Source organism: Schistocerca nitens, chromosome 9 (genome assembly GCF_023898315.1).
Source record: "Schistocerca nitens isolate TAMUIC-IGC-003100 chromosome 9, iqSchNite1.1, whole genome shotgun sequence".
Lineage (NCBI taxonomy): Eukaryota > Metazoa > Arthropoda > Insecta > Orthoptera > Acrididae > Schistocerca > Schistocerca nitens.
In genome coordinates, this window is record NC_064622.1 from 519,401,272 (window position 1) to 519,528,588 (window position 127,317).

The 127,317-nt window shown below is 39.9% G+C and overlaps 2 protein-coding genes across 2 annotated transcripts; one reads left to right on the forward strand and one right to left on the reverse strand.

Annotated features, from left to right (window-relative positions):
* Positions 1 to 55,024: 55,024 nt before the first annotated feature.
* LOC126203312 (40S ribosomal protein S3a) lies at positions 55,025 to 95,726 on the reverse strand. The gene is made up of 6 exons (XM_049937578.1): positions 95,580 to 95,726; positions 80,858 to 80,961; positions 75,805 to 76,001; positions 75,591 to 75,716; positions 75,118 to 75,279; positions 55,025 to 55,210 (listed from the first exon to the last, which is right to left on the reverse strand). The coding sequence occupies exons 1-6, from the start codon at positions 95,639 to 95,641 to the stop codon at positions 55,070 to 55,072; spliced, it is 792 nt and encodes a 263-aa protein (XP_049793535.1). The 5' UTR covers positions 95,642 to 95,726; the 3' UTR covers positions 55,025 to 55,069.
* Positions 95,727 to 96,099: 373 nt separating this feature from the next.
* LOC126203637 (transmembrane protein 185B-like) lies at positions 96,100 to 117,130 on the forward strand. Its single transcript, XM_049938011.1, has 6 exons — positions 96,100 to 96,257; positions 96,372 to 96,548; positions 96,688 to 96,895; positions 96,987 to 97,247; positions 97,353 to 97,476; positions 116,795 to 117,130. The coding sequence occupies exons 1-6, from the start codon at positions 96,220 to 96,222 to the stop codon at positions 117,031 to 117,033; spliced, it is 1,047 nt and encodes a 348-aa protein (XP_049793968.1). The 5' UTR covers positions 96,100 to 96,219; the 3' UTR covers positions 117,034 to 117,130.
* Positions 117,131 to 127,317: the final 10,187 nt, after the last annotated feature.

The window sequence follows — 127,317 nt, forward strand, 5'->3', positions numbered from 1 at the left end:
CACCTTAGAAATCCCCGAAGAAAAGATCTTAGCAACTCCTATGGAATGGTAAATGATGAAGAACCAGTCACACTTGTTTGCGAGGGCTGTATGAAGGATGTGGTGTTTGTGTAGTGTTGGTCATGTCTATGCCTACACTACCCACCTCTGATACAAAATTGTGTACAAAACCTCCCCCATCACATCATACTTTACAAAAGGTACAAAACATTTTATAAAAATTTAAACATCATGTAACACTGAATTATGCCATTTCCCTCAACACTGGCGTTTATAATGTTCTACCTAGAAGTACAGAGACTACTAGATAACACTCGGGAACACACTTCCAGGGTTGCGGAACTCACATATGAGATTACCCTTCTGTTTTCGGCACACTTCCTCAGCGGAATATCTCCAGATCCAAATGCAGTTTCAAAGTTGACAAATTTATGTCAAGTCTGTGAGGGACCTAGCCCTCATAGATTACATCTACGGGCTTTGCCTTTTCAGAACTCAAAACTGAGATAACCCTGAACCCAGTTGTCAGTACAGTCGTTTCATGCTGACATGAAAACCACCGGTTATAGATTTATAGTATGAGAATAGATGACAGAATGATTGAAGAAATGAAGGGAATCCAGTGCAGGAAAACTGAAGTAGAAGCAACACCAAATCCAACTCGGGAACCGGCGGACGTCACTCCGCCCATTAACACAGAATGTCAACGTCCCTGGGGGTTTTGTACATATCTCTTTATATCTTTAACATTATACATACCTTTCTCTTCTCCTGTCAGAGGATCTACTAAATATAGGGCTTTCGGGCGGACTATCGAATGAATACGATAAGGTCCTATAAATTTCAGAAAGAATTAGTGTGTTTCCTTTTTCAGGGCTGAACTTCGAAGATGTTGCTTCACTAATACTAAGTCATCTACATGGTACTTGGGGTTACTTGCAGCTGCATTATATTTTTCTACTCTTTGTTGTGTACTTTTGTGTAATTTCCTCCCAATCTTTTCCTGAATTACTTGGTGATCAGTAGGCCACTTCAAACATTTAATTAAGAGTTCTCCTATAAATGGTTTGCCAATAGTTTCTACGGATGTCATTCCTGTGGACAAATGCGGTAATTCATTTAGGATAAGTTCAAAGTCCTTAATTTTAGTCGCCCAGGATGTATGAGAGTCGTAACAATAAGTATGGCATAATCTTCCAATTTCCTTCATTACTCTTTCACAAGGGTTCGAGGACAGGTTATAGTTGGATATTAAGATGTGTCGTACGTTTTCCCAGGCTAAAAAGTCTTTAAATTCTTGGCAGGTAAAGTGAGGTCCATTATCAGAGAGAAAACGCTTTGGTTTATTTACTACTGTAAAATATTCCTGCACACATTTTACAAGAGTTTGTGTATTAGCTTTTTTTAATAGGGAACAGTTTCACACATTTTGACCAACATTCGATAAGTACTAAGATATATGTTACCCCTCCTTTTCCTTTTGGTATACGCCCAAAAACATCGGCAGCAGTGAGATCATGTAATGCCTTAGGAATAATGGGATACATTCTATACTTTACATGGGTGTTATTTTCTTTGACTTTCTGACAGATGACACACGCTTTAATAAACGCAGTTACCTTACGGCCTAATCGTTTAAAATAATAAAATTTATTCATGTGAGCGATACATTTTTTTCACTCCAAAATGACCATATCCACTATGAATGTACTGTATTAATGGAGACTCCGCGATTTGGGGTATGCATAATCTCCAATAGGCCTACCTTGATTCGTTATTGCTTCTCCAGAACAAATTATACTTTACGACTTTCCAGGTTTCTTTCTTATCTACTGGTAACGATTCTTGTATAGACATAGAGTAGATATCGGTAAAATAAGGGTCATGCTTAATGTTTTTCGTAATGGCTTGGGCTAGCTTTTGTACTTCCTGGGCTGGGCGTTCAACCTTTATAACTGCAACTCGGTCATATCTTGTGGTAGACGCGATAAGGCGTCAGGTACTATTCATTAAGTTTCGGGAATGCAGTCGCATGAATTCATGCGGCTGCATTCCCGAAACTTAATGGAGCAGTCTTTGCACCGCGAAAACCTGAAGATTCACATCAGGTACTATGTTTTCGGATCCTTTAACATATTGTATTTTGATATTGTATTCTTGCAGAAACAACATCCACCTCATTAGTTGGCTATGTAACAGTCTGCTAGTCATCAGGAATGATAAAGCTTGGTGGTCGGTATATATGTAGATTTCAGAACCCCATATTAAAGTTTGAAACTTTTGTACGTTGTTGTTGTTGTTGTTGTCTTCAGTCCTGAGACTGGTTTGATGCAGCTCTCCATGCTACTCTATCCTGTGCAAGCTTCTTCATCTCCCAGTACCTACTGCAGCCTACATCCTTCTGAATCTGCTTAGTGTATTCGTCTCTTGGTCTCCCTCTATGATTTTTACCCTCCACATTGCCCTCCAATACTAAATTGGTGATCCCTCGATGTCTCAGAACTTGTACCACCAACCGATCCCTTCTTCTAGTCAAGTTGTGCCACAAGCTCCACTTCTCCCCAGTTCTATTCAATACCTCATCACTAGTTATGTGATCTACCCATACTGTTGCTAACAATTCCTTTTCAGTAGCGGTATAATTTAGTTCATGCTTATTTAGGCTCCTGCTAATGAATGCTATAGATCGGTGATCATAGTTTTCTACTCCCCATTCACCTTGAAATAATTCTGCTGCAATTCCATAATCTGAGGCATCAGTGGCTATCTTAAAAAGTTCATTCATTACTGGATGTTGAAAGATCGGAGCATCTACTAGAGCTTGCTTTAGTTTGTCAAATGCTTCTTGAGTCCCTTGGTCTCAATTCCATGTTGTACCTTTTCATAATAATCTTAATAGTCTAGGGTCGTTCATTTCTTGGCCCTGCACGTAACGTTGATAGTAACCTGCCATTTCCAGAAACCCTTTTAGTTGTTTAATTATTTCGAGGAAATGGACAGTTTTTAATAGCTTCAATTTTCTCGGGGTCAGGCTTAATGCCTGTTACTCCTATAATATGTCCTTTCAACTCTTGTCTCGCAAAGTGCAATTTATTTAACTTTAAAGTTTTGTCCAATATCCGACAATGTTCTTCCAAAGTAGGCGAAATAATCAAAATGTCATCTACATAAACAACTAGTTCTCTTAATAACTCTCGTCCAATCGCATTATCCGGAGCTCTGATGAACACTGATACAGATATATTTAATCCAGAAGGTAATACATTGAAATGGTAAGATTTTGCATCAAACAAGAAGCAGCGTACATTTTTGAATCAGGATGTAACTGGATTTGCCAGTACCCAGCAGTCAAAGCAGCCGAACGGAAATACCTGGCATCCTTAAACTTAGTGAGTAATTCATCTATATTTACGGGACGATCTTTTTCGGTCTCAATATGCCGATTGAGTGTACGGGCATCTAGCACCAATCTTATGCCACCTGTAGCTTTCCTCACTACTACCCTCAGACTTCAAGAATAATATAATAATTCCAATCCCAAAGAAAGCAGGTGTTGACAGATGTGAAAATTACCGAACTATCAGTTTAATAAGTCACAGCTGCAATATACTAACGCGAATTCTTTACAGACGAATGGAAAAACTGATAGAAGCCGTCCTTGGGGAAGATCAGTTTGGATTCCATAGAAATGTTGCAACACGTGAGGCAATACTGACCTTACAACTTATCTTAAAAGAATGATTAGGGAAAGGCAAACCTACGTTTCTAGAATTTGTAGACTTAGAGAAAGCTTTTGACAATGTTGATTGGAACACTCTCTTTCAAATTCTGAAGGTGGCAGGGGTACAATACACGGAGCGAAAGGCTATTTACAATTCGTACAGAAACCAGATGGCAGTTATAAGAGTCGAGGGGCATGAAAGGGAAGCAGTGGTTGGGAAGGGAGTGAGACAGGGTTGTAGCCTCTCCCCGATGTTATTCAATCTGTATATCGAGCAAGCAATAAAGGAAACAAAAGAAAAGTTCGGAGTAGGTATTAAAATCCATGGAGAAGAAATAAAAACATTGAGGTTCGCCGATGACATTGTAATTCTTTCAGAGACAGCAAAGGACTTGGAAGAGCAGTTGAACAGAATGGACAGTGTCTTGAAAGGAGGATATAAGATGAACATTAACAAAAGCAAAACGAGGATAATGGAATGTAGTCGAATTAAGTCGGGTGATGCTGAGGGAATTAGATTAGGAAATTAGACACTTAAAGTAGTAAACAAGTTTTGCTATTTGGGGAGCAAAATAACTGATGATGGTAGAAGTAGAGAGGATATAAAATGTAGACTGGCAATGGCAAGGAAAGCATTTCTGAAGAAGAAAAATTTGTTAACATCGAGTATAGATTTAAGTGTCAGTAAGTCGTTTCTGAAAGTATTTGTATGGAAGTGAAACGTGGACGATAAATAATTTAGACAAGAAGAGAATAGAAGCTTTCGAAATGTGGTGCTACAGAAGAATGCTGAAGATTAGATGGGTAGATCATATTACTAATTAGGAGGTATTGAATAGAACTGGGGAGAAGTGGAGCTTGTGGCACAACTTGACTAGAAGAGGGGATCGGTTGGTAGGACATGTTCTGAGGCATCGAGGGATCACCAATTTAGTACTGGAGGGCAGCGTGGAGGGTAAGAATCGTAGAGGGAGACCAAGAGATGAATACACTAAGCAGATTCAGAAGGATGTAGGCTGCAGTAGGTACTGGGAGATGAAGAAGCTTGCACAGGATAGAGTAGCATGGAGAGCTGCATCAAACCAGTCTCAGGACTGAAGACCACAACAACAACACCAAGGGATTATTATAAAAATTCGTACTTCTTTCAACAATATTTTGATCAATAATTTTATTAATCTCTTCTCTGATAGCTTCCTTATGGCTCACAGGTATCGGGTAAGGTTTGCAAAAGAACGGAGTCTCATCCTTAATTTTAAACTTGCACATGTAATCACTAATGATACCGCGATTCTCTGAGAATACCGAATCGTACTTGGACAAAATTTTTACTAAATCCGTCTGCAGTTCGGCATTTAATGCTACTGATTCACTTACCTTCTTGCAGAAATCGTCTCGTTGATATGATGTAAACATTGATTTTATCTCTGGAGACAACTGAGCTGATGCGGTAAACTGTAATCGCTGGTGTTCAGTTTTTTGTATATACCCATTTCTTTCAGTTACAAATTTAACACACTGCCTCTCCTTTAGTTCCCCCACATACATACAGTTTTCGTGAAAATTTAGTATAACATTAAAATTAGTTAACCATTCTATGTCAAACAATACCTTTATATTGATGTTTTCTACCACTAATACAGTTTGTTGAAAATTTAGATTACCTATTTGGCAGTTGGCTAAGGTTTCGTACTTAACAACCTTGCTTTTCTTTCCTGTTATTCCAACGATATATACTCCTGTTACAGGTAAATTATTCTTAGTCTTTAACGTATCAAAATATTCTTTAGAAATTGGAGACACTTCGCTACCAGAATCTATAAATATTTCTGCTTTGTGATCTCTATTTCTCCTTGTATTATAGGGTGCGGTGTTGTAGCTATTTCGTTCGTTCCCTCCTGCAGCAGCCACTCTTTTGTAGGTACTTTGTTCATAAGCGAAACGTGTAAACACCTGTTTAGGCCTCTCGATGAATTTCGACGATCTGGGTCCAGATTGCTCCACGTTTTCCTCACGGGTAGCAACCACGGGCCTTATTTCCAAAGGTCGGTACAGCGTTACCCACTGTTCCACAGCTATTGCTGGGCACAAATTCCTGCATCGTTACTGGACTGAGGTTAGACGAGAATTGTGCTCTCAAGCCACCCCCTCTATTACCATTTCTCCCCGGTCGGTGAACTCGGGCAAGGTTAGTTTCATATCGTTTTGAATGATTATTATTATTCATGTTACCCCTCCTAAAATTCTGATTTTCTTGTGCATGTAAGTTCTCATTTCTATCATTAATGGCATCTAATGCGTCTACAAAAGATAGCAGCTCCTCTACTGTCTTCCACCCACTACATAAGATATCTTTCCGTACATAAGTAGGTAAACGTCTTATTAAAATTCTTACTAAACCCTCCTCCTCCATTGGTTTGTCTAAATACTTGGCCCTCGAAAAGTTCCAGTCGAAATACTTACGCATCGGACCCCAGGCGTTACTGTAGTGTTTCGGTTCCCATAAATCTGAAATTAACTTCTCTTGTGCACTGGAAGATCAAAATTTTTCTTTAAATTTTCTTTGAAAGTCTTGCCAGGACGTGAAGTTCTCTATGTTTACTGTGCCCCATTCTGAAGCTTCACCCTCCAAATAACCTATCGTAAATTCTATTTTCTTAGCCTCTTCCCAACTTTTAGGCATGGCCTGATTAAATCGTTTTAGGAAATGGGTGGGGTGTACCTCCCCGTCTGGTTTAAACCTAGGGAACTGTCGGGAAAAGCCTGAATTCGATTCCCATTGCAAATCATTAATTATTTCTTTGTTTAGGACAAGATTTTGAGACACTGTAGTCTTTTCAAGTTTCTCCTGAATAATTTTGAATTCCCTTCTTAGGTTATCTAAGTCTTTTTTTAGTATGATCTAATTCGGATGTCATTATAGGCGAAGGAACGCTTAATTTTTCTTCCACTTTTCATTCTATTAGCTCATCCACCTGCTCCTCTATACCGGTTAGATTGATCAACTTAGTTGTAGTTAACTTTTCTTTGGGATCTTGTTCTACAGTTCCTAAACGTGAGCTAAGTCCTGAAATTTGTGCCTGAACTAATGGGAGCAATTTATCTTGTTTATGTACATTTGTTTTAATGTTACTTAATTCCTGTTTAACCACATCAAATGTGAACTTACAGACATCTTTCAAGGAATCAAAATTTTTGTTGACTCTGGTTTCTACGCTACTACATTTACAGTCATCGACATACTCTAATTTCTGGGCTATTTCCCGTAAATTTTTCTCCTCTCTCTTCTCTAAGCCTTTAAACAAAATATTTACTCTTTCAGTTAGAGAGTCAGACAATTCTTTCTTCAAGTCTAACTTGAGGTGTTGCATTTGAGTGTACTGTAAATCTAATTTAGACTTTAATTCTGAGTTCTGTAAATCTAGTTTAGAATTTAATTCTGCCCTCAGTTCGTCTTGTCTTGTGTTCTGTGACTCAAACTGAGTTTTGATAAACTTCATTAATTCACCCAAATCAGGTCCTGTGTTTCCTATCCCCATAGCCCCAACATGCTCTTCTGATAGTTGATTATCACCTTCCATCTTATTCCTCTTAGCCTTAAGTCGAGTCAACATTCACAGTACCCCCTACTCACAAGTCTTACATTGCACAATCGAACAAAAGTCAAAGTTCGCTCACCCGGTGTGACTTGACGATCTGCTACCGGCGGATCGGTGTAGACGGCGGCGTCGGCGTTTGTAGACTGCGGCGGCGTCGGTGTTTGTGAATTAATGGATTCACTGTGGTGTTCGTTCTACTCGATTTCCATGCTTCTATCACTATTGACCAACACGACAATTTTCGATAAATATCTTTGAATCTTGTTCGCTGTTACTCGTTGCTATGGCAACACTCGTCAATCTTTTCAACTTGATTTCGTTAATCTTCCACCTTCTTCACAGGTCCTTTCTTAACCAGGTCGCCATGTTATGTGGTGCCCCGTTGTATCTTCTCTAAAACTTAAGAGCCGCGCTCCTTGGACTATCAGTGTGAACTTACTCGAATGCCGCATACAGGCTCAACTTCCCCGCAATTCCGGCGTCTTCTGCTTGCATCAAACTCTTCTCCGAAGATTCTATATTTTGAAGAAGGTGAAAATTCATCTACTATTACAAAATCCTTTTATCTAGTCCAAATAAAGACTCTCTCAAGATTCAGTTGCTGTTAACATATTCTATATTCAAAATTCAATACCCCAATTCACTGCCACATTAAACAGTAAGCCCACACTTTCTTAGGACATTCGCACACGACTGAATTCAACCAAATTAAATAACATTTTTTCTCAACGATACAATACCAATACACATGTCCGTCTGCTCAAGACCAAGTCACTATTAATAATAATCATTTTTTTCTTCCGTTGTCTCTCCACAACACACAACAATCACCAAAGTTTTTCGTGCATGAAAATCGTCCACGGAATTCTGGGCCGGAAGTCTTTTTTATTCTCTCTTTGCTGCAACCGAGCGCGTCACTTGTTGGCCCGGTTTTGCTCTTCTTTCTCGGTTAGCTTGCACAAATAACGTTCTGTGGCGGTGTGTATCTGTTTATGCTACAACCCACTACAAAATAACGTGTGTTCGAAGTGGCTGGAACACAAGTGACTCCAGACTTTTGTAAAATTCTGGGGGCACTACAGTGGCTGCACAAAATATGGATGGTGGTTGCACCTCAATGATCCCTCAGAAACTGTAACTTTAAAGTTTTGCAAATTTATTCTAAATTAATTGCAATATAAATAAACGTGACATGTGCAATGGATAAATAAGATATGAACTTGGATGAAGTGGTACTTGCATATGAAATTTGATAATTTATGTTATGTATTTTTGTAATATGCACCACTACTATATACTGTCACCCATTGATAATGGACAATGCCAGTATAGAGTAGGGGGGCAGTTTTGATAGATCTTATTTTGGTTTAGCCATGAAGTATATGTCATTTATTAAGTATCAGAACACTATATGGGCCAAAATGCAGTACAACCATGCCCGCTCCAAAAAGAGATATGTACAAAAAGAAAGATGAACACATATCTGTCTTCTAATGTTTCCTTAAGCTGATATCAAGTTTGTCACTTTTCAACTATCTATCTCTTCCATCCATGATTCTGGGTGGGTGTATTTTGTGTGTATTAGACAACAATATATATTTGTGTAAAGGTCTTTACAATATATCTTCTGGAAAAGGAGGCAGTTTCTTTTATTTCTAAATTGTTTCATCCTGAAAATGATACCTGGATACACTGTAGCTTGCAAACTTTGAAAAACACAGCAATGTTATTTATTATTGTATTAAACTGTATTCTTTATCATGGATCTGGACAGTGCATCCACTTCTTCAATAAAGAAGAGATAAATATCACTCTGTTCAAATGAGGGTTAATATATCAATCAATTTACATCATACAGTGGTAATCATAGTGAGAAACTGTGGAGGAACTTAGACATGTGAATTGCTGCTGGTGAAAGTATCCGCCAGCCATATGCCTTGAAATAATCTACATTATTCACACCTCCTTACAGCACCAGTACTTAACTACTAGTATAGTCACCACATGGGTGAGCAGTGCTGTTGGAAAATGGGATGCATCTACTCTTGCAATTTTGCTCGAACTCCTACTCTTGTATTAGTGTGTATCACATCTCATTAGTCCATACAACTTTATTCCAAGTTTTGAGTGCCCAAGGGCAGTATTTGTGCACCCACACCAATTTCTATATGCTGTGATTTGCAGCGAGCAGAGGCACACCCTCTTTAATGCCTATGTATATTCCAGTATTACTGCATGGGTAATTGCCTATACTTTTATTTTGATACCTGCCATTATCAAATATTCAATCAAATGAGCACTTTTGTCTTAAACAAAAGCTTGTAACAATGCACTGTTTAATATAGCCATTGCATTAGAACAGCACAAAATTTTAATATTTTCAAGTTGATTATCTTGCAAAATAAACAAAATAGACCACCAAATGCCAGTGATGAAGTGAACATTGTAACATAAATAATAAAAACTACTTCTTCTCTTCACATATTAGGTAAAGTTGCCTATTACAGTACTCAACATTGCCAGGTTCTTCCTCTGTCACTTCCTCCCTGGCATTCATAAGTTCTAACCCTAGTCTGTCACTCTCCATTTTTTTCTGATTATTCATTCCATTTTCTTCTTTAATCTACTATTTTATCATTTAGACTAAAATTTTTCAGTTCTTCTCTAGTATCTTGATTCCTTAGTCTGTTTTCTACTGTGCATCTTTTAATATATCTCAAGAATTTCATTTCTTAAGCCTGAATCCAGCTTTCCTGCTTTCTTCTAATCACCTATGTCTAGTTTCCATGGAACAATGTCAGGACTGAAAAAGTTTTGTATAATTTGATTTTAGTATGTTCCCTAGTTTTGTTTTTTTTTTTTTTTAAGTTTTCTGTTAACTGTTCCACATACCTCTCTGAATTTACTAAGATTAATTTCTATATTTTTGTGTAACCATATGCCACCTCACATCCTAGGTAACTGAAGTGGTTGACTTGTTCTAGTGTCTTCCAATCTACCACAATTTTAATTCTAATGTGTTCTTTCCCCATTAAGGCCATTTTCTTAGTTTCATCTGTTGAGATCTCCATACCAGATTTCACACTTATCTGTTTCAGTAAGTAAATTCCTTTATAAAGGTCCTCTTCTTTATCTGCTATGATTATTGCATTGTCAGCATATAATAAGTTAGTTAAAGAGTCCTCCTATCTAGGAATAGGTCTTTCAGGAATTTTTTTTCATACAATCATTATCTGATGTATGTAAATGTTGAAAAAGGTTGGGGAGAGACAGCAGTCTTGTCATACTCCTTTGTTTGTTGGTATCTATCAGAAAACTTTTACATTCATAATTTTCACTTGCCTTTTGTGCTGAGTTAACAGGATCTGCGTCCTTATTTTGTAATAACCCAACACACTTTGTTTCCAATTTTTCTTCAAACACAAGATAATGTTACAAACTTCATTACGGCCACAGTTACAGTCTGGGTCAGTTGTAGAACATTTTTTGACACAAGTGTCTTATCATTCGGTGCTCCTACCTGCCCCCTTTACCCTCGTACACTATCACAGTTTTCACTACTAGTAGTAATATGCACTGCATAAAAATATTGCACTTAGATTCCCCTCATGCACCACATTGTTGTGAGTCACAGGGCACCACCTATGCTGGTGAATAGCTGTGTTTAATAACCTTTTACAGGACCTTACTCATCCAGACTCACACTCAGTGTCAGACAGAGGATGTCAATCATCGATGGTTTCTCTGAGCCTCTCTGAGAAATCATGAGATGTTCTTTGGCAGCTGGGACATCTGGCAGCTCCGTAAAGCTTTGATAGGAGCTTGTGTTTAATGCATCCTGTTGTTATTTGACATGCTTGTTAAGGCTTATATTGACTCTTTTTGGATGGGTTGAGTTGATCTGTGCTGGGCAGGTATATTTGGCCATAGAGAAGCATAGCACTTGTGTTGTGGTTTTCAGGATAGTAGGTTTTGCTCCCACTTTGCTATTTACAAGTTTTTGTTAAATACAGGGTGTCCCAAAAATAATGACCCAATTTTAAATAGAATTATTTATTAGGAAGAAGGACTTAATACCAACAAATTGCATACTAAAATACTCAGAAAAGACTGAAGTTTGTAAAAATCCATCATAAACGTTCAATATGTCCTCCATTGGCTGCACAGACAACATCTAGCCGATAGCCAAATTCATCCCAAACTGAGCGTAAGGTGTCTTCTGTCACTGAAGCTACAGCAGCTGATATTCTGGTTTGTAGTTCATCAGTGTCATGAGGTAAGGGAGGAACATAAACACATTGTTTAACATATCCCCACAGGAAGAAATCACATGGCGTTAAGTCAGGGGACCTAGGAGGCCAACAGTGTAAAGAATGGTCTCGCGGTCTTGTACGCCCTATCCAACGTTGAGGCATGTTGGCATTGTGGAAACTGCGCATGTTGTTGTGCCAGTGCGGTGGTGCTCCATCTTGCTCATAGATGAAATTGTCAGAGTCAAGTTGTGGGAATAACCAGTTCCATAGCATTGCAAGATATGATTGCCCTGTTACGGTTTCTTACTCAACAAAGTAGGGTCCATAAACCTTGCTTTGCAAAACAGCACAAAAAACATTCACTTTTGGTGAATCAGGTTCATCTTCAATTCTTTGATGAGGATTTTCGAGCCCCCATATACGTACACTATGATGGTAAACCTTACACACTAATATGGAAAGTTTCCTCATCGCTGAATATCACCCGTGAGATAAAAGTGTCATCTTCCATGTCCTCTGGAACAGCATTGCTCAAGTCCACTCGCTTCACTTTGTCAGTATCTCGAAGAGCTTGTACCGGATGTAATCTGTATGGTTTGAGGGCAAAACAATGCCGTAACAAATGCCACACTGTCATGTGCTGTAACGCAAGTTCTCAGCTATCACGACTCGTAGACTTGCGGAGGCTCTGTTCAAATGCTTTTGCCTTTACAGAGGCAGCCTGTTTCTTCAACCTGCTCATACAACCCTCGAAATGATGGTGGTTTAGCACGAAATCAAATTTGAAATGCCCACTGAACTGCGATCACTGATTGAGTACGACTAAATTCAATAACACAATATGCCTTCTATTGCATGGCCACCATATTGCGCAAGACTGGCTGCACGCTCCAGGTCAGCGCTCGTAGCGACACCTAGCAGATTTTTTCTGAAACTCTAGACCATTCCGATTACATCTAGCACTGTTTCAGTTACCTAGAGACATTTGTCTCTATTATTACAAGTTAAAATCGGGTCATTCTTTATGGGACACCCTGTATTATTTCTAGAGGCCAATTTCTGATGGATCTTTTTACAGTTGTGTCTATACGTTAGAGGGCTATCCATCATCACACCCAAATAGGTTGGTTTATCTGTGTGTTCCAATGTGGCATTACTCCAGTAAACATTGAGCTTTTGCCAGAATGAGATTTTCACTCTGCAGCAGAGTGTGCATTGATATGAAACTTCCTGGCAGATTAAAACTGTGTGCCAGACCGAGACTCGAACTCAGGACCTTTGCCTTTCGCGGGCAAGTGCTCTACCAACTGAGCTACCCAAGCACGACTCACGTCCCGTCCTCACAGCTTTTCTTCTGCCAGTACCTCGTCTCCTACCTTCCAAACTTTGCAGAAGCTCTCCTGTGAAACTTGCAGAACTAGCACTCCTGAAAGAAAGGATATTGCAGAGACATGGCTTAGCCACACCCTGGGGGATGTTTCCAGAATTAGATTTTCACTCTGCAGCGGAGTGTCCGCTGATATGAAACTTCCTGGCAGATTAAAACTGTGTGCTGGACCGAGACTCGAACTCGGGACCTTTGCCTTTCGCGGGCAAGTGCTCTACCAACTGAGCTACCCAAGCACGACTCACGTCCCGTCCTCACAGCTTTTCTTCTGCCAGTACCTCGTCTCCTACCTTCCAAACTTTACAGAAGCTCTCCTGCAAAACTTGCAGAACTAGCACTCCTCAAAGAAAGGATATTGTGATGACATGCCTTAGCCACAGCCTGGGGGATGTTTACAGAATGAGATTCTCACTCTGCAGCGGAGTGTGCGCTGATATGAAACTTCCTGGCAGATTAAAACTGTGTGCCGGACCGAGACTCGAGCTCGGGCCCTTTGCCTTTCGCGGGCAAGTGCTCTACCACTAGAGCACTTGCCCGTGAAAGGCAAAGGTCCCGAGTTCGAGTCTCAGTCCGGCACACAGTTTTAATCTGCCAGGAAGTTTCATTGAGCTTTTGCTTTGCTTGCTGAGATTAAAGGTGGACAGCAGTTACTTGAGTCTTCAAAGGATTCGATTCATGGGAGTTGCTTTGATAACATTCTGATAAGTCTCCAAGTGCTTCCTCCAGCTTCTGCTCTACATTCTCGAAAGTCCTCCCCTGAGTTGTGATGGCCATGTCACCTACATGTAGGAAATGCTTTGTATGACTAGGTGTTGGCTGGTCGTTCATGTATAGGTTAAAAAATGGATGGGGCCAGAATGCTTCATTGGGCTGGTCCATTTATTTGGTTTCTCCTTCAGCTCAGAACAACATAAAACTGTCTATTTTGAAACATAGACTCACCAATCTTGAAACTCTGAGTTTGTTATAGAGTTTCTGGAAGACTGTATAGCATGCAGAACTGAGGTCAACCAATGCTAGCCCTGTAATCTTTTCATTTGCATAGCCTTTATCTATATGTATACAGAATTTGGCTGGTGCATGACTTGCCAGGGCTAAAAGTAGCTTGTTGAGGGATAAGTTTCAGATCAACAGAGTATGCCACACAGTTCAAAATGTGTCCCTTATACAATTTGTACATGTGACAAAGAAGTGTTATAATTCGGTAGTTCTTTGGCGAATCTGGTTCCTTTCCAGGCTTCAGCAGCACCACTATCCCTGCAATTCTTGGCATTGGTTGAGGAGCCACATGATTGACTTTTTGCCACCTGAGCCAAAATGTCTGCTGTGCTCCTTGCACATATCATCCATCCTAACTGCTTTACCAGTTTTCAGAGTATTAATTAAAGTCCTCGTTGAGTTATTTCATTGTGAATGGTAATGATAGTGTATGGATTTATGATTGTAGAACCCTGTTGATTTGAGCTTTTTGGTGTTTTGTATTGGAATTTTCATTCAGAAGAAGTTGTTGGGCCACTCATTTGGGTGCTACCTCAGCAGGCTGTCTTGGAGCCATTTGGGCCAGCACTGAATTTTTTTAAGATTCCAGGCTATTTGCTGCTATGTGTCAATCCATCTATTCTGCTGCACTTCATTTAGTATTTCTATCAGTGTCATACTGCATGTTGTAATTTATTCATTAAAAGGATCTATCTTATATAGTTTCTCATATTTATTGAGGAGCTATGTGAGAGACCTGTGACGAATTAGTACCTGCAGCCTCGTGATACGTGTTATCTCAAGGTTCTCTGTAATATTTTTACAAAAGCCTGGTAATTTTTAGATGTAGGGGTGAGGTACATAATGGCTTTGTCAAGTTACTCCTGCAAAGATATCCACTTGGCCTTTCTGAAGATATATCTGCTGTGGAACAGCACTGCAGTGATCTTAATGTGACATGCACCTACATCCCAATTGGTCTGTGCTGAATTCGAGCAATGGGCTGATTTAATATTTTAATAGAGCAGTCTTGTACGTTAGAGTCAGTGATAAAATTATCGAGGTTGTAGTCACACTTCCAAATTTTACTTGTGAAGGAGCAGGGAAGTTCTGGGTCGTGAAGGATAGAGAGATCACTTGTGTCTGCCCATTCCTCCAGCAATGTCCATTCCCATCTGTTTCATTGTAGCTCCATATGATGCTGTGGCAACTGAAATCTCCTACTATGAATTTGGTATTTTGATGAATTTCTCTCCGAGTGATTTGAGCACAGATGTGACTGTGAAGTCTCCACTTTTGACTTAGTATTTCAATGCCATTACTTGTAGTTTTATCAACAGAGTTCACAATAATGTCTGTTCTAGTAAATATGGGACTGTCACGTTTAGGGTACGGCGCTTCCACATCTAGTCATATTTCTTGTATTTTGGGTGTTTTTCCTTCTCCAGCTCTCTGAATTTCTTGAATGCACAACACAATCTATTTATGTGTGTGGCAGAATGTTGATAAGATGTCTTCCTTGTTCCTTGTAATTTCCTTTACGTTTAGGCTTGATGTTGTCACAGTTGTTTCTGAGAATCGCCCACTTTGGTTCTGATTTGTCTCGAAGGTAGGTCTCCAACGGTTGAAGAATTGGCCATTGCCTTTCCAGATAACATTTCCAGGGGACGCAGGACTTATTTGATCTGGTTTTTGTGTTCCCTCTTCAAGAATGTTCCCTTGGTGGCTCCTTCCTTTTCCCCCACTAGTTTACACAAATTTGACATTATTTTCCTGTTATTTTTTTTCTTTACAGTTAATGTTTTTCATGACAAAACATACTCTATTACTAAATTTTAAATTTGGCAGAAGGGCTGGAGGCAAAGGAAGAGGGATAAAGAAAAGGGCTTATAAGGTTTAGGAAATGGGAGGAGTTACATAAAAGTCATTCAGAATCCCTGGTCAAGGGAGACTGAATGGACAGGATGCGGAGGATAGACAGGTTAGTGGTGCCTGCACCAGGGGAAACGGGAAAACCTGAGAACTTGTGGTGGAAGGTAGGTTAACAAGCAAGGCAAGGCAAGGCAAGGCAAGAAATTAATGGGAAAAAAAATCATGCAAGAGCCAATAAGAATAGAACCTAAGTACATTATACATGGCAGATAGGTGAGTGGAGTGGAGAAAGGAAAAAAATTGGTAGTCAGAAAATTTTTAAAAAATCAATAAAATGAGTAAAGGAAAGTAACTGAGACCACAGTTATTAACGTATTGCCAGTTTGTCTTCTCATGATTTGCTCTTGAAAAATAAGAATATGTTCGCAATTATAGGAATATTATTCACTAAATTCACACCCACATTTTATCATCAATATGTTAACATTTTCTGTTAATGACAGATTAAAAACAGTACACTTACAATTTCACTAGCACTTGTCATTACTTGCGGACTACTTAAATGAAGTTGCAATTACATTTTTCATCAATAATTTCTATGCAGTCCAATTTTTAAACACTAAAAAAAGTCATCAAATAAACAAAACAGTTACAGTCAATCTTCTTTACTTTCTTGACAGTAGATCCTTTACAAAAACATTCTAACATTGTTCTTTTTCTCTATGTCTTTCTCATTTATTTTCAAGAACAACAGCTGGGTTATTTAGTTTACTTTGTGCTGCTTCTAGCATTGTCTGTCTAATTCTCACATTAGCCATATCACTCAACCTTCAGGCATGTTTAATTCTCTCATTTGCTTCAGACAAATGTTTGTTGTAGGCACGTCATTCCTATCTGGTAAGCATTTCCCCCCTTCCAGTTTTTTTTCTTTGATGAATGTTTCTTTTGATTTTTCTATAATAATCTTTTCTGGTTTCTTCTTCTTCTTTCTTCCTCCTTTCATGTCCTTCTCTCCAGTCAAAGATTCTTGCATTATACGAATTTTGTATATTTCATAATTGTATTGTTTCAATCCATATTTGATACATTTAATTGCACCTAGGAATTCTGAGAAAGAGGTGTTCTGGTGTTTGTGAGAATGTTGTTAACATTAGAAAATCATCTTTCTAGATCTCCATTATCACGGTTTATGAAATTATAGCACCATCAAAGTATCTGATTAACACATTCAAGACAATGATATTAGGAGGGAATGTTTGAAATGGAGAGGCTAGCAACTTTCAAAATGTAAGTACTGTTTGTAGATCACAGTCAATGAGAGTGAGGTCCACACCAAGGGGTGACACGAGATTTAGATTTGAACATGTGAAATTTAATTGGAAGAGACTTAAGAGATTTCAAACATTTCACAGGTCAGCCTCACCACGAGTCCATGTGGCAAAGATATCATCAATGTATCTAAAACAAACAAGGTGTTGAAGGCTTATGGATTCCAGAAAAGCCCCCTCGAAATAACCCATGAAAGAGTTGGCATAGGAAGGAGCCATCCTGGTTCTACAGTCATACTCTTGATCCGTTTGTATGTCTGCCTCTCAAAGGGAAAGTTGTTGGTACATATATAGTCGATTAAGGTGAGCAGGAAGGACATCATACGTCTGGAATCGGGTGGGTGCCGGTTGAGGTAATGTTCAGTAGAAAATCTACCACGTACATGGGGAATTCTGGTACAGATGGACGTAGCATCAACAGTGACAAGCAAAGTGTTTGATAGGAGAAGGACAATATTAGATTTCATATAATATGTAACATATTTGGTGTCTTTAATATAAGAGAGTAGTCTTTGCACTGTAGGTTTCAGATGTTGATCAACCAAGCCAGAGATATTTTCTGTGGGTGCTCTGAAGCCAGCAACTATGTAATGGCCAAGGTGGTTGGGTAAATGAGTAAGTAAAATGAGGGAGGGTGTTATTTGGGTGGGGTAAGAAGTTCTATTAATTGAAGTGTTAGCTCTTGTAATGGACCATGTTTTATGGAGCAACTGTAGGTGTTTGTCACAAAGGAACAGGAGCTCGATGGCAGATGCTGTACGTAGAACTGTCAGAAAGCTGGTGTAGACCCTATTGGATATGTACCACAGTGGTAGGTCCCTCATCTGCCAGAAGGATAATGATGGACTCATCAGCTTTTAGGGAACGAAGTGCCTGGAACTCTGCACAGGACAGGTTAGAGTCATGCACATATCTACCACCACCTGCTGCAGTCTTGTGACTGACAAAACATATACTATCAACACTGTTCACTCGTCTCGACTGGTACGATTACAACCGAGTTATAAGTAAGGATGACTGGGCATCGACAGAGAGCAAACACCGGCTACACAGATTATTCAGTTGCAGAGCACACACTATGACATGACAGTTGTGACTTTTTACCCATTTCACCCCACATGACCTCTGAATTCTTTCTCCTGATACAAGTTTCTCTTCACCAGTGGGAACTGGCTTTAGAAGATGAACCCAGTGCTTAGTACACACCTCGTCTGAATTTATGTTAATTTCTGTGGTCTCAGCATTTTTCTTCAGCAACTATTTCTTCCCATTACCTAAACTTCACCAGTCCTATTTCTTCATCCTTATTTCTTTCCTTTCAATTGTTCTGCCAAAAGGAGCCACTGGATCCAGAACCCCACTCATCTCCACATGTTTTGTGTTTTTTAATGGCACCAGTTGGTGAGTATACTTCTTATCTACCCGTATTATATTTTCAAACATTGATAAATTTTGTTGACATAACTTTTAAATTAGTGACATTACTTTTCATTTTCTCGAATATAATAAAGTATTTCATTAATATCAGGCTTGAACAGTGGCACACAATTTCAGTAATTAAAAATAATTGGAACAAGAAATTAATGTTGTCTTTCAAATAATGTTACAATATTTGATGAATCTAAATTTTATTTGATTTATGCAATGGACTGCCCAACTTATTTTTATCAGACATGTCTATTTTAACTGATTACTAGATTCAGATTCTAAGTGAAAGAAAATTGTCTGAAAAATAGTCAGAATTGACAATTAAACAATGGAATATCCAGGAAGGAATGTAACAAAAATATAAGAAGGTAAGTTGCTACTCACCATATAGCGGAGATGCCAAGTGACTCGGCATCACCACTATATGGTGAGTAGCAACCTCCCTTCTCATACAATTGACAATTATCTATTCGCGATTAAAAGATAATGCAAAATCTGAAGGTATAAAGAAATATCTGTGTATATCTGTCTGTACATTAGTTTTGTGTTCTACATTACTTGACCCTGGCAGTTACTTTACAACTGCTATAATGGTATGTATGGGTAGTATCAAATTTGTGAATGTGTATATTTGTTGGAATATTTGACATTTGCTATTTACATCTGTATTTCATTTTATACTTAAGGCTGTCAAGATAAGGCCTGCTTACTTCATTATCTTCTAAAGCAGTATCATCAACATTGGAATTCTTGGTAGGTCATAGATTCAGACATGTCAATTTTTAATAGTGAAATTTAGTGAGGCTTCTGGGATTGCTATTATGGTCACTACAACAATGTTGCAAAGTCTTTACTTTGAGAAAAAGGGATGTCATTCTATTTACTAGTCTAAGTCAAATAAGGAAACACGTCTAGTAATAAAATGCAACTATTGAACCCAGCACTACTTCAAAATTGCTAAATATGTCTGAGAATTGGATATACATCGTAATCCCCCGCTCCTCCCTCTCTACGTCAATCACCTCCTCCCCCCTCTCCTCCTCCTCACCCTCACTCTGTTCATAATCACTTCCCCCTACCTCTCTCCATTTCCTCCTTTCCCTCTCCATGTCCATTTCCTCCCCCTCCTCCTCTCTGTTCATCTCCTCTTCTACTCTCTCTCTGACCTCGAGCCTTGTTTATTGATACTGCAAACGGAAACTTGATTTGGAGTTGAATTCACTTAAAATGAATAGGAAAATTCTTGGTGTCACTGGTATGTGGGATATAAGAGAGGCCTCTCCAGCAGCTGGATCTGTGGGACTAGTAGCTTCAGTGATGGTATTTTTCATTTTAATCTGTGAGTGGTTACAGTTTGGGTGGTTCAGATTCCGTAGGAATACTGCAATCGTTAGCAGACAAGCAATAGAAACCACTATCCTATTTTCTGTTAAAACCAACTGCAAGGAAGAAAACAAGACAGCACATTCTTGTGTATACAATTTTTGATTAAAATTACATGTATGGAAAAAGAATATATTTGACAGAAACCATTTGTCTAATCATTTAAATGAGCTGCTCTTGTAGTCAAAATACTAACAAAATGGCACATTTTCATAGCACATCATTTTCTTTCTCGTAGTTAGTTTTAACAGAGAAACTGCAAACTATTGTTTACAAAAATGTGTGTTTTACATCACTACGAGTATTTATTAGAGGATTGTAAAAAAAAGAAATTGGAGTAAACTGGCCAAGCACTTTTTAAGATTTTCGCTAAAAACATTTTCACTTTATATCAAACAATGGAAAATCCAGGTTAGAATAATGAGAATATTATGAAAAACTCAATACACGTGTTCATATACGATGTCGGATCTTGCCAACTCATCTCGTATAGGGTGCCTAAGGGATGTTGCACTGTCGGAATGCTGTACAGCAATTCGAGCAAATAACATTAGTAGTGAAACTTCCTGGCAGATTAAAACTGTGTGCCCGACCGAGACTCGAACTCGGGAACTTTGCCTTTTGCGGACAAGTGCTCTACCATCTGAGCTACCGGAGCACGACTCACGCCCGGTCCTCACAGCTTTACTTCTTTACTGGCAGAAGTAAAGCTGTGAGGACCGGGCGTGAGTTGTGCTTCGGTAGCTCAGTTGGTAGAGCACTTGACCGCGAAAGGCAAAGGTCCCGAGTTCGAGTCTCAGTCGGGCACACAGTTTTAATCTGCCAGGAAGTTTCATGTCAGCGCACACTCCGCTGCAGAGTGAAAATCTCATTCTGGGAACATTAGTAGTTTTATTTCTATAAGGCAGAGTTACATCAGTGTCTCAAGTGACAAGTAAGCACTCGATACAGATCACTACAATCTGTTCTGCGTTCTGCGAGTGCTGGTCTACAAACATCCACTGATGTCCGTATACTGAATTGATCTGAGCACTAATGTCTGTTGTTGAGCCGATCTGGCCAGCTGAGGCTGGCAGGAGCGGTGCTTATATTCACTTCTTGCAGAGGGTGCACCTGGGGCGGAGAGATCATTGTCAGCGGGCTATTGCCTGATGTTTCCTTACCGCCTTCTCTGTTCTTGCATTCGTTGTCCTCATTCCGGAGCTTGTAGTTACACCAGAACATACTATATATATCAAAAAATATGTAGCCAATGTCTGTCCAAATGTTTATTACAGTATCATGTAAAAAGCTCAAGTAAATCAGTCAACAACATTTACCCTTTATATATTCATGTACACTGAAGTGCAGAAAGAAACTGGTATAGGCATGTGTATTCAAATAATGTAAACAGGCGGAATATCACTCTGCAGTCGGCAACACCTATATAAGACAACAAGTGTCTGGTGCAGTTAGATTGGTTACTGCTGTTACTATGATAAGTTACCGAGATTTAAGTGAGTTTGAACATGGTGTTGTAGTTGACACACGAGTGATGGAACACAGCATCTCCAAGGTAGCGATGAAGTGGGGATTTTCCCATACGACCATTTCACGAGTGTACCCGAATATCAGGAATCCGATAAAACGTGAAACCTCTTCCATCGCTGCAGCCAGAAAAAGATCCTGCACAAACAGGACCACAATGACTGAAGAGAATCGTTCAAAGTGACAGAAGTGCAACCCTTCCACAAATTGCTGCAGATTTCAATGCTGGGGCACCAACAAGTGTCAGCATGTGAACCATTCAACAGAACATCATCAATATAGGCTTTCAGCGCCAAAGGCTCACTTATGTACCCTTGATGACTGCATGACACAAAGCTTTACGCCTTGCCTGGGCCGTCAACACTAACATTGGACTGTTAATGACTGGACGAGTCTCATTTCAAGTTGCACCGAGCATATGGATGTGTACAGATATGGAGACAACTTCACGAATCCATAGACCCTGCATGCCAGTAGGGGATGTTCACACTGATGGAGGCTCTGTAATGGTGTGGGGCATCTGCAGTTGAAGTGACATGGAACCCCTGATATGTCTAGATATGACAGGTCACATGTACATAAGCATCCTGTATGATCACCTGCATCCATTCATAGCCAGTGTGCATTCCGACGGACTTGAGGAAGTCCAGCAGGACAATGCAACACCCCACACATCCAGAATTGCTACAGAGTGGCTCCAGGAACTCTCTTTTGAGTTTAAACACTTCCACTGGCCACCAACCTCCCCAGACATGAACATTATTGAGCATATCTGGGATGCCTTGCAATGTGCTGTTCAGAAGAGATCTCCACCCTCTCATTCTCTTACAGATTTATGGACAGCCCTCCTTCACGATGTCAGTTCCCTCCAGCACTATTTCATACTTCAGTCGTGTTCGTGCCACATTGTGCTGTGGCACTTCTGCACGCTTGCGAAGTCCCTACATGATATTAGGCAGGTGTACAAGTTTCTTTGGCTCTTCATGCTCATACTTGTTGGTGGCCCAGCATTGAAAACTGCAGCAATTTGGGGAAGGGTTCCACTTCTGTCACATATTTTAAAATAATATGTTGCCTACATCCATCTAAGCATTTATTAGAGTATTGTATAAATAACTGAAGTACATGGGTCAAGAACTTTTCAAGAATTTTGCAAATGAAGTTTGCAACTAAATGTGTTCACCAGAGCACAGGGCAAAAATTTGAAGTAAATCATTCAAGAACTGCTCAAGATACTAGCTCACAAAGTTTCCCCTTTATATATTACATATATATCAAAAATATGTAGCCTACATTAGTCTGAACATTTCTACGAGTATCATGAAAAATTTGAATTAATATGTCAAGGTTTTCCAAGATATTTGCTAACAACTTTACATGATTCAGCTACCACCACCTATGGGTTTTATGCAACCTACAACAACTTCAAATATTACGTGCGTAATTTCATATCCTCTTGTTTGCTACACACAAATTATTAGCCCTTTGGAAAAAAGATGAACAGGACATTATTGTAGGAAATTTAATGAAGTTAAATTTTGTACTGGGATATGTTGTCGTTAGAGCTCATAGTTTTCAAATTATTCAAGAAAAACATACAAAAGTGATCTATGAATGTGTTTTTCTTGAATAAATTTTAAACTGTGACCTCCACCAAAAACATATCCCAGTACAAAATTTAACTGCACAAAAATGTCCTACAAAAAGGTCCTGTTCATTTTTTTCCATAGGACTAATAATTTGTGCATAGCAAGCAAGAGAATATTAAAATCTTGAGCAAGGTTTTTGAAGGCACTGCATGATGCATAAAACCTTTAGGTAGGGACAGCTGAATCCCCCTTGAATATTTATACTTCTACACTACATACACTCCTGGAAATGGAAAAAAGAACACATTGACACCGGTGTGTCAGACCCACCATACTTGCTCCGGACACTGCGAGAGGGCTGTACAAGCAATGATCACACGCACGGTACAGCGGACACACCAGGAACCGCGGTGTTGGCCGTCGAATGGCGCTAGCTGCGCAGCATTTGTGCACCGCCGCCGTCAGTATCAGCCAGTTTGCCGTGGCATACGGAGCTCCATCGCAGTCTTTAACACTGGTAGCATGCCGCGACAGCGTGGACGTGAACCGTATGTGCAGTTGACGGACTTTGAGCGAGGGCGTATAGTGGGCATGCGGGAGGCCGGGTGGACGTACCGCCGAATTGCTCAACACGTGGGGCGTGAGGTCTCCACAGTACATCGATGTTGTCGCCAGTGGTCGGCGGAAGGTGCACGTGCCCGTCGACCTGGGACCGGACCGCAGCGACGCACGGATGCACGCCAAGACCGTAGGATCCTACACAGTGCCGTAGGGGACCGCACCGCCACTTCCCAGCAAATTAGGGACACTGTTGCTCCTGGGGTATCGGCGAGGACCATTCGCAACCGTCTCCATCAAGCTGGGCTACGGTCCCGCACACCGTTAGGCCGTCTTCCGCTCACACCCCAACATCATGCAGCCCGCCTCCAGTGGTGTCGCGACAGGCGTGAATGGAGGGACGAATGGAGACGTGTCGTCTTCAGCGATGAGAGTCGCTTCTGCCTTGGTGCCAATGATGGCCGTATGCGTGTTTGGCGCAGTGCAGGTGAGCGCCACAATCAGGACTGCATACGACCGAGGCACACAGGCCCTACACCCGGCATCATGGTGTGGGGAGCGATCTCCTACACTGGCCGTACACCACTGGTGATCGTCGAGGGGACACTGAATAGTGCACGGTACATCCAAACCGTCATCGAACCCATCGTTCTACCATTCCTAGACCGGCAAGGGAACTTGCTGTTCCAACAGGACAATGCACGTCCGCATGTATCCCGTGCCACCCAACGTGCTCTAGAAGGTGTAAGTCAACTACCCTGGCCAGCAAGATCTCCGGATCTGTCCCCCATTGAGCATGTTTGGGACTGGATGAAGCGTCGTCTCACGCGGTCTGCACGTCCGGCACGAACGCTGGTCCAACTGAGGCGCCAGGTGGAAATGGCATGGCATGCCGTTCCACAGGACTACATCCAGCATCTCTACGATCGTCTCCATGGGAGAATAGCAGCCTGCATTGCTGCGAAAGGTGGATATACACTGTACTAGTGCCGACATTGTGCATGCTCTGTTGCCTGTGTCTATGTGCCTGTGGTTCTGTCAGTGTGATCATGTGATGTATCTGACCCCAGGAATGTGTCAATAAAGTTTCCCCTTCCTGGGACAATGAATTCACGGTGTTCTTATTTCAATTTCCAGGAGTGTATATTAAAAAATACATAACCTATGTCCTTACAAATGTTTATTAGAGTATGATATAAATGTCTGAAGTAAATCGGTCAAGATCTTCTTGAGATTTTTTGAGATCTTTGCTAATAACTTTTGCCCCTTATGTATTATACAGGGTGAGTCACCTAACGTTACCGCTGGATATATTTCGTAAACCACATCAAATACTGACGAACCGATACCACAGACCGAACGTGAGGAGAGGGGCTAGTGTAATTGGTTAATACAAACCATAAAAAAATGCACAGAAGTATGTTTTTTAACACAAACCTACGTCTTTTTAAATGGAACCCCGCTAGTTTTGTTAGCACATCTGAACATATAAACAAATACGTTAATAGTGCCATTTGTTACATTGTAAAATGTTAATTACATCCGGAGATATTGTAACCTAAAGTTGACGCTTGAGTACCACTCCTCCGCTGTTCGATCGTGTGTATCGGAGAGCACCGAATTACATAGGGATCCAGAGGGAACGGTGATGGACCTTAGGTACAGAAGAGACTGGAACAGCACATTACATCCACACGCTAACACCTTTTTATTGGTCTTTTTCACTGACGCACATGTACATTACCATGAGGTGTGAGGTACACGTACACACGTGGTTTCCGTTTTCAATTACGGACTGGAATAGAGTGTGTCCCAACATGTCAGGCCAATAGATGTGGCCATCATTTGCTGCACACAATTGCAATCTCTGGCGTAATGAATGTCGTACACGCTGCAGTACATCTGGCGTAATGTCGCCGCAGGCTGCCACAATACGTTGTTTCATATCCTCTGGGGTTGTAGGCACATCACGGTACACATTCTCCTTTAATGTACCCCACAGAAAGAAGTCCAGAGGTGTAAGATCAGGAGAATGGGCTGGCCAATTTATGCGTCCTCCACGTCCTATGAAACGCCCGTCGAACATCCTGTTAAGGGTCAGCCTAGTATTAATTGCGGAATGTGCAGGAGCACCATCATGCTGATACCACATATGTCGACATGTTTCCAGTGGGACATTTTCGAGCAACGTTGGCAGATCATTTTTGTGTGTGTGTGTGGGGGGGGGGGGGGGGGGGGGCGCGGATCTATCGACCTGCCAGCACTTTTGTTTGGTAAGTCTCAACAAAGATGATGTGACTTACCAAATGAAAGTGCTGGCAGGTCGACAGACACACAAACAAACACAAACATACACACAAAATTCAAGCTTTCGCAACAAACTGTTGCCTCATCAGGAAAGAGGGAAGGAGAGGGAAAGACGAAAGGATGTGGGTTTTAAGGGAGAGGGTAAGGAGTCATTCCAATCCCGGGAGCGGAAAGACTTACCTTAGGGGGAAAAAAGGACGGGTATACACTCGCGCACACACACACATATCCATCCACACATATACAGACACAAGCAGACATATTTAAAGACAAAGAGCTTGGGCAGAGATGTCAGTCGAGGCAGAAGTGCAGAGGCAAAGATGTTGTTGAATGACAGGTGAGGTATGAGTGGGGGCAACTTGAAATTAGCGGAGATTGAGGCCTGGTGGATAATGGGAAGAGAGGATATATTGAAGGGCAAGTTCCCATCTCCGGAGTTCGGATAGGTTGGTGTTAGTGGGAAGTATCCAGATAACCCGGACGGTGTAACACTGTGCCAAGATGTGCTGGCCGTGCACCAAGGCATGTTTAGCCACAGGGTGATCCTCATTACCAACAAACACTGTCTGCCTGTGTCCATTCATGCGAATGGACAGTTTGTTGCTGGTCATTCCCACATAGAATGCGTCACAGTGTAGGCAGGTCAGTTGGTAGATCACGTGGGTGCTTTCACACGTGGCTCTGCCTTTGATCGTGTACACCTTCCGGGTTACAGGACTGGAGTAGGTGGTGGTGAGAGGGTGCATGGGACAGGTTTTACACCGGGGGCGGTTACAAGGGTAGGAGCCAGAGGGTAGGGAAGGTGGTTTGGGGATTTCATAGGGATGAACTAAGAGGTTGCGAAGGTTAGGTGGACGGCGGAAAGACACTCTTGGTGGAGTGGGGTGGATTTATTGAAGGATGGATCTCATTTCAGGGCAGGATTTTATATATAAAAGGTACGAAATGCTATAATATCTCTCTCATTATAGCTCTCAAGACCTCCCAAAGGTGTCTCTCCTCCTCGTAGTATAGATACAGTCAACCATGAATTTCCACTAACAACCTCTGTAGTTGTGCAAGAAAAATTAATCTTACATCCTACAAAAGTAATAGGGCCTCCAAGTACCTGTTGCTGTGCTGTATTCTTTGGAGTCAAATCAAATGTATCTACATTCTTGTATACTGGAAGTTTACTCCTTCTTCTATATCTTCTGCTGCTGCGGTAAGGCATGGCTGTCTGTACTGTGCGGCTGCCTCGAGTAGAATAAGCCTGCTGTTGCCTCACGAAAGAGATATACAGTCCCCTACGTCACACTGATAAGCTTATCTGGGCGTGGCAGCGAAAGTAAGCATGCTCTAATCTGCAATGGTGCCGCCGGAAGTAGGCAATAACTGCGGATAGCGCTCTGTTAAAACTAGAGCGCGATCCTGCGCAGCAGCCTCGTCAGCGACTAAGTTCGTTTCAAGGTCACCCGCCTTGCGCAACAACATGGCGCCTACTATGGCAAGCCTTTCTCTTTGTACACGAGGAACAGATGGAAGATTAACGCTAATGAGAGATTAGCATACGTTTTTAATATATATATATATATATATATATATATATATATATATATATATATATATATATAAAACGTATAAAGCTTAGGTCTGTAGGAATGTTTAATAGAGGATTACGTAAATATCTGAGTAAATCAGTCAAGAACTTTTTGCAGTCTTTCCTCGAATACTTTTCCTTTTTATGTGAACGGCCACTGCCAAACTGTAGCCAAAAGTGTGATAGACCACCCTGTGGCACGACATACAGCTGAAGATAATGTGCTTGATTCAATGGCTGCTTCACTACTCAAGCCATCTGGATCCTCCTCTCCACCACTAGCTTTTCTGAACTGCGCAGATGGGAATTATACTTACAACACATTCTCCACTGCTGAAATTATCCCAGCCTCAACCTCCAGTAACCTACTTTCCCCACAGCCTTCAACCACCATTTCCACTCCCTCTATCATATCACCTCCTCCTCATTCTCATCTCCCACCCTGTTTTGAGTGCCGCCCTCTACTGATCCATCCCTCCATCTTTCCCCTTCCCAACTACTCTCCTTTCTCATCCCCCCCCCCCTCTTCCTCTCCATACCTGCCCTACATTCTCCTGACGCTGTGCCTGTTGGCAGTCTAGTCCCTGCATACTCCGTCAGACAGCACTCTGCTCTCCCCTCCCCCACCCCTCGCAGATTGCTGCTTCTGTTCTACATGACAATTGCGTTCTGCTGCAAGCCACCAGAGTTGGTGGTCATGTGTGGTTTTTCAGACAAAGGCTTTGGCCAAAGGCTAATGTGCGAATGCCTTTTTATTGTGACAATCTGCAACTTAATGTGTCATCTTTACGGTAAGTAGACCTCTTTTTCTCTTTATATTGATGTTATTCCAACCATGCGTTCCAATTGTTCGATTTTCCTTTTGTATGATATAAGGATATTATATACATTAAAAGTATATAGCCTACATGTGTTCAAACATTTATTAGAGTATTGTGTAAAACTTTTAAGCAACTTGGTCTAGATCTTTTCAAGACATTTGCTAGCAGCCTTTCTCCTTTATATATTTATATCATTATATCCCATATATATTTTTAAATTTGTAATCTATGTCTGTCTGAACATTTATTAGAGTATTGTTTAGAAATCCGAAGTAAATTGGAAATAAACATCGAGATTTTTGGTAACAAAGTTAAATGACAAGTTGTTTTTATATAGAAGTACGTTAGAGCCAGTTGTAATTCATAAATCAATGTAATAAACACAAGGTCTAATCTTGAGAACCACTGTCTTCACGTCAAAGTTCTGTTATGATTAATTTCCAATTTCCTGATGCAGAATTAACATTTGTATCACTTTTACTTACAAACACTTGTCTGCACAGGACACATTTTCATGATGCTCGGCATCTCCACCTACATTTGTAAAAGTGATCCAATTCATTTATTATCTTTTGCAGGTTAATTTTAATAAATGAAACTGCAATTAAAACATGCCAACAGCGCTATAAACTTCAGCGTTGTTATATTGCTTCTTAATATATTGAACATTAAATATTATTATTGGACATTACATTTCTTGGTGTCAATTCTGAGAGGTCCAGGTGGCACAGTTATTGTTGGGCGGTTAATCTATGTTTCTAATGCTCACACAGCTGCAGCAGGAAATTCATACGTAATGACAAATAATGACCCCGCAATGTGCCATAAGCTCAACAGCTCCACAAAAACATAGCATAATTTGCCTACTTACTTTTTTAGTCCAAACTGGTCATTTGCTGTTAAAGCTTAAAAATACAAAGCAATCAATACCTCAGAATACTGTCATATCAATACTTTTCTTCCAGTATTATTGAACTACACAATTTTAAGAATTGGTGGTGATAAGTATCATACTGAATGTAGTGCATTTTGTTTCCTCTCATCCTGAGGCTCTGTGCAATGCTACTTCCTCCATAACCTTCATTCCCACCCACAAAAGTATGGCAATCTTAATGTGTAGTAATGCTGTTAGAGAAACAAAGTAAAATAACATAAATCATTACTAAAAAGGCCATAAATCAAGATGGCATGGTAGGAGAAAATTGAAAGATGAGAAGTCTGGACTGAAAAAGTAATTACAAAGTGTCAAAATGTGAAGAAGCAATGCATGCCAGTTGTGTGTTAACAGTGTCAATAACAACATTTAAAACCTTTTATTGAAGGTGACTTCATTACAAAAAGTCACTTTTGTGAGTGGAAGCTGTCAAGTGAATTAAGACAGCATTACTGGCCAATAGAGTATGAAATGTTTAGTACTGCCAATAAAACACACACTTAAATACTGTTAGGGTAGTTTTATGTACTGTTGTATGTGTAAATATTGACCAGCAAGTCTGTCCCTCAATTTTAGTTTTATCATGAGAATTTTCCGTTTGATGATAAAAATTACATTCACAAACAGTTGTAGTAAAGTAATGAAGTGTTTGTTACAGTGACTTGTTTTATTTCTCTGTATTTATTTGCCCATTATTAACAGAGAAAGCATTAATAATCTTGCAGAAGATGGAAGTTGTTTTAGCTCATATTAAACTGATTTGGCTTTTATAAAGAACATTTTTATTCATGCTTGGGTCAACAGCCACCATTAAATAATTAAAATTAAATCATTTTTTCACTGAAGCTATCATGCTATTTGGAATAAAATGTTTCATTCCACACTATTGGCTCATCTTAACTGTTTGATCAATTTCAGGTGCATAGTATCATTTGCTCACTGGAGCTTACGGTCACTCTGTGCCAAGGTTATCAGCACATTTCCTTAGGGTAAACGTAGGATTCCTTGGCCATTGTCACAGTCATTCAGCAGTTAGCAATACACCCTGAGGAAGACGTCTTGCAATAGTCGCCAAAACGTCAAAATTTTATAGTTGACAATGCAGCCTCAAACCCAGAAGAATTTTGTTGACACTTGCTTAGTGTTTAATGTCCCAGCACATTTGCTCATATGTACACCAAGATCATACACTGAGGTGGCAAAAATCACGGGATACCTCCTAATGTCTATGATATCAGCCAATATCAGCGGTACCGGGCGATGTCAGCGGTATCGGGCGATGTCAGCGGTATCGGGCGATGTCAGCGGTATCGGGCGATGTCAGCGGTATCGGGCGATGTCAGCGGTATCGGGCGATGTCAGCGGTATCGGGCGATGTCAGCGGTATCGGGCGATGTCAGCGGTATCGGGCGATGTCAGCGGTATCGGGCGATGTCAGCGGTATCGGGCGATATCAGCAGTATCAACAGATTTCTGGTCGGCTGCACTTTTAAATATGCATGCCACCAGTTACGCCACAACATTTTGTACAGGTACAAGGGTGCTGCCACAAACAATTATGCCGCTGCCACAAACAATTATGCCACTGCCAATGAAACGCAAGCATCCCCTCTCCGGAGCTCGAATGGTGGGTATACTGACATTCAAACATCCATGCACTGACCCTATTTTGTGTGTTTGCCAGTTGAACATCATTTATAGACTTTCATGGTGGCCAGGGCTGGACATCATCTGAATAGACATTGTACTGAAGAGTGACAGATTTATAAATTTTTTTGTATCTGAAAATATTTTTACATTCAAACCTACTGTTAGCAACTGATGCTACAGCAAAGTTATGTATTTTTACTATTTGGTATTAGATGGAGAATAAATTAATATTTGAATTCTCTTTTCATGAACAGCATCTGTTCCTTTCTCCTGTATCCACCAAAGAACTACACAGCGAGCAAGGTAGACATAACATTATCATGTCGTGCCTCCTTTTGAGCCATGTAATGCAGCAACTTGATGGCATGGGCTTGTTGGAAGTCCTCTACAGACATTTTGACCCATTTTTTCCCTACAGCCATCTATAAGTGCAAAAGTGTTGCTGGTGCAAGATTTTGTGCACGAACTGACCTCCCAATTATCTCCCATTCACTTGAATTGTCCAGAATGTTACTCAAATCAGTCACAAACAATTTTTGTTGACAGCTTGCGACCATGGCCACACTTGAACCTTACATTAGCCAGTGGTATGGTGAATTGTCATCCACAAAAATCCTATCATTGTTTGGGAACATTAAGTCCATGAATAGCAGCAAATGGTCTGATATTGGTCAATCATCAGTTCAGATAGACAAGAGGAGCCAGTCCATTCTCTGTAAACACCGCCCACACCATTATGGAGATCCTACCAGCTTGCACAGTGCCTTGTTGACAGCTTGGGACCATGGCCACACTTGAACCTTACATTAGCAATCACCAACTGATGTCAGCACTCATTTAACCAGGCCACAGCTTTCATGTGGTACTGAGAGCAACCAATACGGTCACAAGCCCACGAGATGAGCAGTTAGCAAAGCCACTTGTGTAGCCTACTAACGCCAAACTTTTATGCGCTGTCCTAACGGATATGTTCGTCATACGTCCAACATTGATTTCTGCTGTTATTTCATGCAGTGTTGCTTGTCCGGTTGCACTGACAACTCTACGCAGGCACCACTGCTCCCTGTTGTTCAATGAAAGTTGTCAGGCACTGTGTTTTCTATGAGAGGTAATGCCTGAAATTTGGTATTTTGGGCACACTCTCGACATTGTGGATCTCAGTGTACTGGATTCCCTAACGATTTCCAATACGAAAAGTTCCATGCGTCTAGCTCCAGCTACCATTCTGTGTTCGAAGTCTGTTAATTCCTGTTGTGCAGCCATAATCATGTCAGAAACTTTTTCACATGAAACCCCTGAGTACAAATGACATCTCTGCCAATGCACCAGCCCTTTTATACCTTGTGTACACAATACTACCGCCGTCTGTATATGCGCATATCACTATCCCGTGACTTTTGTCACCTCAGTATATGCCATAAAGGAAGAACCAATCTTGTGAGTCAACTCCTGGAAATTTGACATTCCAACATCCAGAACAAAATCATTCTACCAGGTACCAGCACTTCATTGTGAATTTGGACATTCACTCATTGTTAGCCAGTATTATGCTTTTTAAAAAGGTTTAAAGTATTCTGATGTTCCTTGAGTACTCACTCATGTTTTGTCCCTTTTATGACTATACGATCTGATAATGTTATGCATATAAAAATTAGTACATGTTCACTTGAAAGTGACTCTAAAATGGTCAGTAGTGTGGAATAAACCATCTGCCCATACAGCAAAATGCACAGTGTGCTAGTTCTGGAGACTGGCAGGTGAGCCAGACTTTAATCGAATCCGTGTATTGGATTAAATGTAGGCCAGTACAATGACCAGCCCCAGTGTCATTTTTAGGAAGTTTTCCACAGTCATTTAGCAAACACTGCTGCCAAATTCTGTTTCAGAATATGACACACAAACAGTTAAAATGCAATGTCAGATACACACTACCAAGTTCATGCAAATTATACATACACCATACATGACTCTCCACCCATAGGTTACCTTTACAGTGTCTCACTATACTATTTTTTAAAATTAGAATAGGTTCATTCACTTAAAAGTATCGCTTCTGATCATGACCATTCTCTCTACTGCATATGCGCAGCTTTGTCATCATCATCAAATGCAGTCAATGTTTCACCATTTGGCCTGCATTGCTCCAACGTTTCTACTTCCCATTTATGGTCAGCACTTTTTGCAGTGATCATCTAACACCATGAGCAGCAAAATATTAACTGAAGAAGTTATGAATTACTCCTGTGACTTACCACTTAGTTTTATGTATCTGCTACAATTCTCATAAGAAATCAGCAAATTTTTAGCTCAACAGATTAAAATATGCTACACAGGTTTCATTTAAAGTTATTTGTTCACTGCCTTGTAACACACTGCACCAGCCAAAATGTAGTCACAGTGCTATCAAACACGGAACAAGTTGGGTTATGTTCATAAGCAGCTGGATATCACCTGGACTACTGTCAAACGATTGGCAGCTGCTGTGAATCAGTGTGTTGGAAGAGCTCCTGAGAGTCATGTACCTGTGAAACCTGTACCAAAGGTACTTCATCAATTACTAGCCTCTCCTATAGATCCCATCTCCTATGCAAAAAGTACAGGATCTGTCATTACCTGCCCACTTGACTACGAGTGGAATGTCAATGGTAGATCTAGGTGCCCTGAACAGGGTGGACAATAACCTGGGAGGACTCCAGGTGTTTTATTGATCCCCCTAACCAGCAAGTTCGAGGTGCTGTCTTTCACAGAAACTGAGCCAGTGAGACTCACTCACCTGTTTTGTCCGGTGTCAGGAGGCGGCAGATGCAAAAGGGTGGGGTCTTATTAATCATCAGCAGTTCAAAAGTACGGCAAACAACGATACCCCCTTAACGAAATGGCAGCAAGGGACAGGAGGACACTAGGTACACTCAGTGTGTGTGACAGGGGACCTCATTCAGCATGCTGAAGAGGCTACTCCAGCACCCACTGAGGGAACAGGGTGCAACCAACTGCAGACTGTGGCCTATGTTGGAACAAATGATGCTTGTCACCTGGGCTCTGAGGTCATTCTTGGATTATTCCAGAAACCGGCAAAGAAGACTGAGAAGACCAGCCTTGCACATGGAGTTTCAATTAAGCTCACAATTTGCAGCATTGTCCCCAGAACTGATCATAGCCCTTTAGTTCTAGGTCTACATCTACATCCATACTCCGCAAGCCACCTGACGGTGTGTGGCGGAGGGTACCCTGAGTACCTCTATCGGTTCTCCCTTCTATTCCAGTCTCGTATTGTTCGTGGAAAGAAGGATTGTCGGTATGCTTCTGTGTGGGCTCTAATCTCTCCGATTTTATCCTCATGGTCTCTTCGCGAGATATACGTAGGAGGGAGCAATATACTGCTTGACTCCTCGGTGGAGGTATGTTCTCGAAACTTTAACAAAAGCCAGGACCGAGCTACTGAGCGTCTCTCCTGCAGAGTCTTCTACTGGAGTTTATCAATCATCTCCGTAATGCTTTCGCGATTACTAAATGATCCTGTAACGAAGCGTGCTGCTCTCCGTTGGATCTTCTCTATCTCTTCTATCAACCCTATCTGGTACGGATCCCACACTGCTGAGTAGTATTCAAGCAGTGGGCGAACAAGCGCACTGTAACCTACTTCCTTTGTTTTCGGATTGCATTTGCTTAGGTTTCTTCCAATGAATCTCAGTCTGGCATCTGCTTTAGCGACGATCAACTTTATACGATCATTCCATTTTAAATCACTCCTAATGCGTACTCCCAGATAATTTATGGAATTAACTGCTTCCAGTTGCTGACCTGCTATTTTGTAGCTAAATGATAAGGGATCTATCTTTCTATGTATTCGCAGCACGTTACACTTATCTACATTGAGATTCAATTGCCATTCCCTGCACCATGAGTCAATTCGCTGCAGATCCTCCTGCATTTCAGTACAATTTTCCATTGTTACAACCTCTCGATACACCACAGCATCATCTGCAAAAAGCCTCAGTGAACTTCCGATGTCATCCACAAGGTCATTTATGTATATTGTGAATAGCACTACGACACTCCCCTGCGGCACACCTGGAATCACTCTTACTTCGGAAGACTTCTCTCCATTGAGAATGACATGCTGCGTTCTGTTCTCTAGGAACTCCTCAATCCAATCACACAATTGGTCTGATAGTCCATATGGTCTTACTTTGTTCATTAAACGACTGTGGGGAACTGTATCGAGCACCTTGCGGAAGTCAAGAAACACGGCATCTACCTGGGAACCCGTGTCTATGGCCCTCTGAGTCTCGTGGACGAATAGCGCAAGCTGGGTTTCACACGACCGTCTTTTTCGAAACCCATGCTGATTCCTACAGAGTAGATTTCTAGTCTCCAGAAAAGTCATTATACTCGAACATAATACGTGTTCCAAAATTCTACAACTGATCGACATTAGAGATATAGGTCTATAGTTCTGCACATCTGTTCGACATCCCTTCTTGAAAATGGGAATGACCTGTGCCCTTTTCCAATCCTTTGGAACGCTACGCTCTTCTAGAGACCTACGGTACACCGCTGCAAGAAGGGGCGCAAGTTCCTTCGCGTACTCTGTGTAAAATCGAACTGGTATCCCATCAGGTCCAGCGGCCTTTCCTCTTTTAAGCGATTTTAATTGTTTCTCTATCCCTCTGTCGTCTACTTCGATTCTACCATTTTGTCATCTGTGCGACAATGTAGAGAAGGAACTGCAGTGAAACAACTTTGGAAAAAGACATTTAGTATTTCGGCCTTTAGTCTGTCATCCTCTGTTTCAGTACCATTTTGGTCACAGAGTGTCTGGACATTTTGTTTTGATCCACCTACCGCTTTGACATAAGACCAAAATTTCTTAGGATTTTCTGCCAAGTCAGTACATAGAACTTTACTTTCGAATTCATTGAACGCCTCTCGCATAGCCCTCCTCACACTACATTTCGCTTCGCGTAATTTTTGTTTGTCTGCAAGGCTTTGGCTATGTTTATGTTTGCTGTGAAGTTCCCTTTGCTTCCGCAGCAGTTTCTAACTCAGTTGTTGTACCACGGTGGCTCTTTTCCATCTCTTACGATCTTCCTTGCCACATACTCATCTAACACATATTGTACGATGGTTTTGAACTTTGTCCACTGATCCTCAACACTATCTGTACTCGAGACAAAACTTTTGTGTTGAGCCGCCACGTACTCTGAAAACTGCTTTTTGTCACTTTTGCTAAACAGAAAAATCTTTCTACCCTTTTTAATATTTCTATTTACGGCTGATATCATTGATGCCGTAACCGCTTTATGATCACTGATTTCCCGTTCTGCATTAACTGTTTCAAATAGTTCGGGTCTGTTTGTCACTAGAAGGTCTAATATGTTATCGACACGAGTCGGTTCTCTGTTTAACTGCTCAAGGTAGTTTTCAGATAAAGCACTTAAAAAAATTTCACTGGATTCTTTGTCCCTGCCACCCGTTATGAACGTTTGAGTCACCCAGTCTATATCCGGCAAATTAAAACCTCCACCCAGAACTATAACATGGTGGGGGAATCTACTCTAAATATTTTCCAAATTATCCTTCAGGTGCTCAGCCACAACAGCTGCTGAGCCAGGGGGGCTATAGAGACATCCAATTACCATGTCTGAGCTTGCTTTAACCGTGACCTTCACCCAAATTATTTCACATTTCGGATCTTCGTCAATTTCCTTCGATACTATTACACTTCTTATCGCTATAAACACGCCTCCCCCTTCACTGTCCAGCCTGTCTCTGCGGTATACATTCCAATCTGAGTTTAGGATTTCATTACTGTTTATGTCTGGTTTCAGCCAACTTTCTGTCTCTAGTACAATATGGGCATTGTGACCATTTATTAATGAGAGCAGTTCTGGGACCTTTCTATAGCCGCTCCTGCAGTTTACTATTAGCACATTAATATTGTTATTCTCTGTTGCATTTTGCCTACTCCTACCTTGCCGCATCTCAGGAGGCGTCTTGTCGGGCCTAGGGAGGGAATTCTCTGACCTAAAAAACCCTCATGTGCACTCCACACGTACTCCGCTACTCTTGTAGCCGCTTCCGGCGTGTAGTGCATGCCTCACCTATTCAGGGGGACCCTACATTTCTCCACCCGATAGCGGAGGTCGAGAAATTTGCACCCCAGATCTCCGCAGAATCGTCTGAGCCTCTGGTTTAAGCCTTCCACTCGGCTCCAAACCAGAGGACCGCGATTGGTTCTGGGAACGATACTACAAATAGTTAGCTCCGATTCCACCCCGCGAGCGAGGCTTTCTGCCTTCACCAATTCCGCCAACCGCCTGTACGAACTGAGGATGACCTCTAAACCCAGACGGCAGGAGTCATTGGTGCCGACATGAGCAACAATTTGCAGTCGGGTGCACCCAATGGTCTCTATCGCCGCCGGTAGGGCCTCCTCCACATCTCGGATGAGACCCCCCGGCAAGCAGACAGAGTGAACACTGGCCTCCTTCCCCGACCTTTCTGCTATTTCCCTAAGGGGCTTCATCACCCGCCTAACGTTGGAGCTCCCAATAACTAATAAACCCCTCCCCCTGTGTGCCTGCTTGGACCTTGCTGAAGGAGCAGCCACATGTCCACTCACAGGCAGAGCGGGCGATGCCACACGGCCAGCCTCCACATTTACCCTCCGCCTCGTGCGCCGCTGAACCCGCCACTCCCCTTGGGGGGAGGGTGGTCCAACCGCGCCCGGTACCCCGAAGATGTCTCGACAGCAGGGACAGTGGGTGAAGCATGTAACACCTGGGGTGTACCTTGCGACGCACCAGACTCCCCACTGCCGCTACACTCCGAGGCAGCAGCCTTAAGACAGCTGACCGCAGCCATCAACACGCTCAGCTGTTTGCGAACAGTGGCCAGCTCCTCCTGCGTCTGTACACAGCAGTCACACATCCTATCCATCCTAAGGAATCAATTTACTGAAGAGAGTTAAACAACTTTTAACTAAACTGCTAATTCACTAAAGGTGGCTGTTTATTGACTAAACTGTGGTTGCTAGCCACTTCTTGTAGAAAACAATGAAAATAGCACTACCTGTCTCTGGACTGTATTGAAAACAAACACTAGCACTAGTGGTACTATGGTTGACTAAAGGGACTCTCTCTGACTGTATTCAGAACAAACACGAAATCTATGGAACACTATTAATAGCACTCGACAATTAAAGCTTCCTAAAAGCAAAAACACACGGGAGAAGAAGTGACAAGTAAGAAAAATACAGTTAATACTTAAATTAAGGTAGCTCGCTGCACAGCAGACGTGAAGCAGACGGCAGTTACGACGAAGTCGAGTGGAAGGACTGAACCACAGACTCCCACGGTCTGTAACAAGCTAGGCTGCAAGTTCCTGGACTTGCGCCGTAGGGCTGGGAACTGCACTATGTATCAGGGGCTGCTACTCAGGTAGCTGTGTGTGTGGTGTGTACAAAAGGGTTTCTTAGATTAGGTTACTCTCAATCCAATCCAGATAACGATATCTGTACGAAACTCAGAAGAAGATTGGAAGAAATGCCTCCCACAGGTCAGAGTATTAAAATTTCAATGATAAACTGCTAAAGCATTCACAACGAATTGCCAGCATCACGAAAAGCAGTGAAGCTCTGAAACCTGAAATTGATAGCAGTGATATTTTTGGGGGAAATTTAAGTGTATATCGGAAGGATAGGTAAATGGGAAATCGAGGTGGTGTATCTGTCACACTAGACAAGAAACTCAGATCCACTGAGATAGAAATTGAAGCTGCATATGAGATTGTTTGGACAAGATTCAGTATCAGAGATGGGCATAAAATAATTGGACCCTTCTATTTTCCAGCACACTTATTCCAGATGCAACCAAAAACTTTAGAGAAAACCTCAGTTCACTTGTATGTAAGTTCCCCAGTCGTACTGTAATCATTGGTGAAGACTCTAAACATCCAACAATTAATTGGGAAAATTACAGTTTTGTTAGTGGTGGGTGTTGATAGGACATCCTGTGAAACTCCACTAAATGCCTTCTCTGAAAAGTACCTAGAACAGACAGCCAGGAACCACACCCATGATGGAAATATGTTGGATCTAATGGCAATAAATACACCTGACCTCTTTGAGGATGTCCACATTGAAACTGGTGTCAGCGATAATGATGCAACGATGATTAGCAAAGTACAACTAAAGCAAGTACATAGCTATATATGTCCAGTAAACTAGATAAAAAAAAACAGTAGTGTCATATCTCAATGAGCAATTTAAAACTTACAGCACAGGGCAAGGAGCATGTAGAGGAACTATGGCACAAGTTTAATAGAATAGTTGACCATGCACTGCATAGATATGTACTAAGGAGAACAGTCCCTAATGGGAGGAAACCTCCATGGTATATAGTCACTTTAAAAAAAATTTACTGCATAACAGGTGTAAAACGAAGCATAGGGCTATAGATAGAGAGTTGCTGATGAAACGTGTTTGGCTATCAAGAGAGCAACATGTGATGCCTTCAATGACTACCATAGCAGATTAGTGTCAAGTAATCTTTCACAGAACCCAAACAAATCCTGGTTGTACGTAAAGGCTCTTAGTGGCACCAAGGCTGGTGTCCAGTCCCTAGTGAATGAGACAGGAACTAAAACTGAGGGTAGCAAAGCAAATGTTGAAATGCTTAACTCAGTTTTCAAATGTTCCTTTGCAAAGGAAAATCCTGGAGAAATGCCCCAACTTAATTCTCGCACCACTGAATCAAGTAAGTGGTGTTGAACAGCTGAAATCATTAAAACCGAACAAAGCTCCAGGCTCCGATGGAATCCCTGTCACATTCTACATTGAATTTGTGGCTGAGTTAGCTCCTCTTCTGTCTATAATCTATTGTTGATCCCTCAAGCAAAAAGCCATACATAGTTCTTGGAAAAAGGCACAGGTCACACCCGTCTACAAGAAGGGTTGCAGAAGTGATTCACAAAACTCCTATCCAATATCCTTTATATCAATTTGTTGTAGAATCTTAGACTATATTCTGAGATCAAACCTAAAGAGTTATCTTGAACAGAATGACCTCCTCAGTGTCAGACAGCATGGATTCTGAAAACAATCATGTGAAATTCAACTCACACTTTTCTGACACGACATACTGAAAGCTTTTGATCAAGGCATCCACTTAGATGTTGTACTTCTTGATTTCTGAAAAGCACTTGACTCAGAACCACACCTATGCTTATTGACAAATGCACAATCATATGGAGTATCAAGTGCAATTTGTGACTATATTGAGGATTTTTTGCTAGGGAGGACACATCATGTTATCTTGGATGGAGAGTCACCATCAGATGAAGTAATTTCATGTCTGCCACAGGGAAGTGTGTTGGCTCCCTTGCTGTTTATGTTGTATATTAATGACCTTGCAGACAAAATAAATAGTAAAATCAGGCTTCTTGCAGGCAATGCAGTTATCTGTAATAAAGTACGATCTGAAAGAGGTATATTCAATCAGATCTTGATAAGATTTCTACTTGATTCAGAGATTGGCATCTTGCTCTAAATGTTCAGAAATGTAAAATGTCGTAATTCACAAAACAAAAAATGTGGTATCCTACGACTATAATATTAATGAGTCACTGTTTGAATCAGCCAACTCATATGCCTGGCTGTAACACTTTTTAAGAATATGAAATGCAGTGATCAGATAGATTGTCGGGAGTGAAGCACGCGGCAGATTTCGGTCTATTGCTAGAATCCTGGAGGAAGTGAAATCAGTCTACAAAAGGAGATTGTTTACAAATCACTCATGCGACCAGTTCTACAATATTGCTCAAATGTGTAGGATCCATACCAGATAGGTCTAACAGGGGATACGGAATGTATACAGAGAAGGGCAGCACAAATGACCACAGGTTTGTTTAATCCATGGGAGTGTGTCACAGAGATATTGAAGGAACTGAACCAGAAGATTGTTGAAGATAGTCACAGACCATCCCGAGAAAGTCTATTACAAAAATTTCAAGAACCAGCTTTAAATGGTTGCTCTAGGAGTATACTGTCCAGTCCATGAACATAAGGCTAGTGCTATCGGTATTAAGTATTAATGAGTAACTAGTTTCGGGCAACGAATTAATTTCATGTGGGAAAGCTATACCTATTTTGAAAGCCACAAACAGTTTCAGTGGTCAGGACCATATTTCAGTACGCTATCAAGAAGTAATGTCTTCCCTCCCCCCCCCCCCCCCCCCCAAAAAAAAAAAAAGAGAACAGGTCTTTCAGTGGTGATTTAATGACAGTGTAATTATAATTCTGGGCAAAATATTTTGCAAATATTTCATTTCTGTGCACACTTCTGTTGATTTACAACTAGGTATTCAATATGCACATTTACACACCTGAAACTTTTCAGCAGATAGTCCTTTGTGTGGTCATTGCAAGGCCATCTCCATTCTAAAATGGATAGAGAAATCCTTTTGCTTTGTATACACCAAGATTCATATACGAGGGTTGGAACTTAAATAGTGGCAACTATTTATTCACAACCAATACAAAACAGTTAAATGTTTGCACCTGTTACTGTCCTTCAACGCAGTCACCAGCTTTGTGTAGAACCCGTTGCAGGCGATGGGGAAGGCACAGTATACCGTTAGCAGAGGCTGTTCCATTGAAGGAGCGAATGGAGTCTTCTACTGCCTGTCGAATCTCTGGAACAGTTCTGAAGCAAATGCCACGAAGTGATTCCTTCGTCTTCAGAATCAAATCAAAGTCACAAGGACTTAAGTCCAGGGAGTATGGTGGATGGTACAGTACTTCCTAGTCCCATCAACCAAACAGAGCAGCCACAACTCGCGCTGTATGCGCTTGCACATTGTCGCGCAAAATGACAGGTGGGTTGCGTAGAAAGTTTCGCCGTTTCTTTCACAAAGCTGGTCGCAGGTGATGGTAACTGATTTGATTCTGAAGATGAAGGAACCACTTTGTGCCATTCGCTTTAGAACTGTTCCAGAGATTCGACAGGCAGTAGACCGCTCCATTTGCACCATCAATAGAACAGGCTCTGCTAACGGTATACTACGCCTTACACATTGCCGGCAATGGGTGCTGCACAAAGCTGGTGACTACTCTGAAGGACAGTAACAGGTGCAAACATGGAACTCTTTTGTATCAGTTGTGAATAAATAGTTGCTACTATTTAAGTTCTAACCGTCGTACATGGCATTTCTGCTGAAAAATCCCTTACAAGAATATAAGTACAATAGGATATATAATTAATTCTCAAAAGGTTGAAATGTAACGTCCCTTTAACACGCTAGCAGAAGCCTAGTAGGCTGCCATGTGGCCACTGACGGCTGTAGAACCACGCTCCAGACACCTTGTGGCTGCTGGCGGCCACAGAAACATTATACCTAATGCTGTGTACCCAGACTGGCTGGGAAATTTCCTCACTAAGCATGCCGTAGACCACATGTTAAAATGTGAAGTCTAGGAGACTGAACATAAGACAGCTATGCCTACACACAGGCTTATCTTTTTGGAACAAAGTTATTAAACACTTTGGAGTTGACAGAAAAAATTCCTGACCAGTTGCGACTACTCATTGGACAGCACCAACAGCTTACGGCCAGTCACGATTCACTGGAATTTGAAGAATTTCTCCACCAAGTGCATTCACATGATCATGACTGGTTGTGATCATTCCTTGAACAAGCCTAATACGAGAGAACAGGGTCTCTAGTCTCATAACCTAGGCACCAGAGATGCCATGTGGTTAATTTGAATCTGATTTTACATGCCTACTCTGACCTGATGAAATAAATTTTACTTAACTGTCACACTTTGTAACAGATGCCTCACCTCCAGGTCAGGCACAAAAGCATCACGGGTGCCGTTCTGCTGCTGTTGCCGGATATCACACGCCAGTCTCTTGTGTTCATAAGAACCGAAAGGAACTATTACGACTGCATATGACTCAGTTTTGTGTGTAATGAGACTGAATCAAATAAAAGCAAACTTATCAAGTGAACATCACTTAAGGAATTCTCTATTTTTCATTTCATATTCCTGCCCATTAATGCTAGTTTAGTATATGGTGCATATTAGCTATGTAGGATAACTAATTTGCTATTCTTTTCTAAACAGTTTATAACAACTGATAAAGGAATTTCTGTACCTCATCTCAGTGGGTGTGACAATTTATTTGATTCAGTAATGTTCACGAAAGAGTTATTCGAGTTAATTGTGTGTCTAGTAGAGCTGCGCTCTACTAAAACTACAGTTTGGTACACTACATGAATGATTTAGTAGACAGTAGGATTAAGGAAAGTATTGGTAGGGAAACAAACAAATGAATTTGTACGAGAAATTGGGAACCAGCAACTACTCCGATTTATGTTTGCTCTGCACATATAGTATAAACCTGCTGTTGTGTTCCCAGAAATAACATTTTGTTACTGTTTACAACATTTCTTATCACTCCCGTCAAATTTCCTACATTCACAATGTTAATTCGTCTACAATTTTGTGTTAATGTGTTCATAATTTTTCAGCAATTTACACTTTATGAAACAATGTTAATGGAGAAATAATTGACATAAAACGTCACAGGCTTGGCATTGGCCTTTCAACAGTGTTTACAAATGTTAAGCCGTTAAGTTTCTTGAAGCCATAACACACTACTCAAAAGGTCTGAATCGGTAAAAGTCTGAAGAATTATTTTTTCACTGGCAACATCTACTTGGAATGGTGGCTGATGGGAGTGATTAGGTCCTTTCGAAAAATGACCTATCACAACAGTTTTCAGTCTCTACTGTGCGTGCACAACTTCGTAACTGTTACTCTCATCATGACAGCTCAAAAGTACATTTCGCACGTTTCTTTGTTTGGCCACATGCAGCAGTAATTCACACTTTTGCTGTTGCTCAAATGGTTCTTGTTCAAATAATGAAACACTATGACAGTTAAATTTTTTTTTGTCTAGCAACACGTGTTTTGAGAATTTATTCTTGTTGTCAATTGTAAATATTTACATAAGTATTTTTTGTGATGTTTCATGCACACAATGTGAGGTGTGTGTGTGTGTGTGTGTGTGTGTGTGTGTGTAACAGGTATTTTGATGCCTGTTATTACATGTACCATAAATTGCTAAACTTCAACGGGGTGGGGGGTCCTTTTACTGCTTAAAAAGTTATTTCCCACATTTTACACCACTTTTTTTCAAGCCCACTGAAAAACGTAAAAGCAGGGTTTGACTGCATTAGAAAAGGACACCACACAGTGTTAGTCCACTGTATATGTTAAATCATTACAGAATATGAATTGCATTTTACAAGTAATAAAAATTTGTTGATCAGTTACCTTTTGCAGTTTTATGTAACCAAAGCAATTATTTTTTATGGAAGTACAGTTTACATGAACTATATACACATTTTACTAAGTGTTGAAGTAATGTTTAATAAATTGTTTTGTAATGATTTGGTTTATCTTTTGTTGAGGATATTGTGTTTTCTAGTACTGTATGATAAGCCAGTATTGTTTCCAGTGTTTTTACTACATCTCTTGGTTTAACATTACAAACAATTTTTGAACAAAAGCTTAATTAAACAATGAAAATTTCAGTTTTGCTATAGATACTGTTCATTTTTAAGTAACATGCAGCAGAGTAACTATATAGGAAGACCAAGTTCCCTCGCCATTTAATATCCTCACTCAGTTTTTAGGCAGTTCACTGCATCCAGTTTTCAGGGGAATCTAGTAAGACACTAATCCCATACAAACAGAAAGATCGATATGAGGTTACACTTGACAGGCATGCAACACACCTAACATACAGGTAATATGAGTCCAACTTCAACTGACCACAGCTACTACGGAAACTAGCAGTCTACCGTAATCCATGGTATTTACCATTACGGTGTTCAGACAATGAAAACCGATGGAATAGACAGCAATATTAGGCCTTTATGCCGGAAGTATCAGGAAGGGCACCTGGCCACAATGTTAAATAATGAAATAAAACTTTACAACTCCTGAAAAAGCAGACCACATTCACTCAAATATTATAAAATTTGCATGAAAAATGGTTTGTTCTGTTAATCTGCCTTCTGTAATACAATGCATTTTTATTCACCACACACTGTGGCATCTCTTCTCAACCTCACATTATCTATTAATGTGTCGTTCACATCTCAAATGTGCAAGTCATTCTTTTCCATATTTGGGATCAGCAGCAAGCTATTTTACCCTATTTTCTTTTCTAAAATTTATAATTTGTGAACCTTTTTTATGCTAGATTCATTTCACTACCATATTTTATAAATAAAAACTACTAAAAGAACATAAAACTTTAGACCACTTGTTTAAGAGGAGTTTTGCTGCTGTTGCTGCCTCACAAAATTGACAAACATGCTGCAGGAACACCAAAAATTTAATGAGGCAGCATATCAAATCCAAACTGAAAGCAGCATGTTTCCAGTAACCTGTCCCCTGACACCTTATATTACAAATCTACTGCCAGTAATTATGTCCAATTTGTTGGCTTTATGAACGCATGTTATCACAAATGTAAAAAGTAGTACAGGATGGCTAAATCATTTTTTAGTGTTTATCTGTGGTTCATGGTGTGGGTTCCTGTAGTCATGTCCTAGTTCATGAACCACGGGCAACGTATGAGTGGCCAAGTAAGTGGTCCCAACAGTCGGGATACCAGTTACTTTGGAATAAGGGTGGGCATCTCTGACATATTCTGAGTCGTGGTCACCTTTGTGCTCATACGGCAAAGACTACCAAATCCACTGGTTAAGTCCCTCAACCGTTAGGGGTAAAACCCAATGGGACTCGGGGCAAGTAAGGCTAGTAACCTGCTTCCCTGGTACTTTAAATATGATGCTGGCAACAATCAGAGCAAAATGCCTCGGACCTTTGGAGGTGACGGAGACTTTGGAAACAGGTTGGAGACTATGGGTCAAGCTGCTGGAAAACCATTCTGGAGAGTAATTAGCAGTCATCGAAAGGGAGGTAAGAAGGAAATGACAAGTATTTTCGACAGGTCAGGAAAACTGCTGGTGAATCCGTGGATGCCTTGGGCAGATGGAGGGAATATTTTGAAGAGTTGCTCAATGTAGGTGAAAATACGATCGTAATGTTTCAGATTTTGAGGTAGAATGGGATAGGAATGATGATGGAAATAGGACCACATTTGAGAAAGTGGAGAAAATGGTCAATAGATTGCAGTGCAATAAAGCAGCTGGGGTGGATGAAATTAAGTCGGAACTCATCAAATACAGTGGAATGTCAGGTCTTAAATGGCTACACAGGATAATTGAAATGGCCTGGGAGTCGGGACAGCTTCCATCAGACTGGACAAAAGCAGTAATTACACCAATCGTTAAACATGGAAACAGAAAAGCAACTACAGAGGTATCTCTTTAATCAGCGTTGTGGGTAAAATCTACTCAGGTATTGTTGAAAGGAAAGTGCGAGTATTAGTTGAGGACCAATTGGATGAAAATCAGTGTGGGTTTAGGCCTCTTAGAGATTGTCAGGAACAGATCTTTAGCTTACGGTAAATAATGGAGAAGTGTTATGAGTGGAACAGGGAATTGTATCTATGCTTTATAGATCTAGAAACGGCATATGACCGGGTTCCTAGGAGGAAGTTATTGTCTGTTCTACGAGATTTGCAAGCAATTAAAGGTCTTTACCTGGATAATCAGGCAGCAGTTAGAGTTGACGGTAATTGAGTTCATGGTTCAGAGTAGTTTCAGGGGTAAGACAAGGTTGCAACCTGTCTCCACTGTTGTTCATATTATTTATGGATCATATGTTGAAAACAATAGACTGGCTGGGTAAGATTAAGATATGTGAACACAAAATAAGCAGTCTTGCATATGCGGATGACTTAGTTGTGATGGCAGATTCGATTGAAAGTTTGCAAAGTAATATTTAAGAGCTAGATCAGAAATGTAAGGACTATGGTATGAAGATTAGCATCTCCAAAACAAAAGTAATGTCAGTGCGAAAGAGATATAAACAGATTGAGTGCCAAATACGAGGAACAAAGTTAAACAGGTGGACAGTTTCAAGTACTTAGGATGCATATTCTCACAGGATGGCAACATAGTGAAAGAACTGGAAGCGAGGTGTAGCAAAGCTAATGCAGTGAGCGCTCAGCTACGATCTACTCTCTTCTGCAAGGAGGAAGTCAGTACCAAGACTAAGTTATCTGTGCACCGTTCAATCTTTCGACAAACTTTGTTGTATGGCAGCGAAAGCTGGGTGGATTCAGGTTACCTTATCAACAAGGTTGAGGTTACGGATATGAAAGTAGCTAGGATGATTGCAGGTACTAGTAGATGGGAACCATGGCAGGAGTGTGTCCACAATGAGGAAATCAAAGAAAAACTGGGAATGAACTCTGTAGATGTAGCAGTCAGGGCGAACAGGCTTAGATGGTGGGGTCATGTCACACGCATGGGAGAAGCAAGGTTACCCAAGAGACTCATGGGTTCAGCAGTAGAGTGTAAGAGGAGTCGGGGCAGACCAAGGAGAAAGTACCTGGATTCGGTTAAGAATGATTTTAAAGTAATAGGTTAACATCAGAAGAGGCACCAATGTTAGCACTGAATAGGGGATCGTGGAGGAATTTTATAAGGGGGCTATGCTCCAGACTGAACGCTGAAAGGCATAATCAGTCTTAAATGATAATGATATCTGGTAATAATTGTGCAACCAATCGCTTTTTTACAATTTATGTTTTCAAGCCACTGCAGGCTCATCACATTCTGTGATCAGTGTAAAACCAAGTATAGCTAAATACTGTGTTTGTGTACACAGCTTAATAATGCCTGTTTTAATAAGCAATCTGATGTGGATACAATGCAGTGTACTCCCCAGTGCTGCATCTAGCTACATTTGGTCCACAACAACTTGTTTGTAACACCTCCACCTGAGGACACTGCAGTGGCTCGAAAACATGTTCATGGTTGAATAAATAGTAAGAAGCAACTGGTTGCATATTTATTACCACATAAACACCAATTCAAATCACAGTCACAGTTCATCATCCACAATGGATATACTGAAAAATCATTTTTGTTCCAAATGTTTTCAGAAGATATCTTGTTTATACATCTATACTGAATTTACTGACATTGCTTCCAGCTTCACACAAAAGACAAGCATTAGATAGACAAAGTTCAGTACACCTAAGAACAGCAGTTTTACGAACAAATTATTACACAAAAATCTCCAAGTATGACACTTTAAGTTTCAGAACAACTCATCTATAGATTGTGGCACCATACACAATCATTAACCCAGCTCCAGGGAGGTAGGGTCCCCTTCCCTATTCCTCCACAGGGGTAATTCCTATCTGGCACGTCCACGTCACGGGGGTGGGCATCCTATACTTCAGCAGGCTGGAGTGATAGGATAGCTGTGTTCAGGCAGGCATCCAACCCCACGGGGTATAACACGGAACCTATGCCAAGGGTTACGGTTGAAGACCTTAATGGCAGCAACAGCGGAGAAGGAAGACTTCAGAATGGCAAAGCTGGCAGATGAGCCTACCCTCCTTTCTTGGGATTAAATGAGAAGGGAACCACTGCCTTGTGGTGGAGGAGAAACTCCAAAGGCTAAGGGAGACAACCCCAACAGAAAATCCTTTCTTGCATTAGGCCTAGCAAGCCAGAAGGGAAGTCTTCATATATTACTTTTAAGTACTGGTGTGAAGGATGGGAGACCTGATTATATTCATCAGTACAAAATGATGAAACCAAATGGACTAAAAAATAACCTAAATATTGGCACCCTTAATATATTAACCCTCGATGTAAAAATGGAAGAATGACAGATATATTAACAGAGAGAAAGTTAGATATTTTGGGATTAAGCGAAACCAAGAGGAAGGGAAAAGGAGGGAAGAATTTGAGGAGGAGGAAAACTGTACTGGAGTGGGTCTAACAGGTTTGGAAGAAATAGTGTGGCACTGATGGTGAATAAGAATGTACAAAGCTGTATTGAAAGTGCAAGATACATATCAGACAGGATCATAGCCTTAAACCCGACATTCCAAAAAGAAACACTATAAATTATCCAGATTTATGCATCTCAAGTGGGATATAGTGAAAAAGATAAGGTGGACTTTGAAAATGAGTTAGAGCACCAAGTGGAGTGTTTATATAGTGATTGGAGATTTTAATGCACAGGTAGGCAGAAACAGAAAGGCATTTGAGGAAGCACTGGGGTGTCTTGGATATGGAGGCAGAAATGAAGAAGGGGAAAGACTCTTGGATTTATGCCAGAGGAATGGAATGAGAATAGCAAACAGCTGGTTTATGAAGAGAGAAAGACATGTTACAGGGAATAGGGAGAGAAAGTAGCAAATGTGAAGGTAATTCCAAGTGTAAGTGCAGATGGAGAAAAATAGATTACTGGTGGGACAATGGAAACTGAATCAGGGTGTGAAAAATTGAAAACAGAAGAAAGTGATGAGGATAAGGGATTCGAAACTGAAGGATAGTGAAAGGGCTGAGAAGTATAGAAAATCACACAAAAATATCCAAAAGAAGTCTTCTGCAGTGTAGAAAGGGAATGGAGTTTATTAAGAGAGACTAGTCTAAGCAGCACAGAATGTATGTGGCAGAACATCTGGAAAAGAGAGAGAGACAAGTTGGTGGGATGACACCAAAATCAAAGCAGTTAGAAGAAAAAATGGAGCATGGAGAAAGTGGTGGAAAACTAAAAATGACAAGGACCTTAAAAGATGGTGGTGGTTAACTACATCTCCCAGTACCTACTTCAACCTACATCCTTCTGAATCTGTTTAGTGTATTCATCTCTTGGTATCCTGCTATGATTTTTACCCTCCACACTGACCTCAAATACTAAATTGGTGATCCCTTGATGGCTCAGAATATGTCCTACCAAGCGATCCCTTCTTCTAGTCAAGTTGTGCCACAAATTTGTCTTCTCCCCAATTCTATTCAATACCACCTCATTAGTTGTGTCATCTACCCATCTAATCTTCAGCATTCTTCCGTCGCACCACATTTCGAAAGCTTCTATTCTCTTCTTGTCCACATTATTTATCGTCCACGTTTCACTTCCATACATGGCTACACTCCATACAAATACTTCCACAAACGATTTCCTGGCTCTTAAATCTGCACCTGATGTTAACAAATTTTTCTTCAGAAACACTTTCCTTGCCATTTGCCTGTCTACATTTTATATCCTCTCTACTTCAACCATCATCAGTTATTTTGGTCCCCAAATAGCAAAACTCATTTACTACTTTCAAAATCACCTGATTTCATTCGACTACATTCCATTATCTTCGTTTTGCTTTTGTTGATGTTCAATTATATCCTCCTTCAAAGTCCTTTGCTGTCTCTGACAGAATTAAAATATCATTGGCGAACCTCAATGTTTTTATTTCTTCTCCATTGATTTTAACTCTTACTCCTCCTCTTGTTTCTTTTACTGATATATATATATATATATATATATATATATATATATATATACTCAAAAACCAAAAATCAGGAGATTCAGTTTTAAAAATCAGGAGATATGAAAGATCAAAAACCTGTGGCTCATTTTTGTATACACCTAAGACAACTGAAAAGTTTTCCTTTAAGGCGCCACAAAGCTATATAATGGCTAAAAAAAACAAAACAACATAGAAACATCGGAAATACCCAAAATGTTGATTCTGTAAACTTATTTGTAGTTTCGCCAAGCTAATTGTTGTTAGGTTTGGATGTTTTTTTGGCATTAGAAAAAAAAGTATGACAGCATCCATCATACTGTTTTGTGACACACATGAAAACTGTAAAAATAGGCTTGCCAACTGGTTCTTCAGTGTATGCTGAAATCTTAACACAACCACTTCTTTTTTATTTTTCAGGGGCAGCATCTACTTTCTCCTCGTAAGATTTCACGTTATATCTCTGCATGTTCAAAGTTGGCTAGTATTGCACATTTTCAGGGAAACGATGTCATTACAGAAATTCTTAAAATTCTCATATTTACCTCTAGCTATGTAGCCTATTAGTATGCAGTATTAGCGAGAAACATTGGAACAATCATGAGAACATGTACAACACCTTTCTTCTCACAGGTGAAGTAGAAGCTGCTTCTGCAGTAGGAAACATTGCACAATCTGAATAATGATGTACTAACAAACTAAAACAGTTACCAAATAAAATAGTAATTCCCTATTAAAATGTTTCAAGATAATACACATTAATGTTCTCACTTATTTAACAATGTTGTTAAACCGTTCAAATCAAGGTCTATCATTTCCTCTTTAATTGAATTTCCAATACATGATGAGGATGGAGAAAATATGGTAACACACAGGTATAATTATCTTTTCATGACACACTTCACATTTCTATTGATTTAAGGAATTTAATGTTGAAGACTTAGCCTTTCTGAGAAATTCTTTGTTGAAGGTTTGCTGAAAGCAGTCACACTGTAGTCTTGATTTTACTGTCAACAATCTCTCCAAATTTTCATCACCGGTAGATGATCTAAACTGTGTGCTTGTTTTAGTTACTTGACTAAATATCCTCTCACATTCTGCATTACTAGGAGGGACCGTTAGAATACCTAACATAACACGAATTAATTTGTCAAATTTTAGGCTCCCATTACCATTTCTTAGTTTTCCTAGCAGAGATCACTGCACATCAATTCTTTCTTCTCTTAAGATTTCATCCGGTATATCATATCTGAAATGCAAAAAACTGGGATTGTAATTCATCTATGGCATCATGCTGTTTACCTGAATCTGCATTCAATAATACTGGAAACTTTTCCTCAAAATAGGGTAGAAAAGGATGCATTGGAAACAGATCTGATTTGCACAACTGTTGCATTCCTCAGCATTTCACTCTTAAATGGGAATTTGTGAACCATGTAGTCACAGGCGGCAATTAAGTATTTCCGAACAGATGCGAAGAATTCCACCTTCTCATCATGCTTGAGGCAATCCACAAGTTGAGAAGTACAACTGCCAATGACAAATCACAATCATCCTTCTGGTTTCTTCTGCTGTGGTAATCAACCTCAAAAGGAGAACAGGATTTAATCACTGTAGGTAGTACAAATTTAGACATCAAATTCTGTAACGTGTCCAGCAGCAGATCTTGCAGTAAATGGATGAGAGGTACACTTGACTGCAAAATTACATTTGTTTTGTCAAATGTAGGTATAACATTTGACAAAAACAGACACAAAGCTATATTTAAATCTGATGACAGAAACAAAAATCCTTTCTTCACGAGACAGGTTGTACTTAACTGGGGAATCCTGTTTACTTATTTTTGATATAGATGAACATGGAATTGGCAATTCACTAGCTCTTTTTCTTTAAGAGGCACTACTCTCAATTGGTGACTGTTTCACATTTGGTATATGATAAGTTTCTTACCAGACTTCACTTCATAATCGAGCAGGCTGGTCAAAGGCTTCCACTGTTCCAGTAACCGAAGTAAATATTTGCTCACAGAAAGCCAACGGGTGCACACATGCTTCAATATTTTCTTCATCTCGACATCATATAATTTCTGAAATTCTTTCAGTTTCTCCTTTCTCTTTGTACTCTTTTGCAGAAAATAATATATGTCCAGTAAACAGTCATCAATCTGGAATGGCAGACATGCAGCTCCCTTTTCTGCTGCCAAATTTAAAAAATGACAGACAACCAACAACGAAGACGTTAGGCATATGATTTTTCAAGAGACCTGAAACTCCGTTTTTCATTCCAACCATTACAGGAGCATTGTCACAACCTATTGACAAACAGTTGCTGAGTGGAATGTTACATTCCTTCAGCGTGGTGAGAAGAAGTGTTCCTATGTTGACACCAGTGGAATCTCCTTTTAAGTTGGAGAGAGATAATAAGGTACTTTCAATTTTTTGGGTCGTCTCATTATAAACGGTAACAACTATGGGATATAAATTAGCATCCCCTTTGTTACTACCGTCCATAGCAGTAGAAAATGGCCATTTTTTTGAACTGTCTACGATTTCTTCTTTTTCCTTTTTTGCCATTTCTCCGATAATTGCCGCAGCTGTATTTTTTCGCTATACTGCTATCCGTGAACATTTTCCGGAACAGGTGACTCGCATGGACAGCGTAATTAATCGCCAAATTATATCCTAAAATAAAAGATGTAAATAAACATTCAGCATTTATCACTCCACTTTCACTTTTGTCGCTGAATTCCAGTTTTTTATTGTTACTGACGCACTTCGAATTGTGTCTGTGCTTTTTTTGTTTCCACATGTTTGGAAACTTCACTTTTTCCACCATGTGATACACAAATATCGGCAAACTGTACAAAAGGCGAACGGGCCTTTCCTCGACTTGATAATGCACGGAAACTGTACAGAAAATTGTTTTAAGAAAACTGAGTTATATTTTTTGGCCATGTTTAAAAACAAAGCCCTGAATCAAAACACTACGACAATATGAATCAACACACATCCAAGCAGAACACTGTGCACTACCGAGGTTACTACATGTGCACTACTGGACACGGGTATATCTTCGACAAAATGCGCGAGAAAGAGGAAAATTGATTGGAACAATCTCTTTCAAATTCTGAAGGTGGCAGGGATAAAATATAGGGAGCGAAAGGCTATTTACAATTTGTACAGAAACCAGATGGCAGTTAAAAGAGTCGAGGGGCATGAAAGGGAAGCAATGGTTGGGAAGGGTGTGAGACAGGGTTGTAGCCTCTCCCCAATGTTATTCAATTTGTATATTGAGCAAGCAGTAAAGGAAACAAAAGAAAAATTCGGAGTAGGTATTAAAATCCATGGAAAAGAAATAAAAACTTTAAGGTTCGCCGATTACATTGTAATTCTGTCAGAGGCAGCAAAGGACCTGGAAGAGCAGTTGAACAGAATGGACAGTGTCTTGAAAGGGGGATAACAAGATGAACATCAACAAAAGCAAAACGAGGATAATGAAATGTAGTCGAATGAAGTCGGGTGATGCTGAGGGATGTAGATTAGGAAATGAGACACTTAAAGTGGTAAAGGAGTTTTGCTATTTGGGGAGCAAAACAACTGATGATCAAAGTAGAGAGGATATAAAACGCATACTGGCAATGGCAAGGAAAGAGTTTCTGAAGAAGAGAAATTTGTTAACATCAAGTATAGATTTAAGTGTCATTAAGTCATTTGTGAAAGTATTTGTATGGAGTGTAGCCATGTATGGAAGTGAAATGTGGACGATAAATAGTTTGGACAAGAAGAGAGAAGCAGCTTTCGAAATGTAGTGCTAAGAAGAATGCTGAAGATTAGATGGGTAGATCACACAACTAATGAGGAGGTATTGAATAGAATCAGGGAGAAAAGGAGTTTGTGGCACAACTTGACAAGAAGAAGGAACTGGTTGGTAGGGCATGTTCTGAGGCCTCAAGGGATCACAAATTTAGCATTGGAGGGCAGTGTGGAGGGTAAAAATCGTAGAGGGAGACCAAGAGATGAATACAGTAAGCAGATTTAGAAGGATGTAGGTTGCAGTAAGTACTGGGAGATGAAGAACCTTGCACAGGATAGAGTAGCATGGAGAGCTGCATCAAACCAGTCTCAGGACTGAAGACCACCACAACAACAACGAAGTTGTTTCAACACTTATTCTGCACACCTTAATCCATTAATTTCTACTGAACAGATACAGACCAGAAGGTTAAAAGATTTATCACATGAATGACAGTTTAAAGGTTACTATGTGAATCACTTTATTTGCGAAAATTTATCCCTTTATGTGGAGAAATATCTATAGAATGAAATACAGTGTTTTCTGTAATTCCATACTGTCATTAATATGAGAGTACTTTACGGACTATCCTTCCAGCCAGCTACATAGCAATTCAATTTATTGACAACACTGACTCATTCTTAACAAAGCAGGCAGCAAGCACTGCTAGACATGTACGTTCATTTCTGAGCCACATTTCTTGTTTGTTTCCTGTTTCTGCACTCCTTATAACAATTTTATATATTCTACACCAAATAACCAGGTTATTTAGAATTACATGTTTACATATAAACTCAAAACATCCAGTGACAAAAGAGGGGAAAAAACAGTACAACAATGTCAGTTTTCATGTTTTATTGATTCACTCCAACATAATACAAAACCTTATACAGACTCCTGAACAGGTGGCTCGTAACCCTCAGGCCGGTCAACTTTAGCACCAGGTTCATCACTGCCACCCTTGCCATCACCGTGGAGTTCTAACAGTTTAGACAAGTCGAACTTAGGTTTCTTCAAAACTTTCACCTGCAACACAAAGTGTACCAATGAGCAATTTCCTAATACAAATTCTGAAAGAATCCGAACAGGAGACATTATTTACATGGTGTCAAATTAACAATTTTCAAGCATTAAAAGTGGCTTAAACTAGAAGTCATTGAAATTAATTCTTCAAAGAATCAAATATTTTGGTGCCAGAATGTGGAACAAACTAATGAGTAAAATAAACAAAAAGCGAAACTATGAATGAGGTACTACAATCACAATAGTTTTTATGTACTAGAGCACAACACATAGGTATGCATAAATAATGGTCTGAATATCTCGACTGGCAATGTTAAGACAGGACTGTCACAGATTTAGAGGAATCCTCAACAGCAGTATAGGTCATTATTAATACCTCACTTCTCTCCACTGGATTTATTGCACAATGACATCACAACCAGTATCTCTTACACGAAATTTTATTTTTTACTGCATATGAATATATTGAAAACACTTCAAACACACACCATTTACAAAGGTTTCGTTTATCTTTTTACGCCTTTTGCCCATATGTGCCATCATATTGTTGCCCTAAAACATTTCACTTCATTATCTGCAAAATTTATCATATGCAAACATGTTTTCCGAGCATTCTCAACTGAACATTAACCACAGTATGGCATGCCCTAGGCAATATCAGTGCACAACTAACAGTCATTCCAGCAATCACAGGTAGGCACCATTTAAATAAAAGACTGGAAACTTCAACACTATGGAAATTTTAGTTGCAGAACGGCTGCACTGCAGTGAACTGCCTTCCTCTGAAAGAGAAGGAAGAGCAGTAACTTCCTAAATGCAAAGTAAAGTACTTCACACACAGCATGGAACAATGATAGAGTAACTGCTGACCATTTTAATGAATCTATAGCATACAACTCATCAAAGAACCACAGCCACACTACAGAATTAGATACACTCCGACAAGAATCAATGTATGTAGGTTGGAACTTAAATAATGGCAACACTGCTGTGGAGACACTATGCAACAGAATCTACTATTGTCACTCATAGCACACATTGTCGACATACCTATCATACCTCCAAGCAAATGGACTCTTCTGTCCCACATCACCAATGTGCGCACAATTGAGGGAAACTCAGTCACTTGTGAGCAAGTGATCCAACGTAACGGTGTCACTATGTTTTCAAAACAGGAACAACTGAGTTGGCTAAAGATTGAGTGTGCCAGAGGTCATACAGCATGACAAGTGTCATCAAGGTATTCAAAAGGTGTGCGGGGAATCGGCATTGCCGTACAGAACAGTGGCACATTGGGTAAAAGCCTACAACTGAGGCAATAACACACCGGGCATGTCGTTCTTGCGTCTCTGAAGAAGTGCATGCTGTTGTCGCATCAGTAATAGACCCTATACGATTCGTGAGCTCGCCCACGAAACCAAATTAGCGCGCATACAACTGTGCTTCGAATCCTGAAGGAATGCCTGGGCACGTGAAAAATTGCATCACAATGGGTTCCGCACGACTTGACAGAAATGGATGCGTTACGACGCTCTGACGCACTTGGTGCACTATGAGTACGAAGGAGAGGCTTTCTTACACTGTATTGTAACACTGGATGAGACAGGGGTCACTGCGAAAGTCTAAAGTGCTTCAGAGCTCCAGTGTAGTGAAAATTATGGTGATTCTCGTGTACGACTGATGATGTTATCGTAACGCATTACTTTCCTCTACAGCAGGCAGTCAATGCACAGTATTACTGCTCATTTTTGGAGCATCACCTGCGACCAGCTTTGTGAAAGAAGTGGCGACCCTTTATGTGCAACCTACCCATCATTTTGCACGACAATGCGCGGGTGCATACAGCGCAAGCTGTGGCTGCTCTGTTCTGTCAATGTGACTGGGAAGTACTGTACCATCCACCATACTCCCTGGACTTAAGTCCTTGTGACTTATTTGATTCCGAAGATAAAGGAACCACTTCATGGCATTCACTTTAGAACTGTTCCAGAGATTCGACAGGCAGTAGACCACTCCATTCACACCATCAGCAGAAGAGCCTCTGCTAACTGTATACTACGCCTTCCACATCGCTGGCAACAGGTTCTACCCAACACTGGTGACTACTTTGAAGGACAGTAACAAGCGCAAACATGTAAGTTTTGTATCAGTTGTGAATAAATAGTTGTTACTATTTAAGTTCCAACCCTCGTAACCTGGTATGGGAGCGTGCATGTACACACCCACATCTGCACGCCACCAGAGGGTCATGTCCATAATCGTTACCACGCCTAGTAAGATATATATAAGGAGCATGAACAGCATCTGATTCTCAGTAGGGCCCGGATTTTGATTTACCTAAAAACAATGAAACATGCAAGCGTTTATAACCTAAAACGTACACAAATATATCCTTAAAAAAATAAAATATGACTTAATAGAAGTTTATTTAAAGCACTGTTTGTTTAATTTTTTATTCACCATAAAGTAATACGAAATTCACTTCTCAAAATATTGCAGGGATAGTTCTTTCTTTCTGTAAGGTTTGTGACTAATTTGCACCACCAAGTTTTTGAATGCCTGAATGTTTTATTTTCTAAACACAAAGTACGGTGAAAAGATCATCTATCGAAACAGTAAAACAATGTTTTTATTTCTACATAGTATATAAAGTGTTCGCATTATTTAATATCGTATGTCAATCTTCAGTAACTGCAAAGTTGCACTGGATCACAAGGTGCATTTTCAGGTTTTCCATTGTCAGAGATCTACGGTTACTGAGGATAGTTTTGTACCTGGAAAAGCTCCTCTCCACTTCACAAGACGTCACAAGCATATTTGAAGGCAACCAGGTCACTGGAGTTCAGCTTTGTTTCAGTACCTTCAAATGTTGCTGCATTCCCTGAAAGACTGTCACTAATTTTGCACAGTGTTGAATATCCAGGATTTCGTTGGAGAACACTTTCCAATTTGGTTTTCACTTTGTCAGCCACATGACCACGGGCTCGACCCAACACACTCTGCACATGCTGCACAATACTCAGGGCCTCACACAGCTGAGTGCCAACAGCTTCCAGTCGTTTGATGGTTTTTGATATCACTGAAAAAATGGCGTTGATGTATGCCAAGTTTCGAGACAATGTATCTGTAAAAACTTCTTTCACAATTTTGTTGGTACTTGATTCATTGCTATCAAGCTCACAGAAGATTGTCTTTATTTGGGTGTAGTTGGTGCAGTAATACTTAGCAGCATTAAGCCAAGAACCCCATCGTGTAAAAACAGGTTTAGGTGGGAGGGGCGTTGAAGGTGTTTGTTCCTTGAATTTCTGCACCCGTAGCAGAGCCTTCACAGATTTTCTTGCCACAGGAAATTAATTTGTCCACAACAAGGTAATTTGATAGTACCTCTTCGGCAACTCTGTGCAATGCATGTGCAAGGCAAGTGGCATACACCATGCTGGGGTAGAGACTCTGAAGCCCTTTGGCTGCTTTAGCCATATATGAAGCACCATCTGTTACAAGCAGCAAAATGTTGTCTCTTCACACCATCCGGCCACAGTAGCTTCATGGAGTTGTCAAACAAAATAGCAATGGTCAAACTGTTTACTCTATCGAGATCTTCACACGTTAGTATGAACATATCTCCAGGGCCATCAACTTTTAGAACACGAACATCATTTGCAATGTATCACCCACTAATCTCCGTAGTTTCACCTATCTACAGCCAGATCTTTTGCTCAGCAATAGTAATTTGTATTTTGTTGAGCACATCATTGTAGAATACGGATAAATAGTTCATTCTCAGTGTAGATTCATCTGGAACTGGATGTGTTTTGTACTTCTCCAAGAACTGTCTGAAGCATGGATTCTTCAGCTTTTCCAATGAGATGTTGCAGGACACCATCTCTCACAAATCCGGTTGACGACTGATCTGTCTGTTCAAATAACAGCGTTTGCTTGCTGTTATTTTCAGCACTTCGTTTCACACAGCTGCTGAGTTTAGCAGTATTACAGTGTTGTTGCACAATAAAGCACTTTTCTGCACTAACTTCAACTTCACACAGTTTACAAAATAATATTTTCCCATCAATACTAAAGAACTTCTCTCCAAATTATCCAACATATCCTCGCAACTTCGCGCTGTCTGAGCACATTGCTTTAGGCAAGTTGAACAAGGCAAAGGCTGTATTCAAACTGGTTACTGGAAACACCTGTGAGACTGCGATGATTATTACGGCAGAAGCCGCCTTTGTTGGTTCTGAGAGCATATTGTCGACTCTGCGCAACATGTTTTATGTTCGGGAAACCACTGTTGTGGTACACCGGTTTTCTGCTACAGTCTTGAGAAGTAAAGCTGTGTACTAATTTATCTGTTTATCTTTCATAATAGCACGTTAAATATTGTCTCGTGGGCAACATATTCATTTTCTTATTTGTGTGTTCCGTAAGATATGAGAAAAACGGTATATACATATTTGGCAGAAGTTGACAGAGATATGACCTATTATATTAAAAGTTAGCCGCAATATGACATATTACTAAAATTTGTTGAAATATGACTATATGCACAATCAAAATACATTTTTCACCACTAAAGTGCCTAGATTTATGTATAAATTGTTCTAAAATTCACCCTATAGGTCAGAAAAAAATATGACCTGTCATTAAATCCGGGCCCTAATAATGAGTGATCACTGAGTAACACAGAGATGCTGTGTACTGATGTGAGACAGTGTTATCTATATCTGAAAATTTGAAAGTGGCCTCATTGTGGGTCTCCATTTGGCCACCCCATCGAACTGGATAACATCCAGGATTTGTGTGGTATCCAAATGCGATAGTGGCCTGTTTGACTGCACAAAAACGTGAGGACAGCACACTTGTCGAAGTTCCAGTAAACATCAGAGAATCGTCACATTGTGCAACGAACATCTTAACTCCAGCAAATCATGCCCACCATCCGAGAACACACACCTTGCACGCTGTGTCATCTCACACCATTGGTCTGAGACTAGCAGCAGCTGGACTACGGAGTAACAGTCCCGTGCACAGGCTGCTATTAAAACCACAATGTAAACAGCAGAAACTGGAGCAGTACCGTAACAGGAGCATGGACTGCTAATGAATGGCATCATATCGTGTTCAGCAATGAACGTGTGTACTCCACAATCCCTGAGGGCCATCAATGACAAGTATGGTGCCAACCTAGCTAGGGGTTAAATTCTTTCATGTTTTGGAGAGAGACTGTGTTACTCCTGGGGTCATCGTGTGCAGAGCCATCAGGTCACCATAGGTAGCTATTGTAGAAACAGGTGACAGAACAGTATGTCACGAATATTCCAGATTCACACATGTTACCTTTACTAAGAGAATAGTGTGGTGCCACTTTTCGACAGAACAATGCTCATAGACACGACACATGCATCTCTGAACTTTACTGACGAGTGCTTCGATGGCCGGTGAGACATCAGTTATTATCCAGTAGAACATGCGGGACCACCAACGAAGCTATCGTCACCTCAGTGCCAGTATATCGAGCACCACTTATAACAGCTGTGGGCCATCTTGCTTCAGGAAAGAATACAATGGGCTTATGACACTTCCCAACTAAATCGGTGCAACGTCATACTTTGAGTGAGACTGTACTGCCACGTGTAAAATCTCATACTGTCTCAATCTTTTGAGTTCCTCCCCTTTTAGCCACCTCACTTTTCTATCAGGCAGTGTATTATAGGGCAAGGACTACAGACTGTGTAAAGTTTCAACTGCCTGGGGAGTGGGAATAGAAGACAATGGCACGAATGCTAAGTTATATTAGTGAAAGCGGAAAGCGAGCACATGGATTACTGTGGAATAAGAATCTTAGTATGATGCAACAATGTACCACCAATCAGTAAGCAAATTTTATAACAAGCAATATACCATGGGCCATTCAATGTCAGTTCAACCAGGCGCTCCAGCTCAGTCTCAAATTTGACTGAAATTCAGTACACTAATTCTACCATGTGTGGAACACTTGTGTACAAAGTATTAGTTTCCCCTGTCAATTAGTTCCAGAATTATGACTTGTGAAAGAAGGTGGCGTGACGCAGAAATTGCAACCCACATCTGGCAATATCTTCAGACCCAAATTCATGTCTTAATAACTTTGGAATTATTCCACACAGTCCAATTAAATTTTTACAACCCAGTAACATCCATTTAGAGAACACACTCCATGAATCAAAACACCAACATATTTCTGAGGGAAAATAAAAAATTCCGAAATGTGATTAAAAAATGTAATACGTTAAAAGGTACATACTGTAGGTGCCCTCTATGCCAAATATAATTCACTCAAAAAGGGTATAAATTTTTTTGTGGTAAGCTTAATGTGGCCTAAACACACACAGATCTCATCTTGCCCATATCAGTCACACTGAGTTACATGCACACAAAAATACAAAGATTTGAAAAATTACCTGAAAAACATGGATTTTCGAAGTGTGGTAGCACAAAAGGGACAAGTGGTATCCAAGCCAAATTTCACACACTGCATAAGTAGACCATAATGATATATCTCAAAATTTCAGCATGTTATTGCAAAACATTTGTGTACAATGCAAGTTCACAGATGTATTTGGTGATGTGGCCATTGTTCCACAACACAATTTTGTAAAAATGTATAGTAAACTGTTCTGCCTCTTATCCTCTCCCATAACTGTTTTATCACTAAGCAACAACATAGATTAGCACAACCTATCAATGTTTACTGCACCTTAACTGCTAAAAACCAGTCAATTGTACTTCAAACAGAAGTTCTCCCACACTTTAGCTACTGTACTCTGTACACTGAGTGGCAAATTGTAATGTCTTCCTGACACTGTGGTAGGAACTGGAACTGTCATAAGAATATGTTCAAAAGGAATCCAACACCTGTCTGCCAAACATGGCCAATGAAATGATCTTGCTTGTCCTGCTGGTGCCATGAAGTTAACAAATACACCACCTTCTGCTTTACAGCATTCTGCAACACATCCTAAGTGCCATTTGTCATCATAAACAGCAATAACATAGCAACCTGGCTGTATGTTGCTGCTTTTGCTTCTCAATCCTGAGTCACAAACTGAAGACACATGTGCAGGAACCTATAGTTATAACTGGGCAGTCTGCTCATCTGCACATTGTTAAGAGTCCACTGGAGAGAAGTGATGATGGCTCCTTGTGCCTGCAACAGTTTTAACGTGTTCTAGACTGCTTTTTAGCGACTCTTCGACTGATTTCACCTCATCCTTCGAAACAGAATGATTGTATGAAAGAGATCTTTTTCCATACCCAGGCAAATAACTGAAGAGGTGTTAGAATGTGACCACCTGTAGGGTGCTGCAGACTAGCTCGTGATGCCATGCGCTTTATGGTAGCACAATACCATCACATACTTTTTTACAATCACTTGTCGCGAAAAAATTCCATTCTGCGTGAATGAAAATCATGGTAATGCATGCATAAATTGAGATTTTAACTGTTTTTGTACAGACTAGCTGTGCCATCACTGAAGTATTTCGCAAAATGCATGTGAGGCGGCTTGTTTTTCACATACGCCATGACCGTGCGAATGGGGGCATGAACTGCAATGGCATCATGAATTAAACAGTCACTAAAAACACACAGGTTCATGACGGACACATCACCTGATTCACCTCTACAGTACATCGCAAATGGCTGGAGAGTTGCTTGACTGTTGTCCCAATGATATCCTTGGATGGCATCTTGAACTATAAATGCATAATTTTTAGAAGAGTCTAGTATTACTGTAATTTCAACTTTTTTCAAGTTATCCTTACATAACTGGAGATGAGCCAATTGTGCTGTTGCTGTGAAGGTGTGTGTGGTCAGTTCGTTCATTTTTTGGCAACATTTCAACAAAATCTTCCACTGTACTCTGCTTTGTTTCAAGACTTGTGCGATCCACGTGTGTCCATTGTTTATAATAAACAAGTTCATTGTCATCCATAAGGAGTTGACCATAAAGTTTGTTGCTCATGTGTTCTGCAAGATTTGCCTTACCAGGACACTTTTCACACCTGTGTTAGCATGCACTGATGTCACACACTAGCACAGGGGCAGGCAAACGTTGCATGCAGCTCATGAGCGCACAGCGCGGCACGTGCGCTGCTCGTGTGCAATCGTCGACCGGAGCTGTGGCAACAGCCAGCAGGTTGCAGCAGTGTAATGCCAGGCTAAGCTGAGGAAGTTTACTTGAAGCGACCACTACGTAGTGAACGTTGTATTTCAACAACCGGAAAATGCAGAGTAAAACAAGGAAATGAAATGGAGAAATGCCATCTTTTAAAAGTAACGGGAGAATCTTTTTTTCTATGTGCAAAATCGTGAAAATTCGAAATGTTTAATATGTGGCAGTATTCTCGCTGGTCAGCAGAAGTTTAGTATTGAAGGCCATTCACAAGAACGAGTACAATTTATTGTCGGATTCTGAGCGGATGGGGAAATTGACTGAGCTTAAGAAGAGCTATCTGACAATACTAGATGATCTGTCATAGTTGCTGTTGTCACGAGAGATCTGCGACTTTCTTTCATCATGTCATCTGATTTAACATTTTATGGAGCACTGTTTTCAATTTTTCAGGACGACAACAACAATAATAGCCCAGCGGTATGTGCAAGTTATAAGATTGCGCTTAATATAGCGAGAGCTGGAAAACCATTTGCTGAATTAATAAGTCTCGCTTAATAGCAAACATCAGTGATGAAAATTTATGTAACTGTTTGTGTGTAGAAATTTTGTTCCAGATATTAAACGTGTGTAAACTCCACCTGTGATAATAAAATAAAACTTACTCTTTCAAGTCATGATTTCTTTCAACCATCCCTGCACTAGCAGCTTCATTGCACCTTTGTAATCCAGATCAGAATCCTTTACAGCAGCAAACATCAGCTTAGCATTTTGATGGGTCTCACATACACAAACATTGTGTGTGCCTATTGCACTTACAGGCACAACCCATTTTGGCTGAAGATTGAAAAAAGATGATAAACCTACTTTGGTATTGGGATACTTTTCCTTGAATTCTACATATAGTTAGGATATGTTGCATAGCAACAGTCTTTTTTGCATTTGTACACGTACATTTCCTATTTTCACCATTACATTGTCTTTTTTCCAGACTTTTTTTTTTTTTTTTTTTTGTGGTTTTCGGGCGCACAACTTCAATGGTCATTAGCGCCCTGACTACTCTAAGAATGCACCGCGAGGCACAAGTTGACAACAACAACTAAAAGGGAAAACACAATAAAAGACAGACTGACAGGCATAGGATTAAAAAACATCATCAAATGTCCTTAGCGAGGTTTGTCAAATTGATAAAACAAAGAACACGAGCAGCTGCTCGTGGGTCATCCGCTAAAATGGCATCTAAAGTAGTAGGCAGGTTAAGATCGAGGCGCAGTGTTTTAAGATCGGGACAGGACATTAAAATGTGACGAACTGTCAGCAAGTGCCCACATGGGCAGAACGGCGCCGGCGCAGCCGTCAGCAGATGGCGATGGCTGAACCGGCAGTGTCCAATTCTTAACCTTGCTAAAACGACGTCCTCCCGCCGAGAAGGGCGTGAGGAGGACGTCCAAGCCACGGGAAGAGGTTTTAAGGCCCGAAGCTTGTTGTCGGTAAGTGCAGCCCAATCGGCATGCCACAGCGACACAACGCGCCGACAAATGACCCTGCTAAAATCGGACGAAGGGACACAACAAGAAGCTGTCCGAGGCTGGAGGACCGCAGCCTTGGCCGCGGCATCTGCAGCTTCGTTCCCAGGGATACCGACATGGCCAGGAACCCACATAAAGCTAACCGGCGTACCGACGTCCACCAGCTGCTGAAGAGAGCGTTGGATCCGGTGTACGAAAGGGTGAACCGGGTACGGATCACTGAGGCTCTGGATGGCGCTCAGGGAATCTGAGCAGATGACATAAGCAGAATGTCGGTGGCGGAAGATGTACAGAACAGCCTGGTAGAGGGCAAAGAGCTCAGCTGTGAAGACCGAACAATGGCCATGGAGCCGGTATTGGAAACTTTGTGCCCCGACAATAAAGGAACACCCGACCCCGTCATTGGTCTTAGAGCCATCTGTATAACTGAAAGTCATGTTGTTGAACTTCGAACGAAGTTCCAAAAAACGGGAGTGGTAGACCGAACCGGGGGTGACCTCTTTTGGGAGCGAGCTGAGGTCGAGGTGAACGCGGACCTGAGCCTGGAGCCAAGGTGGCGTGCGGCTCTCGCCCACTCGAAAGGTTGCAGGGAGTGAAAAATGAAGGTGTTGAAGGAGGCGACGAAAGCGAACTCCAGGGGGTAGCAAGGCAGAGACATACAACCCGTATTGAAGGTCAAGAGAGTCGTCAAAAAAGGAACGATAAGAAGGATGGTCGGGCATTATCAGTAGCCGACAGGCATACCGACAAAGCAGTATATCGCGCCGGTAGGTGAGTGGCAATTCGCCAGCGTCAGCATGAAGACTCTCTACGGGACTGGTATAAAATGCTCCGATCGCAAGTCGTAAACCCCGATGTTGTATGGAGTTGAGGCGGCGTAAGATGGATGGCCGTGCAGAGGAGTATACGAAGCTCCCATAATCCAGCTTGGAGCGGACGATCGACCGATATAGACGAAGTAGGACGGTTCGATCCGCTCCCCACGACATACCACTGAGAACACGGAGGACATTTAAAGAACGGGTACAACGGGCGGCCAAATATGACACATGTGGAGACCAGCTAAGTTTCCTGTCAAAGGTAAGGCCTAAAAATTTGATTGTCTCCACGAGTGGGAGAGCAACGGGACCGAGTCGTAAGGACGGTGGGAGAAACTCTTTGTAGCGCCAGAAGTTAATACAGACCGTCTTCTCGGCAGAAAAACGGAAGCCATTGGCGACACTCCAGGAGTAAAGACGGTCAAAAGAACGCTGAAGACAGCGCTCCAAGACACGTGGACACTGCGCGCTGCAATAGATGGTAAAATCGTCCACGAAAAGGGAGCCTGATACATCAGCTGGGAGGCAATCCATTATTGGATTGATCGCGATGGCGAAGAGAGCGACGCTCAAAACTGAGCCCTGTGGCACCCCATTCTCCTGGCGAAAGGTGTCTGACAGGACAGAACCCACACGTACCCGAAACTGGCGATCCATTAAAAAGGAACGAATAAAAAGAGGGAGGCGACCGCGAAAGCCCCACGTATGCATGGTGCGGAGAATGCCCGCCCTCCAACAGGTGTCGTAAGCCTTCTCCAAATCAAAGAACACAGCCGCGGTCGGGCGCTTCCGCAAGAAGTTATTCATGATGAAGGTCGACAAGGTAACCAGATGGTCGACAGCAGAGCGGCGCCTTCGAAATCCACATTGTACATTGGTAAGTAGGCGTCGAGACTCGAGCAGCCAAACCAATCGAGAGTTAACCATTCGCTCCATCACTTTACAGACACAGCTGGTAAGCGAGATAGGTCGATAACTGGAAGGCAAGTGCTTGTCCTTCCCCGGCTTAGGAATCGGGACAACAATAGACTCGCGCCAGCATGCGGGAACATGTCCCTCAATCCAGATGCGATTGTATGTACGAAGAAGAAAACCTTTACCCGCAGGAGAAAGGTTCTTCAGCATCTGAATATGAATAGAATCAGGCCCTGGAGCGGAGGACCGTGGTCGGCCAAGTGCGGTTTCGAGTTCCCGCATGGTGAATGGGGCATTATAACTTTCACAATTCGAGGAGCGGAAGTCACGTGGCCTAGCCTCCTCGGCCTGTTTGCGGGGGAGGAAGGCAGGATGGTAATGAGCGGAGCTCGAAACCTCGGCGAAAAAGCGGCCGAAGGCATTGGAGACAGCCTCAGGGGCCACAAGGACTTCATTCGCGACCTTCAAGCCAGAAATTGGGGAGTGGACCTTAGTGCCAGATAGCCGGCGCAGGCTACCCCAGACAACAGAAGAAGGAGTAGAACTGTTGAAGGTGCTGGTGAAAGCAGCCCAGCTGGCTTTCTTGCTTTCTTTAATAATACGACGACACTGAGCACGTAATCGTTTATAATTAATACAATTCGCCACTGTAGGGTGGCGTTGAAAGGTGCGTAAAGCACGTCGACGAGCACGTATAGCGTCCCTACATGCTGCGGTCCACCAGGGGACCGGTACGCGACGTGGAGAAGAGGTAGGGTGAGGGATGGAATATTCAGCAGCAGCGAGAATGACTTCCGTGAGGTGTGCGACCTGACGATCGCAGCTTGTGAAGGTTTGATCCTGAAAGGTCGCCCTGGAAGAGAAGAGCCCCCAGTCTGCCTTGGAGATGGTCCAACGAGAGGAGCACGGAGAGGGAGTATGCTGCAGGAGATGGATAATACACGGGAAGTGGTCGCTCGAATATGTATCAGCAAGGGCATACCACTCAAACCGGCGTGCAAGTTGGGGAGTACATATAGAGAGGTCTAAATGGGAATAGGTATGAGATGTGTCCGAAAGAAAAGTAGGGGCGCCAGTATTGAGGCAGACAAGATTGAGCTGGTTGAAAAGGTCTGCTAACAAGGAGCCCCTCGGGCAGGATGCTGGAGAGCCCCAAAGAGGATGGTGGGCATTGAAGTCTCCAGTTAACAAAAATGGTGCAGGTAGCTGAGCAACAAGTTGCGTCATGTCTGCCCTGGTAACGGCAGATGACGATGGAGCGTAAACGGTACAAAAGGAAAACGTAAAAGTGGGGAGAGTAATGCGGATGGCAACTGCCTGCAGGCCGGTGTGCAACGTGATGGGATCGTAGTAAATATCATCCCGGACCAGCAACATAACCCCTCCATGAGCTGGGATACCTACCACAGGGGGTAGGTCAAAACGCACAGAGGTGTAGTGTGCCAAGGCAATTTGATCGCATGGGCGTAGCTTCGTTTCCTGGAGGGCTACGACGAACGGACGATGCGAGCGGAGCAGCAACTTCAAGTCCTCTCGGTTGGAGCGAACGCTGCGAATATTCCAGTTAATAAGTGCCATCGGAAGAAAAGGTAGATGAGAGAAGGGGTCACCTCGAAGGCCGCTGAGGGCCTGGCTTCGAGCGAGCACTGCCGCCGCTATCAGTAGGCGGACAGTCATCGTCCATTGGTTCTATAGGTTCATCGGCCATCTTGGGAAGATGGCCGGGAGGGGGAGCTTCCTCCGCCGGTGAACGGCCAGATGTTCGGCTACCAGCGGTGCGGCCAGGCGAAAGGGATGACGGCCTGGGGCGGCAACCGCTGGGTGGCGCAGGAGAAGAAATGCGCCGTGGCGGAGAAGGAGAACTGTGCTTCCTATTAGCCTTCTTGGATGGTCGTTTGGTGGAAGTACCGGACGAAGGCTGGGAGGTCGAGGTACGTAGGAAGTCTGCACGGGACGGTTCCTTCTTGAAGGCCCGTGCATCTGACTTCTGGGTCTTCGTCTTAGCAGAAGCTGATGAAGGGGCTGGTGTCTGTGGGGTGATGGGACGAAGAGGAGACGTCGACCGCGCGATCTTAGCACTGGCCGAACGGACGACCGTGGTGCTGAAGGTCAGATCGCATGTCTGGGTTGCTACCTCCCGGGTAGTCCGAGGAGAGGCGAGGACAGTGCTGTATTTCCCCGCTGGGAGCAGCGTGGGCTTCCTACTAGCCAATAGCTTGCGAGCAGCCGAGGTGGACACTTTCTCGTTGACTCGAATTTCCTGGATACAGCGTTCTTCCTTATAGACAGGACAGTCGCGGGAGGATGCGGCATGGTCACCCTGACAGTTCACACAACGAGGAGACGGAGGTGGACAGTCACCCTCATGGGCATCCCAGCCACAAGTGACACATTTAGCCGCATTGGAACAAGACTGTCGAGTGTGATTGAAACGCTGACACTGGTAGCAGCGCGTAGGTGTCGGGACATAGGGAGAGGCGAGGACAGTGCTGTATTTCCCCGCTGGGAGCAGCGTGGGCTTCCTACTAGCCAATAGCTTGCGAGCAGCCGAGGTGGACACTTTCTCGTTGACTCGAATTTCCTGGATACAGCGTTCTTCCTTATAGACAGGACAGTCGCGGGAGGATGCGGCATGGTCACCCTGACAGTTCACACAACGAGGAGACGGAGGTGGACAGTCACCCTCATGGGCATCCCAGCCACAAGTGACACATTTAGCCGCATTGGAACAAGACTGTCGAGTGTGATTGAAACGCTGACACTGGTAGCAGCGCGTAGGTGTCGGGACATAGGGGCGAACAGAAATAACCTCGTAGCCCGCCTTGATGCGCGATGGCAGCTTAACACTATCGAAGATTAAGAAAAGTGTCCGGGTCGGTACAAGGTCATTGTTGACCATTTTCATGACCCGATGGACAGCCGTCACGCCCTGCTCAGCGAGGAAAGATTGAAGCTCCTCGTCAGTCAATCCGTCGAGAGAGCTACTATAGACTACACCACGAGACGAATTCAAAGTGCGGTGGGCCTCCACCCGGACAGGGAACGTGTACAAGAGTGTGGCCCGAAGCAGTTTTTGTGCCTGAAAGGCACTCTCAGTTTCTAGTAATAAGGTACCGTTACGCAACCTGGTACAAGATTTGACAGATCCGGCTATGGCATCTACGCCCTTCTGGATAACGAAAGGGTTGACAGAGGAAAAATCCTTTCCGTCCTCAGATCGAGAAACTACGAGGAACTGTGGGGCAGGCGGTAGTATTTTTGTCACTGTTGGCTGGTCACGTTTCCGTTTGTGGGTCGAAGTCGAAAGCGATGGAGTAGAATCCATTGCGGAGGAATCCCCCATGATTGCCAGCGTCTCCGATGGCGCGCTCCTTCCTTGTGGGGACCCTCTCAGAGGGCACTCCCGCCTTAGGTGAATGTTTACACCTCAGGTCACACCTCCCGAGAAACAGACGGAGGGACCAATCGGCATGGTCAGAAGGTATCAGCTCAGGCAATCACCCCTCCCCGGGCCTGGCCTTTACCAGGGGGTACGCGCGTGCCTTACATGTCTACCCAGGGCGGGGACTTACGCGTTACCCCGTCACCGGCTACGCGTGCGAACGCGTGGGTCGGCCTTCAGACACGCACAGGGAGGAAGGAAGAAGAGGAAAAAGAAGAGAGAGGGAGAAAGAGGACAGACTGTCTCAAACGCCGAGGCGGAGACCAGAGAAGGCAAGGAGAAGAAGGCAATGAGAAAGCAAGGAGAAGGAGGCAAGGAGAAGGCAAGGAGAAGAAGGCAATGAGAAGGCAAGGAGAAAAAGGCAATGAGAAGGCAAGGAGGAGTCAAGGGAAAGAGTAAGGAAGACAGTGAAGTGGAGAAGAGCAAAGAAAGGAACCAACAAAAGGAAGGAAGAAACGAGAAGTGAAAAACCAAAAAGACCACGATTATAGGTCGTGAAACCGTCCGTCTCCGGACGCAGGCGCTAACTACCCCCGTGAGGGGGATGGACTCCTTTTAGTCGCCTCTTACGACAGGCAGGAATACCTCGGGCCTATTCTAATCCCCGGACCCGCAGGGGGGTTTCCAGACATTATTCGACTGTAGTCATAATTTTCATAATAGCACCTTTATTTCTGAACTCAATTGCTTACCCTGAGCCTGCTGAAGCTTTGGAAGCACTCCTTGGGTTGCTTTTATTTTCCTAACTTGCTTTACCATATATGTAGAAACACTGAATTCCTTTGCAGTGTAGTCAATAGACCAGCTGGAAGCTGCTAGGGTAAGAAATAGCTACTTTTTTCTGGCGTGTGGATATGGCACATTTTTCTTTCAAATCGTGCACAATTTTGTCCAAATCAGAGCATTTCCGTCATGATTTCTGTTCCCTTGGAGCAGGTAGTTCTTCCTCTTCCACTATTAGTGTCAGCTATTTTGTGTTTTAATTCCATTTGAGTTTCTTGTAGTTTTCTTCTACCATGGCTGGGCCTGTCTTTTCCCAACTTTGTGTGTCTTCATGGGAGACAAACCAAGAGCAGTCACTGAAGTATTTAATTGCTCATCCGCTGTGGTTGTAGATGGCTGATACTCTTCGTCACTGTCATGTAAATTATCAGAATATGCTTCATTTTTTAGCAGTGTAACACACCTGGAACATAACTTTTGTTCTGGTTTCATGTTAAGTCCCATGCACTGATTCACTTTTAATACTGATTTTATATCAATTTTTCTGAGGCTACACTTCACTGCCTTCTTATGAATCCGAAATGGATCAAAACAACTTCTTTGTAGGAAAGAATACTTATCCAGAAACACGTTCGTATGATGATATAAACAATAAAGTTTCCTGGAACTGTACTTCTTGTGCCCACAGGGTGTATACCGAACAAATCTTGGCCCATTCATCCAGATCATACAGTACAAAGCGAATGCCACATTTTGTTCCACATGTTTTATGACATTCAGATGCTTGTGCTCTACCAATAGTGCAACTTGTTTGAACAAAAGCACCACTAGTACACTCTTCTGCATCCATACTGACTTTCCACAACAATACTGACCAGTCTGAACTAGAATCTTAAAAATATGAGTAACCTGTAATTGTTGCTTGTTTCCTTTGTTGTTCCTGCCTAACAATGACTCATTCTGTCCCTGAAAACTACCATTGTTTAACTTTCTGTTGCTCAATGGTTCCCAACAATTCCTGCAGCTTTATCTGAAACAAGCTGTCTGCATCATCACTATTACTTGCTAAATCGTGTTTTAAAAGAAACTTAACCATATAAATCTGTCAACTTTTATTGTACACAAATGCCTTGCAATAACCAGTTGAAATTTTGCCACATATTATATTATGGTCTATTTATGCAGTGTTTGAAATTTGGCTTGGATATCATTTGTCCCTTTTCTGCTACCACACTTAGTAAAGCCAGGTTTTTCAGATAATTTTTCAAATCTTTGTATTTTTGTGTGCATGTAACTGTGTGACTGATATGGGCAAGATGAGTTCTGTGCGTGTTTAGGCCACATTAAGCTTACCACAAAAAAAATTTATACCCTTTTTGAGCGAATTATATTTGGAATAGAGGGCACCTACAATATGTACCTTTTAACATACCACTTTTTTAATCACATTTTGGAGTTTTTTTATTTTCCCTCAGAAATATGTTGTTGGTTTTTGATTCATGGAGTGTGTTCTCTAAACGGATGTTACTGAGTGGTAAAATTTTCACTAGACTGTGTGGAATAGTCCTAAAGTTATTAAGACCTGAAGTTGGGTCTGAAGATAGATTGCCAGATGCGGATTGCAATTTCTGCGTCATGCCACCTTTCACAAGCCATAATTCTGGAACTAATTGGCAGGGGAACTTAAAAATTTGTACATGAGTGTTCCACACTTGGTAGCATTGGTGTACTAAATTTCAGCCAAATCTGAGAGTATCAGCTGGAACATGTTCTCAAATTGGTTGAACTGACATGGAATGACCCACATATGTATCAGAAATGTGAGGAATGAAGGAAAGGCAGGTTAGCACGATACAGAGTTTAAAGATTAAATTTAATAGAAGCAGACGAGAGAGAAGCTCATGCAAGAGGCCATAAAGTGGGGGTAGAAACATGGGAGACGTCAGGAAGATGGAGAGGCTACATTCCAAGTAAGACAGCCAGGGGCATTTAACAGAAACACTGCCACATAACCGCATTATTGTGAAATATGTGACACTGGAAAACAAGCCGTCTACAATGCGGTCACAAAAAGTTAATTAACTGCAGAGAATCAATAACTGAACATTTAAGGGACTCTAAACAGATCTCTTCATTCAAAGAGAATCTTTCAAAACAGCAATATAATAAGAACTTACTTCATATGTTTCAATTCACAGGTCAACAGGCAGTAGCTCCCAAAGCAACTTTTGAATGAAAATTTACAGAAATTAAAGCTGTGGAAGAGAACAAATATGAGCTTATAGAACATTAATTGCAGTAGTTTTAGTGCCTGCACCAACATATAGAAGATCTTACATTAAAAAGGTATGTAATGACCAATCTGCACCAGTTCATAATTTATGACGGCTTGGTGGCAATATACCACAGACAAAATACCATACTACCCTTCCAACGAGGTTTCGAACGATTATGAAACATGGAAAAATGCAGAGAGTTTATTAAAGATAAGATATTCATTACATCACACATTTCAGTTCAATGTAACCTAATAGAGAAATTCCATTTGTCACATCTCCTGACAACCACAAAAATTTTATCATCACTACGGTTTGACCTTTCAAGCATCATTTGCTTACAGTTGACAATACTGCACGGAATACGTATCTTTCAATTCAACAATACAGGAATGGTAACTATCTACGAGAAAAACACACTTCGGGCTAGATAGGAAAAAGTTTTACAAAATTAACACTATGAAGACACCACATGCTCTAAAAGCAATGTGCAAGATAACAAGCGTGTCATTACAGTCATGGTGCAGTTTTAATCTCTCTCAGAAAAGCAATGAAACAAGATATGTGAAACAAAACTGAAATGAAAGAAACTCTCCAAGTGTGCCTCCCTTTTCAGCACAGTTCAATATGGCTTCAATTTGTTGGCATACACACATTTAAATGATGTTTCAATTCATCCCACACAACACAAATGTAAGGATGCCTAATTTAACAGCCTCTGTGGTTCTGTTTCAAATGACTTACGTCAGTACATTTAAACATGTTGCTTCACATAAAACCAAATGCAAAATCTTATGGTGTTAGGTCTGGGGAATGTAGTGGCCATGACTTAAAACCAGCCCTTCCTATCCACCTCCAAGGAAATTTTGCAATCAGAAACTCGAACACTGGTGTGCAGGGTAGTGTAGAGGAGTGCCACCTTGTTTAAACATGGCAGCTTCTGGAAACTGTGGCTCTGCATACAATTCTAACATCTCAAAGGTTACCCCACAAGCAAAAATGGGAATATTAAGTACCATGAGACAGCGAACACCACACTTTCACCTTAGGTTGTTACATTTGTACTCAATGTAGGCAAAAGGATTTTCAGAAGCTCAGTTTCTCTTAGTTATAGCAATGCACATGGCTGACAGACCGACCACCTCATTGCTAAACACAATCATCTTCATAAACCTATCATCATGGTCAATCTCATTAAGCATATCTGTAACAAACTGGAATCGTTTGGGTCTATCAGTTGGAATGATAGCAACCCAAAAAAGGAGAGGCTTCTTTGAAATATTATTAATTGCAGTCTTTTTAATTCTTGAGCACATACACACACTGATTTTGGGGGGTTCCTTTGGTAGTTATCCCATACAACTTCTACAGAATCTTCACTTACCAAAGGCCTAAGAGAACAGAGTTTGTCCAAACTGCCAGTATTCCTTATTCATCGATTAATGTTATTTCTATGTGGTGGCTTTGTTGTATATGCAAGAACATTCATGCTCAACATTGGTAACAATTTCAAACTTAGCTATCCACAGAACACACTGAACTTTCCTCTGTACCATCCACATCACGACTGACGTGGCTTGTTCTGCTGATGCTACACTGTTCATTGTATTGCACTGATCACCTGTGCATGCATACAACTGATCATCATACTATAATTTCTGTTAGCCACAACAAGTGTTCATAATTACACCGTGACTTTACAGACGCATTGTATTTTGAATCAATTTCATTGAAAACAAACTCAGAAAATATGCCCAACATACCGAAGCAAAAACTTTCACTACAAACGTTCCAAGATCACATACTCGTTACTAGAAGAAGTGTCTGTGATAGAAAAAACTTCATTGCTGCAACTTCACAGCTGCAATCGGTTCCTCGGCGTTCTATTCACAAAACACCTGCCTGACTGAATGACTGTTAAGGAATTGATCAGAAGTTATAGATGAGAAAAACCTTAGTCGCCTTAGTGCCAATTGCACATCAATCACAAATACATTTCAAATAAAGCAGATTACATTCACAATACACAATTTTGAAATTATTTTCAGAACTCACCTTACGAATATACACATCATGGAGAGGGTAAGTACCCTGGCACGCTTTTTCAATGTCTTTCGCAATAGAATCAGGAAGGAGTTTGTTGACGACTTCCTTCAAATCACTCTGTGCCACATCACGCGTGATAAGCTCTACCATCTTTTTCCGGATTGCGCGGACCTGCAAATTATCACCATAAATCAGAAATATGCATATTAAATAAAATTGGCAATAATTAAGTGACTGATTAGACTCATTCTGTATATATAATTGCCTGTACTTCTCAAATAACTACTAACCCAACCTCATATGGTTTTTCAGACACTACTGCTGCATTTAAATTGCATGCCATGCTAAGCAGTTAGTTTCTTGCATAGAACTGAATTGTGCTTAAGGACCATCAAAAGTAAGTTTGTTAATACGAAGACTAAATTGTTTTACCATCAACCACACTGTAGAATAGTTTTGTTTCTGTAATTAAATATATTTACTTGAGTATGCTGGGCATAGCAGGTTTTCCTGTTGGACATCTGGTCTTTATTTGTGAAGCCAATGCAGAACACACGCAGAAGATATCCATCAGTTGTCTTCACATCAACATTAGCTTCAATCAATGTCTGTAAAGAGGAAAATTATTCAATCTAAGTTCTGTGAATATTTCACTGCACTAATAAAATACAGACACAAAGTTAACTTCAGACCTACCTGCCACTTCTTTACCATACTCCTAAGCTTATCAGTGGTTAGGTCCATTCCATGAAAATTTGTAAGCACATATCTTCCCTGCACATCTTCAGCAATGAGGCGGAATTTTCGGAATGAGCGTTCACCATCATCGTCATTCTGCAGATCAGCTAACGACACTTCGAACACTCTGTTTTTCAGACCTTCAGATGCAATTTCTGAAAATAATTGATTTTAAGAAATAGATTATAGCCACAAGGGGCAAGAAATAATCAGCATGATGTATGCACACTACAAAAATGGTATTAGATCAGTTTTCACCCATTACAAACTGTTTAAAACCTCTCTCTCAAACAAGTAACTGCTTTTCAATCTAGTGTTTGAGAACTGTGTTCAGGGTGTATAGGCGGACAAGGAAAAAATTCCCAGATTTTTCCCAGTTGAAAACACACTTTCTCACGGGTGGAAACACTTTTTCCGTGTTAAGTGGCATTCTATTTTTTCTCGGACCTGTAAAACTAATCAATCCTTTGAATGGTTATGGTTATGGTTTTATACACCAGCATAGAATTTCTCAGCCCAATAGAAAACGAACCTCAGAAAAAAAGATAATGTATGCTGCTTATTTTTGTATTACAAAAGTATAAATTCGAATTCAACCAAACACTTCATGTTACTTTCCGAAGAATTGAAATTGAGATTGCAACGTGCTTTTGTAAGCCAGTCATACCTCATGTCACGTGATCTCGCCAACCAATTAAGCAGATATTCAGAGCTTAGGACCCACGATATAGTCAGCAAATAGCATTATCACTATTAAGCAGCGCTTACACACAAATAGCAGAGCTTTCACATATAATATTGCCTCGACGACTATTAAGCTGCAAGAGACGCTAAACTTTCATGTATAATGGTTCTTAAAGTGTAACACGCGCAAAAAACGTCATCACACAAATGCGCCAGTGAAATTTTTAATACCGACATAAATGTCTGATCTTCTGGGCTCGAAATTATTTCTAAATGGTCCTCCTCAAATAGTTTATTTTTAAATGAGAGTCAAATGCTCTGTTATTTAAGAAATTCATCGCACAGTCTTGCACTTTGTTCATCTTGCGTAAAATGAAATTTACTTTGAAAGTAAAGCTTTTCAACCAATCATTCGCAATATTTTCCCGCGCCCTGTCAGAAAGAGGTTCATTTTAACAGTTGCCAGAGAGCGCCAGATAACAGGCGTCACCGCGCTTGCGCAGCTACGATGACGCAGGAAGCCCATATGCTCGTATGTATAAAACATTAAAAGATCTTACATTATGACATAAAAGAAACAAGACATCAGAGGAATTTCGTGAACCATACTAAAATGCATAATTTGACTTAAAGTGCACATTCGTATGTCCAGATTCGGATGTAAATTTTCTTGGGAGTACCAGTACTGTATTATCTCATTTTTGGTTCTTTATTATGGCATAACGCCAAACGTACTAGAAGATGAAAACATGCCCTTTTGAAATGCAGTGAACAGTTTAAACTAGCCAATAGTGTTGAATTAAACACTTCATTTCAAATAAACTGACTGCCTCAGCCAAAAAGATTAATAATGCCATATTTCTTCTGCAAAGCGACAAAAATTAACTTCATTGTTCTGCAACGCAATTAATGCTTGACTGAAATTGCCGCCTGAGGCAGACACCCCAGTTTGCTCCCAGTGAATATGGCAGCTTGCGGGCGCCAGTAAAATTTTTCCGGGTAGCAACTTGCATATACAGCTAACAGCCACACTTTTGTAGGCAGAAGCGGGAGAAGGAACATGTGCGACAACTGCACATGTGCACGGCCCCACTTGCAACTACTCTCACGAATCTAATGTAAACAGTTACAACGTCATGCTCATTGGAGGCAATTTGTTGGTATGAAGCATTGCGTAGTCTTCCTAAAGCCTTTGACACATTTTGCTACTGGCCGACACTTCTACGAGCACTGTTTTCTTGTGTACATGGTGCATTTCCTTTGCAACTAGTTTTTTTTCCCCCTGTCATTCATGTTTTATTGCTGCAATATTATTCTGCTGTAGCAGGATGCAGTAATATCCTTTGTTAGAGTATTATTTCTTACCAGCCAAAATTACAAAAATTAACTGAAAACTAAAAACAAACAAAAAATCCCAGAACTCTAAAAAATTCCTGTTTTTTTCCCCGGTTTTCTCCCGGATGAAGAAATTCCCGGATCTCCTGGGTCACATACACCCTGTGTGTTTTGACTTGCTCAGTTTATATTTTGTGAATAATCTTTTCACCAAAAGACTCCTATTGGTTAAGTAGCTTATTTATTTGCTTTTTACTGAGGTAAGTTCTTTCACAGAATTCATTTCTGTGGCAATATAAAAAAAATCAATATTTGGAGCACCTTACTAACCAATAACTGAAGTACCAATAACTTAAGTACACTGTCCCCAATTTATTGTTAACTTCATTGCTAATCTCACTTCTGATACGCTTTTCTTTGATTTACACTTTTTAAAATTTCATTACACAATTATTTCAAGCATTTATTCTATACCTGTGCCAGAAAAACATTGCACGTGACAGTCCACATTACGTCAAGTTATGCTGGCAATACTGTGACAGCAAAGTTGCAACAACTGCCTCTATACACAAAGCAGATGATACAGTTTTCTGTTCTCTTTCTCAAGTGTAAGCTATTGAGCAACAACAGTATATATACGAATTTGTTTTTGACTTGCTATGACAATGCTAACCAATATGGTAAATGGTTTACAAAATAAATGACCTGTATCTTAACATCTCACCCTACATTTTTATAATGGCAACAATGCAATAAATAACTGATATTCATTGCTTTTCACTCATTTTACGGCGACAACGGCGCAATTTCATCCATCTCTCCATCGTCGTCGTAGTCTGAATCGACGCCAAATCTGTCTTCATGGTCATCACAAAAACAAATCAAATGAATGTGTTAGCCCACAATTTTGTGCAAAAATATGCTTCAACCATTAACACTATATGCCTTTTCCAACAAGACAACAAGACGTCATGCTAGTCTACCGCTTTGTGGAGGAAATTTATAATTTTCAAAAACTTTTACTGACTTTTACCCATCCCTGAGAAGTTCACTTTCTTTTAATGGCCGTAGTAACTTTGCTACCATAGGATACGCTTTTCTGTATTTCCTGCAGTAATAAGCATAAATATGCCTGCATATTGTACCTGTTTTGGAAGAATCTTAAAGTTGGTGGTAAGGTGAGGCTGATTTGTTGTTCTTTCACCGAGTCGTTAAAAATATATAATACAATCCAGACACCTCTGAATCAATACAGTTCGTGTCTACATCTTTCAACATGTGCAATTACACTCCCTCTCTATTGTTTTTGCACTAATTCCAAGAGATGTTAATGTTTCCTCCAAAAACTTTATTGGCAGAAACTGGTGGCTGTCCTTTAATACTAACATGTTCTCCTGCTCGTAAAACTCACTAGATCTCTCTAGTAACTTTAATACCTCACTGCCTAGTGGCACACCTTTATGCAAAGTACTTAAGTTTTCTTGATTATCAGAATTTTCTAAACCACAACGAAATAAAGGACAGTACAATGTAAGCCCACAGTAGAAACCATACACAATGCACAGTGTTTATGTTCACACCAAACAAACCAGCAATGTGGGAGCTTTGGTGTCCCGACCGGAAGCAACTACCATCCCAGGATTGGTTCATGCTCTACGGCTAGTTACTCATGCTTCTTGTTCTCCACTTGTTACACTGTTATGCTGCTAACTCTAAATGTATTCCATAAGATTTCGGGATTGCAGCCGGATCTCATCGACTTCTTTCCACGATATTTCGGCTGCCAACCTTACAGCCATCTTCAGGCGAGTGTTTGACACTGGAGATTGCTAGTGCAAGTCGCTCTATTTATACTTAAAAGTGCCGCAGGCGCGCATGCGCAAGTTACCGTAGCATGCACGCCACCTGTCGATTCCAAGGCCCTCTACAATATTACTGCATCTATGGAGTGCCAACGAATGCATGAAAAAAGTAAAACATGCACACAGATGTGTCCAAAACAATAAAAGGAAAATTTCAATATTAAATTTAAAATTACTTGTCACTCGACATGTCAGAAGCCATAAAATGTTTTCTTTTGGTTGAAATTAAAGAAATCAACGGGTCCCAGGCCTTATTCAATAAAAAGCCGCCATCACGATTAATGAGATTTTCCGCTAAACGTGTTTCGACGGATTCCTTCACAACTGAATCCCAGAAGGATCTCGATGGGGCCAAGATTTTCGTGGCCGAATAATCCATAGTATGTCCTGTGGATATACTATGTTCGGCTATGGCCGACTTACTGGGCTGTAAAAGGCGAGTGTGGCGCTCACGTTCAACGCAGCGGTCGTGTACTGTGCGTGTGGTTTGACCAATGTAGGCTTTCCCACACTCGCAAGGTATTTTATAAATTCCAGCCTTCCGTAATCCCAGATCATCCTTGGCTGAGCCCAGAAGAGCACGAGTCTTTGTAGGTGGCCGGAAGATTGCTTTCACACGATGTTTCTTTAAAATTCTGCCTACTTTCGATGAAATGTTCCCGACATATGGGAGAAATGCTCTGGACTTAAACACCTCCTTATCCTCTGCAGCACTTTTAAGTATAAATAGAGCGACTTGCACTAGCAATCTCCAGTGCCAAACACTCGCCTGAAGATGGCTGTAAGGTTGGCAGCCGAAATATCGTGGAAAGAAGTCGATGAGATCCGGCTGCAATCCCGAAATCTTATGGAATATTCGATACGCCGGGAAAATTTCAAGAGTCACAACTCTAAATGTATACGCAAAGTGCAAAGTTTCAGTGGCCTGGGTATACCTATGGCTAACTTAACATTTGAGGAAATTTCTAAAACAAGCTTGTCACACGCACCTAACTCTAAGACATATTACATAATAGTACCCTACAAGTTGTCATAGTTTTATGTTAACAGTATCTTACCCACACTTATACTTAAAGAAGGTAAAAAAAATAGTAGTACGAAAATATGTAAAAATAAGTTACTCCACTTACTTGTTCCTTGTGTCCTGTTGACTAGAGTCTTGCCAACTTGGCGGACAGTGAACATAGATGGTGCCTTAACATCATACCAGTCTTTTCTTGTGAATGGATCTACACTGAAATGGGTACATAATAAGGAGTTAAAATGTCAATAAGAACAGAAAGGAACTGATTTAAATTAAAAATACAGGGTGTATGGGGTGAACAACATTAGCTCAAAGCATTCAAAATCATTTGTGACCAGCTACAGAGAGCAGTATGTCATCACATCTATAATTTCGTATTCACATTCGCTGACTTCACAAACTCTCGACCGAGTTACCACCCCTCATCCTAATCTGGACCTTGGGCTGTGATACACTGCAGTTTCACCAAGGTCAAAATTTGAGAGCAGTCAACACTCTCAAACAATACCCACAGGTAAAACATTTGTAAGTATGTAACCATTGTGTAACTACTACCAAATAGTCAGTTATTGTTGGAATTGTGTGAACAATATATTTTGTGTGTGTCGGCACAAAGTGCACTGTGTAAAATAGACCTCTTTGGCATTTTCTAACATTCTTTGTGTGCGCTAATTATTCTGTTGTGTTCGCTGTAAATTTTTTTGTTCTTGAATGTGCAAATATAGTTATTAGTAAAATGTCCTTTTTTCTCCTTAATACTTATTCAGCTGTGCAAATTCCAATAGGTTATGGCCCCGGGCTGCATTTGGAATAAGTTGTGTTGTTGTGGTCTTCAGTCCTGAGACTGGTTTGATGCAGCTCTCCATGCTACTCTATCCTGTGCAAGCTTCTTCATCTCCCAGTACCTACTGCAACCTACATCCTTCTGAATCTGCTTAGTGTATTCATCTCTTGGTCTCCCTCTATGATTTTTACCCTCCACGCTGCCCTCCAATGCTAAATTTGTGATCCCTTGATGCCTCAAAACATGTCCTACCAACCGATCCCTTCTTCTAGTCAAGTTGAGCCACAAACTTCTCTTCTCCCCAATCCTATTCAATACCTCCTCATTAGTTACGTGATCTACCCACCTTATCTTCAGCATTCTTCTGTAGCACCACATTTCGAAAGCTTCCATTCTCTTCTTGTCCAAACTAGTTATCGTCCATGTCTCACTTCCATACATGGCTACACTCCATACAAATACTTTCAGAAACGACTTCCTGACACCTAAATCTATACTCGATGTTAACAAATTTCTCTTCTTGAGAAACGCTTTCCTTGCCATTGCCAGTCTACATTTTATATCCTCTCTACTTCGACCATCATCGGTTATTTTACTCCCTAAATAGCAAAACTCCTTTCCTACTTTAAGTGTCTCATTTCCTAATCTACATCCCTCAGCATCACCCGACTTAATTCGACCACATTCCATTATCCTTGTTTTGCTTTTGTTGATGTTCATCTTATATCCTCCTTTCAAGACACTGTCCATTCCGTTCAACTGCTCTTCCAAGTCCTTTGCTGTCTCTGACAGAATTACAATGTCATCGGCGAACCTCAAAGTTTTTACTTCTTCTCCATGAGTCTTAATACCTACTCCGAATTTTTCTTTTGTTTCCTTTACTGCTTGCTCAATATACAGATTGAATAACATCGGGGAGAGGCTACAACCCTGTCTCACTCCTTTCCCAACCACTGCTTCCCTTTCATGCCCCTCGACTCTTATAACTGCCATCTGGTTTCTGTACAAATTGTAAATAGCCTTATAATAAAATAATATAAGTATATTAATAAAATAGTAGGGAGAAAGTATTGGAAAAGTTCCAATTTACAAGTGCGAGTTATCCTTACAAGACAATCGCAATTTTTTTTCCGCATTATTTTTCGGTGTTCTTTACAGCAATAAAAAGCAAGTTACCGTTAAGAATGAGTGCGGCACAAATTCCACAGATTGAAAGACTTATAGGTCGTGAAAACTATGCAACCTGGAAGTTCGCAGTAGAAGCGTATTTACGTTTAGACAACCTATGGGACGTGGTAGATGGGACAATGAAATCCACAGATCAGAATTATTCAAATAAAGATAGGAAAGCAAAATCAAAATTGATATTACTGATTGATTCGGTGAATTATGTTTACGTTGAAAAAGCTGCTACAGCGAAAGAAGTCTGGGACAATTTACGAAGTGCATTCGAGGATGGTGGTCTTACGAGAAAAGTAGGATTATTACGAGAGTTAATTACCACTCGTCTGGACAAATGTAAGAGAGTAGACAAATACGTTAACAAAACAATAACCATGTCGAACCAACTGAGAAACATCAGATTAGAGATCGCTGACGAATGGATAGGAACATTGCTGTTGGCAGGACTGCCCGAAAGGTATGCACCTATGATTATAGGACTTGAAAGCTCGGGTATACCAATCACAGGCGACAGTGTTAAGATGAAAATCCTGCAGGACGTAAAGAGTGCTCCAAGCTGTTGTACATTGGAGAAGGGAGGTGCGTCTACTCTCTACTCAAAAAACAAAAAGGAGAAACCGGTGAGGTGCTATAAATGTCAGAAGATGGGACATATTGTGTCTCAGTACAAAAAAAAGTAAGCCCAAGATCAGACACTCAGCAAAAGAGGTATGTTACTGATAGCCCAGAGAGAAGGACCAATAACAAAGGTAAGGCACTCATGTTTTTATTCTTTTGATGGGATGAGTAATCGTGATATGGAATGTATTTTAGACTCAGGTGCATCTGTGCATATTGTTAAAGATAAATCACTTCTTTATGAAATCAAAGATAAGACTCATATGGGAATATCTACTGTTGATGGCAACAAGCTCCAGTGTCACCTGGCTGGGAAACTAGATCTACATGTAAGTGTAAATGGTGAATCAGATATGGTTACAGCACACAATGTTCATTATGTGAAAAATGTGGCAACTAACCTGCTGTCTGTAGGGGAAATTGTCAAGAAAGGAAATACAGTCACTTTTGACATGCAGGGTGCAAGAGTAATCAGTGAAAGTGGTGAAGTTATAGCTACAGCAAGTAACAAAAGGGGTATTTTTAAGTTGGATACCATTGACAGTAAACATAAAAATGTTAGTGATTCAGTATATTCAGCAGAAGGTTTTTTATGGCACCGGAGGCTTGGACATCTAAATAGAAATAGTATGTCTATAATAAAGGATATGGCAAAGGGAATACAGAATTTTAGTGTGTCCAAGGATCCTTGTGAGACATTCATAAAGGGAAAACAAGAAAGGTTACCCTTCAAGACTAGTAAGAGTAAATCCACAGAAGTCTTACAGTTAATCCACACAGATGTATGTGTCCCGATGGAGTGTGAATCCATAGGTGGGAGTAATTATTTTCTTACGTTTATTGATGATTACTCACGATATACTCATGTTTATTTTCTTAGTTCTAAAGACCAAGTGAGAGATATCTTGGAGGAATATTGCAATATGGTTGAAAGGTGGACGGGAAAGAAGATCAAGATCATCAGGTCTGATAATGGGAGAGAATATATTAACCAGAAATTGAAGAAACTTCTGGCAGAAAAGGGAATCAGGCATCAAACTACCATAAGGTACAGCCCATCTTAAAATGGGGTTGCTGAGAGGGCTAATAGGATCATTGTTGAGAAAGCAAGGAGCATGATGACTGATGCTGAATTATCCAAAGATTTTTGGGTAGAGGCAGTGTGAACAGCTGTATATTTGAACAATAGATCACCTACAAAAGCATTAAAGAATAGAACCCCTTATGAGATATGGATAGGAAAGAAACCTGATCTAAGCAATATAAGGGTTTTTGGGTGTGATGCAATGGCACATATTCCAAAACAGCTAAGACGAAAATGGGATCCGAAAGCTAAAAAGTATATTTTTGTAGGCTATTGTGAAAATTCAAAGGGCTACCAATTAATGGATCCATTAACTAAAAAGATTGTCACAAGTAAAGATGTAATATTCTTTGAAAATAGAAAGGACTCAAAAGAGAGCAAAATCACTAAGTCAACTGCACCTAGTTCAGAAGGTGAAACCTTGTGTGAGAAAATAGAAAGTGAAGAAGAGGAAGACGACAGCCAAGGACAAATGGATACAATTTATGATGACAATGAGTTAGAGGATGAAAAAAATGAAGAAAACAATGTAAGGCGTTCTTCTTGTGTACCAAAACCGAAGGAATATCCGGATTTTGAGATGTATACAGCAGTCTTTTAATGATGAGCCAAGAACAGCAGAAGAAGCAAGAGTGGCCCAAACTCTCACGAATGGAAAGAAGCGATGAAGAGAGAATTAGAATCTTTATATCAGAACGAAACCTTTGAATGGGTAGATATGCCAGGAGATAAGAAACCACTGCAGGCAAGATGGGTATTCAATTTGAAGAACCCTGAAAGCTCATCATCAAAATACGAAGCAAGACATGTGGTAAAAGGATATTCACAAAAACAAGGGGTAGATTACGAAGAAACTTTTTCACCTGTAGTCAAGTATGCATCATTGAGATATCTTTTAGCCTTGGCAGTAAAACGAAATTTAATAATTCATCATATGGATGTTAAAACGGCATATTTAAATGGGAAATTGGAGGAGGAGATATATGTCATTCCACCAAGGGACGCCATAAAAACCAGATCAGAAAGTAAAAAGATTTGGCGTTTGAGAAAAAGTATTTATGGACGTTGCTGGAATCGATGTCTACATGAAACTCTAATAAATATGAATATGAAGGAATCCAAGGCAGATCCCAGCATTTACTATAAAGGGAGAAAAGAAAGAAATAATAATAATGGCGATATGGGTGGACGATTTCTTTACCCTGACTGAAAGTGAAGGCCAAATGAGAATTTTCAAGAAACAGCTGCAAACCAAGTTTAAGGTGCATGATTTGGGAGAAGTCAAACGTTATTTAGGTATGCGGATTACTAAGGATGAAGAAAGACAAGAATTGAGCATAAATCAATCATCATACACAGAAAAAAATTAAAGAAATTTGGCATGAGTGATTGCAAACCCATAAGTACTCCAATGGAAGTAAGAGTGAAGTTAAGTGTAAATGAGACTGACGTGGAATGTGACAAGAATGTTCCTTATTTAGAAGCAGTAGGGAGTCTGTTATATTTGTCTCAAACGTCAGGACCCGACATTGCTTTTGCCACCAATGCAGTGAGCAGATATTGCAGAGACCCAAAGGAAAAGCACTGGAAAGCTGTAAAGAGGATATTCAGATACCTAAGAGGAACCTCAAACTAGGAGTTAAAATACCATATAGATGGTAACGCAAAACTAGAGGGATATAGCAATGCGGACTGGGGGAGTGAATTGGGAGACAGATACTCCACCACTGGCTGCTGTTTTAAATTAATGGGGTGCCTCACATCATGGTCCTGTCAAAAGCAAAAAACTGTTGCATTGAGCACCGTAGAGGCCGAGTATATGGCACTATCTTACACCACGCAGGAAGCATTATGGCTACAAACATTAATAAGCGAAATAGAATCCAATTTAATTGAGGAACCTACAACCATCTTCTGTGACAATAAGGGAGCCATAAACCTAGCTAAAAATGATGTTACTAGTGCTACATATTGATATACGGCACCATTTCATTCAGGACCACATAGAGCGACAGAACATTACCGTGGACTATCTGCGCACAGAAGACATGTTAGCTGACCTTTTGACCACACCCTTGGAAAGGGAGAAGTTTGAGAAGATTGTGGGACTATTTGGTTTATCTTGTGGAAGCAACACACAAAATATAAGTTCAAGGAGGGGTGTTAGAATTATGTGAACAATATATTTCGTGTGTGTCGGTGCAAAGTGCACTGTGTAAAATAGACCTCTTTGGCATTGTCTAACTCTTTGTGTGCGCTAATTATTCTGTTGTGTTCACTGTAAATTTTTTTGTTCTTGAATGTGCAAATATAGTTATTAGTAAAATGTCCTTTTTTCTCCTTAATACTTATTCAGCTGCGCAAATTCCAATAGTTATTCAAATTATGTTATTACACTGAATAGGACATGCTACAGCACTACAGCTCCCATATGAAAGCACTTAAAAAAAACTCTGCATAAAGATGTCAAGGAATCCTTTAAAAAAAAAAAAAACATTCTACAGGAAGTTCCAGGCCCTTACAATGAGAATCAAATCTGCAAGCAGTAGTACATGACAGGGAGAAGTTTAAACGTTTGGTGGATGTGTGACAAAGCAAGCTGGGATAATTAATTCCCCTCTTGTTTTGCCATCTGCCTCCTTAGAATTCTTTTTTTACGTGAATATTATCTGCATTTTCATAAAAGAAAAAGATTAGCACTCAGTTTTAAAGAATATAACACCAGATCTAATTTTGTGCTTAGATTTATGTATGTAATTGATTTTCTGATTTATTTAGACCATGCCTAGTTAGTATCTTTTGTTATACGGCAAAATCTGTGATTGTTTCATAACTTTAATTCTATTGTTGACATATAAACAAATATAAATTCTATACTAATTATAAACATTTGGAAGATGAAATACTAGTAATGTTAAAGTATCTATTTGGCTTTATTCAAAAACATTAGCAAAACCAGCCCTGAATTAATTCTACAGTAATTAACAAATATCATTACACAAACACTACTTTTGACAAAACTTAATTTCATCATTCAAACAAATAATTTGGCTTAAGTGTTTCAGCAGAAGAAACTTTTATAAAGACACAATTTTTCAATACATCCAGTTAATTTAATAAGTTAAGTTTCAATTGTAATTTCTGTAAATTAAACTTCAAACAATGTGTGGTTTCGGCCCCTATTATTGTAAGCATATAGAAGGTGAGAACAAAGTCTTGCCCTGCTTATTACAATTTATTAAAGAATAACTGTTTGACATAATAATTTACATTTGATGCTGTTACATAGGTTAGTGTTACTAGTTTTTTTTAAGACCACTTAAGTTAGTAAACTTCAACGTATGCTCCCTGGTAGCTTGGAGAATGTTGAGGCGGTATTCCAGTTCCCACCAGGTGTTTCGTAACATGTTCTGTCACAGTACCCACGGCAGCTTGTATCCTAGCCTTCAGTTCGTCAACGTCAGCAACTGGTGCGATGAAGACTCTGTCCTTGACATAGCTCCACCAAAAAAGTTAAGGGGCATAATGTCAGGAGAGAGGATAAATGTCCAGATCGGTGGGTTGGAAGGAACTGTCCAACACCCTGGCCACCTGCTCTCCAGACACGCCCCTTGACCTTTTTTTTTTTTTTTTTCTGGGGCTGTATCAAGGACAGTCTTCGTCACACCAGGACGAACTGAAGGCTAAGATACAAGCTGCTGTGGGTACTGTAACAGAACATGTTATGAAACACCTGGTGGGAACTGGAATACTGCCTCTTAACATTCTCCAAGCTACCACGTGACCACACGTTGAGGTTTCCTAATGTAAGTGGTCTTAAAAAAAAATCAGGGCAAGACATTGTGTTATCCCTGTATATGGGCCTGATTTTTGGTCACAAGACAGTCAGTTCACAGCCGAGTTTCAGACGAGGAACCTGTGTTGCTTAGAATGATAATGTATCAACTATACAGTGAAATAAGTGTTACACCAATAGGCTACGTGTTAAAGCAATGACAGTGACTGTTCAATTTATCTGAAGGACTGAAGTATGTGGTTTATGTTTTTACTGCTCATACAGGTTCACCTGCAAACTATTGTAGCAGTATGTGGAGGTTCACCTGCAAACTATTAATGAGGTTTATCGAAAGTTCAATAATAGCGCACTGGAAAAATAACTATTATTCGGAGGGGGGGGGGGGGTTTGCAAAGTGAAAGTAAACTACACATGTTGGCTACATTATTTACAGTAGTCAGTGTCCAAATTACAAACCCCATTTTCAGCCAGTGTAGCGCAGTACATCAACACCGAGGACAACACACTCAAGAACTAAAAAGCAGGCGGAACTGCTACAGATGGTCACTGGTGGCCGGACAGCAAAATCAAACTTATCCTAACAGAAGAAGCGAGAGAATGAGAAGGTATTGGGAAGAAAGATGTGCAAAACACGCCACATATGATCCTGAAGGGTATTAACAAAGCAGAAGAAGAATGAAGCCTTCAATTCTTTGTAACAAATGGCCTATACGGTCTGAACAAAAACTTTCTGGGCTAGCATAGTGGTAAATGTTTCTAACACAAACAAATATTTTCCAGATATCTGTTGTCACACAATGTGAAGCCAGATTTAACACACACTGCAGCTGGATCATTACAATCCCCATATTCTGGAGTCCAGGCAGACACCGTGGCTGGGAATTCCACGGTGATGCTGTGTCGAAGGAGACATGCCAAGAGTGCCAGATATGGCAGACATTTCACTGTTCATATAGAAATTAATAGCCACAGAAATCATGATACCTTAAGAAGAAACACGTATGTTACCATTATTTGCACAACGATTCTGATGGTGTAATCATCATATTTTCAATATCTTTATTAGTTTACAGTTTAGTATCTGACTAAATTATACAAGTAACACCCAACAACGAATTTCCAAAATCTAAATGGTTCATCCGATTTTGTCAATCAACATGTCTTTAGAAAGCTATTAGTGTAAACCTAAATTGGCATAAATTACAGGCATGTAACTTTAACAGTACACGAGTTATTGGAGGTCAAAGTGGCCAATCACTGTTGATCGTACTCCAGTGGCACAAAAAACAGTAGCAGCATGCTTATAAATATATTCATCTATGTCTTTGTTTGTATCTGATACATGCTATTCATGAAGAAATTGGTCAATTATTTACTGTGTTTCCGAAAGCACAGAGACGTTAGGCTACTGCCCTACTTTTGCTTGCTATTCCTTTGATATATGTCTATTTAATTTGTTTATGTATTTAATAACATGTGTTAGGGCGTGTATATGGTCCAGCTGTAAGAATATTTATTTAATTTCAAGTTTTTAAACATAAACCCAGTATTTAGAAAGTGTTTCATTATGTTTGTGAATGTGCATTGGCTTGAAGACATGGTGGGAGTGATCTAGCCAATCACAGTGATTGTGAATGGGGAGACTGGATGGAAGTAGAACAGTATGAGAGGACAGAGGAGTTCTGGACGCTACACACAGGACACTGTGATTCTGGATGTGATGGCGCGACACACGGTTGCGGCAGAGACTTTGAGAGTGTGGAGCGGTTTGCACGTGGTCGCGGCTGATAGAAATACTTTGCAGTGCCGACTTGTGCACTTCTGAGGGGTCAACAGAAACCTCCGATCTTACTCGTCGGCTTTGACCCGTGACGTAAGCGTGTTGTGGTGTGTGACGTCATTACGGCGTGGAGTTTTGTTTGTGATTGTGGCGTGTTTGTAGATGTCGTGGGGATGTTTGTCGTGCCCTCTGGTGGTGTGTTCATGGTTTACGTTTGTTTGGTTTGTTGGGGTCAGTTTGCTGTTGCTCAGGGGTGAGTGCTGTGTTCGTGGTTTTGAAGCGGAATTTGTATTAGTGAGTTAACGGTTTTGTGTGATGGTTAATGTAATGGTAATTGCTGTACGTTGTGTGAGTTTGTTATTGAGTGTATTCGGTTGTGGTTTTTTGTTCAGGAATGGATATGAAAGATCGCATGAATAGTGTTCGGTTGAGAGCGATGATGGGCGAGATACCGTTAGACCTGATCAAGTTTCTACAGCTATTCGGATTAATTGCCGAAGTTGTAAAGTGCTCTCTTTGCCGTGTGTGTGTGTGTGTGTGTGTGTGTGTGATTCTGGTGGCCAATCTAGGTTGTGGGGCTTGAACTTTTTTGTGGTAAGTTCCATTTTTTTTTGTTTTTGGTGTATGTGTTGTGTATTGGGTATAGGGAAGTGTTTCATTGAGATTTGTGGCTGTGAAGGTTGGTATTGGTTTTCGTATTGGAAGATGTGTTTGAGATCATAGGTCATGGGTAGTGGTCGATATGGGATTGGTAACTGGTGTTGAGCTATATAGCTGGAGGGAAGTGTTAATCTCAATGTTTGGTGGAGTATGTCGATTTTTGTAATTGGAGATGGGATCGGGAGTTGCTGTTGAGCTATATAGGTCAAGGGAAGTGTTCGATCTCAATTTATGGGATCGGGAGCTGCTGTAGATGTATGTAGGTTCAGGGAAGTGTTTGTTTGTTATGGTTTGTGGTGGTTTTTCATTTTTGTATTGGGTGTTGGGATCGGGAGATTCTGTTGAGCTATATAGGTCAAGGGAAGTGTTCGATCACAATTTATGGGATCGTGAGCTGCTGTAAATGTATGTAGGTTTAAGGGAAATGTTTGTTTGCTATGGTTTTGTTGTTTTTTTTTATTTTTGTATTGGTGGATGGGATCGGGAGATTCTGTTGAGCTATATAGGTCAAGGGGAGTGTTCGATCCTAATTTATGGGATCGGGAGTTACTGTAGATCTATGTTGGTCAAGGGAAGTGTCTGATTCTGGATAAGAATGTGTTTTTTGGTCAGTTTCGTGATGTTGATTTTTTTCGTCGTTTTGCGTGGTTTTGTATGGCGGTCGGTGGCTACATTTGTGTATATTTAGTTTCTCCCCACCCAAAAACCCCCAATTTCCCACGCTTGTCCCGTTAGAGTCATTAGGATTTTTGTGAAACCTGTGTATTTCAGTGTTTATGATACGTATGCGATGTTTTTATATCCGCCATATTGGAATTGTTGTTTATGGTCGTTTCCGCCATATTTGTGACGTCATGGGTCAAAGCCGACGGGTAAGATCAGACGCTTCTGTATTTCCCTTCTGAGCTTTCCGTGGCTTCTACAGCGAAGTGAATGTCTAGAGCTATGTTGTTGTTCATAACTAATTACGTGCAGTAGGAATCTATTGTTTCTCGGATATTCAACTTATATTTTATTTAATTGCTGGACCATCAACACCAATTAAGTTTTTTGCAGAAATATACCACATTCTCAAAAGTACTTCTACTATTGTACTAATTATTTAAAGTCGTTAAGAAAGTACCTGCAGATTTTATTTAATTGCAACCTTTCATTTATAAATTTGTATGTTACATGCGCACCGAGTGAGAGGAACCTATGAGCATTCGATTCGTATGTATATTCATATTGTATACTGTAGACTCAGCTATACTGGATTTGTAATGCGGCAACAACGTATCGCAGCCCTTAAACAATGAAACCAGCCAGGAGTCAGTGGGTACGTAGTTGAGGGTCACTTTTTTATAATTTGAAAGCCCACAGCAGGAAGTAATGGAAGAGAAAATTAGAGAACATGGCATGTCAAACCCAGAAATGCTATGTGGTAGAGTTTGGCAGGATCGCCCCACAGGTTTCACTTGCTAACAGCCATGATGCCACACTGTGATTGATGAAATGTTGGCATGACTGTGCTGATTTTGACAAAGCAAGCAGAATAGCTTAAGGGAAGAAGAGTGTAGGCCTACGTGTCTAAATTTGGACACCAGAGTGAAGTGCTTAGAGGCAGTTAATTTAAAATCAGATCGCATGTTCCTCTAGTATTACTCCTTCTGAACAGTAGTAGTTGATATCAATATCATTTTTTGAATTTTAGACTGATTAAATTATCTTAGTTGCTTTTCTAAAAACTCAATTTTATTCACAGTATGGTATATTTCAAACTAAAATTAATAAAAAGAATTACTTTATAAATCATTTTAGTTTCTATGTTACAATCAATAAGTACTAGTTCTGAATGTACAGCTAAAATTATTTTTTTATACAAACATCTGAAATTATGAATTATTTACACACTTACAAGTTTCAATTACTAATTACACAATCCTGTACTGCTTACTATGTGTATTTCTGTATTCATTTATGGAATAATAATAAAAATTAATAATGTAATGAAAACTAGTAAGAATTCATTTAAGAAAAATTGTAAACCGTATGGAATATTGTTATTTCCGCACAGAGAGAGAGTTGTAAGCTTGCCTCTGATGTGATCGGACATATTTCTATATAATAGGTGCAAATAATGTAATTTTGGCTTTGTTAATGTGAAAAATCAAAATACCATATGAAGCACTAAAATGTGAGAAAGTCTGTGGAAAATGTATTTATGTAAAAAAATTCTGCAACAACAATCTTTCAAATTATTTAGTTCGAACCTACCATGAGGACCTGATGTTAGATTTTCAACTTCAAGAATCAGATCCCCAGACAAGAACAGCAGGCATCTCAACACAACTGTTTATTAATTACTTGGACTGGGCATTGTTTAATATGGACAACAGATGGAAGAGGGGGGGGGGCGCAGATTACAAGATCCAGCTTTCCTTAACATTATTCCAAAACTTAATTAGTTTCCAAATATAACTGAAGAGGGAAATGTTGTAGACAAGCAACATAACCTGAAGAAATACCAGTACTGAAATTCTGATTATTAATGGGAGACATTTACATTAAAATTGTTTCACATTTGAATAGTTCATATACTTCAAATAGTTCCCCACATCCAAAGTCACATACACAGCTGTTCCAAGGACTGTACAGAATAAATTCAAAGAAGTTAATGTCGAAGTATGATTAATGAAATGTGCCTGTACATAAAACCCACCACACAAGCTACAAAGAGTGGCATTTCAGCTATGTAACCAGTTATAGTCAATGAACACACTGAGAATGATCAGATCTTCCATATACTTTTAATCAGAATAGTACAGATTCAGACTTTACTGTCAAGCAACATTATTGTGTGGTTACTTTTCAATAAAAATAAATACAAAGCTTGTGTTTATTCACTCTGCTCTCACCTGATTGGAAGTATATAATGACTTCTTTTGATAGTTCACTGAATGACCGATACCCAGCAAACCTGAAGAAACACATGGAAATGTGAACTGAACTTCACCAGTGTGTTCTCTTGCACTCTGCTAGCATATACTGTACATTATGAAGAATGCTCATTCACATTCATTCAATTCAGTGTAAAGTAGGCTAAGTGCACAAACGAAGAAAGCTGACTTCTCTCTTCCATCTGCAGTAGTTTTCAGAATGTAAATCGTGGTGACACATTTCCATAGCAAAGCCAAAGTCTGTGTTATGTTAGAATGAAATTTTGGCTAAGCCAACAAATTTGAATACGAAATTTTAAACGTGGTGACATACTGACCTGCAGCATGGCCTGTGGTCTAGGACAGTTAAAACACAGTTTGATTACCAGGGTTAAATTTTCCTTACGGCAGCAGTGACATGGTGTTACGATGTTGGCAACGAATGTCGAATTCTAGGAACTATATGACATTCTTATTATCCCAAACATCTTGTTATGAAATGTTCACTTTATGAAGAACTTCATACAAGAACCTCTCTATCAGAGAGCAGGAACAGCATTAATTATTTACTTCACCGACAATCATTGCCAACAACAGCACACTACACAGCTCCCGTCTGAAGTAAAATTTTGCCAGTTACGAATCAACGAAGCAGTATCTTCCACCTCAGTTAATCCAATGGAGGAACATAATGTACTAGGTGAAGACCCTAATGAAAGTCTTTATGCACCAGTGGTTATCAAACTGCTGTCTTATGTCATTCCTGAATAGAACTGATTATGCCTGCTACCAAGTACAGTGATTGGCATCAGGTAATTTGCTGTAAATCCAATAGACACGGACCACTACATCTTTGAGCAAATACACACGAGAAATAGTTCATTACCACACTGCTAAAAGCTGAAGTAATACCGACACATCCGAACACAAAATTACAGAATTAGGCCAACACACTGAAGCTTAAGATTCCTGATGATTCGACATGTACATATATCTTCCTCCCAAATCACGAATTCTAATGAGTGGAAAGCTACAACAGAATGTTAAAGTGATACAACGCCAGACACCATAATGCTTGGTGAGAAACCACAACAGGTGTTGTGTAAGGTTACATCATGAGGCCCACTACCGTTCTTGTTCTGTTAACTATCAGTTTATGTGAATTGAGAGGCTGGATTCGTATATTTTGCAGATCGTCAAGGAAACAAATGAAACCACAACAGAAATACTGTACATAGAGTTATTATCAAGTTTTGCACTGGCTCAAAAGTTCTTTGAACACGAAACGAGTAAATATACTTCACTTTTTCGTTCACGAACGTCCTACAGGATAATATTCTGAGATGACTGATGACTTAGACAGTACGAGTTCCTGGTAGAAAGGGAAGTAATTAGAATTTGTGTGGGGTTCAAAAAAACATCTTGTCATATGCTTGACGATGTATTTAAAATCCACAGGCACATTCGTTCACAGATTAAATTAGCGGTGAAGAATCCATTGCTTACGATATTTTTACAAATACTGAAAGGACAATGATTTTCACTGTCTTAATTCACATACTGTAGGACTAATTCTGACAACATGCCCACGGAAATAATACGCTATAAATGCAATGTTTAGAAAAGCACAAGAATTTTTTTTTCTTTTTTCTAAAACACAAAACTCCAAGAGAAGATTAGGAATTCAGTGTACCAGTATTTGATCTACTTCATGCTGTTCCGCATGTTACACTATACAAGTGTTTAAGATATGAAACCATTCCGTTTTACCTAAAATTTAATCACTAATCGAACCGATATATTCATATAAACGCTAAACACCATGAGCATAAATAAAACAAAACATCCCAGCAAGGCAATAATTCTCTTACAGGAACATGCATATCCACGCTTTGGATAATTATCAACGTCCATCGATTAATCACTAAAACGCATAGACATATTAATGAAATAACCACAACCATCATAACAACATCAAAGGGGCAAGCGCAATAATGTTTACTCACATCTTCTTCTTAACACCTTTCTTTCCTCCTTTCGACAGCCCCTTATTCTTGCCCACCGCCATGATTTCACGTACAACTGGAAGGAACGTCGCCGGAAGCTACTTGCTCGACTCAGTACATGGAGTCAAAAAGTTTCACTGTCGCAGACAATCCCCTTCCGCCTATCGTCGTGCTATCGATACACAACTCAAGTTGGTGAACTCAGAGCCGTTTTAATAATCCCTGTTGAACATCTGTAATATGAAAAACTTTATTTAACGATACCTAGGAAATATATTAATTCAAAATATAACTTCATCAAGAAATAACAGTCATTGAACAAAAAAGTTCATATTAAATATAGTAGTCTTTATAACTATCATAATATTGATATATATTGAAAAATATTTTACTTGTGAATGCACAGTATCATTTTGTAATCACAACTAAATACTCAACAATAATAAATCATAAAATTCTTGGCCGTTTTCTTCTCACTACTACTAGGTCGATATCACCAAAATGAATGCATAGGCAGTCAGCTGAATTAGAAAAAAAATGAAAATGTGTTTATGCCCTTTGTTTTGACAGGAAAGTACGTTTAAGCCAAAACAAACATGTGATAGTAACTACTACGTACTAGATATCAGAAAAATTGAACATGAACCTGCAAACTTTATTCCAGGACTTTAATCCAAGGTAAAGCATATTTCTTTGTTCGATAAGGCGCTGTCATTGTTTATGTTTTCCTTGTGGACACTTCTCACAGTAGCTGTGGTAATTCCAAGTATTTATGTCACATTTCAATTTCAGCAAGTTCCTTGTTCACGTGTGTTTAATGGTTTTTACCGCTTTATTTGCCCTGCGACTTGATGGGACAATTATCTGGAGTTACTGGACAGTGTTTATACCAATATGGTTTTGGAAATTTATGGTTATCTCAGGGGCAACTGTCGGCAGCTATGTATGGTGGAGGTACCCACATTTTAGGTAAATATCTTCTCTGCTGCTTTGTAATGTGTGAAATCTAAAATTTGTCAAAGTGGCAGAATGTAAACACGGAACTGAAAAGACAAGTAGCCGTAGTAGCGTATCGATTCAGTTAATGTTCTGTTTTATTTTTTAAAAGGTTGGAGGGTGAAGCATATGTGCACTACAAAGCAATGCTAATAAGCTTAGCACTCCACTTGATTCTTCTAATGTTTGAACTGCTGGTTTGTGACAAACTGGAGTCTGACAGACATTTGTGGATACTTGTTTTCATACCTCTCATATTTATTTCAATCGTTTCAATCGCTGTCTGCATCTGGGCTGTGAAACATGACCGCTCGTTTGAGGTAAGTAAGAGACATTACACATTTTTTGTTTGATTTGATTTCAGATTGATCTTAAAAAAAAAAGAGTAATGCACTGCTTTTTATTTTCCAGCTTGAACTTTTCTGTTCTGTCAATATACTACAGTTCATATTCCTGGCTCTAAAATTAGATGGATTTATATCGTGGAGCTGGGAAGTTGTTTTCGTGCCACTCTGGATTTTAATGTGTCTGTCATTAGTTGGAGTGTTGTATACAATAATTTTTGCAGGAATTTTGCTTAGGGCCCCTGAAGTAAATCCCCAACAAAGGAGAACATCTTTTAATTCAGCCTTAGGATATACATTTCTGGTCATACCAATACTCATTTTTCAGGTAATAATGACACCATTATATCACATTACTTTTGAAACAGCTGTTAACTCACATTTTAGCTTACACAGGAGTTGTCAAATTATATTTCATTCTATTAATTTCCAGGTGCTGCTTGCAAACAAGTTAGATGGGGCTATAACACTAAGTTATGTAGGTGTTGTTTCACCCCTGTTCCTTTCATACTGTACACTAATTTTAATGTCATTTGGTGCAAAAGGAGGCAACAGATGTAAGTATATCAACTGAGATTCCGATTTTAATCTTAAAGCAGTTTCGATCACATAGCATATGTTGTCAGAAGGCGACCAAATTTTGACTCGTTTTGCACACCCACCTGACCAGCTGCTGGCAGCCACTATGATTTAATCTGCTTCTGGATGTTTTGCTGTGAGTAATACAGGATGTCAATAATTACTCATATCTGGACTGTGCTGAGGCCTGATTTAAGCCTTGAAGAAGTTCATAAGTTCAGTCATCCTGTACAGATAATATTGTGATAAACATGGAGGGGTCAAGAGGGATGTTTGATACAAGTCTCTGGCTTTGGCCAGTGACATAATGTTAATGGCTGCTGTCACGTCACTTTTTGGTGCATATACTCACAGATTTGCTGATAGTTGGCGAAGTAATGTATTTGAAAGTAAAAACGTAAAACTGGTTATGGTAAAACACTGATTTGTAGCTTAACTCGAGGCATAGGTTAGGTTGGAAGGTAACAGTTTAGTTGTGAGTTGGCAAAGCCAATGAATGTTTATGGTGTTTGCCATGTTTCCTATGTCACTGGTCAAAGCTGATGACTCGAACCGAACTTTCCTCTGTGTCCAACATGGAGCTTAGATACCAATTTTAGAATAAAAGAATGGCAGACTAGTGTCATCACTACATTTTTCATTGATTTTTGTAGCCATTTCATAACAGAATGCCAGGATGTTTGTTTATTTAAAACTGTAGGCCTATTGTATAGCCACCAGCTAATATGTAAAACATCATTATTGCTACCCGTTTCACTTTATACATGTGTACCCATGTATCTGATTTCTTTATCTACTAATGTTAATCGCTTGAAATCTTTGTAGATATTGTTTGCGGTCTTACTGTTATATTCGTGTGTTTCTCTGTTTCTTGTCAAAAGAAAACTATTGATAAAGAAAAGGACACTAATGAATATATGTATTGTGAAGTAGTTGTCAAAATATCCAGTTTTTTGAAGAGATCTGTGCAGGATATTCAAGAATTAACACCAGGTATCATTCTCATAACGCAATCTATATTCTTAAAATACTATCATTCATGTAATCAGGGCTAGTCAGTGAAGCTCAATAATAAGCCTGTTTGTATAGAGTTTTCTTTAAATATATAATAGCATACAACTCAATAGCAGACGACAATGGCACACACAGAGGCTAAAAGAAAATAATGATAAAATAAAACAAAAGTAAAATGTCTGATAATGGAAGTGAACATAAACCAAAAGGAGCAGTGTTGCTATCTTAAAACAACATTTCTATTATACCATTTCCACCCTCCCTCAATGTTAATTAGCAATGTTACAAAAACTAATTTACAAGATTTAAGGAAGTCGTAGAAAGGCTCTAAATTTTTCAAATTTTCTTTTACCCAGCGACTTCATCAAAATATCAGCTGGTTTCACATTTGTGCCTTAACACAACTTTCTTAGCAGAGACTTTCTCTCTAACAAATAAAATTTTGAATCGCATTTGTGTGAGTGTGTGCATGTATGTTGTCTTATTTCCGATGAAGACAGCTCACTTTCGGACAGTCCTTTTGTTGTCTACCTGCGACTGAGCGTCTTCACTATTTGGTGAGTACCAGCTATCCTTTTCATAATATTGTTACATTCCAGCGTGGATTTTTCATTGTTTGAAATACAAATTTTACATCTATATGCTTAAGTTTACGATGGAACAGTGGATTCTTGCAAATGCTCAGTATTGGCATATTATCTTCAAAAAACAACGGCTCAGTGAATAATACAAATTACTGAGCCAGCAGGCTTCACTAGTTGCCATGCTTACAAATTCTGATTCTGTTTATGACAGAGATGCTGTGGGTTGCTTGTTAGATGCCCATGAAACATTACAGCCCAAAGCTTCAAACATTCTAACTACTGTCACCAGCCCAATCAGAGTGGACATTACCATTTATAGAATCAATAAAAATTTTATCCCTAGCATATAACAGACACGGTTTTGTGGTTCTGTTAATGTAATACAAGACATGTTTTAAAGCATTCCATAAATCCAGGCTTCCACATGATTCCTACCTGCTTAAAATATTTATTGCTATACAAATATCTGGTCTGGAACCTAACTAATAACATGACATACATCGATAACACTATTAAATTTCTACATTTTTCTCATTGTCTCCATTTTTCTTCATTGTCTTCATTTTCAGATTATTCTTTATTTAACATTCTGTGATCAGAAATTTTCCTCCAGGGGAGTTGAAACAGAATTGCTGTCAGACATATCAAAAACCATTAATACTTTTTGAAGATAGCTAAGCTACCTCAACAAATAGTATTAGTTTCCTTCCTTAAATTTGGAACAATATTCATTCTCATATAGTTGCCAATCACATCTAAATCCTGCATTTCAAAGTTATCCCTCCGTAACAACTTTTATATGGTCAATTCTCTCAGAACTTGAAGTTATCAGCAGATCATCAACATAAACAAGTAAGTGTATTTGTTGGGTTGACTGCTGCATCTGCTATCTGATCATCTAAATTGTGCATGTCTAGGTCTAACCTGACTAGTGTACAAAATACAAACTTTTATAGGAGGAAGGAATGAACAAACACTTTACGTCTTGGCATAGGAAAGGAAACTTATTGGGATTCAGTAGCTTCAGAAAAGTTTTACATGCATGTAGACTTTTTGCTCAAAAATACAAGAATATTTAGTCCGTAACCAAGGAACTGGAAAAAAAAAGTCTCCCTGAAGAACAATAGGTAACCAGTTTGAGAATAAGTATATTCCTAATAAGAATAAAACAGCACCTCTAGTAGCCGGTGCATAAAACATTTTGACATCCGCAGTGCAAATAAGTACATACACACAAATATAGGGTGTTCCACTCAAAAGAGGTCCCACAAATGTGTAGTAAGTCCACTGAAATTGCACCGTGTAATTTGTGAATTTGACATGGAAACATTGCCCTCTGCAACATTGTTTCGCACAACAGTGTATTTCTGCTCGTCGCTGTGGTTGGAGCTCAGTGTTTAGTGACAATGCATTGCTATACTGTCAAAGAGTGCTTGTTTTGTGTGAAAAAAATATTGGACTACTGGTTTCTTTAAAACATGACTGTGAATGTTTGTTGAATGGTTTGGTAGCCAGCATATATCATCTAAATGCTGCATACAAAAGTTAGTGAAGGAGATTTAGAGCAGTGGAACGGTGTTGGATCCTCACGGCAGGAGACAGCTGTCATTATCCGAAGAAAAAGTCACTGATGTGAAACTATGATTGTTGGTCTTTCCTTCAAAGTCTGTTTGACATTTCTCTCAGGAATGTGGAATGTCTTGGAGCATATTTTACAGATCTGTGAAGAAAGTGGACATGTATCCATACGGGTTTACAATTGTTCAGAAACTGGTTGTCAGCAACAAAGACAAATGCATTACATTTTGCCATTGGTTTCAGAAATTTATTGCACAGAAGCCAGGTATATTGCAGTACGCATTTTTGGTGTAATATAAAATCCACATGCACTGGTTGAGTAACCCCTGCATTCCCAAAGGATTGGCGTGTTCTGTACAATATCACTGCGTTGCATCATTGGACCAGTTTTTTTCAAGTCTGCTGTGATGTGCAGTTTACTTCAAAATGTTTCAGGAATTTGTGAACCAGTTGCACACTGAAGAACTTATCCTCAGCTTGTACCAACAGGATGGCATTGCATGCCACACGTTTCGAGTGACCGTGGCTGAGGTCGAATCATTTTTCCTGCGTCATTTCGAAATGACTGTGGCTTCCGAGGTCACCTGATTTTTTCCTCTAGGGTGGCCTAAAAGGCAAGATCTACTGGAACAAACTGCAGAACTTACAAGATTTGCAAGAGAACATCATCTGTGAAATCCAGGCAGTGACACCAGAGGTTCTGGCAGCTAATATGCAGTGTTGTGCTCAACTGAGTTTACAAGTCAAGGGTGGTCAGTTCCAGCACCTTTTGTGAATCACCTTCATTTCCCTATGAACAAGGATGACATGTTCATTTCATTTCCTGATTTTTATGCAAAGCCTTTAAGTGTAATTTAATACTGTTGAAAAACCTTTAGAAATTCCATTAGTAAATCAGTTTGGCTTGCTATCTGAAGTAGTGGAAGAACGGCCTTATACAGATGTAGCTTAATGTGGGCTGAAGCAGAATATTAGTTTAAAGAAACCAGACAGGTTAGGGTCAAATCAGAATAGGAAAAGAAGAATTCTGCTTCTAGGTAGCAGTCATGAAAGGAGTGTAGACCAGTAGCTTCAGGAGAAAGGTTAAGGCTACCAGGTCACGAGTTTTGTGAAAGAAAGTGCTAACCTTAGCCAGGTGGCACAAATTTTATGTCAGCTATGCAGGGACTTCGAGAAGGAATATCAGGTAATTATAGTTGGGGGAGCAGTAAACAGCCTGGCTATGATTCGAAGATATAGTATTAGGAGTGACCTGGACAAAACGAGAGCAACATGATCAGCCCTGGGTAAACACTGGTGTAAGGCATCTATCTCAACATTGAGCTGAACAGGATGCTCCAGACACTGGCAAAATCTCACATGAGTTGTGTTCCAGTTGATGCTATTGGTAAGTGGGGATACACAATACATGGCCTGCACATAAATAGGAATTGGAAAGATAAGTTAGCTTCTCTATCAGCAGGGGGCCACAGTCACACAAGGGATGATCCCTGTGGTTATTGGGACCAAGCCAACAGGTTTTTTAGGTTAAAGCCAAAGTCCAGACAGACAGTAATCGAGAAAAATAAAAGAAGCTTCATGTACAGTAAATATGGTTATAGCTAATGGTAGTATCAATTTACTTCATCAAAATATCAGGGGAATAAAAAATAAAGTAGATGAGCTGTTAGTATGTTTAGATAATCTCAAAAATAAGAATGAGATTGATAAATTTTGTCTGTCTGAACATCATGTAACTGTGGGGATGGAAAGTCTCAGTGTAAATGGGTATAATTTAGCAAAATCAGATCTAGCATTGATAAAGGAGAAGTTGCCATTTACACAAAACAAGGGTATAAGTACAAAACTGTAGAAGTAAACAAATTTTGTATTGATCAGCACTTTGGAGTTTGTGCATGTGAGCTACAGCTAGATAATGTATTGTTCATATTAGCAACAGTGTACATGTCCCCATTAGAAGATTGGGAGCTACTCATAAAATAGTTTGACTCTCTATTATGCTGTCTGTCAGACAAAAAGAAGAAGTTATTAATCTGGGGTGATTTCAATGTAAACTTTCTAAGCAGTTCTGATAGGAAAAGTGAGCTAGAAGTGTTATTAATGACGTAACTTAGAATCAGTGATCAGTTTCCCTGCATGTATAGCTGAAGACAGTAGCACTCTAATAAATAATGTATTTGTGCAGCAAGAGGATGTAGAACTAACACATTTTCCCTGTGATAAATGGATTATTGGCCCATGATGCACAACTGATTAACTTACAAAACTGAGCAGGGTGTACAGTTCAGAAATCATTAGGTTAAAGTGTAAGACTGGTCAACCTGATATCTATAGAGCACATCAGAGAAAGTTTAAGAAATGTTAATTGGGACAATGTGTATAATGAGTCAAATGCCAGTGATAAATGCAACATATTTCTTGATAAATTTTGAATACTGTTGCCTCAAAAAAATTACTAAATGTAACACCAAACAGTTCTCAAAGAAACTTTGAATCACAACAGGTATTACAGTGTCTTCAGTAAGGAAAAGAAAATTGTATGAGGCAGAAGGATTAGTAAAGACCCACAAGTAATCTTATACTGTAAAAATTATTGTAAAATACTGAGAAAAGTTGTCAGAAAATCAAAAAAATATGTATATTAGAGATGAAATTAACAACTTGGGCAATAAAATCAAAGCAGTATGGAATGTTGTTAGAAGAGAGACAGGAAAAGTAACCACTGGGGTAGGTAGTACTACTATTAAAGAGAATGAGACCATCTTAACCAGCAGTACACAAGTATAGGTGAAAAAAATTGGTGAGATTAGTTCAAAAGAAAAAGCCAAGCAGTACATGGAAGAGTCAGTTTTGGGAAATCCTAATCAGGTTAGTTTTCATCTAACAACCTCTTGTGAAATAAGGAAAATCATTAAATCTTTGAAAAATAAATGTTCTGTTGGAGTAGATGACATCTCTAAAGGATGTTAAAACAATGTAGAGTCACATCTGTAATGCATCACTACCTCAAGGTATTTTCCCAGACAGATTAAAATGTGTCATTGTCAAGCCAGTTTACAAAAAAGGGAACATCACAGATGTCAATAATTACCAGCCAGTATCCTTGCTCACAGCATTTTCAAAAATTGCTGAGAAAGTAATGTACTCAGGAGTGGTTAGCCATCTGAGCAGTAATGGGATACTTAGAAAATCACAGTTTGGATTTCAAAAATGTGGTTCCACAGAGACAGCAATATACAATTTCACTGCCCACATAATAGAGTCTTTAAATAATAAAATGTCACACATAGGAATTTTCTGTGGCTAGCCAAAGCATTTGATTGTGTAAACCTTGACATTATGTTACAGAAATTACAATTCTATGGTATAAATGGAACAGCATATGAGTGGTTTAAGTCATACCTACAGAACAGGAAGCAAAAAGTTTCTTTATATGGTTTAAGTGATTTAAAGAAGTTTCCCACTTCATCTAACTGGGGTGAAATTACATTAGATGTTCCACAAGGTCCCCTTCAGTTCTTGATATATGTGAATGACCTCCCTTCTTATCTGAAACAGGAAGCTGAACTGACACTGTTTGCTGATGATACAAGCATCATTATTAATGTACAGTAAAAGAAACTCCAATAGAAAATGATGTAAATAGTGTCTTTGGAAAAGTTATTAATTGGTTTTCTGTTAATGGGCTTGCTCTGAACTTCGAAAAAACACAGTACATCCAATTTTCTACTGCGAGGAGTACAGTTTCTTCAATAAATATAACACACCAACTGAAGTCAGTAGCTGGGGTAGAGCATACAGTTGAAAAAAATCATGTTTTGGATCTCCTAAAGTGACTAGATTCAGCAACTTTTGCAATCAGAATAATTGTTAATTTTGAGGATATATAAATTAGCAAGCTAACATATTTTGCATACTTTCACACTCTGATGTCATACGAAATAATATTTCGGTGTAACAATACTTAGACAATAAGTATTCACTGCTCAAAAGAAAGTGGTTAGAATAATGTGTGGGGCTCATAGTCACACATCTTGTAGACATCCCTTTAAAAGATTTGGAATTCTTACAACAGCCTCACAGTTCATTTACTCAATAATGAAATTTGTTCTCAACAACATGAACCAGTTTAAAAACAACAGGGACATTCATGATTATAACACCAGAAGAAAGAAAGACTTACACTACCCTCTACTTAACCTATCTTTGGCACAGAAAGGGGTAAAATATGATGCTGTAAAACTTTTCGATAAATTACCAGATGAAATAAAATGACTGACAAACAGCAGTAACAGTTTTAAAAATAAATTGAAATCATATCTCCTTGACATTCTTCTATACCATAGATGAATTCTTGAATAAGAAGAAATAAATCTATAGGTATAATATGTGCATTTTGTGCCATTTAGGGGAATGGGGTAGGTAATAAAAATTTTAAGCTTTTGTCTTTTTTTTTTTTTAAACAAACCTTTATTCATGTGCACATTCTTCTGACACATTCCACATCATAATGGTTACTGTGAGACTGATCTGCAACACAACATAACACGACACTGCACAAGGTGGACCATAATCTGAGTCACTACCTGTTTTGTTGCTGGTTTTTGTCATTATAGACAAACAATACAGAAAATCACTTCTTATAAATCCAAAGCCAGTTATTACTGTGTGGAATTTAATTTTCCTATTTTTGGGTGAGTGCTTCAAACCTTTCTGAGTTTGTAAACTTTATCTTTCATTTTAATGCAACATCCAATAGGTAATTTAACATAAAAGTCTCCAACTATCTCTCCACAGAGAAAAGCACTACAGAATCCAATTGATGGGTGGGGAAACTGATTCGGAAAAAAAAATCTCACTGAAGTTAATTTTCCTACTGGACTCTATTTTTCAATTAAGTCAATCTCTGTTGGAAACCTTTAGCTACAAGACAATCTTTATAAGAAACAATATTACCATTATCATCTCTTTTTTAACTGAAAACCACTTTGTGTGTATAACATTACACTCATTTGGCTTGCGTACTTAATCTCATGTGTTATTTACTTCCAGGACTTGCAGCTCTCTTGCAATGGAATTTTTCAAATTTTCAGCATCACTACAAGACATTGCTTAGGCTACGTGCTAGGGTCATCATCCTCCACTGCTGTCAACAGGCCCAACTCATAATCCTCTAAGTAATTCGGGTGTTGAATATTCCTCCTGGATCTCAGATTCTGTGGCCTCTCATCCTCATCATCCACATTTTCCTCTGCATCCTCAAAAGAATCTTCTCTGTTGTTACTGATTTCTTGTTCTTTGCTAAGCTGACTTCTGTTTTCTTCCAAACCCCAATCCTTGTTTCTGTTTCTTTCTGACCCTCTGATTCTCAAATTTTATCTATGTTCGCTTCATCACAAAAAATAGTATATATATATATATATATATGATTTCATGATGCCGTCAGCTGCCGTTCTCTTTATTTCATGTATGGTTGTAGAATTTCTGCCATAGGCCATTTTCAAGTATGTGGTGGTGGTGGTTAGTGTTTAATGTCCCGTCGACATCGAGGTCATTAGAGACGGAGCGCAAGCTCAGGTTAGGGAAGGATTGGGAAGGAAATCGGCCGTGACTTTTCAAAGGAACCATCCCGGCATTTGCCTGAAACGATTTAGGGAAATCACGGAAAACCTAAATCAGGATGGCTGGAGACGGGATTGAACCGTCGTCCTCCCGAATGCGAGTCGAGTGTGCTAATTTTCAAGTATGTAGAACGGGTGCATTATACATTGGACACATTGATGACACTTGGGATTTTGACGTTGGAAAAATAGTATATGACTCTATTACAGGGACACTAGTTTTCTTCTTCTTTTCAGATGCAGTTGGCAGCAAGAAAATTACATCTCACTGTACCTCAATTCTCTTCATGGGAAGTATAAATATTATGTACCTCTTCACATCATTATCATGTACCATAAATAAACCTATCTTGTTTTTGGGGTCTAACTTCAGTCTCTTTTGTTTGAGAACAAAAACCGACAGATGAACCTCATATATTTTCAAAACTTCTAAGGGTAATTCTGTGCCATAAAAGGCTTCAAATGGAGTCTTACCTCTGACAGGACTTTTACCAGTTTGATTTAGTACTTAAGCCGTCGTTTACCTGCTTAAGCCCAGAAATGTATGGGCATCTCTGAAATCAGTGAATGAGTAGCTTCAACCAAGATGCTCACATCTCTTTCAGCTCTTCCATTTTGCTGTGGTGTGCATACAGTTCTTCTTTGATGGATTATGCCATTATCCCTCAAAAATTTACCTAAAGCAGATTCATAAACTCAATTTCAGTATCACTCTTTAGAACTTTAATTTTTAGACCATTTTCTCTCTCATCTTTTGCAATAACACTCTTGATCAAACCTTTAACTTCATAAAGAATACTTTGTGCTAACTTGAGTAGTCATCCTTCAAAAGCAAATAATATTTTGCTTCTCCAAGTAAATGTGTCTCCTTAGGCCATAGGTGACTGCATGAACTGATTCAAGTACTGCATTAGCCCTTGGCAAACTGATGTTATTTACCTGCCAGACACTCTTCACAAGTGACAGTCATCAACGAAATTCACTCCTTTCTGCAAAAATAACTCTTACATGCTCTCTGATAGCGAATTTTTTGTACATCAGATGCTCAAGTTTTCAACACAATTACACAAATTTACCAGACCAAAGTTCATTAAACTTACACACATTATGAATATTGACAGATTGAAACTCACTAGTGGTATTACTGTCAACCATAGACTGTGTTTTATCTGGAAACATCATAGTAACCATTGACAGTTCTGATTGTATTGCATTTAGGGAAGACAACATCTGATACACTTTGTTGAAGCATTTGGATAATGCACAAACTTCACCTTTGCTGTTCAAGAACTGACATTGTTCCTTGACTGACAGTCCACGAGTGTAGTGTAAGCTGTCTCTTTAGTGGACTTGTTGCATCTTCTAAGTGTTCTGTCCACCATAGTTTCTACCAAAAATGGATTGAGTTTCAGTTCAGGCACAAACACTCCACTGTGTACTTTTTTGAAAAACTTAACCCCATTCCATGCAGACAGTTCCACAGTACTGCACTCACTAAGAGAGGTCGCCTACGCATCATCGCCGAATTCGTCCAAATTTATGGTACATGTAGGGCGTGGTGAAACTTGAAAGTGCCCGAAGTGGAAACTCCAGATGGCCAAGCATTTAGGAGATAAAAGGAATTATGATACGGATCTGTCACCATGTGCACCTTATCAATTGTTCCTGTGACAATGTGTTTAGGAAGCTGTCTTCGGCTCAATGGTAAGAGATTGGATTTGCATTGAAAGGGTCGCAGGTACGACTCTGCCCGGTAGCAAATATTTTAGTGCTCCTTGGCAATGCGTACACTACTAACATCACAATTAATCGCAACATCATATAGATTATTTTATTAATTTATATAAGCACAAAAAATATAGGCATAGGATGAAACGTGGGACTGCAAACATTTTAAAAGGGATTATAGTTAACGCATACGTCTACATCTACATGATTACTCTGCAATTCACATTTAAGTGCTTGGCAGAGGGTTCATCGAACCACAATCATACTATCTCTCTACCATTCCACTCCCGAACAGCGCGCGGGAAATACAAACACCTAAACCTTTCTGTTCGAGTTCTGATTTCTCTTATTTTATTTTGATGATCATTCCTACCTATGTAGGTTGGGCTCAACAAAATATTTTCGCATTCGGAAGAGAAAGTTGGTGACTGAAATGTAAATAAATCTCGTCGGGACGAAAAACTTCTTTGCTTTAATGACTTCCATCCCAACTCGCGTATCATATCTGCCACACTCTCTCCCCTATTACGTGATAATACAAAACAAGCTGCCCTTTTTTGCACCCTTTCGATGTCCTCCGTCAATCCCACCTGGTAAGGATCCCACACCACCCAGCAATATTCTAACACAGGATGAACGAGTGTAGTGTAAGCCGTCTCTTTAGTGGACTTGTTGCGTCTTCTTAAGTGTCCTGCCAATGAATCGCAACCTTTGGCTCGCCTTCCCCACAATATTATCTATGTGCTCTTTCAAACTGAAGTTGTTCGTAATTTTAACACCCAGGTACTTAGTTGAATTGACAGCCTTGAGAATTGTACTATTTATCGATTAATCGAATTCCAATGGATTTCTTTTGGAACTCATGTGGATAACCTCACACTTTTCATTATTTAGCGTCAACTGCCACCTGCCACACCATACAGCAATCTTTTCTAAATCGCTTTGCAACTGATACTGGTCTTCAGATGACCTTACTAGATGGTAAATTACAGCATCATCTGCGAACAACCTAAGAGAATTGCTCAGATTGTCACCTAGGTCATTTATATAGATCAGAAACAGCAGAGCTAGCTGCGTTGCACAAGAACAATGTTTTCTGAAGCCATGCTGATTACGTATCAATAGATAGTTCCCTTCAAGGTGATTCATAATGTTTGAATACAGTATACGCTCCAAAGCCCTACTGCAAACCGACGTCAATGATATAGGTCTGTAGCTCGATGGATTACTCCTACTACCCTTCTTAAACACTGGTGCGACCTGTGCAATTTTCCAATCTGTAGGTACAGATCTACTGGTGAGCGAGCGGTTGTATATGATTGCTAAGTAGGGAGCTATTGTATCACCGTAATCTGAAAGGAACCTAATCGGTATACAATCTGGACCTGAAGACTTGCCCGTATCAAGCGGTTTGAGTTGCTTCGCAACCCCTAACGTATCTACTTCTAAGAAACTCACGCTAGCAGCTGTTCGTGTTTCAAATTCTGGAATGTTCCATTCATCTTCCCTGGTGAAGGAATTTCGGAAAACTGCGTTCAATAACTCCGCTTTAGCAGCACAGTCGTCGGTAACAGTACCATCGCCACTGCGCAGTGAAGGTATTGACTGCATCTTGCCACTTGTGTACTTTCCATACGACCAGAATTTCTTCGAATTTTCTACCAAATTTCGAGACAATGTTTCGTTGTGGAACCTATTAAAGGCATCTCGCATTGAAGTCCGTGCCAAATTTCGCGCGTCTATAAATTTTAGTCAATCTTCGGGATTTCGCGTTCTTTTGAATTTCGCATGCTTTTTTTCCGTTGCCTCTGCAACAGAGTTCAGGCCTGTTTTGTGTACGATGGGGGATCAGTTCCATCTCTTACCAATTTATGAGGTATGAATCTCTCAATTGCTGTTGCTACTACATCTTTGAATTTGAGCCACATCTCGTCTACATTTGCATAGTCAGTTCGGAAGGAATGGAGATTGTCTCTTAAGGAAGGCTTCTAGTGACACTTTATCCGCCTTTTTAAATAAAGTTATTTTGCGTTTGTTTCTGGTGGATTTGGAAGAAACTGTATTGAGCCTAGCTACAACGACCTTGTGATCACTAATCCCTGTATCAATCATGATGCTCTCTATTAGCTCTGGATTGTTTGTGGCTAAGAGGTCAAGTGTGTTTTCGCAACCATTTACAATTCGCGTGGTTTTGTGGACTAACTGCTTGAAATAATTTTCGGAGAAAGCATTTAGGACAATCTCGGAAGATGTTTTCTACCTAGCACCAGTTTTGAACAAGTATTTTTGCCAACATATCGAGGGAAGGTTGAAGTCCCCACCAACTATAACCGTGTGAGTGGGGTATTTATTTGTTACGAGACTCAAATTTTCTCTGAACTGTTCAGCAACTATAGCATCGGAGTCTGGGGGTCAGTAGAAGGAGCCAATTATTAACTTAGTTCGGCTGTTAAGTATAACCTCCACCCATACCAATGTGCATGGAGTATCTACTTCGACTTCACTACAAGATAAACCACTACTGACAGACACAAACACTCCACCGCCAATTCTGCCTAATCTATCTTTCCTGAACACCGTCTGAGACTTCGTAAAAATTTCTGCAGAACTTATTTCAGGCTTTAGCCAGCTTTCTGTACCTATAACGATTTCAGCCCTTGATCCAAGCACACCCTGTATTTGGCATGCACCCTTTGAGATTGCAGCCCACCCCGTACTTTCCCGAGGCCTTCTAACCTTAAAAAGCGCCCAGTCCACACCACACAGCCTCCGCTACCCGTGTAGCCGCCAGCTGAGTGTAGTGAACTCCTGACCTGTTCAGCAGAACCCGAAACCCCATCACCCTATGGCGCAAGTCAAGGAATCTGCAGCCAACACGGTCACAAAACCGTCTGAGCCTCTGATTCAGACCCTCCACCCGGATCTGCACCAAAGGTCCGCAGTCGGTTCTGTCAATGATGCTGCAGATGGTGAGCTCTGCCTTCATCTCGTAAGCAAGACCGGCAGCCTTCACCAAATCAGATAGCCGCTGGAATCCAGAGAGAATTTCCTCAGATCCAAAGCAGCACACGTCATTAGTGCCGACATGTGCCACCACCTGCAGCTGGCTGCACCCTGTGCTCTTCATGGCATCCGGAAGGACCCTTTCCACATCAGGAATGACTCCACCCAGAATGCACACGGAGTGCACACTGGATTTCTTCCCCTCCTTAGCCGCCATATCCGTAAGGGGCCACATTACGCGCCTAACATTGGAGCTCCCAACCACCAATAAGCTCACCCTCTGCGATTGCCCGGACCTTGAAGGCTGAGAATCATCCTCTGAAACAGAGCAGGCAGCTGCCTCTGGCTCAGCCAGAGAAAGTACCTGAAACCTGTTTGTCAGACGCACCGGGGAGGCTTTCTGATCAGCCTCCGGGGACGTCTTTCGCTGCCTGCCACGCCTTGGAACGACCTCCCAATCGACTACAGGTGAGGGCTCAGCCCCACTGCGGGCAACAACCGGGGCAACCACAGTGGCAGACCGATCTGGGGACAGACGGGGCGAGGTTGACATCCCCGTGATACCCAAGTCCGGCTCCCCACAGTGGTGCCCATTGGCAACAGCCTCAAGCTGCCCGACCGAAGTCAGCGCCGCCTGCAGCTGTGAGCGAAGGGATGCTAACTCAGCCCTCATCCGAACACAGCAATCACAGTCCCTGTCCATTCTAATCGATGTTGAACAACAGTTACTGAAACATGAGTCCATGCCTAGATAATGCAAGGGAAACATGCAAAGAATGTATGAACTAACCTGTACAAATGCCTAACAGCTGCGCTACAATCTACCTGAATTTACACGGGAACATCGTGTATGTAAATCAATACTTCCATTCTTTTGCAATTGATCCATCACATGTACTGGGGTGATATGCATCGAAGAAACAGGGGAAGCAATAATTTTGACCGCATCTTGGGCACATTATAAACGCCTCCTTTTTGCAGTGACATGTATTCTTTTTTTTAAATGTCTCCATAGAAAAACAAACTTGATTGACATTCTGAAAACAGCGTCTTTCGTCACACAGTCCAGCAGCGAACCATGTGTACTGCAGTATGTCACTGATTACATGGGAGGATAGTGGTGATGTGTAATGGAATGTAGTTTTTGCAAGCTTTTCGGGAAGTGATTTCTTTTTCTTTCTCAATGAGATAGGTGCAGTTTTGAAATTTTTTTAGACTTTTTACCTAACGATAAAAAGTACGTCACAGGGTTTCACTAGTGGCATACATTTTGGGGGAATTACTTTGATACTGCGCATTGGCAATCCGTCTTCATATTTGAACAGTTCATCATATATTTGTGGATCTGTTTGTCATCCCCATGAGTCAATCAACAGAAGACATTTATTCTCTTGCACATAGGGCTTCATCACATCAGTTAAATATGTTTTGTATAAGCCTGTTGTCAGTTTACCGGATTTTGAAGAAGTGGTGATAACATTTGTATATTTTGCTCTGTACGTATCTACTGATTTTCTAATCCTGTGTCCAAAAGAGCCAGTACTCTCCTGTAGGCATATGTGTGTGGCAGTAGTTTTCCTGAAAGGCTCATAGCATATTGTGCTGTATAGGATTGTGTTAGTTTGTTCATATACTTTTGTTTCATGCACACCACTTTTGACCCTTGGTGTTCTAGGGCTCGGTCATATGTCGACTGATACTGGCAGCCTGGAAAGAGAAGATACAAATGTAAATCTATTATACGTAACAGTGCAAAGAGTATGTCGATTGATGTAGGCAATTGGCTTACCTGTCTGATCGGTGTTGATAACAATGTCTTTGTCATAGTTGTGGATAAGAGCTAGAGTCTGGCGACAAAAATACTCTACCACAGCAAGGGTTTCTTCAATAATAGCAGTATCTCTTTCTGATACAAATTTTTTAACATTTCTCTGTTGGATTTTATGCATTTGTTTAAACCGCTTGACCCACGTTGCTGAAGCTTCGAATTCCAAATCTGGAAACTGTCTCACAGCAGCAAGTGCCCATTGTTGCAAGTTTCTATTAGTGACTTGCTGGTTACAGTTCCGTGCTTCTATAAAGAGAACATATGTCCAGGAATCAATTGTATGATATTTGTCCACACTGTTTAATATGTTCTTCCCAAATTTTCATATCCCGCATATGCTTGAAGGAGATGCACATTTTGTTTACAGAGTCTTCAACTTCCACTTTGGATGTGTTTCAGCAAGATTAACCGCCATTATTTTATAATCCAGTGGAACAGATTCTGGATCTTCTTTCATTTTTTTCACACCGGATTCATAATCATCATCTGACAAAATGCCACTCTTCATGTCTGCATATTCACATTCTTCAGCGACATCTTCAAACCGAATCAATCCCTCGTCGCACACAAACATATATTTGGATAAAATGTCTAGTATTTTCTGGTGTATTTTATTTGCCATTTGAATCTGTTCTTCGGTTATTCCTGTGGAACTTTCTGATGCAGTCAGATCCTCTTCGGTCAAGTACTGTAAACATAAATCCAGTGCCATCTTCAATTGTCGCTTGGACACATCACTGTGGAGTCTATTATCATCTGGCTCCTGTTCTGTATCTACCGACATTCCAGGCACGTTACGATTTTCACTTTTGTCCGATGTTTTTAATCTTTCCACAATATTTTCCTCCATTGTTCTTACGGTACAGTTGTTTTGTATACAATGATTGTGATATTTCCCAGAATATTCGCACACTAATCTTGCAATATTCACATTACCCAGTCAAGAGCAAGCAGATGAATGAGTTACCTGGCTAGCGTTGTCACTTAACTATTGTAAATCAATACAACAAAACTTTGTCTGACGATTAAGGCAAATGTCAACAGCAAAGTTCACAGCATGGACAGTGATACCAGTTCAAAGCATGCTCATAATAAGTGTGAAAATAACCATGTCCAGAGTGAGTATCCATGAGAGAGAGTACAGTACTCATAGCACAGTATACAATTGACAGCTCAGTACGCACACAGAATCTGAATGTATTGTGACGGATGATCTATTGTCTGGTAGTGGCCTTTATATAACTGCCCGCCGTTCGGGCCAGCGTCGTTGGGGCTGGTGTTGTTTGTGCCAACAGCACCACCGAGGTCAATTTAAACTCACTGTATATGATGTGTGCACTTGATGGACCGTTCGCAGTCCCAAGTTTGCAAGGTAATATGCTTGTTGTAAAGACTGGCGTCCCATGCTGATGTGCACATAGAAATACATTTTTTTTTTTTTTTTTTTTTTTTTATTTTATTACAGAGACCAGCCAGCTCTCTGACCGAACATGCTGAGAAACCGTGGTGGCTGCTGAATCAAACACTGCTTCCTAAACACATTGCCACAGGGGCAGTTGATGAGGTGCACATGGTGATCCATATCGGAATTCCTTTTATTTGCTAAATGCTTGGCCATCTTAAGTTCCTACTTAGGGCACTTTCATGTCTCACCACGCTCTACATGTACCACGAATTTGGACAAATTTGGCGATGACAAGTAGGCGTCCTCTCCTTATCAGTCGCATTAAGAAATTTACCATCACCCACAATAACTTTCACTGAGCTGTCCAATTTCTTAAACAATTCTCTCATTTTGCACATATGCTTACTAGCACCTGTATCAATGAACCAATAATCTTGTAGGTGAACTTGACTTATAAAAGCAGTTACGTCTTGCACTTTTTTGCCTTTCTTGGACTTCAGCAATATGCAGTCTGACTTAAGATGACCTCTTTTCGTACAGTAACTGCAGCTTCTTATTTCTCATTAAGTTCTTACTCCTCAGAGGGGATGGATTCCTTATGCTCAACAGGAATGTCTGTAGCTCTCTGGCAGTAACGTCAACACCTTCGTTGTAATCATTTTGTCTGAAAATGGTTCACCTGCTTGTGTCAGTTTAGTGTTGATTATTTCTGTTTTTGATATAACTGTAACCACCGAGTCATCACCAATGTTGAATGAGGAAAAACTTTTGTTGAAGCATGTGAATGCTCACCACAGACTCGTTCTCACACATGGTCTTCAGTTTAGCCCACTTGCAAGCTGACATACAAGACAGTGTGTGAGGGAGTGTCGCTACTTCCATCTGCATCACAATAAGTTCCTGTGCCTTTGCGTCCTTTTCCAGTCCCCCCCCCCCCCCCCTCGGCTTCTTCTCCTTTGAACGCTTAATAGCTGTGCTATTGACAGTATCTAAAAAGCCTTTGACACTGAATATCACTTTCATTTGGAATTTCCACATTACGCAGCTGTCTCCTCCAGACAACTTCTAGCAGTGGTGCATTGGCTGTTACATGCAATACCACAAAAAAAGACATTAAGAGCATACCACTGACACCTCTAAATTAAATTTATTCCATAACTTGTTAGTGAATGACAGTATGCAGACTAAACTAGTTTCTTCATTTATAGATCACATACAGTAATTGTCATGCATACTGCAAATATATCTGAAACAAACCACTTCATTAATTCTGAACAATGGGTTTTCCAGTTGTGTATGCACTCTGTGTGCAGTCTCAAAAACTAAATGTTTTCCATCATTTGAGAAATTTATTTTTATGGCTTGTGGAGTTCACTGAAAGGTATGAGCTGGGTGTGCTTTGTCAAAATTCAGTGTTAATCCCCTGCCCACACCTCTTCTGTACCTCCACTACCCACGCTAGCCAAGATCACCGCTGACCAATATCTGGTCTTCCGTCCTGAATTTTCCATTGTAGGATTTTATTAGCATTAATAACTTTCTAAGAACATTGTATGGTGGTACAGAGTGATTTTCAGGAAATACATGAAAGCTGTGGGGGCATCAATTACAAAAAAATATTTCTTTTGTGGTAAGTAATGAACCAGTTTCTGGTCTCTGAATGTTATGTTACGTATTGAAGTATGTATTACATCCATATATGTGTACTAGTAGCACCATACCTTTCCTCAAACCCATTTGTATTGGGTAGAGCTTGATTCATCTGTTTCCCTACATCCTTCTGATTTAAAAGGCACAGTCAGATCAAAACAAGACATGTGGAAAAAAAAGTGAGTAAGTAAACTGTTTATTATTTCTAAAGTAATTGTCATAAATGTTAATACATTCATCATACTGTGATACAAGATTATCAATGACTTCGTGCAAAAATGTTTGTGATTGTCCCCATGTTCCCCAGGTTACTTTGAATATATTGCAGAAGTCTCACTGGGGAGCAGTTACATGTTCTCCATACAGTCCTGAACTCTCCCCATGCAATTTCCATAGCCATAAGAAAGACACCTGCAGCTGTTGATTTGCTTCGGATGAAAAGGTGGAAGCCTGGGTACAACCATGGTTCTATAGGCAACCACAAACATTTTTCGATCAAGACATTGACAGTCGTGTCTCACAGAGGTATAACTATATTAACAGTTACAACGATTGCTTTTGAAATAATAAACAGTTTACTTACTATTTTCTGCCTGTCTAATTTTCATTTGACTGCCCCTTAATAGGAATAAAGAAAAAATGTACAAATAGCCTAAATGCACACTTTGTGTCACTTACATCATATAAATTTATCAAAAGCTATTGTGTTTCCAAACTCTGAGTCATATACACACAGTAAATATTACAAGAAATGATAATTATGAAAAATATCAACTTTTAGTTTTTTTGCATTAGTCCAGTAAATCATTCTTGCCTTAACAGTATTGTGTGTTGTTTTTATCCTATTGCACAGCCCAATATAAAGAAACCCCTTCTCATTCACAGGGTGGTTTGGAATTCGAAAAGACTTCTGTCACTTCCTGCTGAGCTTGTGTCCTTTCCTGCAGGAGTACGCTAACATAGCGTACAGCATACAGAGTGATGATGGTTCTCGCCGAGCTAATGCTGGTACTAGCAGTTCCAGTGAGACCTCAGTTGCTGACATGAAAACTGAGAAGAGGGTGAAAAAACCAGAGTTACTAAAACCAGTTGTGCCCGTTGTATCAATAGACATGCCAGACTAGCCAAAAAGGAGGCTGCTGACTCAGCACCTCGTCATTGTTGACTGATGTCTTTACCTGTTTAAAAAAACCGGTAGAGTGACTGATCTGTTTTCTACATTTAGGGACTATTTATTCAGCTGTGAGTGATATGTATTTTAAAAGTGTTAGTGCAGTGAGGTGCTATATATTAATTTTATTTTATACACTGATATCTTCCATTTAGACTAGTAGGTAAATAGTGCCCAAAATGCTTCCACGATGGATTTCTGTGCTGAACAATTACTATTGACCTTTGAATATCAGGAATATTTTTGCAAAGATGAAAATTTTAGGCAGAAATGTGTAATTTTTTACCCATATGTAAGTTTTAAAACTTTAATTTGCATACTTCTCAGGTGCACATATGATGATAAATATATTTAAACTAACGCCAAAAAAAGGTTAGCTGAAATAGCTTCAGTGTTACTAGAATTTCAGCAGAGAACACATCCCTGTTTTTCCAAGGGAGTGAGTCAGTAGCATTAAAATCATTTTAAAGTGATTGAGTTGGAAAGCATCAAATATGCTTCCTGATGTAAATATACATTGGCAGAAAAATAGTTAGAATTTATAAGTTAATAATGTGAATAGAAAGCAAAATGACTGAATCAGTGTTGTCACTGGATTATAATTAAGAAAGGAGACAGGCAGTGAGTCGGTGAGATAGATAAATTCACATTGGCTAAAAGTAATTCAAGTGGCTACGTGAAACAAATCTTGCAAATTTCTTACATCATGTGAGTAAGCCTTGGTATTAAACACCCCAGTCATATTTAACACATGTCAGAGAATGTCAATTATGCTTCATTTTCAAATAAACCTACAGATATACCTTTATCCAGTTAACAACATTACACAAAAGAAAAGAAATCTCACAAGACTGTTATTTGTAGCTGCATCATTTAAAATTTGATATCAGATGAGAAAGGCTATAGAGGATTCATATCTTATTTCCCTCTCTTACTGCTGTGCAGCTCTTGAGAAGGAAAATGGAAATTCACTGTTGTCTTTTGCTCTTCATTGCCACCAATTGATTACAGCCTTCTTGATCATTCAGTAAGAATGGTTCTCAGGTAACACTGATTTCATACTTCTGCAATATTTTCATTAAGTCCTGCAAGCCTGTTTTTCCATGTGCAGTACCATAATGACTTTTGAGTTTGGCTAGTATTAGCATGATCTTTTGTGTCATGTTGTTGAAACGGGTTGACTGGAGTTTCATTGGCAAAAGAACTTTAAAAAAAGCTCTTGGCTTAATATATTGCTTCTCAAAGAAGTTTGCTGAGGGTTTGTGATGAGGCTAGTTTAAATACATCTCAGTCACCATTGCAGTCATTTAACTGGTTCACGACAAAATTAAACAATAACTTACTAGAGGAATAATGTAACATGGCTATGGACTGCTAACTAACGTACATTTTACCTTACCTCACCTCACTACTTTGACGGCCTGGGATTGGCATATGTTGGGACTGTTTATGACTTGAGTGACACCTACAACAGAAAAAAATAACTCCTTAGCAGATGCAGTGCTTAAATTAACAAATTGCATTATTGTGCTGTGCATAGGTTACCTACATGAGTGACACAAGATAAGACAGGGCATCATCATTCGTTGCATAGATTAATAGAGATTATTAAGCTTCAGTGTAAAATCCAGTAACAGATAATTAATGTAAGAAGGAAAAATTTAACAATTGCTAAATGTGATGATCAAAAAGTTTTTAGCTAGTTAGTAAGATGTGTGTTGTAGAAGCAAGAAGCATGCGTATTCATTTTTAAAATTGTAGTTGTGAATTCCATATCTATTATCTTGCAAGGAGAGGCCCCCAGCAGTGGGATCAAGTTTTTGAAGTCATCTATACAGTTATGTAGGTCAAGATCCCAGGTACCACACCCTGCAGCCATTCATGCTGGTAGGCAGTTGTTTGTGAGCAATTGACAGAAAAGAAAATTGGAGTTTTCTGTTATGCTCAATATTGTTAAAAAAGTCTTATTATGTACACTGGCTGCATGGTGTTGTGGAGAGAATAATAGCTTTGTGCGTAGGAGGTTGAGAGTTCAAATCTTGTCAGGTGCAGTAGATGTAATTTTTTATTTCTGTTCCTGTGTGACATCATTTTAATCACTGTATGAACTTTTTCAATTGTTTCGTTTTTTCTTTGTATAATCCTTTTTACAATCAGATTTTTTGTGAATATGAATTCAATTATATTAATCTGTTATAATATTCAGTAATTTGAAAATTTCAATCCATCAGTAAAAAAACATAGGACAATATAATATACTTATGTTTACTGTACAGTGATGTGAAAATTTATTTTTCATTACACCAGATGTGCAATTTTTTCTGCATGGTAATAGCCATACAGACATTTAATACATAACCTAAATACCTACTGCACTATGGACAAAATAATGCAAACGAATATTTAAATGAAAGAATGGTTTATAAGTAAAACAAAGTTCAAGCAAAATGAGAAATAGATATAATGAATGCAATAATGTGAACAAAAAAGGCGACAAGACAAAAGAAGTGAATCATAATTAATACATAAAATTAATTAAAACACACTAAAACAAAGATTTCAAGTGGAAAAAGAATTATGGGAAGAAAAATGAGAGCAAATGAAGAAGTTGATATTACGAATAAATTTATGTGACAGAGGAATGGAAATAAAAATTATATTTAAATCAATCAATTGAATAAAAATGTTGATCCAAGTCATTTTGATAAAGATTTAAAATTTAAAAAAGTTACTGCACTTGGCAAGATTGGTACCTACTGCCACCTGCATGTGAAGCTATTAGCCTATCCCTTACACAACACAACCACACTACATGATGCAACTTTTTTAACGCTATTGAATTTCATGCAACAGTCTGAATTTTTTTCGTCAGTTACTCACAAACGAGGGTCTGCCAGGGTGACTGGCTGCTGTGTGTGATACCTGGGATCATAACCTATATAACCATCTAGATGGTTTCAAAAAGTAGATCCCATCACTGGGGACCTCTTGTTGTTAGATGCTACATCCTCACTGCTTATGTCATTGCGCAGAAGTGTATTGTCTTCCAAACCTTCAGCACTGACAGGCTGTCTTGTATGCAAGCACATGTGCACACTTCACAATTACAGCAATATGCATAAACATGCACAAGACATGTGTTTTAAGATGTACCTCCAACAAAAGTAAGTTCATTATGTTCCCATTCCTGCCTCCTTACCCCAGCACTTTTCAGAGATACGTGGAGAAATATTTTTGTTGCAATAATTCATTGGCTTTTGTCCTGACAGTGGTATCCTTAAGATGAATTATAAAAAACTTTGTGCCAACAGAATATTTCCATGTTTTAATCATTCTACAAAAACAGTGAAATGTCACATTTGTATTCATCACTTTCCAATTACGTTCATTGCCTCTTTTCACAGTACACTTTTTTTTTAGATGCCATATTTTATTATCTGATTAGAGTTTATGCACAGCACTTGCTTCCACAAATCTTTTCTCCTGTAATTTGTTACTGAGGCTTCTTTACCAAGGAATGTAAAAACATTGGAAACAATTTAGAATCCACCAGTGGACAGTATCTCCAGTAGTGAAAGCGAACTACATTAATGGTAGGTGTCCCCAAGAACTTTTTCCTTTAAGGATTCATATTCCTATTCTGTGCTTTGATCTGATTATTGTGAAGTTCATTTAGGGGTTGAGGTAGAATTCAAAATCAGTATTACTGTTGTCCATTCTGTCTGCTCTGTTGTCATGAATTCAAGACAGGTGCACAAAAATACTAGTTGGTGGAGACATCAGAATGGTATATTTAGAGTACTATCAACAGATCTCATTTTCATACCAGTATAGATTTTATCAGAAATCAGCTGAGTAAAAGTTGTTTTTTCAGTAGGGAGATAGGAGCACCTTGAAACAAACATTTATTAATTTTTATTATTTTTTTTATTATAAACTATTTAAATTTGAAAATGGTAGTGAGAAACTACATACTTTTATTCATAGAAATCACAAATAATATGTCCAATTACACTATTAGAATGGTTACAATAAAGTATAGAGAAAAGGTTGTCACATGTTTCAATTTACCCCACCAACAGGGCATGTTGCAACATACCAAAATTTTACTGAAAAGAGCCTGCTCAGTTTGAAATATCTGACATGACAGAAGTGTCTTAATTATATTCGTAGTCTGCACACATGTAGAATGGATCATTATTCACACCAGTGAGACCATAATTTGCACTTAGTACACTGTATCCATTCCTCTCCCTTTCTATAAACACCACCACAGATCAAACAATAATTTTCTTCTTCTTCTTTGGAAGATGGACAAAACTGCAATTTTCTTTTGCTGCTAGTTACTTCCTTCTCTCCTCCCTTTCTATTTCTAGAGCCTTTTTTTTCCCCCAATTGTGTCTGTTAATATAGCACACTTCCTCTTCTTTCTTCCATAGTTGTTCTCTTTCTTTAGTCCAGCTTTAGGGAAGGGGTGAATGTGTTCAGGAGAAAACGTTTCTCTGCTGAAGTATGTGGAACAGAATTATAGCATTTGCCACATTCTCGGATTTAGCCAGAGGATCTGAAAGCTTTTCTTCTGGAACTGTCTTGTCATTCACAAAAGATGCAGGAAAGTCACTTTCTTGGAATTTGTCCCTGTCAAATGGGAATATGCCTGTTGCAGAGAATCCTGTTTGCTGGTTTGAAAGTGGTGAGAAGTCCTTTGTTTACAATAGAAGGCAAGTCATAAATTGTTAGTATGTTTTCTGGATTTGCTTTCAACCAGGCATCAGTTCCCCTGGAGCACATCTTGAAAGGACCATAAAGGGGCTGTAACTTGTGAGAATGGTGGGGCGGAAATGATAGAAACATTACACCACTGTTCTTGGATTTATTAATGGCTTCTATCCTGAGATGGGATGAAGCAGTAGTAGGACAAGCGCTTCTTTTGTTGGTCTCATTTGCGTAATACAATGGTCGAGAAATATTCCGAAACATTGCTCCACCATCCATCCAGAACCTGTGGGCAGTACCCATCCAGAACCTGTGGCAGCACAGATAAAATGACCTTCAAAATTTTTTCTTGGGAAAATAATTGTGGGTGAAATGAATGTCCCTTGGGCACATATACCAGCTGCTGCTGTTACCGATTCTCCCCATTCAGCAGAGCTCACAGTTCCAACTTATTTCAGATCTCTGAGTGCAACTATCTCGTTTGGCTTCAGCACTGTAGTTATGCCTGTTTCATCCATGTTCCAAATTCTGGAAGGAGGAAGAGTGTGCTGAGAAGAAGCATCTCCTAACTATTGGAAAAACTCCCCAACTTTTTTTATATTAAAAGCTGTCATTCTTCCCGGACTTGTGCTTTCACATTGTGTGATGGAAAGATCATTGTCTCTCTCCAAAAATCCTGAAAGTCAATTGGCCCTAGGTATTTGCTTTTGTGCCCAAGATGATGGTATTTTCAAGTTAAAGTATTTTTCATAAAGATACTCCAGTTTTCGTACTTCTTCCTTGGTCAGCCTGAACGTACCTTTGCCGGATCTCACGATATAATCCCTGAGTATTTTTTCCTGATTGTCTGAAAACACTTTCATGTGTTTGATAGAGTACCCACAAGTAATGTTTCCATCTGTTTCCTTTTTCTTTTTGATGAATCGAGAGAGGGTACAGTAGCAAATATTAAATTCCTTTGCAGTTTTTCTTACAGAATAATTGCCCTTTTCTCCATTTTCCAGAGCCAAAGTAGCGGCTCTCTGCATCACATGTAAAGGTGTCAAACCTTTTTCTGTTTTACGTCCTTAACGACACATTTTGTTTACCTGGAAGTAAAAATTTAGACTGAGTAAATGTAAAATAAAAGAACAAGTAAAAGCATTACATTATCCAAAAAATTCAACATAAGCAAGAACGGGGTAAGTTGCAACACAGCATTGCAACACGCTCTGCTTCGCACTGCCATATAAATCACAAATAAACACCCTGATAATGACTTCAAAGTAAAATCAGTTATTATGTTGTTAAACTACAAAAAGTAACTATTTATCACTTGTGAAATTTAATGTTTGTCACTGAACATGTTATTATATGTACAGCATTTTTGAAACTATAAACAGTTACTCACCAATGACCGTTTCGATCAGAGAAAGGGAACACAAAGAAAAACATCTTCGTGCACCAACTCTGACCATCACAGTGAAGTTACTACACAGTTGAAAGTGCTTCCTCACAATGGCAGCACCTGATGGGATACTTCAAAAGACTTTGCAGATGTTGCAATTTACCCCTATTGCAACATGCCCCTCTTTCCCCTACATGTTACCAGAGAGAGCTTTAAGAGCGTTGTGTTTTAGAAACCACAAACATATTGTCACCATTCTTTTCATTTACAGAAATCTTTAGTAAAACATTTGATTGTACTAGAACACTAAAACAGTTGATTTTACTATAGATAACATGAACTTTAAAATATGATTATTTTGAAGCATTTTTTATGAGGGAGTATATTAGAAGGAAGAGACAAATTTACAGCAGAAAGTTTCAGCTTCAGCTAGGTTACTGATCCACTGACACATATCTCTAAAACTGTTAGTGTTGCCCCTCTAGTATCAGAATCTTCAGCCCCGCAGCACTAAATTTTGCATTTATTCATGGAGTGCACAACAGACATTCTCTGGCATCACTGTAGGTCATCTGGATGCATGCCAAACTTTGAATTAGCTTCTTCATGTCCAGGGAAGCTTCCTTCATTCAACAATATGTGTACTGGTACAAACTCATTTCCCTGTTTTGCCGTATGCAAACCTGTTTCTGGGCTTTGAAATGATAGCTGCCTCGATTATATGTATTAAGATATGGAAAAAAATCTCTTTCTGAGAATAAGGCCCTTTTATTTATTGAAATAAACCACAATTTTTGATATGGGGGTTATAAACTATTCTTTGACAGTCTATGGAACGTTCCAAAGTAATTTTGATAAACACAATTCTCACCATAATTTATGTGATTAGGTCATGACGAGACAAGTGTTATTACTTACTGAAACATTCAGTAATAAGGGAGCAAACATTTCACATAGAATGCAGACTCCAAATTCTTGTATCTTTTACATAATTCATACCTGGTACTTAAAGACAAAGATTTGTGAAAATGGCTTACAAAATTGAATCGTGTTGGTTTTTTAGATGATAATGGATGGAGCACAATTGAGAGGTTAACAGTTTTGCCTTTCTGGTGTACAGTCATTATCCCCCTCCCTCCCTTGCCTCTCACTTCCACCCAAGAGCCTTCCCTCACAATTAAAATGTTATAAAAAAAGGGGGGGGGGGGGAAGCACAGGATCTGACAAGATTATAGTTATTTACCCACTCTTCATTGTAGTAGGAAAAATTAATGTGTTCCCAATTTAGTATTTATCAGCTGTAAGATTTTCTGGCTTGTTAGACAATTGGTGGGTTATGTCTGAAAAGTACCAAACTATGTACAGCACGAGCATATTTTCTTGGCTTATCTTTAGATAGGCTGAGAGCTGAGGAAGCAAGTGCCAGTCTGTGGTCAGAGCAGTGGTACAAAGGGAGTAAGCTTTACCTTCCTCACGAAGTGCAGCCACAAGTCAAATTTTGCTTTTTGTTGAGCATTTTTTCCATTCAGGTGTCATAGGCAGTAACCGAGCTGGACTAGCAATTAGTCTGTCATTCGTACTTGCATAAACAGTTTCAACACAGCACAGTGAAATGAAACTTAGTTTTCACCATTGGTTACAGCTGTCCTAAAATATTGTCTGATTACAAAAGTTGGCAGAATCAGAGATAAAATTATACCAACCCAAAATTTTTGATCCCTGCCAATTAAGAACTACAGGGAGGGTGCACAAGAAAAACTGTGTGCATCATTATGTTAGACTGAACTGAGTGTGATCCTGTATTGTGCATGTATCATGATTGACTGAGATAGAAGTCCATAATACTATGTTCCACTTGAGAAGTAGTGCATATATTCAAGTTTATTTGAAGCATTATATTCTTTAATGATTTACATCTTGAGCTGGTGGCTAAGATTTCCAGGATTGAGAGAAGCATTAAGTATTTCATTTTCATTTTGTGATGTATATAGTGCATACTTCTTTTAAATGATTTATATGTTTGACTCAGGAATCTCAACAGTGACTCAAATGATAGTATTCATGACGTAAGTTTTTTGCTGTAACTACCCATGTCATGCCTTAAAAATAGAACTAATAATGGCTCTAAACATAGTAAGTTATGAAGCAGTAATATGTAAAATAGTATATTGCTTGTAGGACTGTACAAAATAACGGAAACTATTAAAAGCTCTGAACCAATGAGCATGTTAAAAAATCATGTATTGTGGTGTTAGTGTAAGAATTAGTTTACTATCTTGGCTTTGCTACTAAAGACAGGCTAAACACACATCTGTGGTTAAGATGTTAGCCTTGTATTTAGGATGAGCAGGTCAAATGCTAGTTTCAGATTTATCTTCTAGATGGTTTCCCTCAATTGTTTCAAGGGAATGCTGGATGGTTTCTCTGACAATGTCTCTTGATTCCCTCCCCCATCTCTTTCCATCAGGGCTTACACCTTGATGTCAAGAGAAATTTTCCAAGATGGGTAATTGCCAAATATGTGGCTGTTTTAGACACATTAGCTTCAACATTATCACCAACACTTACAAATGTCAAAATGACATTTAGGATTCACCAAGTACTGGTCATATTTTGTAGAAATCTTTTGCCTCAGTGCATCACGAGAAACCATTCAGCCAGCCAGTTACAGTTCAGTGTTGTGAGAATTAAGATTTTTCACATTGCATCATTGTCAATCATCAGAAATGTTCCTAAGAGCAAGCAGGTATAAGACCACATGCCTTTGCATTCCTAATCCACTAAGCCACAGTTTTGCCAGATATATTTGCAAAATGTTCAACTATTTGAAAAAATATTTATGTAATGTGTTAAACTAAATAATTTTTAATATTATTTCGTGAAGTTTTTGCTGAAAAATAAGCCAGTTTTCAGCCCTGGCCATCATTTTAAACTTCATGAATCTTTTTCATACTGTGTTTATGAAATGACATATGAAAAGCAGTAAGTGCTAATCATGCATATTATAATGTTTTACAATTTGACATGTTCATTGATCCAGAGTGTTTCATATTGCTATGATTACAAAAGCTTTGTAAATAATGTACATACATCTTTTTAAGCACATGGTTTTTTGTGATATTGGTGCTAAAGCATTGTTATTTCCATGGGCACATTTTACATAAAAATGAATTGTCAGTGCCTGTTGAAATTTAACTTTAAAAATTGTGGTTGCCTTTTGAAGTATGTTGGAATATGTTGTCCTGGTAGATTCTAAATAACTGTGCTACATTGTAAAATGATAGTTGTACGGTATTGTTGTCTCTTCATTTGTTACTGGAGCCTAACGTGTTCTCTTTGGCACCTATAAATTGCACAGTAATTTTTATTGGAAGTGTATAATAAAACGAGTTTTTATTTTTTTAACCATTGAATTTTTTAATTTGCTGATCAGTGTGTAATAAGACTGTAACTACACTATAACAATCTACTTCATATCTAACAGATTACATTCATGTTCTTTGAATCTGATATTACAGTGATGGTTGGCAGAGCCAAATGGTTTTCCATATTGTGTGCCATTATTATTACAAATTATTATTATTATTATTTTGCACTGCTGTGAATGTTAAGTTACTTCATCTGGTCACTAGCTGGAGTATCCATTTGGAATGTACTCATAACAGAATACATCTGCGTATTTATCATGTTGTTGTTGTTGTTGTTGTGGTCTCCAGTCCTGAGACGGGTTTGATGCAGCTCTCCATGCTACCCTATCCTGTGCAAGGTTCTTCATCTCCCAGTACTTACTGCATCCTACATCCTTCTGAATCTGCTTAGTGTATTCATCTCTTGGTCTCCATCTACGATTTTTACTCTCCACGCTGCCCTCCAATGCTAAATTTGTGATCCCTTGATGCCTCAACACATGCCCTACCAACTGGTCCCTTCTTCTTGTCAAGTTGTGCCACAAACTCCTCTTCTCCCCTATTCTATTCAATACCTCCTCATTAGTTACGTGATCTAACCATCTAATCTTCAGCATTCTTCTGTAGCACCACATTTAAAAAGCTTCTATTGTCTTCTTGTCCAAACTATTTATCGTCCATGTTTCACTTCCATACATGGCTACACTCCATACAAATACTTTCAGAA

Excerpts from the sequence above, each read along its gene's own strand:
- LOC126203312 (XM_049937578.1), bottom strand. The coding sequence starts at position 95,641 with ATGGCGGTGGGCAAGAATAAGGGGCTGTCGAAAGGAGGAAAGAAAGGT. Across the intron at positions 75,280-75,590 it reads GCTATGCCCAGCATACTCAA|GTCCGCGCAATCCGGAAAAA; the intron begins GTAAATATATTT and ends GATAATTTGCAG. Across the intron at positions 55,211-75,117 it reads ATGATGTGTATATTCGTAAG|GTGAAAGTTTTGAAGAAACC; the intron begins GTGAGTTCTGAA and ends TTTGTGTTGCAG.
- LOC126203637 (XM_049938011.1), top strand. The coding sequence starts at position 96,220 with ATGAACCTGCAAACTTTATTCCAGGACTTTAATCCAAG. Across the intron at positions 96,258-96,371 it reads TTCCAGGACTTTAATCCAAG|CAAGTTCCTTGTTCACGTGT; the intron begins GTAAAGCATATT and ends TTTCAATTTCAG. Across the intron at positions 97,248-97,352 it reads TACCAATACTCATTTTTCAG|GTGCTGCTTGCAAACAAGTT; the intron begins GTAATAATGACA and ends ATTAATTTCCAG.